Source organism: Pteropus medius, unplaced genomic scaffold (assembly GCF_902729225.1).
Source record: "Pteropus medius unplaced genomic scaffold, Ma_sr-lr_union100, whole genome shotgun sequence".
In the NCBI taxonomy this organism is placed as follows: Eukaryota; Metazoa; Chordata; class Mammalia; order Chiroptera; family Pteropodidae; genus Pteropus; species Pteropus medius.
The window spans coordinates 20,411,114-20,538,104 of NW_024351073.1; the positions used below are offsets into that span (position 1 = coordinate 20,411,114).

At 50.2% G+C, this 126,991-nt stretch overlaps 1 protein-coding gene, 3 long non-coding RNA genes and 1 pseudogene across 5 annotated transcripts in view; 2 read left to right on the plus strand and 3 right to left on the minus strand.

Moving 5' to 3' along the window:
- Positions 1 to 7,562: 7,562 nt before the first annotated feature.
- On the minus strand, positions 7,563 to 72,246 carry ANKRD33B (ankyrin repeat domain 33B). Of its 2 annotated transcripts, XM_039842772.1 has the most exons (4): positions 71,748 to 72,246; positions 37,763 to 37,892; positions 21,798 to 21,938; positions 7,563 to 14,125 (listed from the first exon to the last, which is right to left on the minus strand). In XM_039842772.1, the coding sequence occupies exons 1-4, from the start codon at positions 72,099 to 72,101 to the stop codon at positions 13,359 to 13,361; spliced, it is 1,392 nt and encodes a 463-aa protein (XP_039698706.1). In that variant the 5' UTR covers positions 72,102 to 72,246; the 3' UTR covers positions 7,563 to 13,358. The 2 variants fall into 2 exon arrangements, with proteins under 2 accessions (XP_039698706.1, XP_039698707.1); XM_039842773.1 differs by lacking the exon at positions 21,798 to 21,938.
- On the minus strand, positions 55,867 to 55,985 carry LOC120586368 (uncharacterized; annotated as a pseudogene).
- An 8,602-nt stretch (positions 72,247 to 80,848) lies between the features above and the next one.
- Positions 80,849 to 91,770, plus strand: LOC120586267 (uncharacterized). The gene is made up of 2 exons (XR_005648667.1): positions 80,849 to 81,300; positions 89,147 to 91,770. It is a non-coding gene; the product is annotated as an uncharacterized LOC120586267 (long non-coding RNA).
- A 6,894-nt stretch (positions 91,771 to 98,664) lies between these two features.
- LOC120586269 (uncharacterized) lies at positions 98,665 to 102,578 on the plus strand. Its single transcript, XR_005648669.1, has 3 exons — positions 98,665 to 99,035; positions 99,533 to 99,666; positions 99,805 to 102,578. It is a non-coding gene; the product is annotated as an uncharacterized LOC120586269 (long non-coding RNA).
- A 21,879-nt stretch (positions 102,579 to 124,457) lies between these two features.
- The window catches only part of LOC120586270 (uncharacterized), a 14,355-nt gene continuing 11,821 nt past the window's right edge, over positions 124,458 to 126,991 (minus strand). Inside the window, exons 2-3 of the long non-coding RNA XR_005648670.1 lie at positions 126,181 to 126,381; positions 124,458 to 126,048 (exon numbers count right to left, since the gene is read on the minus strand). This is a non-coding gene — a long non-coding RNA (uncharacterized LOC120586270). The remainder of the gene's footprint in view (positions 126,049 to 126,180; positions 126,382 to 126,991) is intronic.

Genomic DNA, 126,991 nt, shown 5'->3' on the forward strand with positions numbered 1-126,991 from the left:
TAGTTCGATAAACCAGTATTTTCTTCAAGGACAGTTAGGTACCCCGAACACAATAAGACAATGATAGATGGACATTCATTAATACTTTGTTTCAACTATATAAACTTAACCAGGATTACACTATTTTTCATGAATCACAAAAGCATCGTAGGCAGATTTCCCACGGGAGTAGATTCTGGACCTAAATCACCATTGTCATCATCGCCATCATCACCGCCATCATCATCACCGCCATCATCACCACTCATCAATATTGACATTTACACGTTTATCGCCACCGCCATCGCTTGGGTAATATCATCACCGCCATTATCATCGCTTATCACCGCTTATCACCGCTACCACCGCCATCGCTGGCACTATCAATTTCGGCCTATCATCACCGCTTATCATCACGCTTATCGTTACCGCTTATCGGCACGGCTTATCAGTACTATTACTACCGCGAATATCACCGCTTATCATTTAATGCTATCGTTTACCGGGCGACATTGCTGGTCATGACATTAATTTTATTATCATGGACATTGTCAAGGCGCATTAATATCAAGGACATTATTACCGCGCATTGCTTATTATTACCGCGCATTATCATTACTAGCATTATCATTACTACCATTACTACCTTTAATATTACCACTATTTATTTACATTACGACATTTTCATTACCGCTGCATTATTACTGCCATCATTACTACCATTACTTATTATCGTTACCGCTTATCATATGACATATCATCAGCGTATTGCTTACCGCTTATCATGTCAAGCATTGCTTACTGTTTTATCATGCAGGCACTATCATTACCGCGACATTACCGCTTATCATTACTACGACATTACCGCTTATCATCACCGCTATCACAGCATTATCACCGCCATTTCTCGTTATTTATCACCGTTGCTATCATCAGTTGCCATCATTACCGCTACGGACACGCTTATCATCATACTATATCCATTTACCACTCATCTCGTTGGTTTCCGCTTTCCTTCATTTCCATTGCGTTATAAGCTGGGCGGTTAATTTCACAGTAACTTCTACTTGTAGATATCGCCATGTTGTTGCTGATATAAGGATGAGGAAACAGGCTTAATGTGGTAAAATAACTTACTTAATGCACATAGCGAGTGGGTGGTAAAGCTAAGATCGCTCTGTCTCCGAGTTCTGTGCTTTCCACCACCAACCTTTAAAGAGCAGAGCATTCTACTGTTATTTCCACACTCGATTCATCCCCCACCCATCTAGCTTCCATCCTCACTCTCTGACCACCCAGTGTCCTCTGCCTTTCTAAGAAAATGACAGATGTGCCTCTGTCTCCATGGCTCCCGTCAACCAGCAGAAGTCCTTTCGGGTGGCAGTAGGGCCCAGAGAGGTGGAGGAACACTGAGGTCCTCTCGCTGCCATACATCTGTATTGGAGCCTTGAAGATGTTTCGGCCCTGTCTATGTAGTGCAGCCCCAACAAACACTCTGGACACTGATGCTCGGGTGAGCTCCCCTGGCTGGCAATACTTCACACATATTGTCATGTACCAATGGCGAGAGGGTAACGCATCCTCACAACAGTGGGAGTTTCGCAGTTGGACTCTCCAGCACTCTGCTCCATGCACCTCTTCCTTTGGTCAATCTTAATCTGTATCCCTTCCTTATAAATGAGTCAAGTATCTTTGAGTGAGTTCTCCGAGTCCTGTCAGAGAATTATTGAACCTGGATGCACTTTTGGGACTCTCCCACCCTCAAAACTTGCAGTCAGTGTTAGGGGTGAGAGTGGCCATGGGAACTTTGCTCTCATACCTCACGGTTAGGCAAACACCGGGTACCATTTGCACCCATTGTCCTCTTGGGAGACAGAGATAAGGACCCAGGCATCAAGTGGCCACCTGGGCCACCTCGGCCCCATTTCTTTATGGAGCCGCCTCTGACCAATGCCATTCTCTCAATGGAACGGATGCCCCCTGAGAGTCAGGAGGCCATCAGTCTCTGCACTTGGTCTTGGAAGAGACCCAAATAAGACCCCTCGTGCACTGTTTTGTTGGTCAAAGATGCAGGGAAATTATGGGCTGTGGGCTCTGTCTGAGGAGCATGCAATGTGCATCTCTCACGCCGATTTCCTGAAGTGCCCTGGGGCCACAACGTCTTTGAGAAAGCAGAATAACTTTTATCTGCTTATAGTAGAGAAAAGAGAAGATCAAAGCAATTAAATACTTTGTTGGCTGCATTCTCCAATTTCTCGGGTGGTGTCAGGCTCCACCTTCCAAGGTCTGACGCTGAGGATGCCGGGTGGGCCAGGGCTCAGGACTGTTGTGTTTCAGCACTGAGATAACACTTCCGGCCTGATAGGGCTGAGAAGCAAGGCTCTCACTGATTCACGGAAGGTCCACTTTCCCTCTTTGCCTACTAAGTTCTAAGTGTCTGGATGGTCAGAGGGCAGGTTAGCAGCTACTGACCACTTCGTAGGAGCCCCCTCCTCTCAGAAGGCCTGAGGACGGGCCTCTTAGCCAGGCTCCCTGCTAGACTCTGGGGAGAAAGGATGGAAAAGTCTTGGTTGGAAAGATCTTGACCCAATCAGTCTGGGATGCTGCTCCTGGCGCTGAGGACACCACAGCAACTAAACCAAGCACAGACAACAGCGTTCACTAGACCATGACTGCAGTGTGGCCCTGGGGCAATGAGCAGGGACATCTCTGCACCTGCTGGAGACCACGTGTGGTCCACGGAGCTCGCCATACTGGGCTCGCTCAGGGCATGGGGCCGAAGGGCTCTGGCCTGATTCTCTCTGCGGGAAGACTGCACAATGGGGGATATTAGAACGCAGAGGCCTTTAAAACACTCGCCCCTCCTCGCCCCCACTGTGGGCCCTGTGACGCTGATCTATCTCCCATGAGAAACCCTGGGGTTCTTGAGAGACATTCCTGATCACCTGAAGGGCGTGGAGGCTTCAGAAGAGAGATGGAGAAGCCTTGAGGACTGTCAGTCAAGGAGACGAGCCTGGAGCCCATGCTCAGAGTGGCCCCTCTGCCCAGGAACCAGGCAGGGTGTGCAGCGCTCATCCAGAGGTTCACTCTTCTTCAAGGAAATAAGTAGCACCACCAGGACCACAAAGCACACGTGTAGCAAAGCCAGGACGGAACCCCGTCCGTCCGTCTCCAAAGGCCTTTCCCCTCACAGCTTGGAATATGCATATTGTCGTCAAGCAAGCCAAGCATCTTCTTTCCCGTATGCTTTTCTGGGAGAAGAGCCAGGCTGAGTCTAATAAAGCAGAGTATCCTCGACGCTGCGGTTTCTACCGAGCTGATTTAGCCGGTCTCCATTGTCATTTAATGTCCTCCTAGTCAAACACAAACACCTTCATCATGGCCTAATCAGCAACATCCCGAGAGACATTTGATAGCAGGACAGCTACCCCCAACCCCTCGGTAGCTGGGGGCAGGGCAGCGTTCTGACTCCTGGGCAGATGCACTGAGGTCAATGGCAGCCCAGCTGGGTCCTCCTCCAGCACCTGCTCATCTCCAGGAACAGAACTCGGCCCCAAGCAATGACCTCCATTGGGTGACGACTCAATTGTCCAGTGCAGTGGTAGAAGTTCGGCCATCCCCATAACCCTGGGCGAGAATCCCTCCCTCGCCAATGAGGTAAATAAGAGGCCGTGAAAACCACGAAGGCAATCAGACTCGCAGTAGATGGGGCGGTGGGGATGAGGGCAGGAAGAAGGCAGGCTCAGGGAAGCAGAGGTTCCAGCTCAAATGCCTGGATGGATGCTGAGGCCGTGCACTGTGATGGGGAGGCTGAGGGAGAAACAGGCAGAGGAGACTATCAGGCCTGTCTGGAAAACAGTGTGAAGGTTCCTCAAAAATCAACAATAGAACTACCATATGAAGCAATTGCACCTCTGGGTATTTATCCGAAGAAAATGAAAACCCCTAATTTTCAAAAATAGATGCGCTCCCATGGTTATTGCACCATTATTACGATAACCAAGATACATACAGAGCCTAGGTGCCCATCAACGGATGAATGGAGAGAGATGTGAGGAGTATAACATATGTGAATGTCACTCAGCCGTGAAAGAGAAGGAAATCTTGCCGTTTACAGCAGCACAGTGGACCTTCAGGGCATTGCGCTAAGTGAAATAAGTCAGACAGAGAAAGACAAATGCCATGTGATCTCATCGATACGTAGAATCTAAAAAAGAAAAAGAAAAACAAGCCCATTGATACAGAGAACAATTTGGTGATTGACAGAGATGGGGGTTGACAGTCAACGGCCTCTAGTTGGCGTTTAAATCCATGGGACTGTCGAGATGGCCCAGGCAGCGAGGCAGAGAAGAGAACAGAGCTGGCTTCTAATCTTCGGGGTTCCCGCAGAGGGGCGGCTGGGACTCACAGACTGGCCAGCAAGGTGGGAGCGAGCTGCAGAGTGAGTGTCGGGAAGGGAGCCTAGCGGGGTGCAGTTTGCGGAAGGGGGGGGCGCGTGGGGGGAGGCGTGCAGTCCCAGTTCTCTGGAAGGGTGCTGCAGGTTGAATTGTGTCCCCCAAAAAGAGATGTTGGAGTCCAAACCCCAGGTGTCTGTGAATGTGGCCTCATCTATAAATAGGACTTTTGCACTTGTAATGGAGTCAGAGGAGTAGTCCTGGATTAGGATGCGTGCTATCTCACTGGTGTCCTTATAAAAAGAGGAAAATGTGGACACAGACACACATGTAGGGGGAGGGCCGTGTGGTGACAGAGGCAGAGGTTCCTACAAGTCAAGGAACAGCCAGGGTGACGGGCAACCACCGGAAGCTGACGAGGCAGGAAGGACCCTCCTAGAACCTTCAGAGGGAGCATGGCCCTGGAACACTGTGATTTCAACTTCCGGCTTCCAGAACTGTGAGGGGACACATTTCTGTTGTTTGAAGCCATCTAAGTCTGTGGTCATTTGTTCTAGCAATTACAGGAACCGACACAGGTGGAGCCCGAGGTGCATTTCCAGGAAATGAGAGCCTGGGAGGCCCATTCCAATAGCGTTTGGCCAGGAAGGACTTGAGTGTGCGCTTTTCAGTGACCACTCAGGACGGTGGTCCGTGCCCTACCTCCACGGCGGCAGCCCAAGGACAGGGACGACTCAGGGCTCTTCTGCCAGGAGGGAGGACATTTTACAATCTTTTTCACTATCCCCCACCACAGTCCAGGCCCCTGAACCCTCCAGTCTCTGGTGGCTCAGAAAGGAGCCCCCATCCAGCTTCCCAACTAGGCTCTTAACACTAATAAAGCTTTTTTTCAATAAGAGTGAATAAAAAGTTGAAATCATATCCTTGCGGCTGATTTCCTGATTTTCTAGTTTTTTAAATAATGTTTTTGAAGCATCAAGGTGGACTTGAGTTTGATGATATAGATATATAGATGCTATAGATATAGATATAGATAGAGCTAGAGATAGAGATAGAGATAGAGATAGAGATATAGAGATAGAGATAGAGATAGAGATAGATAGAGATATAATTTATTTAAGCCCGGAGAACGTAAGGGAGAGCTGTGATCTGTGAGACCCGCCTTCGCCTTCGTCTGGGGACTGCGGAGGGGCAGTGGACCTGGGATGGGATGCTGCAGGCAGCTGACAATTTACCTGAACAATCTGCACTTCAGAGTTTGTTTTGTCAGCAGACCCGGAGGTCTCCCGGCCACCTTTCCTGTCCCCTGCTGGAAATCAGCCCTGTAGCCAATAAGGGAGGCAGCAGGAGTGACCCGCTGGGAGCCAGCTAAGGGCAGAAGTCCTGGGATGGTGACATTCTTACCACCAGACTGCCGGTGAGGACAGTACTGCAGAGAACCCCAGACAGGGGTGCCCCCAGGGAGCGCTGCGCACCACCCCGCCCGGCTCCTGGATCCCCTGGAGCTGCACCCAGCTCAGGCAGTGTCAGGGGACGAAATATAGAAGAGACCACCTGCACCCTCCCCCACTCCACTTTTCCTGTCCCGACCTCAGACTTTGCAAATAGGTCTGTCCTTTCTGTCCCCTCCCTGTTCAACAACATCTTCACCCATCACGTACACAATCATTTGCTCCTTCACAGACACCAGATACAAAGAATCTCTAAAAGCAATCCTGGCCTAGCACAAAGTTGTATTTAAAATTTGACTTCCTCTGTAGGTACTTCCTTAATTATAATTTTTGATGAGTAGAATTATGACTTTTAATAGGTCAGATTTCAGGTATCTTAAATGCAGGATAGAATTTTCCAGATTAATAGGAGCTGTTTATTTTCTGTCCCATCATAAACAACCTAAATGATGAATTGTGTAAATGTAATCTTTTGAAACTAAAGAGAAAAAAAACGAAGTCCCTATAAATCAGAAAAAAAAAAAATAGAAGGGAAAAAACTTGATTTAGGGGTAGGAAAATACTTTCTTAAAGAAACACAAAATGCAATTATTAAAAAAATAAGTTTGACAAGTTTCACTGAATCATAATTTAAAACTTTCATGCAAGATACCTTCAAGATAAGTGATAAAATAGAAAATAAAAGCTTTATGCATCAAAGAACTATGACCCTAAATTTATAGCCAACTCCTATAAATTAGCAAAAATGACACCAAAAAATAAAATTTTTTAAAATGAGCAGTATATAAATAAGAAATTTATAAAACAAGAAGTAAAATGGTCTAAAGACACATGAACAGATGCTCCACCTTGCCAATAATTGGGGAAATGACTATTGAAACAAGGTACAATTCTTTGACTATCAGATGGCTAGAAATGAGAAACTCTGCCGAACGGCCAAGCGCTGCTGCAGGTGAGGAAGAAATGACCTCTCTGGCCCGTTGCCAGCGAGCAAGGACTCAGCAGCATCGGGACAGGGCAACGTGGCACTGAGTGGTAAAATCAAAACGTGTCCTCCCTCCGACCCGGCAAATTCCCCCTCCACACTCGTCTTAGGAAAACATCTGCCTAGGTATAAGAATAGGTAGTTCGAGGCTCCTCATTACTTGCAAGAGGTAAGAACCACAAACACTGTCAACAGTCCCGACATGAGGAAGTGGTTCAGGGAACCCTGGAGCCCGCCCACGGAGGAATACTACGCAGCGATCAACAAGGATGAAGGGGCCGACACCTACTCTCCCCAGCGCGAGTGCGAGAAACTGTGTACAATGGGATCTCGTTTATGTAACACACCAACGGAGGAAAACATTAAAAATGTATTTCAAGAAGTATGAGGGACTGCCCCGAGACCTTTTTAGTATTCAATTGATTTCTCCTGTGTTACCTGTTAAAAGGAAATTAAATTAATTTTCAAATTCTTTAAAACGCTTTCCAGGGACATATGTAAAGAAAACAAACTAAAAAACAACATTTACATTGTACCATTTAGGTAAATTAAATACATGAAAACAAAACTGTATTTTTGTTTGGACGTATGTATGTAAACATATGGAAACATGGCTGAAGGATGTCTATCTGTCCATGAGTACTTCTGAAAACAGGTGGACTATGAGGAGATGCGATTAACGCATGAGAAAGTATTCGTGGGTAACTCATGATTTTAAAAATGTTACCTTTGAAAAAATAAAGTAAAAGTGTGTCAGAAGAAGAAAGTGTACATTTATTTTGATCAAAATAAATGACATTAAAAGTTCTGGTATAGTTCATTGTTTCATTTTCTAATTTATACATATTTAGGTTCATTCAAATATCACACTGTTGTACCATAAGAATATGTTTATTTCATGAGTGATTTTTCATTCTGTAGCCATAATTTCCCCATGTTTAAAATTTGTTAGAAGTCAAAAAGGGACACACTTTTTCTGCTGAATAATATGTATAACTTAAAGATTATGAACCTTTTGAATATCAAGAACTGAAGCTCCTGGGGTCACATTTATTCGTAGGTCCCAAAATAGCCCTGAGGTCCAAATAGGAAAATATCTCTTATAAACTAACAAAACTCTCAGTTCAGAATAAAACACTATGAAATTTACAGAATTACACCTGTAGGCGATGTTTTTACAATATCCAGAAACCTACCAGATTTTTAGAAATGACGAAGAAAATAGCTTTACATTCAGAAAACAGAGCTTATACCAAACATACTTTGAAACCTAGCACCCTGTGCAAAAGTCAATTCACGCACATCCTCAGACACCCAAGCAATCATTTGGATGAAGAGAACTCCAATGAGATTAGCCTTTTCTGTTTATTCGAATGGGGTACATTACTCAAATTCCTTAGGATGTTCCAAAAACTCGAAGGGCTGATAACATTTCTGGATGATGACCACACATCCTTGTATGGTTTTCATCAAATTCTACATAGCTGTGCAGTTCCAAACCAGTTTCCAGAACTTCTGCTCCCAAACTGGTGTTAAAGTGCTTTAGTACAACCCCGCCCACCCCTCGCAAAAACAAACAACCAACAACAACGAAAAAAAACATAAAGATTTAAAATCTTTGTGACCGACACCGGCCACTGCTCTCCCCAGAAAACAATATAAAGATGTCACATTATGATGAAACAATGTTTCTCAAAACCCCAATTGTGTTACTTTTGATTAGAGTATCTAAAACTTAGGCAGACTCGGGAAAATCCTAGCACTTCCTCAGCGTAAAATGTGGATTCTACAGTTAATTTTGCGTTGCATTTCAGGGAATTCAAACCCCTACCCTGTGGCCACGAGCCGAACGCCTAATGGAGCTCGCCTCTCCATGCCAAGGATGCTCGTCAAAGGCAGAGAGATGACCCAGATCTGTCTGAGGTCCTATGTTAGTCACTCAGGCAGACACTGCCTCTCAATGAAAAGACATAGGTCATGTCACACATCACACTGGCCAGAGTGCTTGCAGTGGGCCTTGGGCTGTTCCAATCCTCCAGAATACACGCCTTCCAAGCAGGTCACACTTGACATACTCCAGGAGCCACAGTAGCAGTCACGTTTATGACCACAAAGTCTAGTCTCCTTCCGGGTCACACCTGTGTGTGTGCGTGTGTGCTCACACTCACACCTATCACACCATCCACTTTGGCACAGCTTGCTGCTGAGGGCCGTCATTGCACTGCAGGGACCAGGCCTTTCACATACGTTTTACTTCAGGCTGCATCAGAGTGAGGAAATTGTGCCCACAGCTCTGGCATTCACCTGAGTCGCTCAGAAATTAATTAATGCAGGTAGCGGTGGGGTTTTCTTTTTCTTTCAGAAAATAATCTTCAGAGGAATTTTTTAGTCACTTATTTTAAATCTTAATGAAGAAACACGTGAATGCCAGGGCACAGAAGTGCGCGGCTGACTCAAGAGTGATGAAGATGCATAAAACAAATTCTGGATGCATCGAGGTACGAAATTGAGAAGACAGCGTCTGGCGTTCGGGTCGACCGTTTCTGTTGCAAGCGCTCTGTGCCCAACGACTCTGCCGCGACGATTTGCGCAGTTCCACTCGCTGTCACAAACAGGACTTTGTTGTTTTATAAGGAGCGATTGCAATCGACCTCCCACCTTTCCTTCTCCAGAAGACCCTGGCCCTCCTGGCAGCTGCCCGGATGAGGGGCTAAGGCGAGCCTGCTGCAGGGGAAACTGAGGCCCAGGCCCACAGGAACAGGGCCCTCTGTGCCCAGCACCCACAGCCCGCTACAGAATCCAAACGGTTCCCCGCCATGGATCGAAAAGAGTCCCTGGCGAACACTTGGGTAGCATGTCAGAATGTCCCCAAACGCTGTAAACAAGAGAGTGCAAGAAGCACTTTGTCATGTAAAGGACTGACTGACAGGCAGCTTACAATCGTTGGTGATAAATCTTAAGACGCCAAGGACAACCGTATTGTATGAGAAGGAACATGAGCGAGCATGGATCTGGGGGGCGGGGGGCGACACCTGACGCACAGCTGGGCTGCATTTCATTTCGCAGAGCAAACGTAGTGAATTTAGGGAAAGACGATCTTCTCTCTTAATGTAGTGTGGACGGGAGGGGGACGACACGCCGCGATCTGGCCGGAGGCTGCGAGACAGATCACGCCCGCTCTCAGTCGGGGTGCTGCTCCCTCTGACTCGGCGCCCACAACCCTCCCCGGGGACGGCGGGCTCTGCGTCCGTTGCACGAAGGGGTCTGGCCCCACCTCATGGGATTCAGTTTCACAGACAGCGGCCTGGTCTCTGGGACCCCGGAGACGTGGCCACCCGCTGAGCAGAAGGAAGTGGGCGGAGGCAGCCTGGCAGAGTCCCTCCGCACCCCAGTACCGTCTTCCCACCGACGCCGCGCCGCGAATCCATCCTTTCCCGCGCAATGCGCCTCGCGTCTCGGGAGCGCCCGCGGGCGAGATGGTGAAATGTCCAGTGTCCCGTCTTCGTAGGGCCGAGATACCTCGCTCGGCCAGGAGCCCGTGGTAGGAGCTTCGGAAGAGTGCGGGTCCCCGGTGTCACGCGCTGCGCCCCTCCAGTGTGGCCCCCAAACGCCAATGTCTGTGGCACGACCTCCCAGCTCCTCCTCCGTCTTCCCAGCGGTGGCACACTGGGGTCACAGAAGCAAGCAGGAAGACTGCGTCATTTCACACCACGCACCCCAATATCCGACGGGGCGGAACCGGTTCCAGAGGTAAAAGCGGTGAACGGCCGTCGGGCGTTACCGCTGCCGCCGTATTCACATACAGGATGAAGGGGGTTTTTTTAATACAAAGGTTCACATCCACAAGAGGCAATGAGCTGCACTGAAGTGACTTCACATCCACCCCAGGGCCATTTCAGCTGCCAGGGTCCCGGGTTTCCAATAACCTGGAAATTTCACGGGGTGGGGGTGAGGGGCCCACGGGAGAGAGGGACGGGGGTCCCCACATCGCCCCGGGGAGCAGCAGCACTGACGTCGTCTTCTGTCTAGTTTAGTGTAACTCACACAACCCCTAGAAAGTACTAAAATACACTTCAACTTTCTCCCTATGTTTATATATAAATCCCTGAGAAGGTACCTGTCAACTTGAAATTCACTATTTACAGTTAATAAACATCAGGGGTGAGGAGACACCGGGCCCTCTGTACACTGGAGAGGGGGGGCGGGGTGCTGTCCTCCGTCAGGAGATCAAACTAGGGCTCCCTCCCTTAAAAAAAGGAGGGGGCAGTTCTGAACCAAAATTCTAAACCCCCTGCACAGGTGCTGGAGAAGTCTGACATTCATTCACCCCTGGGTGTTAGGAGGTCATGACGTGATCACTCAACAGGGACACCGCCCCACCTCTCGCGATGGCCTCGCTGCTCTGTCCTTGTTAGATCTCAGAGCAGTGGGGCCAGGAACGAGCTCGGCTTTTCGCTAAACCTAGAGAAGAAAAGGGGCAGAGGGAGAAAAGGCAAATGCGAAAGAAGAGTAGGGGGTGATGGCAGGGACGAATGCGGTGACGAAGCCAAGGGGACATGTGCAGAGCAGAAGGAGCCCACAGGAGCCCCTGCCCCTGACTGACACTGGAGGACGGGGGACAGGAAGTGACCTTTGAGTGAGAAAATGAAGCTAAGCTATTCAAAGCAATGAAATACATAAACATAAAAAATGATCTCAAACGGTGCCGGATCGGGCTGTCAGGGAGACTAGGAGTGTTTCTACCTCGAGGACAAGCCCTCATCTCAACCAAGGGGTTTTGACACATCCCAGCTCTCAGGCTCGAGGGGGACCTGCCGCCAGCTACTACAGGTGATGCTCAGAGTGGGTCCAGACCTCCGTGCCATTTCCCTTGCGCCTCTCCGGGATGAGGAAGAAGCTCACGACAGTCCGACTTTAAAAGCCGAATTATTATCACGCCTATCTCCCATCGGTCTGGCTGTGACATGCAGTATCCGGGGTTTTGGAGAGGTGATTGCTTAATACCTGACGGCACAGGTGGGAGGAGAGAGGGAGCAGCCAGCGCCACCCACACCTGCACCATGAGACCACGGGGTGCTTAGCACAATCTGACCTGCAAATCCAGGGTTACAGTAGGGGGCTTCCAAATCGGTCTGCAACATTTCAAATCTGTAGCTTCCAAGCAGGATACTAGTTAAATAAAGTGCTCTCAGCAGTGCATGTGTGGCAGATACTCTTCAACCCAGATGGCCAGGGGTTCATTAGAATTTCTCAGTGCTTTCCAGAATTAAAGGTACGGACAGAAAACGCCCGCAGAGAGCTTGGGGCCCAGAGCAAGTCACATCTGTGCTCTGGCAGAGTCCCCACATTTTGGAAATTCTACAAAGTCGGTATGAGGGCAGTTATCCAAGGAAAAATAAAAGTAATTCCACGCCAGTGAATCTTTAGAACTGAAACCCACTCCAACAGAGTTTGCCTGAAACAAGTTTGCCTAATAGGCTATTCTAATTCCTATTTCTCTAGAAGTTATTCCCCTCCATTTCAGTGGTTTTCACTCGGGGTCCCTTGTTTTTGCAATTTTTTTACATTTGAAGGATGTCCGAATTCAATTTATCGAAGAGCACGTATGACTTAACTTTGTATTTCTAGTAATAATGTGTCAGATTTGCTCCTATTTTATTATTAAAAATAGTGTTTCCTCTTAGGTCTGTTTTTGAATATGTTAAAGATTTTGTATCCAGCTTATCTAAAATCCCTTGCTTAAAATGAGTTTAGTTCTAGCAATAAATACATGCTTCTCTAGGCACTGTTCCATACTTTGACATGAGGTTTTTTTCATTATTATTATTATTGTATGGATAGGAGAGCTTAAAAAATAAGATACAAAGGAAATACGATTCCTCTGTCTCATTTGATCATTTTGCTGTAAAAATGCATCCATCAAATAGAAACAAATATTTGGCATCACTTAATCGAATTAATAAGAGCATATAGGGCTACGCGTACCCATTTAAGGGAAGTCAAGATCAAAGCAAACTGCGAAAAGGGAGAATTTCCCAAATTCTGTCTGAAATCTGCCAAATAATTATAGAGATCTGCCAAATAATTATTGCTAGAAAGAGTATTTTAAACAAAGGGTCTTTAGACAAATGCATTAAAATTGTCTTAAATACAAAGAGCCCCATCACCTGTAAAATGCCGCAAATTTGATCATGATTAAAATACAAAATTATATGGAAACTGCCCTTTGATAAACTGATCTTAAAAATTTCTCAATTGAGGTTCTAAAGGTAGACGTCTAGGCAAATGGCCCACTAGGTGCATTGACCGCTAGGGGAACTGGTTCTAACAAATCGATCTGTGCTATGCCCAAGTCACTCTCGTGTGCAGTGAACATGGACTGCTTTCTGGGACCCCCAAAGGATGCTGGTCCCCGAGGGAGACGTGCAGCGCGGGAAGGAGGCGCATCCTTCCCCGCGCGGAGCCGCGCAGCCTCCCAGGCCTCCGCCGGGGCTCCGGGCTCGAGGCTCCGGGCGCAGCAACCTGGGCGCAGCATCCCGGCCGTTCCCCTCACGTCCTTTTCCTCCAGGGCGCCACCCGCCTTTCCTTCTGTGCCGCCGCCACCCGCTGCCTCTCCGCCTCTTCCGCCTTCCTCTTTTCCTCCTTGGCCTCCTTGTACCGCCACTTGGGGAGCTGCAGGTGGGTGCTGTCCTTGGTGCTGCCCTTCGCGGGCACGCGCTCAGGCTGGAAGGTGGGCGCGGGCGCCTTGCTGATGCGCACCCTGGGGATGACCACGCCTGGCCGCACGCTGCTCCGCTTCGGCAGTGGCAGAGCAAAGAGGCTGGCCTTCCGTGGGCCAACTGGCAGCCGGGGAGACGGGAGGCTCCTCTCCTCGCTCCTCTCCTGGGCACCTGTGTCCAGGACCCTAGAAACTTCCAGGATTTCTTGCACCGCCAGCCGCCGTTTCCCCACACAGGGGAGGTTCTCGGGGCACACGGTCTGGCAGGCGATGGCCACGGCGGGGCTGTAGAGGCTAGTGGTCATCTTGACCATGTGGTCCAGGACGCCCCCATCCTCCATGCCCGGGCGCGAGCGGGAGGGCAGTGCGGACCGCACAAACTCAGCCAGCCTCTGCAAACAATTTTTGGAGTCTGTGGACTTCTGAACCCCCGCGGGGGTCAGCGGCAGCTCTGGCTTGTACTTTTCCCCAAACTGCTCCGGGCAGGGTCGTTCCAGCAGCCTCTGCATTAGGCGCACCGCCTCCAGCCGCCCGGTGTAAGCCGCCCACTCCTGGGGCGACATCCTGCGGCGGGGGTCCCTGGCGTGCACATCCGCCCCTGAAAAACACAAAAGGCAAACGGGAATGAGTGAGTGGAGGCAACAAGAGATTTTCCCTTCCATGAGCAGAAAACAGAATACACTGGAATGAAGCAAGAGCTAACTCCGAACCCGGATGACAGACTCTGCCCCTGGCCAGCTGCATGAACCTGCGTCTGACTGTCACCTATTCACTTACAAGCAGGTGACACAACCCACCTTTACGTGCTCCATTTAGTAGCTTGTCTTTCCTAAATAAAACCGCATCAACTCAGCACCTAAATCTTGGAATTTTTAAACAAATAAGATTTCTAGACTTTCCAGCAATGGAGAGACGATCTGACAACAAAGGTGCTTTGGGAACAGGCGACTGATGCTACCAGAATGTTCTAAAACTACTAACAGTGATGGTCACTTGCAAAGCATTCGGCGTCCCATTTATCGATCATCTCCCTCACTTTTCCTCTCAGGTCTCTTGCGAGAACGGCTATGGTTCTTGTCTTTTGGAAATGTGAGGCCTTTGTCCTCCCATAGTCTGGTTACCAGACAATGGGGCTCCTCCAGGACCGAGGCTGCCATTCCACTTGTTTCTTTCTCCTTCATATGTATCGTCCCGCCTGGTAGGAGGCATGCATTAAATATAAGTTTAATGGTAGTCACAGGGACCAGGGGACCTGCCTGAGGCCTCCGAGCTCGTAAGAGAAGTCTCCTGACCCTCAGCCCCATGCACTTCCCACCGCCCCGAAGGACAGACCCTTCCTCAGTGACAGCCTTCTGTGTCAACATGGCCAGGCTCTGGTACTCAGGGACGTAATCAGACACCGATCTAGGTGTGCTGTGAAGGTATTTTGTAAACGTGGTTAACGATCAGCTGACTTTAAGTCAAGGAGATTACCTGAAATAGTGTGGGTGGGCCTCGTCCAATCAGTTGAAGGCCTTCAAAGCCAAAGCTGAATTTTCTGGCAAAGGAATTCAATTTCAGCTCCTACCCAAGTGCCCAGCCTGCTGGCCTGCTCTACAGATCTCAAGCTTGCCAACTCCCAAAACCATGTAAGCTAATGCCTTAAAATAAATCTCTTAATAAAATAAACCTCTTAATATATGCCACCCATTGGTTCTGTCTCTCTGGAGAATCCTGACTCATACACCCTCACAGGCTCCCTTACACTAGTCACTTCCTTAATAAATCTCCCCCGTACCACCCACTGCCCCCTCCTAATAGTTCATAAATTTTAACTTGGTAGTGAAGTAGGAATTAATAAGGAATTGTTCAATTTATCTTGGTCTCATCTCAGCCCCATATTCAGTTAAAAATCATTCAAGATTTCAAGTCTCATCGGTCATATTTCCACTATCTAGATATTTCCATTATCTAGTCTGCAAGCTCCCCAGGGACCAGGCCCGGCAGAAGCTTCTGCTTTTACATCCCGCACAGGCCCAGGTATCTGACCGGTGGTGGCCGGTCAAGGTGCCGAACTGAGACGAGTAGGTGAGGGAGCCCCACCAGCCCCCGAAGGCCCCAAGGCCCAGGCAGATCCAGCTCCCCTAGTCACTAGATTTCACCTAGTAACACTTAGTTCTGTGACACGTTAAAGAATAGCCATATTAGAAGAGTGGTAATTATTTGGAAGCAGGAATCAGGATGGAACTCATTAGCTGGAGTACGATTTATAAACGGACCGAAATGAAAAGGGGGCAGTAAAAGTGTCATTGCAAAAAATAGATGACACATTAAACCTTAATTAATTGCACGTCGCTTAAAAAAGGAACAAACTGCAAAATTAAAATCTTAATGAACATTGCATGAAAGAGACATTTTTCACACGCTAATCGAAAACTAAAGGAACAGCTGTCCAAAGTTCAGCAAGCTTCTTCCTGTTCCTCTTGTATCTTTGTAAGATGGTCTTGGAAAATGCAAACATCCGAAAGAAGAGAGGCCATTCTGACTGTAATACAGCCCAAGACTCTGAATCCGGCTGTCAGTCAGGGATTCACTTCCTTATGACATTGCTAATAAGGGTAATATCGATGACAAGGGCATGGTAATTAAGTCACGAAAGACAAGTATTGATGATAACCCTTTACATATACACCTTTCAGAGAATAAGGAAAACTTCCACAAGGCCCCTGTGCCCATCTCCGCATGGGACGATCGGTCTCCTCACCTCCTACCCAGTGTCATTTCTCCCAGGGCTCCAGCCGTGCAGACAAGAGGTGGACACCTGCCAGCGGGTCCACTGGCTGCCATGTCGAGTGCTGTGCATAGTCTACACAAAACCCTCTACTTTCTTCAAGGAAGCAACACACCAGTTCTAAGCAATGCACTGCGATTGGTCTAATCTGGCGTTTCGCAGCGTTGGCACTACTGACATTTTGGGCCACATCATTATTTGTTGTGGGGACCGTCCTGCACATCGTAGAACTTTTCACAGCATCCCTGGTCTCCACCCACTGGATGCCAGTAGCATTCCACCAGTTGTGAAAACCAAAAATGTCCCCAGACATTGCCAAATGTCCCCTGGGGCACAAACCCCACCACCACCCTCCGTCCATGAGAATTGCTGTTCTGGGGGCGGGAGGTTTAAGTGGACTGCAACCTTGTTCCCCATTGTGTCAGGCCCCCTTAAGGGTGGCCACCCAAAGAGAAGGCTGCTGCATCCTGCTGAAAGGAACCGGTGTGCTTCCTGTCTGCAGCCTGGAGCTCTAATAATCTTTGTGCAATCATGAGGTGACCAGTCAACAATCTGGAGGGGGAGGGGATGCTAAGTGGACAGGAGGCAGGATCCTGGGTCTGTGATGTCCTCATGCACGGTGACTGCCTACCTCGAGACTTCTAGTGAGGTGAGAAAGATAGACACCTCGCTTCTTTAAGTCAGGATTTCTGCAGAAATCATTCTAGAAGGCTTTTAAAAAAAAAAAAAGCTACCTTCCATCACTCCACTCCTTAAGATGCGTCTACCCTCTCCACCCCAGGCACGGCCAGGCTCATGGGACCATCAGGAGGCGGGCGGGCAGAGCCCAGGATACTGCCCCTTCCTTTCCCAGCCTCCTCCCCATGTTATCTGCCCGTCAGAGCTCCCTCTCCCCGCTGCCCGGAGGCCTTTCCGGTCACAGGGGACCACTGAGGACGAGTCCTTGCAGGCCTCCTCCTGTTCCACCTCTGGCCCATGTCTTGGCACTTGGGGTATAATTAGTATGACAAGTCAGGATGCAGTCACAGGGACGCCCCCAAAAGAGTGTCAAATCATCTGCACTCTAGCCCACTGCAGCGGGGGGGGTGGGGGGGGTGCTGCCAAAGAGGTAACGGGCCCAAGAGTACCTCTGTCCAGAGTTGGGGGACAACTCCCCTGGCTTCCCCGCCCCACCCCGCCCCACAGGACACGTCTGAGATGCCTTGTACGAGGTGTTCCGGGGGTCCCAGGCAGGCCTGCCTCCTGGCTGGCCGTGAGGACAACCAGCTCATCAGCACACATCCGTTAGCTGTCCTGTCATCCTGGTCTCACACTGCTTCCCGGGGGCACCTTCCAGAAGAACCACTTGTCCCCAAGTCTTTTCCTCTGGGTTTGCTTTCCTGAGACCCAAGCGAAGACACCGCCCTTGAGGATGTGGGATGGCTGGTGTTTAGCCCTTTTTCTGCTTCATAACTTCAAACTGTTCCAACCTGGCGAATTCTCGGTTCACGGAAGATTCATGTTTTCCTTATAAACAGAAAGAAAGCCCTGTAGTGATATCATCCCCTTTGGCTTTCCAGAAGCGTGTAGTCAGGGTTTGCCTGGGACAGAGTGACCACACAGTCAGTAAGACAGTGCACGCACCTCTGCTCTCTGCCCCTCGCCAGACAAACCTCCCACACCTGCTCTGTCGCCTGGAATCACAGAAAGAGTCGAGGGTGTCGCTGCCCAACTCTGCAGCAATTACGGCGCTCCTTGGGTGCAGAGCCAGCTCTCTTAAAGTCTGGAACCTGCCAACCTCTACCGAGTTCCGTCTCTCTGCAGAGAAAATCACGTCCTCCGTACAGCCTCCCAGAGCCACTTATTTAAATAGACCTGTCACTCTGGGACATTAATATTCCACTGAATTAACAAGGTCCCGCAGCCCTCCTTGTGACTCTCATCGGCAGAGCTGACATTATTCCCTGGGAAGCCAAAAACCGAAGGGCTAATAAATCAGCTTTTCAAAGCCTAGTTACATTTTTATTAAAATCCCAAGTTCTGATCATTCTAACATTATTTTGTTCCGCCTGAAAGGTAAGATAAGCAGTGATATGTGTCTGTATATTATGAACTATTGGAAAATGTAAACAGTTTGGGGGGCGGCGGGGGGCATCCAGTTCAATGATTCATCATTTCTAAAAAGAAATGGTTCCTGTTGAATATAACGAAATTGCAACTTTGAAATTCAGCTCAGGTGCAATGGAGTCCTACAGCACCCGAAAAACTGGATGACATCCACACTTTCACCACAACCACTAATATGGTGCCTTGTCCTTGTAAAACGACCATGGGATGGGCATCCTGTGATTACCCCTCAAAAGAGCATCCGCAGCTACACATAAATGCCCACCCCAATTTAAAAGCATTTGTACTTTTAAAAGCTTTAATTTTCCTTCATATTGATGTATTTACATGGAAGGAGACTTAGATATGTTTGTGCAAATTTCCAAAAGATCTCAACAAGTATCCTTATTGCTGTCCACCAAACCACCAAAGACAATCACATTTTTTTTTCCTTTTAAAATGTGCACACACATCTACTGTAAAAGGAAAATGAAACTCACTTTTCTGAGAAAAAGAACTGTGAGCCAATTTAATAGTAATAGTAGAAAATGAACATATTCTAGAGGTCAGACACTACAAACAAGAAAGCGGGTCAAAAACTCCCTGAAAAAGCTGTCAGATTTTTATTTTAAGAAGGAATACAGAGCAAGCTGGAAAGAAGAATGCATATGAGGGGAAAATTCTCTTTTCACGTTTTCCATCTTCTTACATTTATATTAGTTCTATCGGCAGTTCTCACCAGGCAGCGGCTGTACCCCTGGGGGCCTGTGGCAGTGTCCAGAGACAATTTTGGTTGTCGAACCTGGGGGATGCTACAGACACCCGTTGTCGGAGGCCAGGGATGCTGCGTAACACACTGTGATTCCCAGCACGGCCCCCAACCACGAAGAGTCACTGGCCGAAATGTCAACGGCGCCAAGAAGCCCCAGTTGCCAGGCCTGCCACCGTCAGGAAGATAGTTTAAGGCTCTCATCACGAGGACACGTTTCGAAGGGAAAAACATGCCGTGTTTTTTTCATTCACTTAACAGATAATTACTGAACCCAGAAATTCACCAGTAACAATAACAGTAACCAAAGCTGACCGCAGGTGTCCCCTGCGCCAGGCACGCGTCCGAGGGCCTTCCACACGCGAACTCGTTCGGTCCCCATCACGACTTCCCGCAGCAGCTACAGTCATGCGCCTCATTTCGCAGAAGAGGAAACGGGCCGAGAGCAGAGCAGTGGGTGACGGGCCCTGGGTGCAGACAGGGTCACTGCAGGAGCTGAAACGGGAGCGCGGGGGTCCTGGCTTCCGAGCGTGCTCCGGTGGCCGTCCGCTGTGACCGCGCACAGTCCGGGGGTGGCCGCGCTCGAGGTCCCCACTCAGGGGGTTACTTTAGACTTCGACGGGCAGGGCTCGCGAACGGGGAAAGTATGAATTCGTTATTCAAGTGCCGAGTAGGGGAAAAGCACGGGCCCTGACCACGCCGCCCCGAGGAGGCCCGTCTCTCAAGAGAGCGAAGGTGTCTCTGTGATCCTGTGAACGCGCAGCCACCGCCCAAATTCCCGCCAGACCCAGGACGAGGGCAGACCGACGGCGGGACCCGTGCCTCCGCCGGGGCGACAGGAAGGCTCCTGGCCTACAAGCAAGAGGACTCGAAGTTCAAATGAATTCACTGGGAAAAATACACACATGTGATCAAATACACCCTACATTTTTGGTTGAAAAAGTAAATTACACCCTACAAAATACACCCTACATTTTTGGTTGAAAAAGTAAATTACTAAAGATCTGCACTCAATTATCGCGAGATCCAGAGTAAAGCAGACAAAGCTTCATCAAACACGAAAGCATCGTAACCAACACTCAATCAGCAGGAGGCGTCTCTCACCGACACAGGCCAGGCCGGCCCTCAACTCTGTCGAAACACGTCTCACTTGAAACTGTCGCTGAGTCGAAAGGGGATTAACTTCAATATGATTTTTTTTTTTTTTTAATTTCCAAGAAAGTTTTCTTCTTCGAAGCCTCCAAAAAGCAAGTTGTGAGTCCTATCACCCCAGTCTAATCACGAGAAAAATGACAGGCGGGCTCAGGCTGCAGGACACTGTACACCAGCCGGTCAAGTCATGGACAAGGCAGAAACTGCCACAGACCAGGGGAGCCTGGGGACCCGTGACAACTAAGCGTGGCAGCCTGGATGCAGCCCTGGGACAGAAAAAGGATATTCGCAGAAGAATTGGTAAAAGCTGCATAAGTCTGGAATGTAGTGAATCGTAATATACCAATGTCGGCCTCTCCGTGAGATCTAAACACAGGAGACAAGTGAGAGCTGTGTGGAAACTCTGTTCTACCTTCGTCACTTGCCCGTATATCTGAAATTATTCCAAAATAGAAGTTTCTTTTTAAAAAGTAAGTTGTCTAAACAGAACTACTAGCCTAGGCTGATGCTTAGAAAGACTTTGTCGCTGTCCTCAGAAGACTAAGATGGCAGGTAAATGCCACCTCTCCGGGGACTCGCAGTGCCAAGCGGGATTGTCTGAACCCGGTGCCAAGAACAAAATACATTAAAATAATGAAATTAAATAAGAGCAACAGCAGCATCTCACGCTGATCGAGACGTCAGAGGCTTGCCCTGCGCCGGACCCTGGGTGCGCACCTGACACATTTTCTCATCGAATTCTCAAAATAACGCACCGAGCTGTTGCTAAGGATGACCACGGTTCCCTCTTACGGTGAGGAAAAGCGCTGGAGGTTGGCCAGTCGCTCAGAATTTAGCTCAGTGGTTCATTCGGTCTGCGTAGCCCTTGAAAGTCTGCAAAGTATCACCATGTTTCATCCTCAGAGCGCATGAGAAGAAATAAGCATCGCTCCCATTTCACAGATGGGGACCGGAAAGCTCAGAGAAGAGAGTGCGTCCTCCAAGAGGCCAAGGTCACGAAGGGCGAAGGGGGGACCGTGCTGATCCAGAGCTACTGCCTGCGATCTTTCTACTCGGTGAGATCCCCACCGCCGGCCCACACACATGTGTGCGTGGGGTCTAGGATGGCTCTTGGGATGGCCCCGCCATCTTTCAGCCACCTTCAAAAGGGCAGGCCTGCCGCTCAGGGCCAAGACCAGGACACACATTTCGGAAGAATGGAGATGGGCAGGGGGAGGCTAAGCGGGGAAGGAAGAGCTCGGCAGGGAGCAACCAGGGGCGTCCTGCGGGAGTGAGCAGGGCCGTGACCTCCCGCCCCCGAAGGTGGCTGCCTTTGTTTTTATTTGTGTCACCTCAGATGTGGACAGCCATACATCTCAAAGAAACTGCCCTTTGTGGCACCCACTGGTCTTCGTTTCCACAGGACTGATTCATCCCTTCAACACGTATTCTGTAAGGGACCAAAATCCGCATCTGCCGGGTTCCTGGGACCGCGCGGGACAGGTGGCCACGTACCTGCGAGCATCAGGGCCCGGATGCACTCTGTCCGCCCCTGCATGGCAGCTTTCATCAGGGCCGTGAACCCGAACACGTTCCTCCTTTCAAGGTCCAGACCGGGGAAGTAGTTCAGCAAGTAGTTCGTGATGGTGGCGTGACCTGTAGAGAGAGCAGCACACTGGATGGACCGCACTCGGCAGAGAGCGCGCGCGCCCCTGGGGCCGTCCTAGAGAGGGACGCGCCGCACGGCCGACCCCGCGCCCGCCCGCTGCGGGCCGTGTGAGAGGCACCGGGCCCAGCCCTGGCCAGCGCTGCTGTCTCAGGCCTGGTTCACTTTCCTTCCCTTCGGCCGACCCACGTGGGAGCTCAGCTGTCCTGTCACATTGTGACGGAGGGAACGTGAGTAGCCGGGACGCTGCGGGGTGGCACGTGGAAAGGCTGAGCCTCAGCAGACGATGCCCTTGGCTGTGGACACCTCCCAGGCTCCCAAAGAGAGGAAAGTCATTACTGTAGCGATGGGATACGCCAGCGCACGCTGCCACCCTCCGTTCCCACTCAGAAGTGTCTGTCTCTGTCTCACACTCGCACACACACACGCACACGCGCGCGCGCACACGCACGGGCAGGGACACAGTGTTACTACCAAGACCCTCAGCCAGAAACCCCAGCAGGCAAGAATCTCCGTCTGATGATACAGATATCTCCCTTTCACCGCCTGGTGCCTCTGAAAGAGACCTGATTTCCTGCTCATTCTCACCCTCCCAGGTAGGGGTGAAAAAGGGAGCATCGTGGAAAAGGCAGCATTCCCGGGGTCCTGCAGGCTCGCCCCCACAAAACCAAAACGCAGGGGGAAAATTCCTCAAACGGAGACACCTGGGGCAGCAAGACAGGCCCTTGGGTCAAGCGTCTGCGAGGCCCGGTGCCCACCAGACGTACTTCTTGGGCCCCTGTGTGAAATGACACGCTACCCCTCCCCCACTTCAGACCCCTAGAGCAGGGTCCCAGCCTCGGCACTCGTGACATTTGGGGCCAGATTATTCTCTGTGGCAGGGCCGTCCTGTGCACTGCTGCACCCCTGGTCTCCACCCACTAGATGCCAGTAGCAACCATATCCCACCTCCTGCCCAGGTTGTGACAACCAAAAATGTGTCCAGACATTGCCAAATGTCCCCCGTGGGGGTAAAATCGCCGTGTTGAGCAGCATTGTCTTAGAGGCTCAGACGTCACTGTTTCAGGACCAGCCACACCAAGGTGGAGCCAGCTTCCCCTCCTCCTGACCTCCACCCCACCCCACCCCGGCCCACCTCTCAGCTACCATGCCCATGCTGGCCCTGCTGGGGGACTAACGTGCCCTGGGGAGCAGGCCGTGGACGCCCTCTCCTGACCCCAGGTGGCCGAGCTGGGTGCCCAGACTCCATCCTTACACGCTGAGGGCCCAGCTCTCTGAAATGCCCCTCATCCCACCCGGTGCATGTGCCTGAAGAACCCCGCCGGCAGAGCTGCAGGTGTGAGGCCTCCCGGCCATTTCCATGCACTCTGTGTCCTTAACTGGGCACCACCTACTCCCCCCAGGGAGGTCTCTGCACCTCGGAGAAGCCCGGACCCGTGAGGCTCCTTCCCGCTGATTTCAGGAAGGGCACTGGGTGGGATGGGAGATGTGGCAGGAAGCAAGGCCACCTCCTGGCAGGGGCGGGGGCAGCTTGGAGACACAGGTGCCTCCGAGGCTCCCGCCCACCTTGCCCTGCAGGCCAAGAAGGCTGAGCGAGCTGAGGCCACAGCACCCTGCTGTGGCGGGATCTCCCCCAGCCCTGCCCCCATCACCAGCCACCAGCGTCAACTCCTCCATGGCAGCAGCAGGCAGGGCCTGTGCCCATCATACCCCACCCGGACAGAGGCTGGGGCCCAGTTTCCTGCCCTGGGAGCCACACAGGCACATGGGCTGCTGCTGCTTCTCGACTCCAAGTTAAAAGCAAACCAGTGACAACAATTAGAGGGTAGACTCTTCTGGAAGCTTTGTCATCTGCTTGGCTTTGACCTTGGCCCATCTCCCGATCGCACTATAAAAATTAAAAGGTGAAACGCAGCTTGTCTGGGAGAGAAACATTGGCCAGTATGACTGTGCCGTGGGTTAACAAGCCAGAAACGAATGGCTGTGGCCCTCCAGCCCTGTGACTCGCTGGTTTCAACCTGCAGCTGATGTTTCTGACTCATTCAGGCCATCGGGCCCTCCGCTGCCGTTTACAGGGTGGGGGAGCGGATAACGCACGCAGTCTGGTGCCCAAAGCAGCTTAATTGCTCTAAACTGTGAGGAGGGAAGGGTCCTTTGGTCTCGGTGAGATTTGCTGTCCAGCTAAAGCTTTGTGCACCCGTCAGATTTAGCCAGGGTCCTAGTGAAACGAATTGCAATCCCTTTAGAGCCATTTCTTTAAAAACATGAAAGAGCATATCCGTCCCAATTTCCAGCACGACGTCTTGAGCTCTGATATATATTCCAAACACTGTGAGCAGGCACGGAGAGGGAAAATGGAAAATCCACAGAGCAAACGGGCCCATTATACAGATCTGTTCCGCATTTTATGTTGAGCTCAGAAAAACCAGCAGGAAGCCGACTCCTTCCGACCACAGGTGTGAACCTTCAGTGACCCACGAAATCACAGCTGGGTTCCCACTGACTTCCCCAGGATAGCAGAACGATACCTCTGACCCCACAGATGACCTCGTTCAGTGGAATCAGGGTGAACCCCATGCTTCTAAGAATGGGTAGATATTATTGATTTTTTTTCTTAAAAACTGTGACAATTAACCAAAGGTGATAGATAGGTGATAGATATATGATGATAGATGATAGATGATGATGGATAGATAGATAGATAGATAGATAGATAGATAGATAGATAGATAATAGATAGATAGATGACAGACAGATAAATGACACATAGGTAAGCAAATAGGTAGACAGATCCCTGCCTGCCTAGCATAACAGAACCCAAACATGCATCATATTGAAATCTAGTTCCAGCTTAGTCTAACTTAGACCTTACGAAACAGGGTTTCCTAAAGTCCTCAGAGGAAGCCCTTTCAAAGGGTGGGCTCACCAAAGAGACTCCAAGAACACTCTCTCCCCATGAGCTGTACCCTGCCTAAGAGAAGGGCACCCGAGGATTAAGTGAATTCCAGATGAAATAGCTTCAGTGTAGACACTAGCATAGACACAGAGTTTGGCACTGAGGAGAGCTGGCTCTGAGAATACCCAAGTCCAAGTCCTCGGCCTGCCACTCAAAATCTGGGTGACCCTGGGAAGGTGAGTCAACTTCACCGAGTCTCTGTTTCTGCACCTGGGAAATGGGAGATAACATCAGCCTCACAGCTGCGAAACTTACAGAAGACGCGTAAAAAAATGCCCGATAAAACTGACAAATCTCCAGGCAGAAAAAACTCCAAATAATCTATGCAGGTACTGAGCTTCCAAGGAGGCAGGACACAGCAACGCACTCTTTGACCTGCGGACTGTGCGTAGATGTCCCTCCAGGGAGTAGGACGTGGAAAGCAGGGAGGGGACAGCAACTTTACAACACAGTAACCTGGTGGACACAACCCCATCCAGGTGATCGAGGTCAATATCGGCAGTGACAACTCAGGCTGACCACGTGTACTGACAAAGCGTCTTGGCTTGAGCGAACTTTAGCCGGGCGGCTGAACCTTCTCCTAGGCCAGCGGTGCCCCTCCTTGTAAAATCTAGTTTTAGCAAAACCCTGCTGAGTCAGTTTAAGCAGAACGCCCCACCCTCCGAATCTGACCCAGCTCTCAGCTCCGCCTCCCCCACCCACAGGTGCTGGCTCTGCCACCCTAGCCGGCCTTCAGCCACAATCCTATCCGTCGGTCTGGAATCCCTCCCCCTGGTGTGTCCTCTGAATTTCCCACCCACTGACCCCACCGTGCCTGCTGAGTCCCCACCTGCCACGTAATATTCAGAGCTGAGCCCAAGCCCTCTCCCCACCTGCAAAATCTACTGCAGCAGCCCCCACGCCTGCCGAGCTGGTCTTGAATGAAGTTGACCTTGACGTCCGCTAACGAGTGTCATCGGACGTTTTCTCCTTTAACTGAACCCTCGATACGATGTGATGGGACTGGCGCTTCCCTCTCGTCTTCCCTCCAAAACCCATAACTCCAGTCTCATCATGAGAAAAACATCAGGCAAATCCCAGTTGAGGGACATTCTACAAACTCCCCGACAAGTACTCCCCAAACTGTCAACGTCATAAGGTCTGAGAAACTATCGCAGCCAGGAGCCTAAGGGGATATGACGACTCAACGTAATATGGGATCCTCGATGGGCTCCTGGAATAGAAAAAGGACATTAGGAAAAAATCGAGGAGGCCGGCACAAAGAATGGACTTGAGTTAATAAAAATGCATCAGTATTGATTCATTCCATGTGTCAAATGTATCGTACTCATGGAAGATCCTAACACCAGGGTAAAACGGGTGTGGATGTACAGGAATCCTCTGCATCATCTCTGCGGTTCTTCTGCATGTCTAAACCATCCTACACTCAAAATTTATTTTATAAAAGGGGGAGCCGGCTCAGGGACACGACCAGAGTGCAAAGTAGAGACGATGGCTCTTGGCAGCTACCGAGAGTGCATCCTCTCCGCGCTGTCCCCAAGCGGCGGGAGGAGCTCCCTGGGAGGGGGTGCTGGGCATGCAATGGGCAGAAGATGGGGGCCGGGTCCCCAGGAGGCCAGGAGGATGGAGAGGATTGGTTGACTCGGGCCACTCCTGAAGAATGAATGGACAAGCTTGGTGACCGCCTGGCTAAGCCAAGTAACGGAAAGAGAGAAGCCAAAGCTGACCCCTGGCGCCGCCCCAGCCCCGGTTTCTGGCTCCGCTTTGGATGGCCAGCGCCCTCGCCCCTGAGAGCGCGTGGGGGAGAAATCCCCAGGACCCCAGCGTGACTGCCTCTCCACCCAGCCTGACGGCCCTTCTGCGTCCCGCCGACTCCGCCCCCCAGGCCCCACGTGGGGAGTTTCCAGCTTTCCCACTCTGAAGTCACCTACGTCCTTTCCCGGGAGATGACGCACCTCCTACTTCACAGACGGAACAGAAACCACAAGGAAACCCCCGGCTTTCCCCCATCACCCCACAAACTTCTCACATCCACGAGCTCTCTCTCCTCCTTCCCACCTATTAAAAAGAAAGGGTCCCGCTTCCCATAAAGACGCCTGTCTCTCCCCTTGGCCTTTATGCTACCAATTGCCTCCTCTCTCTCCAACACCCCCTCCTTGCAAACCCCGCAGACGGCATCAGTGGCCCAAGCTCTTCACCTTGCCCTTTGCCATGGGACTCTGAAGGTCTTCTGTCAAGAACGGGACGTTCGGCGGTGTGAGAAGCAGAAGACTGAAACGCACTTACTGAGCTGGACTCCCGGCCCCGCGTGCGCCTCGGCGACCTCCCCAAGGACGCATCCAGGCTAACTCGATGGTCCTGATGGTCCCGGGGAGAGGCCGGGAGGGTGAGAAGGGCATGGGGCAGAGCAGAAGTACCACGTACGGCCTCGAACAGGGTCCGGCCCGCCACAACACGTGAGCAAAGGCGTCGAGACGCGTCGATCCCCAGCCCAAACACAGAGGCGTGGGCAGTAAACACGTGTGAGGGTCTGGGGTTGGTCGGTTATGCAGCGACATGCTGACATGCATGCCCAAGGGTGTCCCATCTTAAAACAGACACATATCTGTCACCCATCAGGCTGCTGTAACACACTGCCGCAGACAGGGTGGCTTAAATAACCAGCCTCTCTCACACGTCCGGAGGCGGCAGGTCCATGCCAGCAGACTCAGTGAGGGTCTGTGTCCCAGGTCACAAATGGCCGTCTTCCCACAGTGTCTTCACATGGCAGAAAGGGTGAGGTCTCTGGGGTCTCTTACCAGGGCACTAATTTTATTCACGAGGGCTCCACCCTCACGACCTACTCACCTTGGGAAAAGCCCCACTTTCTAATACCATCACCCGGGGATTCGATTTCAACACAGGAATCTGGACGGCGGCATCAACGTGCGGCCCACCGCAGGGACCAGCAATCGCAGCCGCGGACCTGCCTCCGCATTCCCGGCCCCGCCATCGACCATTTGACTCCTTCTCGGTCTAACTCCCAGAGTCACCCGCTCACATTCTTGTCACCCGTACTCTAGTGCTTCCGAAACCGCCTTCCAACAGTCCCCAGTGACCATCTTGTAGCAAAGCCCAGTGGCCACTGGTCACTTCTCATCTTATCGGGCCTCTCCACGGCACTCACCACTTGTCTCTTCTTCCATCCTCTTTGAAACACTCTCTTTCCACAGATGTCCTGGAAGCTGACCCTTCTGATTTTCCCCCTGTCTCTCTGGCCACGCCTCAGTTTGCGTTATGAGCTCCTTCCTGAAATGCCGCCGCTCCTCGGACGCGTGGCTAAGCCTGCTCCGCATCCGCACACTCTCCCCCGGTGGGCCCCCCACTCTCATGGATCCAGTGATCACCTTAAAACTCCCAGGTCACTCACCTCCACCTCGGCCTCTTTTCTCGAGGTTCTTACCGAAATATCTGTCTAGTAGGTATTTCACACGAGGCGTCCCGCAAACAAACTCAACATACGTTTCTTCCAAACCCATCCTTCTCTCCCACCTTCGTTAATTCGGTGGTGAAAACCACCAAACACCCAGGGGCCCCTGCCAGAAACCGGGGCTGCGTCTTCCGCCCGCCAGCCAGCCCTTCCCCATCCAAGCTACCACGGAGTCTCGCCGACCCAACCTCTTACGTAGCAACCGAACCTGTCCTGTTTCTTCATCGCAACTTCTAGCCCCTGATCCGGGCCACCACGTCCCAAGTGGGGTGCAGCCCCTCTCCCTGCCGCCCTCCCGGGCCCCATTTCCGCCCCTCCATCCATTCTCTACATGACCAGCACGATCGCGTCAAGTCTTCTGACCAGCACGACGACCACCTAAAACCCCAGCGGTTTCTACCCTTCGAATTAGGCCTCCACCCCCTAAGCCGCCAGCTCCTTTTTGTCTGGCCCTGTTCTCGGAAGGACGGCAGCACGTGTCACCCCCAAATGTGCCACTCCGGCATAAGGATGATTTTGAGCTGAAGGCAACTGAGAACAAGCAGGTAGGAGAAAAGCTCCCTGCCCGCCCCCACTCGTCTAAAAGGAGGACGTAAACTTTTCTATTTTATCATCTTCTCCCAGTTTTATTGCGATGTAATGAACATACAGTACTGTCTACATTTAAAGTGTGCGGTGTAATGATTTGACTCACACGTATTGCAAAATGATTACCAAAACAAGTTTAGCTGACATCCGTTCCCTCGTATAGGTACAAAATAAAGAGAAGGTGCTGGGTTTTGTCCGCGTGATGAGGACTTGGAGGTTCCATGCTCTTAGAACAGCAAACGGTCAAAGGTGTCCCTCCTCCCCTCTCCGCCGCAGACAAACGTCAGTCGCCAGACAACCTGGGACGCTATCGGCCTGGAGACGGCTCCAGAGGAGCCTACGTAGCGAACTTCACTAACTAGCCTCTGCCTGCCACAGTTCACCGTCCCAGAGTTTGCTGCCCCCGGAAGCCTAACGCTGCTCCCCTTTACCCTGTCGTGTCTCCCCACGTGTATCGTTCTTTGTTGCAGATGCCACACGAGCTGGGGTTCTAGGCCACCTCCCTGAGCTACGCATCTTTTGCTCAAGACCCCCCACGTATATGTGAGGCACACGTGTTCACAGAGGTCTGGTTTTCTCTTTTTCGTCGGTCTTTTATTATAGCGGCGCTTCCTCAGAAAGGTGGAGGAAAGATGATTTTCCTCCCCTGAACCCCCAGACCCCCTCTTTACCCTCAGCTCCTGCGCCGAAGGCCTCTACTCTACTCCGCCAGCACCCACCCTCCTTTCAATCCAGCTATGTGCCGTGCGCCCTCTAATCTGGTGGCCTTTGCACAGGCTGGTTCCTCTGCCTGGCGCACGCTGCCTGCCCTTTTACCCAGCTACCTGACGAGCTGCCCCTTCTGAGGCAAGCTCTTCCCTGTCCCCTAAGAGTGGGATAGGCACCTGAACCGTGTCCAGTGGTCCACATTCCCCTGTGGCTGTGGGTTCCCACAGCCACCAAAACAGTCATGACCCTGCGCACGAGTCCAAATCCTCCAATTCACTGCGAGTTCAAGAAATAGTAAACAAAAACGCTGAAGGATTCCGACTTCTCCCCTGGAAAGAGCGCACTTATCAAAAAGGTTGCCAATTACCAAGCCATAGCTGATGTTATCTAAGACTAAGCGGCCACCGCGATGATTAATTGTTGATTCATTTAACATGTCATTGCATACCACGGTGGGCTAAGAATATTGTTTACTCTTTTATTCAAAGGAAGGAAGAAGACAATAAACCTGTCCTGCTCTAAAACTGGAAAAACCTTACAGAATTTGGATTGTCTAAAGACTTGATTGGTTTAACGCCAGGTACTCAAAAGGCAGTTTTCAAGCCAGGCCAGTAGAGGGAACTGTTGACCTTGGAAATATCACATCCCACCAGCGGTGCAGGAGAGAACAGACTCGCCCCATCTCAGACTCAAGGAGAAGATGGGGCGCGGGACGGGGGAGGGCAGCTGAGACGGGCCTTCCTCCTGGTCTGCGGGGCACGCAGGGTTCTCGTGGAGGATGGGCGTGAGCTGTGGCCATGGCCTGTGCTCACTCCTGCCTGGCCAGCGGGCAGGAGGTGGCATTGCAGTGGTCAGTCGAGAAGGCTCTGAAAACTGGAGTTTATGGGAAAAGGCAAGAAAATGTTAGGAAACTTCGGGGACTTAGAAAGTTCTAATTTCTCAAGTGAAAGAGGAACTGAGAAAAAGCAAAACACTTCAGGGAAAAAAAAAAGACATAAAAATCACAATGAAGTCAGACTAAAGTCGTGATCGTGGGTAGTGATAATAAAATAAACAAATAAAGAGGCGTTTGTTGCTGGCTTCTGGCCACGTCATAAATTCTCTGAATTCTTCCCCAAGCCTGATTCAGAGCCAGGCCTCACACGGGCCATCTGGGTCCACCCCTGGCCACCCGGGAGCCCCACTGCCACTACGTCCCCAATAACAGGACGTGAATAATGCCAGGCAGGCTGGCTCTCAGTGCGTTTCCTCCAGAATTTTAAAAATAAGTTCAAAGAATAACAAGTCTCAAGGATGCCCCAGAGGTTACTCAAGGATTCCCCAGAGGTTACTCATCACCAGTTCAAAAGGAGCCCGTGAGCTCCCTCCCTGTGTCACACGGCTGCCACACGGCACTGTTAACAAGGGACAGGGCACGGGGAGGGTGAACGCGTGACTCCAGCCCTGAACCGAATAGTCGTGCCTCTGGTTATCTTATTTCGTATTGTATTTTTGTTAGGGGAAGCATGGTAGAAATTCAAATTCCCAGCTAAATGAGATTTAGGGATTATTGGAGGATTTATTGTCACACATTCTCTCCCTTTTAAGGCCTAATACAGATTTGGTTGTATTTTTATTATGCATTAAGTGCACGAGGAGGTTAGGCTTTGTGAAGAACACAGGACAGGCAGATCGAGGCATCTGCATCCTAATTTATTCTCGCAAACGCCGAGGGAGTCCTACAAAAACCCAGAATCCACCGCAGCTGCAGGAGGGAACCATATTAGCCCGTGGTTGCTGTGGCTGCGTTAAAGTTTTCCCGAACCACACGAGCTCAGCTGAGGCCGATGTGGGCTGGACCAAGTCAGCCGAGGTCATCGAGCCTCCCCTGCCAGCCGCTCTGCTTCTGCGTGGGGCACGTGGGGCACATGGGGCATGTGGCCTGGCCATGAAACTGCTGGAGGCCTCCGAAGTGTTTTTCCACCTTAGAGAAGGAAGCACGACAGAGATTCTCTGCCTTCCCGAGGCCTCTGGTGTGTGGAAATGTGAAGCCATGTGCTCGGAGCTGCCAGCGCCTTCTTGGGATCGTGAGGGCAAGGCCAAGAGCATTTCCGAGAAGCTGGCCCCGGGTACTGACATCTCGGAGCCTCCCAATGAAGCAACCCTCTGACTACCGCCTTCAGACCTGGCACAGTGCAAGAGAAGGCAATTTCCCCGTTGTCGAGGCCCTGCTTCAATGGGAATTCAAAACCCGCACCCAGTAACATCATAACAGACCAGGGGTGCCGGTGAGAATCAGGGGGACGCAACTGCAAACAGCAAGAAGAGTCTGTTTGGGGGTGGCAAACTCTGAAGAGTGACCATCTGCATGACTGGCCAGAACGCCCTTGCGAACTCGACAGAGAGATAAATGGTGTGGCTTTGGCTGAAGGCCACTTGGCGGGAAGCTCCAGAAATGTGTACACTGAAAATGTACGTGCTCCTTGATGAAGAAATTGAGTTCCAAGAATCCATCCGTAAATTAATTGCTTTTCTTTCCTTCTCTGACCTGCTTTAAGCTTTTACAGGGAGGATGATCTCTAAAACCTGCCGGTCCCTTAGCCATGAAGTCTCCGGTGTGGCCTCCCTCCCACCTCCCCACTGCCTCCCACCCCAGGGGCCGGCAGGTTATGGCACCTGAGGGACAGTGCTCTGCCTGTGGCTCTCTCCAGGATCCGGACCCTTAACTCTCCCCCACCTCTCCTCATAATGCCCTGATCAGCCCTGTGAGCTCACTTGCTGCTCCACTCGTTCTCGGGCGGGACCCTAAGAGAGGCATCCACTCCAGACACGAAGGACTTCGCCCCCGCGAAGCGTGTGACATGGGACGGGCTAACTCAGAAACCCGCCTGCGCTCGACTAAGTTTGAGAGGAGGGAGTCAGGTGTGCTTTTGTGCACCACGTAGACCCAGCACTGACGACGTTAAGTAACTGCAAAATGTTTGCTTTGTATTCTTGTATCGAATGGATGAGCCACAGTTCACGGAACCGTCTCACAGTTACTGGTCACAGGGGACACGGCCATGAACACACACTCATACTCAAGAATGTGGCCCTGGAGGAACGGGGTCCATCACGTATGTGTGCCGACATATAAGGATGTGGATCTGTGAAGTGAAGAGGTTAAAATCGCAATCTCTACAGTATCAACCTATCATCTACTACAGGTGTGTGCGCACGCTGTGGACGGAGTAAATAGCTGGAACCTGGTCATTTGGGGAGGCAACTTGGGAGTGAAAAGGGGTCTTTTGAAAAAATAATAATATTTCTGCAGTGCTTTTTTTGTTGTTGTTACTGTAAGCGCATGTTACTAGACATCTTTTGGAATTAAGAAATCATCAAATAAATAAAACTGGTTATGGAATTGGATTAAAATGGGACATCGCTTGATCCCATCAGCGAAAAGCCCAAATTGACTCTCGTTAGTAAAACGGCACAAGACCGCGACTCCTTCCCGGTATTCTCACTGTAAGTTAATGACGGCTGCCATCCCCTGACATCTCACCCGGGGCCATGTCGCCTGGGACCCCTCTGAAATGCGCATGCTTGGGGCCACCCCGGCTCTACTCAATCTGGAACTGGGAAGCCTGTGTTCCAACCAGATCCGTGAGAAAACGCAGACCTCCCAGCATGGGCGCACGTAGGATGATGGCTCATGTCCGGCTGTGCTCACGGGGGCAGAGCCAGGAGGTCCGGCCACTCACCGTCGTCAGCAACAAATTAGGGAAAAATCACTCCCACCCGTCAAGGCAATAAAGACTAACAAGGAGACGCTTTTTAACTGGATCTTTAACATGGCACAGAAACCTCTGCCCTCCCATCCTCCCCGCCCCGAACAATTCGGCCCTAAAGTCCTGGTGAGCAGAGCCAGGCAACCCCGTGCGGGCCCGGGGCGGGTGCCCCAGCGGTCAGAGCCCACGTTCAGGGAGCGGGCGCCAGAGCAGAGGATGGGCCCAGGGTGCGAAAGGCTGCTTCCTGCGCTTGAGCAAACGGGTGAGCAGGCTGAGGATCACGGAAGCAGGAAAAAGAGAAAACTTACGAATGAGAAGAGAAGATATATTATAACGATGACTTTTTAGAAGAAGATGAAAGAGAACCTATCTACACTTCGAATCGTTGACAGTGGTCATCTCTGAAAAGCAGAATGGGAGCGGACTGGGGATGAGGAGCTAAGAGATTTTCACCCTTAACTTTCATTGCTTATGTGTTTTTCCCCCAAACACGGTGTATTATACTTTTAAGTTAACGTACAAGAACATCAGCAGGCCCAAGTACAGAAAGCACCCAGGACCCAGTCTGGGTCACGGTCCCGAAAATTCCCCACAATTCCCTGGCCTGTGCTGCCCATATAATTAACTACCCCCCCAAGACACCCCAATCTTAATAATCTAACTACCCTACAATCTAACTCAGTCTGGACAAGCAGCTCCACCAGGGGCCACCAGCTCCTGAGGTCCAGGCGGGGTGGCCGTGAACGCAGGAGTGTGGCTCCCTGTCCCAGCCTCCCACTGGTGATCAGGGAACAAGAGGAAGCCAGAGGCAGGGCTGCAGACCACAGCAGGACACCATTCGATTTCTGCTGGAGGTGGTGGAGACGGGTGCCCGTTGTAGGGGAGGCCTGGGTATCACACCTGTTCAGGTAGATCCCGGGGAAACTCTAGCAACACCCCGAGATGAGGGTGGAGGGTTGGGGGCAGAGGGGAAGGCAGGCTACAAGGACGCCCTGAGAGCCGCCCGCGCCGTTTCCCCAGACGCACGGGGCCGAGCAGGAGGCTCTGGTGCTTCCACGCCAGCCCACGCTGGGGGGCAGGGACACCAGGCAAGGGCAGGGGGCTCGGCTTTGGGTAACTCAGGCTGCTGTCCCATCAAACTATGCAGCATAGGGGTGGGAGTAGCTGCTGCGGCTGCACTTCGCCCCGAATTTCTCCCTCTGCACCCCAGGCCCGGGACCCTGAGCCCGGAGAGAACACCCTGAGAGGACCATGTCATCCTTGATTTAAGATACACCAGTCAGGGCAAGCACAGTCCCTGCATGAGAATGAGTGTTTGTGCCCGCTCTGATTCATACGCTGAGGCCCCGGCCCCCGGCGTGGCTGCGTTTGGAAGAACGGCCTTCGGGAAGTGATCGAGGTTAGATGAGGCCGGAAGGGCAGGCCCCGATCCAGGAGGACCGGCGTCCTTGTAAGAGGAGACACCAGGGTCCCGAGTCTCACTCTGCCCGCCATGTGCAGACTGAAAGAGAGGACAGCCATCTACCAGCCAGGAAGCATGTTCTCACCAGGAACCGAGTCACCTGCCACCCTGACCTTGGACTTGCAGCCTCCAGAACTGTGTCTGTTGTTTAAGCCATGCTGCTCAGGGCACTTTGGGTCTGTCTAGCAGCCAGAATGCGCCGGGACACAAGGTATGCTTGGGGAGAACAGAGCACATGTGACCCAGAGAATGGTGTAAAAAAACACACACATTAATGAAGTAAGAGAAAAAAATTTCCCCAGATCTTGGAGTAAAGGGGCAGGAAAAAAAAAAAAATGATGAAAGTTGTGGAGTGAGGTGAAGTTGATCTAATCTACACCTATGAGGAACCCCAGGGGAGAGAACGGGCAAGGCCATGTTCAATGAGATACAGGAAAATGCTCCTAAGGTGAAAACAGCTCTAACCTAAGTCTAGTAAACACAGGGAAGGACCAAGGGGCCTTGGGGTTTGTTGGTTGGTTGGTTGTTTCTCAATGTCAAGGATGGAGGCAGGAGATTCCCAGGCCTAAGGAATATCTGAGTCTCAACCAAGGCACAAAAAGCAGGCAGGACACAGACCTCTGCAACACTAAATGGGAAAAAAAAAAAAAGGCAAAGACAAGTTGTAACTCCTGAGCGAATGGAAAATAAAAACCTTTTCAAGGAAGCGAAGACTTCAGAAAGGAGAGCCGTGGGTATTAAACCCTAGCACGCAAAGAGCCTTGGCAAATCAGTAAGGAAGAAAATGCCCTCACTGTCCAGCCTCCTGCAGTCAGCTCTAGGCCACGGCCACGGCCATGGCCGCTCTCGGGAGCTCCTGGTGACCCCTCTGTGGTCTGGCAGGGGCCAGAGTTTGGAGCTCCACATGTCCCCCCACCCCACCCCAACCGAGACCTCTCACTCAGCTGTCTCAGCATTTCAAAGGCCTCAGCACAAACTGGAGCCTTTTACACTTGGTGTCATCCGCCACCCAGACGACGGAAAGCCACGTCGGACCCCGACTGTCCCCCATGGCCCACGTCACCACCTCGAGACCAGAGCTTTCTCCTTCCCTGCCTCTGGGCCCACCAGGATCGTCAGACCCCACACCACACATCAGCCTGGTGCCACGCGAATGCATTCTCTCACCCCACACCTAGACCAGGTGTCCGTCTCCCCGCGGAGCCACCTGTCAGGTGTCCTGGACACACGCAGGCCGTCCTACAGCCACACTAACCTACGCCATGCCCGAGACGCACAGGCCGCCCTCCCGGCCCCGTGGCTTTGCAATGCATCGGCTGGACCCGACTTCACCACCCAGCTCAGGGCCCCCTCTCCATGACCCCTGCCTTACACCACCAGGCTAGATGCAGCACCCTGGGCACCCTCCAGCAGAGCTGCATCAGATGGCTATTTAGCGGAAGAATTATCCAGAGGCAGAAGGACCTTTCGCTTCTACACCCCCGGTCCCTGAGCCCATTCCTGGCCAGGGGGAGATGGTGGGTGCTGGGCGCGTGGTCAGTGGCCACCTCCTGACATCCTTTTACACTTTTACAGCTCAGGAAGTTGCACACCTGGGCTTTCAAAGCCTCGTTAGCCTCCGTGGCATTCAAGCTTCATGCCCCGAAACCTGATGGAGTGAGCATGCGTTCGCACAACCCAAATGCTCTCTAAGTCGGAGGAATTTTCCACCTTATGCGTCTTGATGGAGAAGCGGTGTGCACAGACTGCTTCTCGTTAAGGGGAATGAACTTGCCAGACGCTCCTTTTCCAGCCTCCCTGGCCCCCCTGGCTCAGAGTCACCCACGCTGGCTTGGCATAAGAGCTTGCAATGCAAGATGAGACAAGCAGGTCTTTCTCTGGGGCAGTGGCAGATGCTGGCTTTCAAGAATCAACATGTAGTGTAGTTTGGAGCATCTTCTCCAGCTTCCTCCCTGCCCAGACTCAGCAGGATCCTCAACAACTCCCGACAACACAAGGTGCCACCTCCCTTTAATAAACAAACGCTTGTTCTCAACTCAGCCAGAAGCAGCTTCTTGGCAACCGAGACCCTGAGTAATGCAATGGATGTCACCTTGGAGGCCAGGAATTTTGAAAGTGGTCAGTTATAAAACCAATGATACCACGGTTACAAATCCAGCGTGGTCCTGAAGAGACAAGCAGGACCGTCATGTTTGTCAAGAAAAATGTCTGAACGTGACTCTGGAAGAGGAGAACCACGGCGTACTCAGCAATGCCGGCTAAGTACCGACCGCCTCTTGAGATGACCGCCGGGACAGAAGGACACACATTCCCCGGGCTCTCTCACTCACAGTGCCACCTTGTTAGACTGACAAGTGCCAACAAGGAGCTCCTGGCTCTCCTTTGCATCCACCTTCAGGCAGAGGGCAAGGCAACCCCGTGAATGCATCCGCTCTAATACATCATCTATCGCTAAGACACGATCACGTCTCTGCCAGGAGTGAGTTCGCCGGCACCTTTCTGCTTCCCTGTCTCTGAGGCTCGAGGGGAAGTGATGACGAGGTGTGGAGTGGAGCAGTTTCAGAGCTGGATCTGCCCGGTGCTGAGCTCTGCGCGACCGGGTCAGCACCGCCCTGTCCCAAACGCACAGAGAATGTGCACGCGCATCCGTCAGCCTTTTTCTTGTGCCTCTTTGCAGCAGAGCAAGGTTTCGAATCAACTCCTTACATTAATGTCAGGAGCTGAGGTCGTGTGCGTCCGCCTCCCCACACACACACACGCACGCACACGCACACAGACGCGCACGCACACGCGCACACACCCGCGCACGCACACGCATGCGCACCGCCTGGCCAGCTGCTCTCCAGCCTCAGCTCTGGAGCGGAAGGAAAGCTGAGTCTTACCTGCCTGTGCCGCCGTGATGAGGGCCGTGTTCCCCTCGCTGTCCTGCCAGTTGACATCAACGTGGGGGCACTCTGCTAAGACCACCACAGTATCCACGAAGCCGTGGTAGCAGGCGACAATCAGGGCGGTCTAGAAACAAAGAGGGATGCGGGTCAGAGGGCAGAGCCTGAGCCCCACGCCGCAGAGCCGGGGGCACCCACTGCCCCCGGGGTGCGAACCGAGGACCCCAGTCCCAGGTGTCAGTGGCAGTTTAGAGCAAGCCAGCTGTCCGTCCTCCATTCTGAAATGTTCACTGAGCACTGACTACCAGTGAGGCTGGGGCGGGCTCAGCAAGATGGGAAGGGGCTGTGGGAAGAAGCCAAGGGGACGTGTGGGGGAACGGGCAGGCAGAGGACATGCCTGGCCCGCCCAGGGAGCAGCCAGGAGGCCTGGGAGCAGAGCGAGGAGGAGGAGGAGGAGAAGGAGGAGAAAGAAGTCAAGGAAGCACCAGATCTCGGAGGCCAGGAAGTGGACGTGAGGTTTGCACTGAGTGAGATGGGGTGTGGGGCCAGCAGTCATCTGGCCATGGTCTGCATGCCTCTGGCCGCTGGGTGGAGAACAGACCCCAGGAGACCAGGGTGGAAAGAGACAGACCATTTGGGGGTGCTCATTATAATAAAAAAGTATTTGGTGTTTGTCCTCAGCTCTTGGCACAGAGCTCCTTAAACCCTTGGAATGCTCTGTGTCACATGCTGATGGGATGACTCAGGGGTGGAGGTCAGCTTCAGGATGCGGGCTGGTCTCTAGAACTTACCATTTGCTTAGAGGGTTAGATTTTTCACTCCTACCCCCACCTCCGGGGAGGAGAAAGGGGCTAAAGATGGAGTTCGGTCACTAATGGCCAACGATTTACCAGCGAGGGCAAATCACGCCTCCCTCAGGAAAACACAAAACCACCCAAACCACGGGGTCCGGGGAGATTCTGGGTTGGTGAACGTATCAAGGTGCCGGGAGGGTGCTGCACCCCTTTCCCGCACCTCACGTGTGCATCTCTTCCGTTTGGCTGTCCCTGAGTTGTGTTCTTTGTAACAACCCAGTGACAGTTAAGAAAAGGGCTTTCTGGAGTTCTGTGAGTCATTCCAGCAAAGTATCGAACCCACAGTGAGGCTGCGGAAAGCCCCTGAATACTCAGCTGGTGAGTCAGAAGGTGGCCCCGGGGCTGAGACTGGCATCTGAGGTGGGGACGGTCTTCTGGAACCGGGCCCTGAACCTGCAGGGTCTGCGCCGACTCTGGGCCGTTAGTGTCAGAACCGAATTGAACTGTTGGACCTTGCTGGCGTCAGAGAACCGGTGTTGGGACAAGGACACGGATTTGCTGTCAGAGAAAACCCACACATTTGGTGTCGGCTTAAAGACACCGCAGGATGCCGAGGGGGTGGTGACGACAGACATCTATGAACCAGGAAGCGGGCCTTCGCCGGAACAAGCCGCACGGGCACCTGATCTCACCCTCCCGAACTGTCAGAAGTAAATTTCCATTGCTGATAAGCTCTACCCATTTCACGGCATGTCGTTACAGCTGCCTGATCTCAGACCCCCTGTAACCAAGGAAAATAACTGAGGCTCGGGTTCACGTCCTCGTCCACGTGGATCCCGTGAGATGCTAAAACCCACCCCAAGTAAGACTCTGAGGTCACGTGCCTCGGCGCGGACAGCCACGCCCACGCTTCGCCTAGGTTTAGAGCAGCTCCACGGTGGCCCGCTCTGTTTTTACCAGGACGGCAAGGACAGCCCATCTGCTGATCTCACGGAGGCTCCTAGTTGCCTCCGCAAAAGAATCCTAAATCACAAACATGAGAGTTTCTAAAGCTTTAGACAATACCGTGGATCTTTTTTTTAACACTGACAGCCACACTGTGGCACAACGAACTCTATAATCTTGTGGCCAGAGTCAAGGCAATTTAATATGCCCCAGTTTATGCATTCTTTGAAATAGGTCATTCCACCTATAGAGTGAAACGTTTCACAATAATTTAATTTTAAAGAGAAAAGAGCATGGAGTGAGCCCAGGCTGACTATTTCTAAGCTGCTGAGGCTTCCAGCCTCTCTGATAACTAGAGCTCACTCCAGCAGCATCTCGGCCTCCCAGCTAACCTGTTACCCAAATGAAATGGTCTGGAAAACTTGGGATTCCACGTGGGGAACACCGACATCTCATTTGAACTTCCTTGGATGAAAGTACTTCTCAAGTATTCTAGAATTTCCTGACATAAATAAGGCATGTTGAACACAACGTAACTGCTTCCTCTTTGTATAATTACACAAGCAGCTCACATTTATTACAGAAAACCAGGTGGAGTGTCGTAATCTACGTAGAAGACACCAAGATTGTTCCCCATTTTTCTCTATTATGAGAACGACCTGCAAAAAAAAAAAAATCTCTAGAGCTAAGGCTTTATGCATATCATTCCTTATTTCTCAGGAGACATTCTTAGAAATAGTATTTCTGGATTAAAAGAGATATTTCAACCCTCATACACTGCTGGTGGGACTGCAAATTGGCACAGCCACTATGGAAAACAGTATGGAGGTTCCTCAAAAAACTAAGAATTGATCTACCATATGATCCAGCAATCCCACTACTGCCTATTTACTCTAAAGACTTGAAAATCGATATCCAAAAAGGTATTTGCACACCGATGTTATTATTCACAGTGGCCAGGACATGGAAGCAACCGAAGTGTCCTACAATAGATGACTGGATAAAGAAGCTGTGGTACATATATACGATGGAATATTACTCAGCCGTAAGAAGAGATGAAATACTGCCATTTGCGACAACATGGATGGACCTCGAGATAACCATGCTAAGCAAAATAAGCCAGACAGAAAAAGTTGAAAATCACATAATATCACTTATATGTGGGATATGAACCTAAAAGCAACAAAGGAATGAGACAAACAAACAGAGACTCAGGGACATGGACTATAGACTAGTGGTTACCAGAAGGCAGGGGGTAGGGGAGGGGGAGAGGTAGACTAAAAGAGGGTCAAATATAGGGAGGTAGAGGAGGGTGAAGTGGGTAAAGGGGATCAAATATATGGTAGGAAACTGGACTTTGGGTGGTAAACACAATAGAATATACAGATGTCAAATTATAATGTACACCTGAAAATTATATAATTGTATTAACCAATCTTACCCCAATAATCTTAATTTTTAAAAAAAGCACAAAATAAAAAAGAGAAGTATTTCGAAAGCTTTCACTACATATTGCAAACCCGCCCTTCAAAAACATCTCAAAGGGCGACCAACCTTTACTTTAGGACTGCGGGTTAAAAGGAGGAACGTCCGTCAGCAGATGGTAGGGAGACGCTCTCCAGGCCTCCCGAAGGACCGCGCTCTTGACTAGGCTCTTTTGGGGTCCCCTCAGCTCTACTCCCCGCCACCCCGCATCACTGAGGGGTCTGTTCTGGAGCCACCTAAGGCAAGGCTGGCCAGGATGCGCGGCAGGCCCGTGCTGGTAGCAGCCTTGGGAATCTCGGCGCAAATCGGAAAAGGAGATTATCAGAAAAGAAAAAAAAAAGATGCTAAATCTGAGGGCTCAGGATGAAATGGTACTGAACCCACAAGAGGAAACTCTAGTCCCCCCACACACAGCCATGTTACTGCTAAACATTATTACCGTTACCCTGCCTCCTGGAGTGTGTTCCGCAAGTCTGGCATTCCCATGGTTAAAACTAGTGTTTAGCTATAGGTTTAACTCTGTTTGAACTGGAACGTCTCGGTGCCCCCAACGGGAAGGTGGAAGGGGAGGGACAATCTTTGGCAAGCCCTGACCACAGTCTCCCCCCAAAAAATACTGTACCAAAAGACTTGCCATAAAGGCAAATATTGCATACTTGGCTCCCTTGTTGGCTCCCTTGCAGAAGCCACAAATCGTTTGTTTTTAAATTACAAGCAAAACTTGCATGAAAATAAAATAATATTATTAAGAGAAAATAAATAAGCTACCTACAAATGGAAGGAAGCCCGTATTTGGCAGTCAGATAGAAATTCTAGGCCCTCCAAACACAAACCTCGTTTTCAAAGTCCACATATCACAGAAAAGTCAAGGCAACAGCAAAAAAAAAATAAGTTGAAATGTTTCTGCTTAAAACTTGTAAGGGTCTGTACATCAAAACACAGAAATAAACAAATCAAAACCCCATGCCTTGCAGGAAGAATGATATAACACCAAGAATCTAATCATGTCATTTATTATATTAACAGATTAAAGGGGCGGGAGGAGGAAGAAATGTGTTACAGCTCTCAACGCCCCCCCTACACACACACACACAGAAAATGCATAGATAATATATAGAAGAATTACACCAAATTACTAAGAGTAATAACGTCTGTAGAAAGAATGAAAACAGGGTGTGTGTGGTGATTGATTTTAATTGTCTTAATGTTTTGTGTACCCAGATATTTGGTCAAACATTATTCTAAATATGTCTATAAAAGTATTTTTCATATGAGATTAACATTTAAAGCAGTAGTCGAGGAAAACAGATTGTCCTCCCTAATGTGGGTGAGCCTCATCCAAACAGTTGAAGGCCTGAACAGAATAAAGACTGGCCTCCCCCAAGCAAAAAGTGATTCTGCCTTTGGACTTGAACTATGACTATTCCCTGGATCTCCAGCCTGCCAGCCCACCCTGCAGATTTTGGACTTGCCAAGCCTCCACTATTTTGTGAACCAATTCCTTAAAACAAATCTGTGCCTGTGTGTATCTATAGATATATAGAGACATATAAATACACACATACTCTCTTGGTTCTATTCCTCTGGAGACCCCTGATTAATACAGGGTGGGTGTGGAAGGAACACTCTGGAAGAACTATTTTCACTTTTTACTCTATATGTTTCCATACAGTTAGAATTCTTTAAAACAAAGCTTTATTTATAAGGAACTTACATGATTTTAATCCACAAGGAAAAACAAGTAAGCAAACATGATGTTTACATTAATAACGCTCTCATTAGGAAATACAGTTTTATAACAATCACTGTAAACAACTGAGAAAAGAACCATCTGAGAAGAGGGAGGAGGGGCAGCGGGCAGAAGAAACAGGAGCTGACAAACAGCCCAGGGAAGAGACCGAGGCAGCGAGAAGCACACGGAAACCCGCGGCCAGATGGTACAGTACAAAAGTAATTCACCTTGATCAGAAGGAAAAGGACATCGCCCATGTTCAAACGTGAGGAAAAGTCCATCATCGGTAATATAATTTTTTAAAGTTCGCAACCAAGAGAGTAAACTTCAGTTACTTGAAAATTCATTTCCATAAAACAACGGTCTCCATAATAGTACCACCGACAGGAAAGAGAACACGCATATGGGGCTTTATGAAAGAATTTAGGAATTCTAGTCCTCCGACGATACATTTGTAAGAGGCAGCCGTGCATCACCACCGGCACGGGCTTATTTTGTGGGGCAAAGGGTGTTAAGCATAGTGTCGTCAATCTCATTTACGACTAAGCACCATTATTTGAAAGTAAGTTTCAGGACTGGAATTTGATCTACGTCGATCACTCAAACACGGCCACACACAGACCCCGCGGCGCCGATCCCCGCCACTGCCCAGGCTCCGTCTTCCACGCCTTCGCACGTGCTGGCCCGCCTGGCACTCATCTGATCCTCCTGCAAATCTTGGTTCAAAGCCCTTGGCACCTGAATTCTGATGCCATCGCTAGCTGTCTTGCACACACCGCCCCTCACGGGAAGGTGGGGTGCCAGTGGAGCCTGACATCTACCTACGAGACTGGATAAGCATCTGTCAAATGAATGAAACGCCCCTCAAAGTTTCAGCACCGCCCCCTCACGCAGTACTCCACTTACTCTAACCTGAGGTGTGCAAAGGTTGAGCTTTTCATCTGACTTCCACATTCAGGTCGGGAAACTACTTATGGTCCCAGGGAAAGCTCAGAGAAGACAGTTGCCTTTCGTGCGGTAAGTATCACACTATGAATAATAATCGATGTGAAGGCAACAGCCAAATGCAAAGAAAAAGAAAAGTGGGCTCAAGACTTCTACGCCAAGGAATTCACTTTAGGGACATCAAAAGTATGTCAAGAGATCTATATAAAGATCTGTAATTGCAAAAGCCTGAGAACAGCCCAAATATACGTCAAGAGGTGACTGGCAAACACAGGCTATGGGACACTACATCGCCCCAACAGGAATGAGATAGAAAGAATGCAGGTGTTGACATGAAAAGATCTTTGCGGAGATAATAGTAAGTAAAAAAAAATTAACAATAACACGGGTCAGAACAGACTATATGATGTGACCTCTTTCCATGTGAACTTCTAAAATGTATATACGTGGCTCATGCAATGACTACATTCATAAAAGATCTTTTTTTTTCTAAAAGATATAAAAAATTTAACTGACCACCTTCAAGTCTCATAAGAAAGGGGTGTTCAAAGGTTTTATTATGTATTTTGAATGTCCCAATGTCCTTTCAAGGCATACACACCTTTTAATTGTACAAATAAAGTTATTTTGGCAATGGGGTTATAGGTGATATTTATATTTTTACTGCATTGAATAAGGAGATGTCTAATAAATTGTCTTAAATTTAAAAAAATTACAAAAGATAAAATATATAAAATATGTCATGAGAATTCCTCCAGAGGCAGGGCTCACCCAGCAACCTTTGGATAAGGACTAGATAAATGCAAAGTTGTCATAATTCAGAATAATTTCCCTTTAGACTAAATTTTGCATAAAATGTGAATTTAATTATCACTGCAAACATCATGTTTGGATTTATTATTTTAGATTGCCATTTTGGGAAACTACTTTGTTCAACTACAGTCTCTCTTCAAATCCTGTGTGTGTGCACGTGAGAGAGAGAGAGAGGGAAGGAGTGTGTGTGTGTGTGTGTGTGCGTGTGTGTGTGTGTGCGTGTATCAGAGGCTTGTCTAATTTTCCCAATACTGGCAATAGTTTTCACATAGTCACCGTACAAGCGTTAGGTGATAGAAAACCACACCTGTTAACTAACAAGTCACCTGCAGGCAGCGATTGTCAATGACATGTTTCTCTCACCATTTATTCACTTGCTCTTTGTACCTGGAACTTTAAACTTTAAACTTTAAAGAGAGGAACAACTGGAAGAGCAAAATGCATAAAAACCAAGTGGAGCAGAATCCCCCCATGAGAAAGAGGGGGTGCCACACAACAAGGAGCGTGGAGCGTGTCCTCATACCACAGGCGCAAGCCCACGAGGGACCTGCAGTCAGAACCGCCCAGCCAAGCCACTCCTGAATTTCTGAGCCACAGAAATTGTGAAAGAAAATAACTGTTAATTGTTCGTTTAAGCCGGTGTGCTTTGGGGCGATATCCTGCAGCATTAGATAATTAATACAAATGACGAGTCTCAACGATAGACTCAATAGTCAACACCAACCGTAATCTTTCTGAAGCCCATAAATATCAACAGACAATTTATGTTTTTGTCTTGACAACTGGCTCCTTGGATTAAGGTCATACAAAGGATTATGGGTTATGCTTATACAAAGAAGTATGCAATTAAATAAAATGCACTAGCATTTCATCAATAACCAACCACTGTGATCTACCAGATAACACGCGAGGTACAATGAGATATAATTAACGCCACAAACAGCTAAGAAAACTTCTCCTTTGGGCTTAAATCAGGACTCAGTATATTCTCAGAAAATACAAGAACAATGCTATTTTTTCTTTTTTCAAAAATGTTCTCTTTTTGAAATTAGAAAAAAAGTTTATAGTAGAACATGTTCTACTATATAATCTTATATGTTATCATACATTAGTAAAAAAGAGGTATATAAAGATTTTCATTGTAAGGAAAGGCTTACATTATAATGTAAAATGAAAAAATATATATACTTTAATAAACAAGTTTGTAAAATGATCTATCAACAATGCATGAAAAAAAAACCAAGAAATGCACCAAGATTTCAGTAGTGATGATTCTGAACGCTTTTTCTTTATATTTTTCTGTAGTAAAAAGTCCCATTTTTGCACACTGTGAACACTTGTATTTAATAAAAAGAAATTTTAAAACATTTAAGGAAGAAAAGTTCAGATAAAGCTTCCTACTCTCCTGCCTGTTCAACTGTAGAAACAGGAGACTCCAAGTTCTCAGTTTGGGAGGAAACAGTACAAAAAAGATAAAACTATGTTTACCCTTTTCTGGAGAGAGTTGGAGAGGGTATAAATTTCCCATCAACGATGCAATCAATAGAGGAAGAACAAACTGGACCTTTCAGGATCTGTAGGTTATGATCAGCTTTCTGAATTTCTCGCAAAAACCCTCCGTAAAGTTTCAGGAAAGGCACCCAAGCTGCCCAGCATGCCGGCCTCCAGGGCTGACACCCTCATCGGACGTCTGGCCCTTGTGGCCAAGTGCGTCTCAGCCCAGGGCGCCCACCAGCCAATCTGCTACAGGCTCTCACGCAACACCGTGTTCTTCTCATGATAAATCAAACTCTACAACTTTTTTCGGGGCAATTTTTTTCACAAATATTGGGTCTGTGATGCATAAATACCGGTTCGTGTCACGTAGTATGGCATTATTTAGTACAATCCAATCCAGTGGGTGGAGAATAAAAACCTTGGCTAATTATTCCCCCAAACAGCCTGTTTACTGGGTCCTGATTGGTTTGAGTTCCATCCCGGGCGCTCAGAGCGGGGATCTAGGACCAGCCACGTGCAGGAGCTTGTCCGGAATGCTGAACCCTGGGCCCCAGCCCAGACCTGGTGAATCGGAACCTACATTTTCACTAGCCCCAGCTGGTCTACAGGACATAAAGTGTGAAGGCTATCAGATGGACAGTGAGAATCAATGGCCATCACTGCACCTGGAAGCCCAGGGTACAAACTTCTCATTCACCCCTCAGAGATGCCGAAACAGAGATCAGCTTACTTTTCCTATTAATTTTTACTTTGATTGGTTTTTCCTTTAAATGGAGAGCTACGTCCTCTTTCTTGGCATGCCCAGTCTCTGTCACACGGGTACCAAATTTTTACCCAGTCTTAGCCCAGGTGCCAACAGCATCCCTTCAAATGACAACTAATTGGGCTTGCTTGCCACCCGGCTCCCCAATCCTTCACCCCAAGTCATCCCTGGTCTCACCATGAAAACTACAGTGTCTTGTCATCATAGGTTGGGATGGAGGGATCACAGAGAGTAGGTGAGATAGCAAGACTTTGGGGGTTGCTTCTGATCTTAGAGATTGGGGAATGCTAGCCCTACAATGTGTGTGGCGAAACAAGCCCAGTGGAATGGAGACTCCCAGGAGGGTCATACACCTCTCAGAAAACTCTCCTAACCAACCCACGAGCATCCGGTCACGCTCCGACAAGCTGGTACTGGTGGCCTACAGGCACCGGGGCTGGGCGCCGAGAAGACCGAGATGACCTCTGAAAGCAGAGAGCCCCGCCCCTTAGGAAATTCAGGCTGCGGAAGGAGACAGGGAAATAGGCCATGCGACCGGGGACTGTCCCCCGGGACTACAGAGGACAGAGGTCTGGAAACTGGTCCAGGTTGGGGGAGGGGCTGGCACTGATTTGGCTGAGCCTCCTTAGCCAAACAAACGCAGGAGTCCCAGGGGTGCCCGGGAGGGTGGGGACAGTGCTCCAGGCATCAGACAAGCATGTGCAAAGGCGAGGAGCTGGCCACTCGTGGGGAAGGAGATTCCCCCAGCTGCCCGCAGAGGAGGGGGACACGTCCTGAAGTCATGCAAAGGGTGACGCAAAGGGCTGAGGAGTCTGAACTGTGTCTGAAGCTAGTGGAGAACCGCCGAAGGTTCTAAGCAGGATTCGCCACGATCGGATTTTCCTTCTAAAAGCCTGCCTCTCGGGTGTGGCTTCCAGCGAGAGGTGAGACCCTTGCCATTTTCGTCTTTCTATGTTCAAAATATTTGGTAAATATGCCCCCTCACCCCATCTTTTTAAACTGATTTGACAACTCCTTTGTGATTTAAGATGTACTTAAAACTGACATCTGTCTGTCTGACTCATAGCTGTCAGGGGAGACGGCCTCAACGAACATTCTGGGCCCTGGGATGTCTGTCCTCCAGGTGTTCACGGATATCTGCCTACTTGATTTTCTTTTAATGTAAAAATTTAAATTATAACCTTTTCCACGTGTGAAGGTTCTTGATATCATTAGTCATGGGGAAATGCAAATTAAACCCACACTGAGATACCACCATACGCCTACCAGAATGACTAAAATTAAAAAGGCTGACAATACCTACTGATGGTGAGGGTGTGGGACTCGCATGTTCCCGGTAGCGGGGCGTGTGAAATGGAACAACCACGATGGACAACTGGCAGTTTCTAATGAAGTTCGGCACGTGCCTACCCATGACGCAGCAATTCCACTGGTGCATTCCCAAGAGAAACAGTCTGCACTCACGTAAAGACGGGTACAGGAATGTTTAGGGCACTTTTATCCATAGCAGCCCCAAATTACGAACAAACCAAACACTCATCACTGGATATCATCACTGGATAAGCACACCCTGCTGGACGCAAACTTCAGAGTACCACTCAGCAACCTAAAAGACCAAACGCTGATACATGCAACAATCCTGACAGATCTCAAACACGTGACATCAAACTCCCCAGACATCAAAAAGTTCATGCTGTTCGATTCCATTTAATGAAATCCAAGGATAAACAAAATTTAGCTATGGTGATTAAAAAACCAGAAAAAACAGTGAAGGGGATTATTGGACAGAGGTACGAGAGAACTTTCCAGGGTAATGACTTGGGTGATATTTATATGTGTATATTCATTTGTTAAAATTCACTGAGCTGGACTCTTAAGAGTTATGTATGTCATCAAGTGTATATCTCAGTTAAGTCATGACAGCATAAAAAACTGCTTAGCCAAAAACATGCAAATAACCAACAGACATGTGAAAGGATGCTCAACATCATTCATCAGTCATGAGGGAAACCCAAATCTAAACCACAATGAGAAACCACTTCACACATTCTGGGCTAGTTACAAAAAATAATAATAAATAAAATAAAATAAAAAGTAAAGCATTGAGAAGGATGTGGAGAAATTGGGCACCGCAGTGAGCAGCCTCTATGGAAAAGTTTGGCAGTTCCTCAAAAAGCTAAACATAAAATTACTGTATGACCCAGAGATTCCACAAATAGGTATACAGTCACAGGAATTAGAAGCAGAGACTCTGACGGACGCTTGGACGCCCATATACATAGCAGCATTATGCACAGTAGCCAAAAAGTAGAAACAACCCAAGCGTCCATCAACAGATGAATGGATTCACAAAACGGGGTATGAGTGTACGATGGGCCATCATTCCTTCAGATTAACGAATGAAATTCTCATACAGGCTACGACGTGGATGAACCTGACATTGAAGATGTTGTGTTAAGTGAAGAAGCCAGACAGATGGACTAATATTGTATGATGCTATTTGTGTAAAATATCTAGAACGGGCAGAAGCATAGAAACAGAAGGTAGATTAGAAGTTACCAGGAGCAGGGGGAGGAGGAATGGGGATCACTGCTTCATGGTGACGAAAAGTTTTAGAAATAAACAGCAGTGACGTTTGTACGACACGGCATCGTATGCTGGTTACTATGATTATAATGGGACGATTCGTTATATGTATTTTAGCACATTAAAAAAATAATAGAATATGCCAAAAAACATTTAGTTCTATACCTTGAATGGACTAACTTTATGGTATATGAATTATACCTCAATAAAGTCATTAAAAATGAAAAGAAAGTAAAGCGACTTAGTGATATACACACATCAGAGATAGATCTTAAAACCATTATGTCACATGGAAGAAGCCGGGCACCGGAGCACACACTGTGTGACTCTACCGAAGTCCCAGTGCTGGCTAAGCTCACCCATGGGGACGGAAAGCTGAGCAGCAGCTGCCTGTGCTGGATGGGGACTGAGCAGAAGGGACTAAGGAAACTCACCATGGTGACGAAAATGCTTGAGCTGAGGGATGATTGCACAGGTGCATGAATTTGTAAAAAAAAAAAAAAAAAAAATTTATCCAGCTGTTCATTTCGAATTTGTGCACTTTATGTAAATTATACCACAAAACAAAACAAAAACAAAAACGAACTACTATGACCATAAATTATGGTTAAAAAACAACGAGGTATCGATAGTGCTGTGAACGGCATGGAAAGAGCAGGGCCAGAGGTAGGAAGCCAACGAAAAGGCTCCAGGTAGAGATAATGCCACAAACGAGGTGGTTCCCAGAGCCATCAGGCAGAACAGACACGGGGATGTGTGGGGCGAGGTCAGAAGAGGAGTTTGGCTCCTGACTTGGGCCCCCGGGAATGTAGCAAAGTCATCTGCCGGGAAAAGAAACACAGCAAGAAAATCTGGTATTCTTGGTAAACAAATGAAAGCCCAGAATTCTAAAACCAATTAAAAAAATTAGCAGTACACAGTACACAGTACACACAAGACATATTCAACTCGAACCAGAGGTTCATGGTGGAAAGTATTGCTAATTTTTAAGGGTACTGATATGTATTTAAGATGTTAGGCCTGTTTTGGTTTGGTTTGTGTTTTTGTTTTTGTTTTTCTGGCTGGGAACAGCTTGCCTGGCTTAGGCCAAAAACAACATGTGCCCCAGGCACATGCAAGACGAGGCCTCCAGAACTCCTCCAGAACAACGAATGCAGTCCCTTGTGATACAAGTAACAGAACACAGGGACGTGCCTCTCCTGCCCTGGCATGCTGCACCGTCCTGGTTCAGTTCATTCCGTCACACCTGCCCCCTCCAACCCCCCCACTGAGAAGAAGGCTCCCCTCCACTCAGGCGTCCCATCCACGACCCTCTGTCCCTCACCTACCCACTAACCACCTGTCACGGGTTGATATTGTGCCCCCCGCAAAAGATAGGTCGTCCCTTGTGCCTGTAAACGTGACCTTATTTGGAACAGTCTTTGCAGATGTAACTAAGTTAAAGATCTGAAGATGAGGTCATCCTGAAGATCTGTGATACAGACGCACAGAAGGGAGAGGCCATGTGAAGATGCAGACGGAGATTGGAGTGATGCAGCCACAAACCAAGAAAGCCTGGGGCCGCCGCTGGCTAGAAGAGGCGAGGAAGGGTCTCCGCCCCCCACCATGGCCATTGGAGGGAGCGCCAACCCGCTGTCCCCTTGATTTGGGATTTCTAGCCTTCGGAACTGTGAGAGGATGACATTCCGTTGTTTAAGCCACCAAACTTGTGTGAATTTGGTATGACAGCCTTGGACACCAACACATCAGCGCCCAAGCACCACACTCGCCCTGTGTCCTTTGAGCACCTCTTCCGCCCGACTTTGTCCCTCGGCTTCTGCTCGGTATGCCAGCCTTGGGTCTGACCCTCACTCACCTCCGATGGCTGCAAAAGCCATCACCAGATCACCTGCCTCCTGGCCTGGCCCCGCCCCCATCCTCCACATTCGTGTGCTCTCCCTACTTAAAAAATGTCTCTTCCTGCAACTTCCTAGTTATCCCAAGGAAGAAAAGCCCAGGGCTGGCCCCAGCCCCTGTCCCCAGCCTCGGCGGGCATCATGTCATTGACACCTGTTGTGCCAGTAGCAGGTACTGTTTGATGCATTTGCAAAAATAAGATCCAACCACACCAGGCACTGAAATACTCAAAATGTCTGCTAATTTGCTTAGCTTTTAATCCTCCAGCCACTGATAACCTCAACTTTTAATAAATGGAAAAATATAGCTGATTAGGGAAATGAACGGAATGAATACATTTATACAGATCCCTGCAGTATAAATGTCGTTCCAGCAAAGTAGCTAAATGCAAATGCAAAAGAAACAAACCATCTGGGCAACCAAGGCCATCAAAGGGCCTCCCCCATCAGTCCCGTGGAGAGCCCATCCATCACTCCCCTGAGGTACACGCCGCTGAAACACCAGTTCTGAGCCAGTCCGCTAGTGTAATCCAAGTTCCTAAGTCCCTCCGAACGAGAACGTTACGCTCGCGAGAATTATCCACCCACGAGAAGATGCGCCACGGCATGTACCACACCTGTAAGTCACAGACTCATGAGTAGCTCCCATGGTGCTCTGCTGCCTCTAATCCGCTCTGCTTCCCAGTCTTACTTAAGGCAAATGGGCCTCTTGGTCTTTCCAAAATCAGCAGCACCTAAGTTGATCAAAGGATCCACACATCTACCTGCAAAATTTTCTTGTTATTGTTTTAACGAGACTTTACATTTTAGAACAGTTTTAGAAAAATGGGGCGGAAGATACAGAGATTTCCTCGTATGCAAAGTTTTAATACCTGCAATAATGTCCGGAGCAGAGTAAGACCTATGCTAATTCGAATTTCAACAAGAGGGCTATAAAAGCTAAGGCCAATGGTTTGTTTTGTTTATTTTCAAGAGCATAATGGGCTAATAGCCAAAGCTTTACAAAAAGACAAGAAAACACAGAATAAATATATACCACAATATTTTTAAATGTGTTATTGCAGAGAAAAGGAAACATAGAACACCAATGTTACTTATTTTTAACTGTTAGAATCGAACAGCTAAAGTTGAGATACAGATAAGCACAATTACAGGTCCATGAGCTCGCTCACTCCCTCTCTACCCGAGACCGCTGCTGTATGGCCCCGGGCACGCCACGTACCCTCCAGAATCTGTAATAAGTCTTGTCTTTTCATAGTTCCCTAATAATTGTTGCTAGGTGCATCTTGCAATCATAATAAGAACCGTAAAGGCCAGTTCAGCCACAGCAGTCCAGGTCCAGGTGAGGTCCCCAGGCATTTCCAGTCTGTGGCATCACTGTCACAAAGCACAAATGATAAGGCACCAAATCAACAGTATGAAAAATTAATGACGTGTACGGAATTATTTAAATATCGACAGGAAAGTTCAATATCGGCATAAATACACAGCAACTTTTGAATGGATAAGGAATGAAAAAAGCAAAGCCAAAGAGTCAGTAAATATATGTGAAATGTATATAATGCCACTAATAAACAAAGTAGGGTAAATGAAAAATATTAATGAGACACCATGTTCTTCACAAAAAAGATCATATTTTAGATATTCGCAGAAGATGGATTACTCAATTAATGGTGTTGGACAAATGCCCTAGCAATATGGGAAAAACAAGGTTAGATCTTTATGTCTTATGCCAAAATGAGTCATTCAATATACAACCACAAAAACACTCAAAGAAAATTTAGATGACTATTTCTATAAACATGGCTTTCTAAAAGCATTTTGAAGCATGATACCAAAGCCAGAAGCTATAAAAAAAAGACAGCTATATCTGACTATATAAAAATCTACACCTTTTCAGCGAAACAACAATATAAACAAAGTAAAAAGACAAATGATAGTAACTTTCACTTTCAGCTATGAAAAACTAGCTTCAATCAGATCCATTCCCCAACTGAGAACAAGGAAGATTAAATGATTTAAAATCTATTTGAAGGCACCAGACTTCTAAGAAAACCAGGACTTACAAGCCCGAGATCCCAAAAAGAAGGTAAAAGCCGTGAGATGAGCTTTCAGTCTCATCATTTCCCCCCTCATGGTATTTGCTGATTCATAAGATTGAGGCACAGTAGCTAAAGATCAAAGGCATTAGGCAGTCTATCACCATCTCAGGGTTAAGGAGACAAAACGGAAGTTCATGGCCTACCAAGGATGACAGACCTGTTAAACACGCCACATTGTCTGTAGAAAGCCCCAAAGGCTGGCCCTTACAAGAAAAAAGGCAAGCCAGAAGCAGACAAGAATTTACAGAAACTACAACCGAGCTTGCCATCATCTGCCCCCTCTGTCCGCCAGAAGCAAATTAAATCTTCTCTGGAAGAAGATAGAACCATCTAGAGCTACTTCAATTTTTTATTTACAATGTCTACCATTCAAAAAAAATTACCAGACATTTCAGGGGACGGGACCAAGAGAAAAATATGCAATAGAAAACATCTCCGGGAGACAGATACTGGAATTATCAGACTTTATAAAAACTGCGATTAACATGTAACAGAAAATAATAACAAATGGAGAATTTTAGCAGAGAACTGGAATCTATAAAGAAGAATCAAATAAAAATTTTAGAAATTAAAAATATAAAAACTGAAATTAAGAATTTAAAAAGGCGTTAAGAAGCAGAGTAGGCTAAACAGAGAAGTAGTGAACTGGAAAATAGGTTAACCAAAAATGGGAAATAAATATGGAAAAGATAGGGAAAAAAGCATAAAAGACACACAAAGCATGATGAAAATTGTCTAATTATTTGGTCACAGAATGAGAACATAAAGAGAATGGGGCAAAACAATACTTGACAACACAGTGGTAGAGAATTTTTCCAAACTGACAGAAGACATCAATCCATAAATTCAAGAAATTCTACAAACGGCAAATAAGATTTAAAAAATAAACACGCACTGGAAAAAGAATGTGGGACATATGCTAGATAAAGAATAATACCTTTAGCACATTTAAAACATTCTTAGTACTCAAGAAGAAAAGACAGACTAATAACAAAAAAATGGGCAAAAGATATGAAGAAGTAAATCAAAGAAAGAAAAATCTAAACCTGTTATATAAAACATGTAATATGAAACCACTAATCATCAAAGACACGCATATTAAAATGAGTTACCATTTTTTGGCCATGACTTAAAGAAAGATTAAAAAGTAAAAATAACAAGCATTGGCAAAGTGTGGGGAAAAGGCACTCTAATATATTGCTAGGGAGCATAAGTAGGTTCTCTCTTTCTAGAGGATTATGTTATGCATTACATCAGTCAGGAAAAGTTAGGTTGTGCAGCAGTAACAAGCAATCCCCAGATTTCAATGGCTTCTGACAAATGTCTACTTGCTCACACACTATGTCCAGTGCAGGTTTGACTGCAGCTCTTTTCCATGTGTTTTTCCCTCTAGGACTCAGATTGATGGAGGAACGTCCACCATGAACATTGTGAGTTCTCACTGCAGAGGGAAAAGAGGGCATGGCAGATTATATGCTGTGTCCTAAAATTCATGGCCAAAGTTATACAAGTCACTTCTCACACTAAATTTGCCAGAGCAAGTGGCATGGCCAACTGTGATACTGTGAAGAGAAAAACCTACATACCCTTGCTCCTGGGAGAGGCAGAATTATTTGTGAGAATAACAGGACCCACCACATGAATCCAAACTCAAGACCCAACCATTTCCTAATAATTAAACCAATGTGCAAAGATGTATGTAGATTGCTGTATTAATCATAAACTAAAAATAACCTCCGTGCCTACCGGGAAGTCTTAAGTTCAATCAATGAAAATATCCTGAAAATAGGATATATTGCAATAATTTTAAAAATAATGATGTATATTTGCTGACATGGAAAGATGTCCTCAATAAGCTGTAAAGGGAAAAAGCAGATTGCGTGCATCATATTATATTAAATGACTCTGAAGTTTTACCTAAAAAAAAACGAATTATCTCTAAGATCAGTCATTTTCATCTTTGGCATTTTACCTTTCTATGGTACTTGAATATTTTACAGTAAGCATGCATGATTTTTACTGTTTCAAAGACCAACAAAGTCATTTCAATATTTTTAATAATGAATGTGCCGTGCGACAATGATACAGCATAACAGTTGATTGCATAGCCTCCTGGTGGAAGAAGAAATTAGTATAATCTTCCTACACAGCAAGATGGCCTTGAAAGGGCTCATACTCTGAAACCCAATAATATACCTTCTAAAAACTGATCTGAAAAGGAAATGTTCCAATATACTAAGACACGCACCCATCAGGGCATTGTGTCTACAGTAAATTTTCAAAAATGACCAAAATGTCCAACAAACAGCAAAAAAAAAAAAGAGGACGTATGCAGAAATGGGTTTCGAAAAACAAGATTCTAAAGTACTTTTAATATAGAAATGAGCTCAAAGTATGTTTATAAGTGAAAAAAAACCAGGATCCAAAACTCTTTTTACGGGATAAACTTTAGAGATAAACAGGCGGGCGGAGCACATCAAACGTTAGCTTCATTATCTCCAGTTTCCACTAGCGTAGGTGTCTTGGTTTGGGGGTCTTTTTTTACGCCTACAGCACCCAGTCTTCCTAGGTGGTCTCCCATCTGAGTACTAACCAGGCCGCACCCTGCTTAGCTTCCAAGATCAGACGGGTTCGGGCACGTTCAAGGTGATATGGCCGTAGACAGTGTCTTGGTTTTTATTTTCTTCTTTGTACTTGGCTTTTTTTTTTTTTCATTTTCCACACCTAAATATTTCTATTGGAAGCAAGAAAAAAATCTACTAAATATTACTGTTCAATGTCAAAATAAAAGAATAAGGGTCAGAGGGTGGTGTGACCATTCAGAGAGAAAAATCAAGCCTTATCCAGAAGGATCTTCATGCATCGCGAAAACCTGAAACATTCTGCCACAATGAATCCTTCATGTACCCCAATCTCATTGCCCCTTGAAAATCAGCAAGAAAAGATTCTCCCACGCCTCCTGTTAATAACTCTCATAGTACCTTATCTATGATAGTTTAGCCGAGCACACACTGCTGCCGTGAGCCAGGAGCCACATGATTTATATCTTGGTATTGTGAAAGGCCCACATTTGCATGGCCGTTAAGTTAAAAGCTGGGAAGCCAAGGAGCGATGACCGGGCACGTGTAAATGTACTGGAAAAGGCCCACGTCTGCACTGCAAAGATCTTCCCCCATTCGAATCTGCTCTGACTACGGGAGACTAATAACAATTTCCCAAATCGTGCATTAAGATAACGCACAAGAAAAATGAAGCCTGAAAAGACTGAAGATGAGAACCATTCTGTTGGCCCAAGTGATATGAACTGTAGGGAAGCGAGAAAGAAGGAAGTAGTACGCACACACGCACTCACACTCACTCACACTCACTCACACACACACTCACTCACACACTCACTCACACATACTCACGCACACACAGACTGTGTTGCCATCTGTGTGTTCTTTGCTGACAGAGAGCCCCAGGGCTTGTCCCCAGGGCTTCTCCTGCAGAGGGCCTGGCATGGAGGAGCCGTCCCAAGATCTGGGGAAGGGTGGGCTGGCAGGCGCATCGCTTCCAGGGGAGGAGGGAATGGAGGGGCCGTGGCAGTGAAGCTCAGAGGTGCCGCCTGGATCTGAGCCCAGAACCATGTCCCATGTGGTCCCCTCGACACCACCGAGAAACCTCCCAAACACCACAGCCGGTGCCCGCCGTGGGGGCACCCGGCACACCCATTAGGCAAGCAGGCCTCTGGGCAGCCAGGCCGTGGAGGCTAACCGAGGAGCCACGAGCACCCCAGGGAGCGCTTCCTAGTGCTAGGGGCTCCTCTTAGGGTTCCCTTTCTCAAAACCAAAGCCTCGTGCCCCGCATGCCACACACGCACGTAATCACCTTCTTCAGTTCCCTGCGTCAAGCAGAAATGATCACCATGCTTGAAGTCGGATCTTAAAAACTGAAGCTTAAGGACACTAGATGAGCAGCCCAAATACGGATTTGTCAACCAAGGACAATGTTTGGGGACCTCGGTTTCCAGTGCCATGTGTATTCATGAAATCCTTGATGATTCATCTGCATGAATCCTGAGGCATTAATCCAGTTAAGTACAAGGTAAGAGGTGAGCTCGCCATGACCAGAACCTCTGGCCCTGAACACCGCATCCACTGAAGGAGCACCAAATTCCCGTAAGACGTCCCCACCTTTCTATGTGGCATCACTAGACACTTCGGACCTGTCCTCCTGCCAGCTCCTTCCCTGCATTCTGCTCTAGCCCTTCCGCCCTCTGGCCCCCTAGCTGTTCCAGAACATTCCAGGCACTCCCACCTCATGACCCCCGACATCTGAGCTGCACGTCAGCAAGAAGGGCTGCCTTTGGCCAGCACTCTGGAGCAGCATGGTGGGGGCACAACCGTCCAATAAATATTTGCTAATAAACGAATCCATTCAACTGAAACAAGGCAACTTCATGCGGAATCAAGAAGCGTATTCGATGCCCATCGTTTTCTGTGCGGTGTTTCTTTTTAAAGGAAGAACTGGAAACAGTGTTTTCTGGAGTGTTATCGGTTAATAAAAAAATCCCTCTAAAACCAAAACCAAAAGCACAGTTTTCTTGGTACGATACGCATTGCTCAGTCTTGCTAGGAATGAAATGGGTTATCTCTGGCTTCTCATCGGCTCATTATTAATTAAACTCTCCCTGAGCGTGCAGTGGCTGCCCCCACGCGTCCCCCTGGCACTGGATGAATGTGGAGAGATAATCATGAAAGGCAAACTCTGAAGACTCGGAGTGAGTGTGGGGTGTGTCATGCCTCTTGGGGCTAAGCTCATATTACATTTTTTAAAAGCACAACTTGTCCTATTATGAGTATTTTCTAAGAGGAAAGTACAGTCAAATGTTAAGATTTTAACAACAAATATTCCAAATGAGAAAATGAGAAGTGTTTACAGGGCTAGAAACTCTAATTATAGCTTTTTCTCATTTTACAGAATAGGAGCATCTCGCAGGAGCTCTTGGATACAATATCCTACTAAGCCTAGTAAATTCTTTAACTCTAAAAAGCCCGTGACGAAACCGAGAGAGAGGAGACAGAAGAGCTGGACCAGGCGTGCGAATGCTCTAGATCCTTCTACGGCCTCAGGAATTTCTCCACGTAAAAAAGCACTCATATCCACGACTCAAACAATTTTGCTGACTTTATTCTCTATTGGGGTGATTTTCAATCAGGGAGTAATTTTGCCCCCACCTCGGGGAGGGACGTTTGGCAATGTCTAGAGAATTTTCAAATGTCACAATTAGGGGATGGGGCATAGGTGCTGCTGTCATCTAGAGGGTAGAGGCTAGGGACACTGCCCAACACCCCAAAGTGCACAGGACAGAGCCCCACAACAAGGAACTACCTAGCCGACACATGCCGGCAGTGCCAAGGTCGAGAAGTCTGTACACAATAAAGGCCATTTATGAGAAGTCCACAGCTCAATGTCAGAATCAACGGGGAAAACTGAAAGTCTTTTCTCTACCATCTGGTACAAGGCAAGATGTTTACTCTCACCATTTCTACTCAACACAGTGCGAGAAGTACTAGCCAGAGAAATCAGATAAGAAAAGGAAATAAAAACCACTCAAATCAGAAAAGAGGAAGTAAAATTATCTGTTTACAGATGATATGGTCCTATATATAGAAAACCCTAAACGCACACACACACACACACACACACACGCAAAACTATTAAAAATAAACAAGTTCAGTAAAGTTGCAGGACACAACATCAACATGCAAAAGTCAGCTGCATTTCTTCTCACCAACCAACATCTATCCAAAAAGGAAATCAAGAAAACAATCCTATTTACAATAGCATCGAAAATAAATAAATAACATATCTAGGAATAAATTTAATTGTGAGTGAAGATCTATCTGTACACCAAAAACTATAAAACACTGAGAAAGAAATTACAGACACAAATAAATGAAAAGATATCCTGGATTCTCTCCAATCACGAATCAGAAGAATTAATATGGTTAAAGTGTTCCTGCTGCCCAAAGTCTTACACAGATTCAACACAACCCCTATCAGAATTCCAATGGCTTTTTTCACATTAATAGAAAAAAAAATTCTAAAGCCTGTATGGAATCCCAAAAGACCCCTAATAGCCAAAACAATCTTGGAAAAGAACAGAGTTAAAGACATCGGACTTCCTGATTTCAAATTATATTACAAAGCAATAGTAATCAAAACAGTATAATACCGACACAAAAACAGACACCTAGATCAATGCAACGGAATAAAGAGTCCAGAAATAAACCCAAGCACGTCCGGTCAACTAATTTTAGACAAAGGCACCAAGAATACACAATGAGGAAACGATAGTATCTCCAGTAAATGGTACTGGGAAAACTGTACATCCTCATGCGAAGGATAAAACTGGACTCCTATCTTACACCATACACAAAAAAATCAATTCAAAATGATTAACGACTTAAATGTAAAACCTAAAACTGCATTTTTTAAGTATTTTTAAAATCAAGGGTGTATAACCGGCAGCAAAGCACTGCAGTCCCAATTTTATTCAACGAGCAGGTACAAACCACCTACTATGAGCAACAAACTGTGCTAGACTGAAGAGGCTCTTGGCTCACAGAGCTTATCAAGCTTAGAGGGAGTCATAAAACGAAACGGAAGGAAAGGAGTTTCATAAATGCACTGCAAGTCAGAGAGAAGCCATCTGAAGAGAGGCAGGAGAGAGAAGTCCGCGGGGAAGGTGACGTCTGAGAGCACCTTGCAGTAGCGAGAGGAAGAGGGTGTGTCCCAGGGACCTGCCAAGGCTGTGGGGACAGCAAGTCACCCAGCTTCTGTGGCACAAAGGGAAGTGGGAATTCAGGTATTTGGAGCACTTCAAGGAAGAGTTTGTGAAGATGATGCTTTTGTAATACAAGCCACACATGGAAATTAATTCAGAAGCGGTAGCAAAACAGACCAGAAAGTGGCCAGATGCAGGGGGGAGACCAGAGAGGAAGTACGGCATTTAAGTGAGACCCCGAATTAGAGGGGCAGTGAGACCCCAATCAAAAGCGAGGGACCAGCACGAAATCTGACCAGTACTTAGAAAGTGCGAAGTGACTGGATGCGGGAGGCGAGGGAGGCTGGGCCGAATCCAGAGTTGCAAATATGGGCATGTAGAGGCATGAGGGCAGCCAGGGTCGGCTCTGTAACTGCAGCCCCCGTGCAAGATGAAAACGCAGGGCGCCCAGTTCAAAATCCTTCACTGCAAGGCAGCACCAACTTAGCATCGCGCCAACAGCTGGGCCCTTTTAAGCACAGGGTCCTGGGACACACAGATTACACACCCAGAGGCAACAGAAATGACATCAAATGGCGTGGGGAGCGGGGGTAAGTGATGAGTTGCGCTTTGAACATGTTAAGTATGAGATGCTCGGGGGTTAGCAAGAAAAATCTTGCACGTGATCTCGAATGCAAGTCTGACTTTCAGAAAAGTGTTTCAGGGCGAGAGATGCCATCAGCTGTACAAGCCCGAAGCCTCTGCCAGCAGGTAATCTTCCCAAAGGAATGAGTGAATCAGGGTCCTCCGGAGGGACAGAACCAGTAGAAGATGCAGAATAAAGAGCCTTTACTGGTTTACTGGGAAGACCCAGCCAAGGGCAAAACTAGCTGGGCCCTGCTCTCGACGCAGCTACCCGCCACCCCCACCCCCAGACAGGAGCCAGAACAAAGGGAGCGGTCAGGCAAGCTGGAGGACACCAACCTCCTCCTCCTCTTCAAAGGAGAAAGCCAGACACCCTAGGCGGGAGACAACCTCCCAGGTTGAGCTGGAGCTAAGCAGAAGCTGTAAACGCAGTCCCCCAGAGGCTCTCAGCCGCGAGGGCGTGAAACCCCTGTGGCATGTGTAGAACAGAGTGCTGGCCGAATCCCAGGTTTCGGTTCAATGTCTGGGGTGAGTTTCCAAGCGCCCAAGTAGAGATGAATAAGAGGACCACTCAGTCCAGCTCTCAGGATAAGGGGTGATGGCTGAAGGGGACAAGGATTCTTTTGGTGATGAAAATGTTCTAAAAGTGGCTGTGGTGATGTTCGCAGGCGTCTGTGAATATGCTAAAAAACATTGAATTGTGTGCTTTAAATGGATGAATTGTATGGTATGGAAATTACATAACAATACAGCTGTCTTTAAAATATTCGTTTTCTTCACTTTCCCTTGCAAATCACTTCCTTTTATTTTGCATTTGGGGCATTTCCCATCACTTAAAACTCTAAAGGCTTAAATTAATTTTCTTTAAAAGATTGTTTTCTCCTATTTCTAGACACCCTATGACTACTTAACTTTAATTATTTAACTTTATTCATTTAAACATTTTTTTAAGTCACGAAACGGTAGAATTCCATATTTTAGACATGGAGATCATCTAAATGTGAACCCACCCAATCTTCCAGGTAGAGACCATGGGATTTTTTGAGTAAAAGTCATGCACACGTAGTTCTATTCAAATACTGAAAAATTACATGCCTCTTCTGCAACTGGAAAAATATTAAAAATATATATTTTTAGTATTCTTTCAGCATTTGATATTGTTTTGCTATAGACTGAACGTTCGTGTGCCCCCCCGCACTCCAAGTTCATCTGTTGAAATCCTCACTCCCATGTGATGGTGTGAGGAGGTGAGCCTTTGGGGTGACTGGGGAATAAAAGCAGAGCCCCCACGATGGGATTCATGCTTTCATGAGAGACCCCAAAGAGCGCGCTCGCCCCTTCAGCCACGTGAAGACACCACACTGAGAGGAGACGCCCATCCTTGAGTGAGGAAGCGGGCCCTCGCCAGACAGCAGGTATGCTGGCCCTCAGAACTGTGAGAAACAAAGATCTGTTGTTTGTGAGCCTCCCCGTCTATAGGATTCTGTTAGAGCATCCCAAATGGACTAGGATGAGTTCTAAGCAAGCATTTGGTAACAGCCCTTCCTTGGAGGAGGAGATGCCTTTTTCTCTTTTACAAAGACGTTCTCCTGAAGTACCCATGTAACTGATGAGGGAACACAGCCTCCACGTATCTGCCAAAAACTCTTATGTCAAAAGGAAGCCATTTGCCAATTGGTAGATAGAGTTTGCCAGATGCAAACAAAAGGTTGATGTGTTTTTGGTTATTTCCCAAGTTCCCTCCATTGAATTAACGTTAGGAACTCTTTTTAAGTTAATAGTATCTTAAGTATTTTTAGACCCAATAAAATCATTAGTAGAGTCATTGGAAGTCACTGCCTTTAACAAATGAGATAAGGTTTTTGTCTTGTTTTGTTTTTTAATTAACTCGATACACTTGTGCCTCATTCTAAACCAACCCAATGGGTTTAGTTTTGTTTACACCAAAGAAAAAAGTTTAATAACTTCTATTAAAAACAAATTCGCCACAGCTTCCCTGGCACATTTTAAGTAACTGAATTTTTTTTAGAAAAATGTATTTATTCCTCTTTTCGTGTGACAGTGGAGACTTGACTCCCTAATGCCGGCAGGCCCTCTCCCCAGGGGCCCACCCTGATCAAAGGGCTTCCCCGGCTTCCAAACCGCCTCCCCCGCAAGATGTGTGTCCTCTGTCTGCCTGGGAAACAGCTCTATCATGTGGTAAGAGTCCAGACTAAGTGTCTAAGTTTAAGCAAATGCTGTCCCAGTGGATATGCCCCCCAGATAATCCCACTCGACAGCTTTTCACCAAAGTACAGCTTCCAGATTCTACTAAAAGAGGAATTGTGTGGTCTGTGGATATTTCGACTCTGCTGAGGTGACACTTTGTGTGTGCCGCCCTGTCAACACAGAAGTGGCTTTCACCAGCTAGGGCGACCAACCACCCGGGTTGGCCAGGGGCACTGGGCTTTCCCAGAATGCGGGACCCTCGGAGCCAAAACACGAAGGTCCCGTGCAGGCGGGAGTGAGCTGACGCCCCCGCGGGGCCGTAGGTGCCCGGGGACGAGGCTTTCCCTCCCGTCGCAGCTCGCGGAGCGCGAGCCCCGGGGACCTCGAGCCCCAGGGACCTCGGAGGTGGCCTGTTCGGCCGACTCTTCACCAGAGGGAGATGCGTGGGAGCGACGGGAGGCGCGGGAGATGCTCCTGCTCCTGCGCCCGCTCCACGGTGCCTCTTAGGTCCCTTTTCACTGCGGGTGAAACACGTGCCCCAGTGATCCGGAGCCTCTGAAGCATGACAGAGCAAGGGGACTGTCTCCCGGCACAAAAGGGCCCCACGCGCAGCAACCTGGCATCGAAGTCCCCCCGGCCGAGTCCAGCTGTAGCTGAGCTGGTGCCGCTAGGAATGGATTTCAGCTCCCAGAAACCCGCGCATTACACAACACCAAAGGAAAAGAGCCTCACTCGCCGCGCCCGCAAAACCGACCCAGGAGCCATGGCTCCTTGCTATTTTTAGCACATGCCCCCTGTCCCTCATGTTTTCAAACACAAAAGCTGGAAGGCTGAGAAGAAAGAGCTACAGACTGGCCTTCTTGGTTCGAGTGGGAAGAGACACGCCCTGTGGAATGCCTGGCTTGACAACATCACGGATGGAAATGGAAACTTGGGGGACCCACCGCATTGCTTGTTTACAGAACACAACATCCTGGCCTCCACCCACCCCAAATCAAAGGTGCTCCCGAGATGCACCAAGATGTGGCCCCAGCACCCTTCCCTGGCCCCTCCTCCCTCCAACCGCACTCCCTCGCTTCATCTGCACCCATGACACCAAACTGCCCCTTTCCTTGTAGTGTGAACACTTAACATGAGATCCGCCCTGGCAACACATTTTTATGGTTGCAGTAGGGTCCTCGCCAAGTAGACATGCCACTTTGTCAAGACTCCTCTTTGGTTAACCAGTTGCTTCCACCCTCCCCTTGGCTGACATGGAAAAACCATCTTGAGATTAATTCACTCATAGACACAGCATTTACTGAGTGCCCGAGCTGTGGCACACGCTGTACGTATAAGTCACTAATCTGTTCTGCCTGGAACCTCTGTGAGGTATTGCTATCCTCAGAGTAAGTATCCCCATTTAGATGGGGGATCCAGAGGAATAAAAGATCATGTGATTTGTCCAGGCTCATGTAACCAACCTAAGCCTACCGTCTTTGGCCACCAAACCTGCTTTCTATTCTAAGCAACGTTCTGGAGCTCGTCGAACAGGTGTACATGCCAATCACTTGCATAAAGTACTGATTCTGATCCAGTCGGTCTACGGAGAGATGCTGCATTTGGGAAAAGCTCTCAGATGATGCCAGCACATTAGCCACTTGAGCAGCAATGGTTCAAACAGCCAACACTCCCGGTGGGTCCCAGCCCCACACATTAGGCAGGTCTGATCCTGCTTCAGTTTCCAAAAGTGGGTCTATTCGTGATGGGAAAGCCATAGAGAAAAGGTAATGCATGTCTTCCTTTATTATTTTCCCCTTTTTTAAAATTGTGGTAGAATACACATAACATACAATTTATCATCGCCACCATTTTTAAGGGTTGCCTTCTCTCATTTCTATTAAACTTTTGATTCAAATGAAATAGTGATAGACCCACAGGAAGTAGCCTCCTTCAGCCATTCTTCCTACATCAACATCTTGCCTGATTAGAGTATAAGAACACAGCCGTGAAATGGACATCAGCGTGATCTGGAGCTTGCTCGGATGTCACCAGTCATAGAAGCGCGCACGCACGTGTGCGTGCATGTGCGCGTGTTTGTGTGTGTGTGTGGTTCTCTGCCTCTTAAACCCACATGTAGCTCCCGGTAACCACCACCAGGATCTGGGGGCAGGGCTCCTCCATCACAAGGCTCCCTCCTTCCTGCTACCCTGTCAGAGAAACACCCCTCTTCCTCTCCCCAAAGCCCCAGCCTGGGCAACCTCTAATCTGTTTTCCATTCCTGCAACTGCATCATTTCAAGAATGTTACATAAAAGGAATCACACAGCATATAATCCTGTGAGACTGACTTTTCCCACTCGGCCCAGATCCTCTGTCTTCCTTTATTTTTAAAACCATTTCATACGCCGCCCCCTTGTCTCAAAAAAGGTGCTACTGTGAATTCATTGAATGCCCTTTACCGGGCACCTCCCAGGAGCACGGCTCTTGCCTCTTCGCCGGCTTCATCTCCACACCTCCTGCCTGTGCCTGCCAGATGGACTGTCCCTCGCCAGGTGTGGGTCTCCCATTCGAGAGTCAGTGAAATCTCAGAAACAGAAGTCAGAGAGAAATGCTCAGTTCTCCATCCCATCACATGCCTACTTGGGATCTGAACTCATTCAGAGCCGACATAAATACACCTTGGGAAGCATACGTTTGTTTTTATGTTACTTTGAAATTGCTCTCGAATCCCATGCCGCCAATCCAATTTTACCACTAAGTCACTCGAGATTTCACGTCTACCCTAATTTCCTTGTCTCTGACGTATAGAAATAAGTAAAATCCACCTTCAATTGTCTTTCAAATTCAGAAATACAATTTAAAAACTGTCTCTTCCAAATTCTTTTATGTACACACACAATGAATGACATCAAGGATTTTAATATCCTACTTCATCTTAAAATTTGACCTCATATCCCTCTCTCTCTCTCTCTCTCTCTCTCACACACACACACACACACACTCACACACACACCCCATCATTCCACCAGGTTGTCTAAATGAATTACTTCCCAGTGGTTTTGAATGAAACATATTTTCTTTGTTTACATATTTTAACAACTTCTTTACAGCCTTCTTATTTCTTTTAATTAAAGGGAATTGTTTTACATATATAACTATTTTGACTTAATTTGGAGAAATCATAGAATGTCATGTGGTTATGATTTAGAATCTCTGGTCCAATAGGCTATAAAGCTAGTCTCAAGAAATTTCAAAAAAGTATCACACGGACTATATTCTCTGAATTAGGTTAAAAATTATTTTAATAAAGCTTAAAATATATACTTGGAAAATTTTAAACACAATTCTAAATAACTTCTAGGTCAAAAAGAGAGGAAATCATAATGTAAATTAGAACAGAACAATAATAAATACTACATATCAAAACTTGTGGGAAAAGCAAACGTGATACTTTCAGAGAAAATTATAGGTAGAATTAACCTGAAGGAAGAAAATAATAAAAAGAAATGTATAACTTACATAATGACATAAGAAAGAAACAGATCCAGAGCAAAAGCTGATTCTCTGAAAAGACTAATAAAACATATTTTTGAAAATACTTGTCACTAAAGAGAAACAGCACAAATTGAAAAATATAGAAAAACAGGATATAATACGGTTATAGCAGAGATTTAAAAAGAGAACTCTATAAAAATGTCATACTATTAACCTTTAAAACTTAGAAAAAATAGGACAGTTTCCTAGAAAAATAAAGGTTATTGTAACAGACTCAGGGAGAAATAGAAAATCTGAATACTCCCATAAACACTGAATCACTGACCTAAGGCTCTGATCGGAGAGTTTGTGTTTTAGTAACTTACAATTCATTAAATAATACAGCTTTTCCTATACCGTAGCCATAGCTACCAGAAGTTGTCATTCGAAATAGTCTTGAGTAATAGCTTGCTTAATATATCGATATAAGTGTTAGATGGATAAATGAGATTCCAAAAGAGTTCACATTTCCTATTGTTGTTTTAGATTTTTATAACACCTCTCCCTTAGTCTTCCTTAACAAGTATAGGATGGAAATCAGATGCTCAAAGTCACCCCAATCACCCCACTGAATTTCTGGCAGGCCCAATTCTCAGGTGCAGCCAGGAGCAAACGGTAGAAAACTCAGAGTCCCTTGGAGAGACCCATGGGGGTTTAAAGGAGCATCTAAAATCCAGCTCTCCTGATGCTCTAGATACTGTTCTTTGAGCCCCTTTCTTCAACCACAAAATGATGGGGACCAATAACTCCTTCCAGCTCCAAAATCCAGTGACAATGGTCCTAAGTTTCTGAAACCTTCATCCACACAAACACATAAAAAGCGGCATTAAATTAAAACATCAAAATTAAAACAGGCCTCCAGAAGCTGACGCTTGCTGATGTTGGATGATAAAGACAGGAAGGATCTTGGTATCTTCTACGTGGGTACCTAGCTGAAATTTTCCTTAATAAAAATAAATTTAAAATCAACTAATAAACACTTAAGGTTAGTGAATAACATCCTATAAGAACACAATCAAATTCACTCTTTAAGAGCATAAATCTGGACCTGGCCTTGTAACTTGCTTCAGCACACGTGACCTTGAACCTTACTGACTCTGTTTGCTGCTGTCTTGGGATCCCTGCTCCTGCCATGGAGAACAAGCCCGGGCCAGCCCGATGGATGAAAGACCACACAGGGTAGTCACTCCACTCAAGACCATCCCGGCCCTGCCACTTGTGGCTGACCCCAGCTGAACGCAAAACCAGCGAGATAAGCTGAGCTGGGCTGCCCTTAGCAAAATGCTTACTGTCATACAGGCCTGTGAGTTTTCATAGTTATTCGCTATGCAGCATTGCTGTAGCCACAGAGAACCGATACGGGTACATGAAAATAAACGGGATACTTTTTACGATACAATGATGCATTTGTTCAAACCACGGGATGCACAACAGAGAGGGTGAACCGTGGACTTATGATAATGATGGTGGCGCAGCTTCATCATTTGTAACAAAAGTCCTGGTCTGAAGGGGGACGCTGATGGGGGGGCTGTGCCTGTGTGGGCGGTGTGTGGGAGATCTCTGTACCTTCCCCTCAATTTTGCTATGAATTTTAAACTGCTCTAAAAAATAAATAGATAGATAGATAGATAGATAGATAGATAGATAGATAGATAGATAGACAGACAGACAGACAGACAGATAGATAAATACATCCTTTAAAAAAGAAAACACCTGGGCCTTTTGACTGCTACCCAGAGCACCCCTCACCCCACGGTCAGTGAAGGAGGAAGAGGCAGATGGAAAGCCCAGGATTTTTCAGGCTCATCTCTGCTGACACACTGCTCTGCTCCAGCCCCTTGGGCCTAATTGGGTTCAAGAGCTGTCTGACATTCAGACTGTCCTTCTGCTCGTGATGAAGACGGCACCAACACTTCCTTTGGTCGCGGTGCTGTCCCCAGAGCCATTGCCACCGTAAAGGCCAACCTCCAGAGAGAGTGGGGAGAAAAGAAGAAAGAAGGAGAAGAATTATGGCAGCTTTTGCTGTCCCGGGGTCAGAGGGAACACAGCCACCATAGATCTAAAAGACAGCAAGAACGCACTTTGACGTTACTGCAGAATTATTTGACGAATATTTACGTCGCATATGAAATGACGCGATCCATTTAGAGTAATAAATATCTTGAAGGACAATTGTGTGCGGAGCCACCACCGACACTCTACCCATCTCAGGGGCCAGGAAAGGACCCATTTTTATGAACAAAACACATCTGACGCTCAAACCAAACGAGACATCTGTCAGCTCAGGCAGACCAGCGGCTCAACCAACACAGCCCAGAAATCCTCTCAAAGCCTTTACAGACATTTCTCTTCTAAGAAACGCTGCGGGCTGCACCTGTGAACTGTTCATCCCACAGTTAATACAATCACACCCTCTTCCACCACCACTCTGGGCTTTCTGCGAGGTTTTCACCTCCACTACCCATGATCAGCCCGTAGACCAGGCCCAAAGGGCTCTCATCTCGGGGCTTTTGAACTTGCTGTTCCTTCTGCCTGCAGCTCTCTCCTCCCCAGGTAGCTTCTCTACACCTTTACTCAAATGTCACCTACTCTCTCAAACAACCTCAATCCCTGAACCCCTGGATCGCCCTTGCCCAGCTCCAGGTGCTGCCGGCATACACAGGGCAGGAAGAAAGGACTCCTCGAGAGGGTGCCCCTAAGATAAGAACCTGAAGACAGCGAGTGGTGTGGCCCCAAGGCTGGACAGCGGCATGCTGACACCAGCTCGTTTCCCAATGTCCCATTTCTTAGCCAGGTACTCCAGGCCAAGCTCTCATCACCTGGCCCAGGTCACCTCTCTGGCCTTAGCTCCCACACTCCCACCCCACCCTCACCCCCATGCCCCACCGCGACCAACCACACTGCACCTGCCATCACTCCCTTGGCTCCGTCTGCCTGACCGGAATTTCCTCCTGTCACTGCTTCCAACAGTCACCCCTCAAGGGGCTTCTAAGACTGTCCTCAGCTCTCTGCATCCAAGATACATGCATCTTCCGCCTCTGGCCGTAAACTCCGGGCGCTATTACTCTGAGTCCTTGCCTCCTCAACTAAAACGTTAAGACTCTCAAAGGCAGAGACCGTTTGCTTCATCTTTGATTCTCCTAGAGAACCCACCCGGCGCCTTGCACACAGTAGGTCTGCAAAGGACGTCTATGTGGCGACTCACTTCGCTACTCTATGTGCCACAAAAATTGTGTGTGTGTACTCTGGGACATCTTATTCTTTCCGTTCTTCAGGAAGACGGAGGCCGTTTAATCAATAGCATCTAGAAGGCACAGGAAGCACAGAAGCGCCTGCCCTCGTCAGAGCACAGACCACAGGGCTTGCGCGGGGGTGCCCCCAGTTTGCCACCCCGTGCCATTTCTAAACCACGATTTGGTGGGGAGCAGAAAGGAGTAGCCTCGAAACGGAGAAACAAAAAGAGGTTCCCAATCAAGGGGGAAAGCAGAATGAAAAAGAGCTTTTCTTGGCAGAAGCGGGGGAGCTGGAGAATGCACTCGTCTCAGCAAGGAAGAAGGTAGATCTTAGCCCTATTTTACGACGAAAAACTGAGGCAGAGAGATACGGAGAGGTCGGGCCACCTCTTGCCCTCCTGGCGGGGGGGGGGCTTTCAAAGGCAAGGAACCAGTCCGTTAGGCCCAAGCCCCCAGGGACGGTTTCCGTTTTTCTCAGTTGGCTCAACATAGTTGTTTTGAAACTTAGTTTTTACCCGCAAAGGAAATACAGTAATCTGAACCCTGTGGAGCCTCAGAGTGGGGGCTCCCCGAGCGAGGTCCTGCCGGTGCCCACCGCAGCCCCCTCCTGAGACCCAGGGCTGCCCAGGCCCCGGGGAACACCTACCACACACACACACACACACACACACACACACACACACACACACACTCACGTCCTTCCCGGTCTGTGTGGGCTTCCAGAAAGAGAGGTCTGGATATAAACATCTGGGTGTGAAAATTCACCTTGAAAAAGTGAAAGCAGACCTGGAAAAATAGTCCGCCCCGCCCCCACCCCCAGGCCTCCAGAATGCCCAAGCCCGGTCACCGCAGGTGAGGGTGGAAGGAGGGCTCTGCTGTGGGCACTCCCTGGTGTCCCAGGCGGACAAGGATGACACTGCCCACCAGGAACCCCCCCCCTTAGCTCTCCTAGCCCTATGGGACTCAGGGCAGCTTGCCTGGCACATTACAACAAGGACACACCCTTCCCCTTCAAGGGCTATGTCGTTAGACAGATAGACGTGACACTCCCAGCTCCTACATGACACACCACCCTGCACACACACACACACACCCCACCCCCTGCCCCCCGCCAGATAAACTAAGGGCACAGGGCCTTACAGTTCCCAGATAAAAGCCCACGTCTTCCGTCAGCTGTGGGCTCCCAAGCAAAACCGCTTGTATTTGACTGGTGCTAGGCTGAGGCTGCCCATCCCTTGGGACCTGGGAAATGTGACCATCAGGTGAGACCGGTGCCCACACAGCACAGACTGACTGGCACCTGGCCACCAGGCTCACTCTGCTGTTTTTCCCTCTGAGGGTCTGGTGGATTGTGTTTCACCAGCCCGGCCCTCTCGTCCTTGCAAGCCAACTTTTCCTTTCTTTTTCTCATTTTTGTAAATGTTCCCAGCGGTCTCTGAATCTCGACAGCGCTAATGCGTTCCCTGTGCCTCTCCCCATCCCCACCCCCGACTGTTCTACGGAGTGGTCCCCAGGCCGGGAGGGCGGGTGGGGGGCAAGGGAGGACGATGGCACTGGCTCGTGGCAGTGACCGTGGGGACACCAGGTTAGAGATCACGCTGGCCAGGCGCCGCGGGGCAAAGGGCGCGCGGGCAGCAAGCAGGCCATCTGGGGAGAAACTGGACGCTGGCGGCCGGAACGCAGACTCGCGCTCGAGTGTGGAAAAGGCAGGGGCAGCGTGAGAGGCCGAGGGGCGCAGCGGGCGAGGCAGGTAACGGAGGGTAACGGAGCGGGCCCGGGCGGAAGAGAATTCAGGGACCAGAGGACCCCAGGGGGCAGAAAACGAGGAGAGGATGCTGTGAGGACGAAGGAACGAGGTGCTCCTCCCACAGGGGTGTGACCTCAGGCAAATCACACTCCCCTCCCCCAGCTCGGACAGCCAGGGCTCCACGCGCGCCTCGCGTCCAAGAGATGAGCACCGCGGCCCTTCGCAGCGGCCAAGTCGCCGTGGGACCCAGGCGGCCAGGATGCGCGCGGCGCGGGGACGGGAGCGGCGGCGCAGGCGACCGGAGCCCCGCGGGGGTGGGGACTTACCCGGCCGTTGGGATCCGTCTCCCGCACCTCCTCGACGCGCGGTCCCCGCTTCACTAGCGCCTTCAGCAGCCCCACGTCGTTGGAGCTGGCGGCGCGCAGGAGGGTCGCCGCCTCCGGGACGCCCTCCGGGACGCTGTCCGGGCTCCGGGCGCCGCACTCCTCCTCGATCACCGAAGGGTAGAAGGAGTCGTCCGAGGCGATGCTGCGGGTGTCGGGCAGACTCGAGAAGTCCTCGTACTCCTCGTAGTCGGCGGGGTCTGCGGCCGGCTGTGCGTCGCGAGGCGGGGACGGCGGCTGCGAGGACACGCAGAGCGCCCCGCCGCCCTCCGGCCCGGGCCCCGCCAGCAGCACCATGCTGGCGGCCGGGGCGCGGGCCGGGCGACCGGGACTCCGGGAGCGCACCGAGGTCGCCGCCCCTTGTCCCCTGTGGCCTCGGCAAAGCAGCTCCGTGCGCGCTCCAGGCCGGCGGAAACCAGCGCCGGGCGGCTGCGCTGGAAGACTGAAGCCACCGGAGGCTGGAGAGATCCCCTTAGGGGTGGGAGGAGCCGCGGGGGGCGGGCGGGGACCCGGGCGTGGGGAGGAGGGGCGGGCGGGGCGGGGGAGGGGCGGGGAAGGCGCGCGTCCCGCTCCCGGGCCCGCGGCCTGTACCTGGCGAAAGTTAAGAACGAAGCCGGGGCTTCTGGGCGCCGCGCGGACAGTGTCCCCGCCGCTGCGCCCGGGACCTGCAAAATGCACGCGCGGGAGAACTCGGAGCGGAAACTACAGAACCCGAACGCCGGTGTCGCACGGCCGCCGGGGTGGAGACGAAGGGGGAGGTCGAGGGGCAGGACCCTGGAGGCTCGGCGCCGCCCGGGACGTCTGGCCTTTGGGTGGGCGTGCGGGAGTTTCTCCGAGTCTATGGCACCGAACCCATCTGTCACCTTCCCAGGAGTCTGGGCTCCGGGGACACGTCCATTCAGGGCCTACGACCGTGAAATCCCAGGGGCGCACTGGGCCCGGAGGACGAGTGGAGGCGGGGGAGGCAGCGTCCCCCGCGGGCGCCCCGGCCCGGGCCGCGCTGCGAGCTCGGGGCTGCTACGGGGAATCCCAGCCGGTGGGGGGAGGATCCGCAGAGGCCCCGCTCACACAGCCTGGGCCAGCTGTGCCTTGCACACTGCTCCTAAAAAGAGTGACCCCGAGGAGGTGTCCAGGAGCTTCAAGGGAGGAACGTTTGGTTGGGAAAAGGCTGCTCCAGACCAGAGTGGTGAAAGGTTCTCCACCCCGAGCCAATGTCACCGCGCCTGGGACAACAGGGAGGAAGTCGACGGGGAGGCTACGACAGGGCGCTGACTCCGCGGCCGGCTGCCAAACGCAGAAAGCAGGACTGCGGGCGACGGCCGCCGTCCAGTCCCAGCGCCCCCCTGGCTGGAGCTTGGCCCCTCCCCGTCTGTCCTGGTCCCAGGGGCGAGAGGATTTGCCGCGTGGAACCCCTAACCTCCGGGGGGAGGGTGCCGGGTAGGCCGAATCCTCGAGGAAGGGCCGTGCATGGGGACGCGGCAGCGAGGGTCACCCCGGCCGAGACTGCAGTGCCGCGTCTTTGACGCGAAGCGTCGCGAGCCCAGGGGTGAGGCGGACAGCACAGGACGCGCCACCCCGTCCACCGTCCCCTCTCCTTCTTTTCCTTGCTCCTTTTTCCACCGCTCTGGACAGCGTGCTCACCGGATGCCTGCCCTCGGTGCCCAAAGGTGAACAAAACAGGGAGGACGCAGCCACTGGGGACAAGCTGGAGGACCCCAGGCCTGGGCGGGCAAGCTGAGGGGCGCAGCGGGGAACACAGTCAGAAACGCCCCGGGGAGGAGGGCGGGAGAGAAGGAGAGAGAGCTGTGAACTGCGAGGCCTCTGGAGCCCCTGGTGTGACACGGCGCTGGTGGTCACCTGGGCCTCTAGCATCCTCCGGCCGGGCCCCGAACCTGGCACCCGCAGGCCCCGGGAGGACAGCGATTTCTGGTGAAGACACATCCACGCCTGGGCGCGCTGGCTTCCTTCTGCACTCGGGGCTTTCTTTGCGAAGCCAAAAATACCCCAGTCACAGTTGGCTTTTTTCTCCGTAACTGGCCACGTTTACATAAATTCCCACTGGGAATTTCCCCCTTTCAAGGTCAGCGGTTTCTTCAGCGTTTCTAGAGGCCGGCTAAACGGAGTCAGGGGCTGAAGTCCCGACTCCCAGGACAGGGCCGGGCTTGCCCGTCCCGCGGTCCTCCCGGCCAGGCACACTCCGTGGTATTACAAGAACCCCAGCGGCCTGCGCGGGGTTCCGGGTGGACGCCGCCCAGGAGTGCGCAGCGCCCAGCCGGGTGGTCCTCCGCGCACAGTCACTGAGCAAAGGAACTCGGGCTCTATCTTCAGGGCGCAGCGCTTCCTCCTTTCCTTCTTAGAAACTGGAGTCCAAATGGCACTTGAGTTGTTTTCCGTTTAAAGATAAACTTCTGGAACAGTCCGCTCCATGTAAGAGCTGAGTGGTTTGAGAGTGCTCAGACTCCAAACCCAAGCTGACCATCTCCCTCCTTTAGAAATGCACCTGGTGACCACCCCAGGCCACCCAGACAGTTCACACCTCCCTCCCGCCACCCGCTTGGCCTGCCTCGGTATTTTTACCACAAAGACAATAGATTTTCAACATTGCTGAAATAACACAAAATTAGGCATGGGTGTTTTTAGAGAAGTCCACATTTACTTTTTATGTGTACAGCAGCTACATTAGAAGGAGAAAGTAGCTTATCCAAATTACCAACACACTCGGGATAACTTTTAAATCAATAATGTTTTGAGAAATTGTGTTCTATCCAAGAAATTTTTAGTTAAAAAGAACTATTTTATGGTTTTTTAAAGTCTCATATATATCGCTTACACAATTTGTCGACTTGCTTAAAAATGTTGTCCTTGGGCCATTAAAAAAGTTCACTACTTCAGTTACGTTTCTGTAATTCCTACGAGAGGAGCATCTCAAAGTTACAGTGTATTCGAAGACTGAAAAGTAAATGACCCTGGAGTGGTGACCCAGGCCCAAACTTTGTTAGGAAGGCGAAGTTGCGGTGGGGGTGGGGGTTACATAATGGTGGGGCAAACCCGCCCCACTGTTCATAAAATAACCAGGGTCCCACCTCCAGAGCCGGATGACGGATTGAACGCGGGAGTCGCTTTAAACCTTTGCACCTGATCTGGAATTTTATTAAAATTAAAGAAACCATTCTCTTTGCTTGTATTAAAAAAGAAAGAAAGAAAGAAAGAAAAAACTTTACGTGTACTACCTGTTATGAGCGGTTCATAAGCCAGAATACAGGGAGAGTGCTTGCAAACCTGGAAGAAAAAAAAGAAGCACATTCAACAATTTTGTGACCCCTGTTGTCCCCTCAAGACTGGCAATGAAGCTCGTTCACATGAAAAAGGCTGTGTGCTTGGTTGCTGCGGGGCGGGGGGTGGGGGGGTGGCGGCAGCACCCAGGCCGGCTTGGGTCCTGCTTTCCTCCAGGTCTGGACCGAATGATGCCACAGTTAAAGGAAAACAGGCCAGTGCCTAGGGTTGGTGCCCAAAACAACAAAAGAGAGGGGCTTTAGGGTGGATCTGGGGCGCAGGGAAGAGCCCCCAGGTCTGGCTTCAGGAAGGCCGAGGGCTCTGCTTTCTCCTACTTCCTCTCAAAAATCATCTTCAAGGATGGCGTTTAGAGAAGCTTCTGAGGTTTGCAGCAGGCTCCTTCAGCTGTCCCGTTCCCTCTGTGAAAACTTAGAAGCAAGTGAGGGATGAGACGTAGCTTAGTCACCCGATTTTTCAAAACAATTTAAGTAAACCGAAATTATTTGGCTCGGAGTTTTTGCAAATTTCCCCGAGTCGATTGCAAAAAGTGGAAGCAATCTGGAGCATTCTGAAGTCAACCTACAGAATTGCTAGTCAGGTTACCTTTCTGATCTGCTTAGAAATACAAAGGAAAATCTATTTTGGGATCTCCCTAGTAGAGATTAGCCGCTGGGTGGCCCTGACTCAATTCAATTGACAGCAACTAGATCCCTCACTTTGTGATCTGAATTGCTCGTAACCACTCAAGAACTTCATTTTCTTTTAAGGAGGCTTTCTGCCTTTCTGGTTAAATGCTTGGAAGAAAGATATACGTGTGTGCCCATTCTTCTGCCTTCGTGCTGCTCTGGATGGGAAGTAGCAGTAATGGGGTATAACTAAGAAGCCATGTTTACTGTAAGGACAACCCCTCTTGGAGCCTCATCTGAACGAAGATGGTTGCAATTTTAAGGCAAACTTAGGGAATCAAGTGCGATGTGAAAAGCTATTAAAAGACCTAGTCAACAGAAGGCTTCCACATGACCCTGATGTCTCACCCCAAGGACAGGGCACCCTTTTTCCCCTATCACTACCTCTTTGTTCCCGCCCCTTTCTTACCTCTTCTTACTTTGTTTTCCAATCATTTTTTTTGCAACACTCTCTTCTTTCTTATAAGCTGAGAGTTCACCAAATACAAGGACCAGGTCTTATTAGGGTTTTTTAATCCCCAGCATCTCCTGGCTGATGCTCCACAAACACTTGTTAAAGGGAAGAGAAGGCACGGCCTGCTGGAGCCCAGCCATCTCTGGGGAACTTCTGAGTTTATACAAAATCACGCACAGAACAGGAACCTGAACTTTCTCTAACCACTTACACTTCCAAGTCTTAGGATCTTCGAATATTTAAAAAAAAAAGAAAAAGAAAAAAAAAGGTCTAGAGGCCTGGGGTATGTCCAGATTCTGCACTGGCCGTCCATGCTTTTCTATCCGGTGGTGTGTAACCACCATATTCAGTCTGCTGGGGGCACAAACCAAGGAGACTCTGGGGCCCTCCCAGTGCCGGGAGTGCTGCTTCTAGAGGCTCGTCTTGTGGAACAGAAGGGATGAGCACCACGCACGGCCTCACGTGCCCTTAATCCTTCTACCAGGCCCAGGAGCTGCGAGCCTCTAGTCCTCCCTCCGCCCCAGCCCTGGCTCCGGCACTGTGGGCTTCTAGCTGCTCGTCCTTCCCGTCCCACTGCGGCCTCTCAGATCTTCCCCGCTCCTCACGCTCAACCCACTGCTCTCTTCAAAAGCCCTCGCTTCCTGTTCTACAGAGAAAATGGGACTTGTCTCCTTCTGGAGCACCCCACACTCCCCACTTCTGGCCTTGAGGCGAAACTCATGTGCATCCTGGCTTCTGCCATGTCTCAGTCTCCAGGGGAAGAGGCCTCCTCTCCTCCAGGCAAACCGGGAGCCCTCCTCCCTGGGGATTTGGGCACCCCTCGGAGTCCTCACATCATCCGTTGGCATTCGTCTTCAAGCGTCAACAGATTCACTCAGATCTCCACCTTAAAACACATTCTGCATCTCACACACACACACACACACACACACACACACACCACCTCCCCCCAGCCAGGCTTGCCTTCACAGCCAAACCTTCTGCAAGAAAGATCTCCTTCAACAACCTCCACTTTTCATCTTCCATTTTCTCATTTTAAAATACGTGGGGGTTTTGTTTGTTTGTTTGTTTTTAATTACAAGAGTAGTTGATGCTTCTTGGGCAAACCCTATAAAGTGAGAAGGCCATGTGTCCCCTCTCCCTTTTCCCTGTTACTCTAACTCCCCCCGACCCCCGCCACCCCACCAGCTTCCCACGCAGACCTGCTGCCTTCTCGAGGGTCTGCAGGGACCTCTTTCCTATTAAATTCAGGGGGCCTCTCCAGCCCTGACCCCGCCTCTCCGCCTGAGCAGTGATGATCTACAGGAGACATGGACACTGTCGCTAGGACTCACTCTGGCTGCCTGAGATGTAGTCACCCCAGCTCTCCAGTGCAGTACTGCGAATTAGGGAACCCCCACCCCACATTCCATACCTCCAGGGCCCTGAGGCTGCAGGAAGGCGTAGACTGAAGGCCCGTGAGCTATGGACTGTGAGTTTCAAGAACAGGCCGGTTGGGGCTGTACCAGAGCACAGCACGTGGCCCAGACCGTGAAGGAGATGGCCGAGCCAGCCCAGCTTTCCGTGGTCCTAAATCTCAAGCAACCAACCCATCCCACCCAACCCCTCAGTTCTGAAGACCAGCCCAAGCCTGGCACGGAGTTTACAGGGACGACATCCACCCCTTGACAACACAGACTGGGTGAGCCACCAGTTACTACTTTCCACTGGCACGTTTTTCACACTTGAACGCGTCTGCCTCTGGTCTCGTGCCTGTGAGGGAGTAGATTCTCTCAACAATTCATTAGAACACTTTGACATTTTATTCTTGGACCAAAAATACCCCCAGATGCATAATCAATGTCTCATATGCACATTTTATCATAGATTTCCTGCACGGGATCCTCCCCTCCAGTGACTCATGCCCACATTCGCTGCGGTGGCAGCTGGCTCTTGAGTCGCCCCCCCCCTCACCAGACTGCAGGGGGGCTGCAGGCACCCTCTCCCCTGTGCCACGTAGCTTCCGGTTTCTTCGTTCTTAGCACAGACCTCTTCCCCTCCCGTCCCTCACAGACATTCTCCTCGACGGTGTTTTTGAGTTCAGTATTGCTTTCGTGGAGGACAGAAGGCCATGTCAGCGTGGTCCTGCTCCGAGAAGCTGGCGGTGACGCTCCACGCTGAGATGCCTGTGCCTGAGATGCCTGTGCCTGCCAATGTGCTCCCAAGAAATGCGGTGACTGTCCCCCGAGAGCTACCATGCACTGGGACTACAGATCACTCAAACTGACTGCAGAGGGCCGAACGGCACCACTGAAGACAGCGGGACCTCAATACAGTTCTCAAATGTAGACAATGAAGCAGAAAAGACACCTCTGTTGAGGGGAGCAGCGGGCCGGAGTCTTTCTGACCCGCAGCGTGAGGAGTCCTGGCTGGACAGCGGCGGCCTTTGCCGTGTGAACGCGTTGCCAGGAGAACTGGAAGAGCATGGAGCAGTCGGCGCCCTGCTGAGCCAGCCCCTGCAGGGGACCCGGCTTGTCTTCCCATCAACAGACCGAGACCCGCCCTGTCCAATCAGAACTGCACAATGTGAACACCTTATTTACATAAGACGGACCTAATTGGGAACCTGGGTGGGAACTTTGGCCATAAAAGGCGGCCTCCCCTTTGGGGAAACACAACTTAGATTGCAACCTGAGTCTGTGTCTCCTGGGCTGCAGCTCCTTTTGTCAAATAGGTGTTCGTTATTCTTTATTACAGACTAAAGCCAACTTTGGTTTGCACGTGTGGCTGGTGGGCTCTGCTTGTCCCCACTCTCCCTGCCCCAAACCCGCCAGTCTCAAGCAGAAGAGCTTTCGCGCCAGCTCGCGGGACTCTGCCCCACGCCGCAGAGGACGGGGTCACGGCGGGAATGACTTCACGTGATCTCCTCTCGCTCTGGAACGTATGGGTTTCGCTGCTCGTCCCGCCACTCAGAGCCCAGGCTCTGGGGCCCTAACCGCCCTTCCCTCGACCGTCCGAGGAATGAACCAGATCACTTCTCCATCTGGCTCTGAAAACCTACCTATCGAAGACGGTTTCTGAGCTACATCAGTCTATTTTTTTTTTTTGAGACATTTTCCCTAAACCCCCAAAATATCCCAGAGTGAACTTAGTTTCTCTTCTCCCCAAAACAGGTCTCTTAGGGCTCTTTGTTTCGGGTGTCTTGTCAGCACCCCCTTACCTACATCTCGTCTTCATGCCTCAGACTCCTCAGGCTTTGGGGTGCCCTTGCTGGGACACTGGTTGAGCATCCATTTAACCCCACTATCTGAATCAGGATCAGTCTCATCAGCAGAAGATATGCCCCATCCCCACACTCCCACGCAACGCACAGGTGCGCAGAGCTCTCGAATAACGCTCGTCCGTCTCTGTGTGAGGACTTCCGGTGAGGTTTGCCGGCCCCAGGTTCACCCGTATGGTCACCCGTGAGCATTTGCCACTCAAGAGTAGCAGGCTCTAAAGGGGAAAGTAAAAACAATGTAAATGACCCTTGAAGTAGAGATGGCAGAATCCTACTCAGCTGGCACCTTTCTCTGAATTTGGAAGGTTGCCTTTGTTTAGCTCACCTGAAGACATGTCAGGCGGTTCCAGAACCACACATTTCCCACCAAGATGTGGACTTAGTGGGTGTCTGTGCCTCGCCGAAGCCCCTAACCCTGCAGCCCCTTCTCTGATCACTCAGCCCTCATTCCTGCTTTTTTCTTTCTCATTTTTCGGGTGAATTCTAAGAGTGCTCACCTAAATTCTCATCCTATCAGGCTCTGCCTCCAGACCATACCCCTGACCTCCCACCACCCATAGCCAGCCCACCGCTCCAGCTCTGGGCGCCGTCAGCAGGCCAGCGAGTCCTGCCCCCGGAAAGTCCCGCCTGTTGATGAAGAACGGTCCGACAATGCGGGTGTGGTCTCTGAGATTCTGGCGCCTGCTCTAGGCTCTTGCCCTCTAGATACTCAGGGCTTTCACTTTCTCACACCCCACCTGGTCTTAGCGGGCCACCGACTCCAACGTCAGTGGTCCACGGGGCTCCTCTCTGTGTGTCCATCCTCCCTGGCCATCTCATTTTATCCCTGGCCTTCCTCAAACCCAGGGCTCCTGAGTTAAGCTCTCAGAGCAGAGCCAGACGGTCGGTGCCCCGCAGAATGCCACCTGGAGGCCCCTTGTTTAAAAGGTTTTAAAAGCTCAGCTCTTCAGCTCGGGTAAGGTGTGTGGCCCGTCTAGGGCTAATTCCTCCCCTGTAGAAATAGCAACACCTGCCTTATTACAAGGTCATAAGAGAAGGTGGCAAAAAAACAACTCTTGGAAAAGGTTTAATGTGGAACCTGCAGCTAAATAAGTTCTTGATTAATATTAGCTATTATTATTAATTAGCACACGGTAAGCGTTTGTGGAAGGAAGGCTAAACCCGGAGCCCCAGCTCTCTCCCTACCCTGCTGTTCCTTTAATCCCTGTATCCGGAGGCCCCACCCGGGTGAAGGGCATCCCGGGAACTCTCTACTAGAGCCCAGCCCCCTCTCCAACCTCCCACTGTGAGAGAACCCTGCCCCCACCCTCCCAGGGCTGTGAGCAGGAGGGAGGGGCCCCTTCTGGCCCAGATACCCTTGTGATCTGCAATTCCGGACTGTCTCTAGCACTGCTCATTGTTCAAGCATTTCTTGTTGGCTTGGAGCTTAAGCATTACTCACATTATTGTTTATCGCAAATTCTCTTCGGCCAGGTCACCAGTTGGGGAACGCCCATCCTGTGTGTCCCTCAGACTTCTTACTGCACATTTTAACACAAACAGTGACATCGACGATGAAGAGACTATTCTACTATCCAAGGGAAGTTCATGCGTTTGTTTATGAAGCGGTGGACGGCGGGGGTGATGGTTGCTAGTAGGGGCGAGTGTTCGTAATACTCGTGTCCGTGAAAGAAACGTCCAGACCTGGAGAGAATTCTAACGAGATTATTTGAGCCAAAATGACAATTGCCAGGAAGCAAAATCTCAACGGATTGAGAAAGTGTGCCAGAGAATGGCAGTTTTGCGGCTTGTTGGATGCATTAGAATCAAAGGAGGAGACATGAGGTGGGTCGTCGGTGGTAGACCAAGGGGGCGGGAGCTGGCACAGCGGGGGAATCTCTGGGATGGGATAAAAAGTAGAACAGGGACACGCACTTCTTTTAAACGTGGGTGGGCACAGGAGAGTTAACAGTTAACATTTGCAGCACATGGAGATGGTTCGTGGGGGACTAGACAACCACGAGAGGTTCCGTGGTCTCCATTCTGGTGTGTTGGGGTATCCCCGAAGGGTCTGGAAAAAGGGATGACTCCAGCATTCCCAGGGTGCGTTATCTTAGAAGCAAAAAGACAATAGACAGGCTCGCTTAAGGTGAAGACTGACCTTCCCCAAGAAAGCTACAGGCCAGGATGTGACGACCTGCCATGACCTGCTGTAGTTAGGAATTTTTATGTTCAGACAATCCTGTGTGGTTAATCTCGGACTCCGAGTTTGTAGGACCCGCCATCCTGGCCTCCCCTCAGCTCGTCAGGGTTAGTGGGTGGCCTGCGCTGGTGTTTCGGTTTCTCTGTAAAGATGAGAATAACGGTGGTCGTGCCTTCTTCAAAGTTTGGTTAATGAGGATTAAAGGAGCTAATTTACATAAAGTGCTTCAAACAGCAGCCGACACACAACGAGCATTGCGTGTTAGAACTGGCATCACCGTTGTCCCTTAGAGCTCGAGCACATCGTTTCTCCAGTTTACCTGTCCTGAAGGGTGAGCCGTGGCCCTCCTCTGCTCTGTACAGTGTCCAGTCACACAGGTTTCTGAAGAAAGTACCAGCCCCTGAGACCCAGGCATCATTCTGGAAGATTAAAAATGAAAGCAGTGAAAGACGGTGAGAAGATAGGGCAGGGATGTCGTCATTGTACCCTCCAAGGCTCCGGTGCTACTCGGAGCCACAAAGTTGAGGCATTGGTGGGCCCGTCTCAGGCCATCTCCAGGATGCCCAGGGCCGCTGTCCAGGCCCCCAGCAGCTGTGACGACAATGTCGCCTTCCTCGATCAGGCTCCTCTTCAACGTGACCGACCGTCCAGGCTCCCACGCCTAGGGCCTTTCTCCAGCTGTGAAGTGGAACACCTCCCAACCGCCCGCCTTCTGTCCTTGTGGCCTGGGAGAGGAGCACAGGCATAACAAACATGGAAAATCTCTCAGCACCTTAGGGATTCTTCAACCACAGGCCTGATCTGGAGCTGCCAGCCCCCTTCCACCACACTCCCAGGAAGCCCCTTGGAAATCCTACCCTCAGCAATCAGGGGGGCCAGTTGGCATCCTAGAACCTGGCCCCACACCCGGCCAGTCCCTTCCTGGGCAAGCCTAATATTTTCTGCCAGAGGGGCTGCCGCCCAGCCCGGATGATGGACAGCCTCCCAGGACTCAGCCGTGGCCATTCCCCGGTCTCGAGTGAGTATTCCTGTCTTTGAAACCTTCCAGAACCAAAGTCCATTTACCTGACTTCAACCCTTTTTAAGTAAATACCATGCAATATTTTAAAAAATCTAACTTAAAAGAGCTCTTCGATCAGAATCAGTTCTTAATAAGTACAGCGGGCTTCTGGCCGTTCTTGGAGGTTGACACGTAAGCCCCACGAGGCTGGGATCCCACCAGGCCTGCTCCCGAGGTTCGATGTGATAGCATCACTGTGCTGGCTTCTCACTGGCTCTTCCTACTTAGAAGTACGCTGTACATAGCTCCACGCACTGCTGCGGGTTGAGTCTGTTCCCTTAAAACACGCACACTGCGGTCCTAACGCTCAGGGCCCCAGAAGGTGACCTTAGCTGAAAACGTCGTGTCACTGCAGATGTAAATGGTTAACACGAGGTCATACTGGAGTGGGTTGGACCCTGATCCAATATGACCAGCGTTCGTTTAAAAAGGGAAGAGACGCACACAAGCAGAAGGCCATGCGAGGACAGAGGCAGAGACTGGCATGATGTCACTGCAAGCCAGGGAACACCAAGGACGGTGGCCCCCGCCAGAAGCCTGGAGGGACACGGAAGGGTCCTCCCCTCTGGGTTGCAAAGGAAGTGCGGCCCTGCTGACCCCTTGATTGCAAAAAAAAAAAAAAACAAACTAAGAAATTAGGGATAAAAATACATTTTTTCTGAAAACTTTCCCAATTTTCCCAGCCTCCAGAACTGTGAGACAACACATTTTTGTTGTTTGAAGCCACTTACTTGGTCTGCGGGGCTTGGTTACAGCAGCCCCAGCAAAATCACACACACGCTAACAAATACAAATCTACATCCTTCCGAAGGGGTGCACTGAATTGTCACGTGGTCATTTAGTTAAACAACCCAGAGTTGATGAGCCCTTACTCTAGTCCAGGGGCCACTGCTTTATCCAAGGGCAGAGCACAGTCCCCTCTATATATCTCGGCCCCACGGTCTCTTTATATCCTTAGAGTCATTACTAGAAGTGGAATTATTTACACACCTTTCGAGGCCTTTGAAAATTTAGACCGAATCACCTACCAAAAAGAGAAATAGAAAAATTTATAAGAAAAAGTTAAAACAAATAAATTGTCCATTTCCAACACTACTAAAAAAATTTAGGAATAAAAATACATTTTTTCCGAAAACTTTCCCAATTTTCCCAGCTTTCAAACTACATGTCGCTCTGCCATAGGAAGCAATTATTCTTTTTGAAAAAGAGTTAGACACTCTATGAATTCACAGGTAAAAAGAGGAAGAAATTGGGGAAAGTAGGAACCGAATCTCAAATACATTACTTGAAATCACACTGAATGGTGGCGGAAGTGGATCGCAAACATTGTCTTTTTATGGGAGACGGTGGGAGTATTTGGGGGGACATTCAGTGTTACTCCCGGCTGTAGCTCACACATGAACGGTGAGGACGGTGGGCCTCTGGGTGGGGAAAGGTGGGTTGGATGGAGGAGGAAGCATTTGAATCGGGTCCTCCGGCCCTAGGTGACGGGCAGAGAGGGGCAGGACAGACATCCTGAGGAGACGTCTCCTGGGAGTTTGAAGCAGGCAATCTATGAGCAGACGATGAGTGGAAGGCAGAGATTGCTCAGGACAGCTTCGACCTACTTCGGCGGTGTGTCCTCGGGGCTGGCCCGGGGCCCAGAGAAAGAAAAGGGGATCCCCATGTACATTTTCTCCTCCCCTTTTCACTGTTAAAAGATTTAATTTTTTAAAAAGAGAGAGTAAAATCATAACTCTCGCGTGGATGTAAAAATGAGCTCCTGTTAAAGATTTTATTCAACACGTGAAGGAACCAGGCAGATGTTCCAAATGATCTGAAAGAATTTAAGAGCAGATGCATTTGTAGATGAAGAATATTGAAATGAATGTGCAGACGAAGGCCGCACCGGTTTTTCCAGCTAGGAGGGAGAGAAGTCAAGCGAACCTCTTCTGAACAGGGCAGCATTTGCATGTCTATAAGCAAGGATTGGTCCGCGTTGCTGTCAGTTACTGTCCTGGGTTGGATAGTGTCCACCAAAAACTCAAGTCCATCCAGAACCTGTGCATGGGACCTTATTCGGAAATCGGGTCTTTGAAGTGGCAGTCAAGTTACGATCAAGTCATCCTGGATGAGAGTGAGTCCTAAACCCAGTACAACTGCTGTGCCACAGAGACACAGACACACAGAGAAACCCCCACGCGAGATGGAGGCAGAGATCGGGCTGAAGCACCATGAGCCAAGGGCACCATCTTTACAGGCGACCACAGGAAGCTGGAGGAGGCGGGGAGGAGCGCTCTCCTAGAGCATCCAGAGAGGGTCCGGTTCTGCTGACACCTTGATCTCAGACTTCCAGCCTCCAGGACGGCGAGACAACAAACTTCTGTTCTTCTCAGTCACTTAGTTTGTGGCACTTTGTCACCACAGCCCTAGCAAACTAGCACAGTTACCTACAACTTACCGAGACGGAAGTAGCTCGAAGACAATGAAAGGCCGGAATCAGGCCACTGGAAGGTTGTGCTGCAGGTAAACAGTACATAGCTTTTCACCAAAGCACAGGCTTTTCCTACGGCGCATTTGAGATCCTTGTCCCCAGCATCCAGACTTATGGATGGGCTGGTTTTTATTTACGTGAGTCCATATCTGTTGCAGGTCACTTCATCAGTGTAAGTCAACTTACATAGACCTAGAACCTTGGTGAGCCAGCATTTCTTACTTGTGTCTAATGGAGACATGATTCTATATTCCAAATAAATGACTGACAGACAGCCTTTTAATATACATCTTTGTTCATAAGCCGAGGACTGCCCTATTTCAGTATTTCGATTTTACGTTCATTTAAGAAAATCGGCATAGTTGAGATTCACAAAATAACTCTCACTTCTCTGAGATTCATTGCTAGATCATTTCACGTTCAGCACTTTTTATGGAAGTATTTGGTGGGGAAGGATGTCAAAATATGGATGGCAGGTTGTGAAATTTGCCGAAATATATTAATTATCCTAATCTAATTTTATATTTTGAAAATTAAAAACAAGCACTTATTTTATAAGTCAAACTACAGAGGATAAATAACAAGTCCCCTTAATGGTAGGGATAGGCAGAAAATAAAGCAGAAATTCATATGTTAAGGAAACGCATTTTATTCACCTGGACTGTAAAATCTAATTCGTTCTGCTGTGTTTTACTTCAAAGAGTACGAGCTTTCTGTTTAAGTATAAATATGCATATATTTTTAAAACAACATTGAATTTTATATACAGTGTAATAAAGTGTAAAAGCGAACACTGAGACCATCTTCCATCTGTGTAGGTTAGCACTTGTCCTTGACTCTGTAGGGATGACATTAAACTATAGTTAGGAAAGATGATTTAAATCTCCCCCATAGAACCAGCAAATGTGATGGAGTTAAGCCTAGGACACAGTGCTTAGAAATTGAAGGTGGCCTCAGCCTTCCGAGTCTCAGACATGCCTGGGTGTCTAGACACTACCACAGCCTTCATCATCCTGCAAGCGTGGAACCAGGTGTCAAAACCTTTTTTTTTTTTTTAACTTCCTTTTTTTTCCTTTTTGGGTAATTAAAGATGGCATCAATTTTGACAATGTCATATATGGATTCATGCAAAAAAAAAAAAAAAAAGTATTTTTTCCAGCATGTTGGAGTTCCAAAAATGTGCAATCGTGACAGAAATTCTTGATTTAAATAATATTTTAGTCAAAATATTTTAAGAGCACTTTTGGTGTGTTTATACATTTGTTTTTCCTGCAGAGGAGAATTTCCTGCGGCATATAGTATTGAACAGAATATCAGGACTCTGCTGAAGATTTTGTACGATTCAGCTTTTTCCATAACCAAGATTAAAACACTAACGACAAAAAAAAAAAAAAAAAAATTGCATTCTGTCAGCTGCCAAAGTTTCCTTTGGAGAAGAATTAAGAAAAAAAAAATTCAGATCATTATTTAAGCCAGTCCGATTTTTCAATCAAAGATTGAATAGCTGAATTAGCTTAAGACATGCAACTTCGTTTGCAAAACATCGATTGAACACCCTCTTTTTCCTATTATTCGTGGTAAGGAAGCCAATCAAGGACATTGAACTCGATCATTTGACTAGGCATAAAGCCTTGAGATCCTGTTGGAAAAGAAATACGACTTTCTCAGGTCTTAGAGATCTTCACGAAAGCTGAGGATATTTTAGAAGCCGTGTGAAAATTCTTCAAAGTAAACTGGCCAAATAGGAGAAAAGTACTGGGGGGGTTGTGCCCTGGTGGTACTCCAAAAATGCTGAGCTTCGCAGATACTGAGTGAAAAAAATCAAAGGAAAATACTCATTTCTGGAACTCTCTGTACCATGCCTCATCAGCAGTACCTTTCAAAAATTCTGCCCAGGAACTGATAAAAAACAAAACAAACAAACAAACAAAAAACCTCAACTAAAGATCATCAATTATAGGAAAAGCTATGTGTCACCCCTCAGATGATTCACTTGGCTGCACATGAAGATCTGGTTGCCAGCCAGAAAGTTCTGTTCCACTGAGGTTTGTCGATTGGCAAAGGAAAATATTTTTACCTGCAGCAAGAGGCAGGTGTTCTAGTTTTGGAAACTAGAGAAAAGATATACAGCTGTAACTGCCTTAAAATCATCTCTTGCAGCAAAGCTTATATTAGACAACTGTATTTGAAAGTTTGAATATAAACTTTGTCTTATTAAAACAAAAACATTTAGAGCCCAAATCAAGCCATGAATGCTGGGAATCATTTCTAAGATAGTCTTTTTATATCTTTTTTTTTTTAAACTTAAAACTTTCAAAGACAAGTTTTTTTGGTTTTTTGTTTTTTTTTTGGTGAGAAAAAGTAAGATGTATTGAAAGTACATTTTAGGAGGAGACAGGTCACACTAGGGAAGGCTGTAACCCTGAGGAATTTGGGAGATGAAGAGATAAGACAGTACACCCCAGAGGGAAGAGCAGGTTTTCAGCAAGGAGAGCTGTAACCAAGGACAAGGTTCTTAACAAGGATTTCATGGAAAAAAATAAATGTGCATCCAGCACGTGCATAAGCTGAATTTAGAAACTATATTCTAGATGTCGGAGCTGAAAAACCTCATTTCAGAGCTTATCAAGAAACTCCCTTTCTTATAATATTCCATCTGTGCTGGGAAACACCTCCAAGAAGAAATTTTGCAGTTCAGGCTTTTGCCAAAGAAACTTTCAGAAAATCACTGTAGAGGTTCCTGTAGGGGGCCAGCTAGGGTCAGCCGTTGACCTTTCCTTTGTCCTAAGGGTAAGCAGATTTTCATTCGGGTGCACACCCCCTGCCCTGGGGACGCCCAGTGTTGGGAGAAGGTGATACCACCCGCAGTCCCAGGGGCGAGACCATCATAGACCCGCACCCATCAGCACAGCTAAGCGTCCTGGTCTGTCACTGGGCCAGGGATGACACTGTGATGAAAACTGTCTAATCAAATGACCCTCAGACGTGTGGGGGATTTGCAGACAGATCCACTTTCTGCCTCCCACTGACGTAAAGGAGGAAGTAGGTGGCTTTGGCTTCTGGAAGCTGACAAGGGAAACAGGCCTCAGGAGAAAAGTCCACGCAAAACATTCTCCATTGCATAACTGAGTCATTTTCCTTCTGGGGAATCTGCCCGCCTCCAGACTTCCATTCTGAGTCTCCTCTGTCCCTATTGTTGGATTTCTAATTCCTTGACGCATAAGGAATCTGCTAAGGAATCTGAATTTGGTGCCAGGAATGGGTGTGACAAATCAAAAAACAAACAAACAAACAAACAAACAAACTGCCTGGAAAACAGTGAGGATACTTTTTGCCTAGTTTTGAAGCTGGCAATGCTTATTACATGCTTGCAAAACGGTTAATTAAGCTGTCTATAATTTTATCTTAGGAAATAGGCTGTGCCTCTACCAAAACAGCCTCTGGAATGTGTTGGCCGATTTTTTTTTTAGTCTTTTGTAAGGTTTTGAAAGGAAAAAAACAAGAAGACAACTGGGATGGAAGGTGGCCCAAGAGGAACCAGAGCCAATAACCCCCGTTAACACGACAGAGTTGTAGCTGACACAATCACTCTGGAGAGTTTCTAGATAAAATATCTCACCTTAACACAAGGCGAGAAGCATTTTTATTGTTACCCCATGTTTACCCACGTGTATTTGATTTTTTTCCTTACTGTGGACTTTGAAAACAAAACAGCACAACCCACCAGATGTCGCAAGGACAAGCAAAATGTGCCCCCACGGAGGCACAGATGCAAACCTCACACTCACTCAAGGTTTCTATGCGCTGATAGCTTTTCAAAATGTAACCTCGGAGATTAAAATACCGTTTTCTTCTATTATTACCATCGTATCTGTTCATTTTTTTATCATATTATTTGTTTCGAAATTTCCAATAACATTAAAGAAAAACATATACTTTTTTTTTTTTTCCTCAGAATGGGGATGGATTTTGAAGTTGGAGAATATTCTGCTGGAGAATCTGGAAGCCACTGGGATACATGGTAGAAGGGAGCCCAACCGAAAATAATGGAAGGGTCATACGCAGAACAGCAGTGTTTCATGGAAGAAACAGAAGAATTTGATTCACAAAAAAAAAAAAAATCACTTTAACGTTTACAGAACTTGTCTATTTTGAAAGGCGAGAGGAATCAAACGGATTTTCACTGAAGTCCTCCCTTCTGCCTGCCTAAGTTTTCAAAGCGAGTTTTTTTCCTAACGGTGATGATAAGTATACCCTGCCTTTCGGTCGCTCCAGAGAGCTCAAAGCAATTTCCAGATATTATCTCATTAGTCCCGATTCTATCCCCTGATACTTTAGGCGCATTATCCTGCATCTGTGATATAATTGGAACTCAACATGGAAAATGACACCAAATCTCCTGCAGCTCTTTGTTTAAATGCTGTATGTAAATACGTATGTGGCGGATTAGTCTAGGTTCCTGCCAACGAGCCGCAGAGCTCCCACTGCAGCCGGTTTAAGCAGAAAAGGGATTTATTAGAAGATAGAGACTAGCTCCCCGAAATGCCCATTCCGGTTCACAGGCTGGCCACCTCAAACCTCACTGCTGCTGGGGTATTTTTAATAGACTTTTTTTTTTTTAGAACAGTTTTAGATTTATAGAAATATTGAGCAGATAGTTTTTCTATGTCCAGTTTCCCCAATTCTTAATATCTAACATTATTGTTATTTGTTACAAATAATGAAGGCCAAATTGAGACATTATTACTATCTAAAGTCCATAGATTATTCCGGTTTCTTCGGTTTTTACCTAATATTCATTTTCTGTTGAAGGATCCCATCCAGGCTTCCACACGGCATTTAGTCATCCTGTCTCCTTAGGCCCCACTTAGCTGTGACAGTTCCTCAGATGCTCCTTGCTTCTGATGACCTTGACGGTGCTGAGGAGTATGTCAGGTATATCGCGGGATGCTCTTCCGTCAGAATTTGTCTGAAGTTTTTGTCATGAACGGATGAGGAAGACAGGTTTGGGGAGGACCACGGAGGTAAATTCTATTTTCCTCGCACCCTATCAAGGGTCCACGTTATCCACACGCCTTAGCCCTGTTGGTATTGACCTTGATCACTTGGCCGAGGGAGCATTTGCCAGGTTTTCCCACTCATGTTTCTCTTCCCCATCCGCCTTTCCACTACGCACTGCGGGATTTTTATTTAGTCTGTGTCCAGAGTGGCAGATTGAAGCACGGTGAGCAACAATGTGCCGTGATCCCTGACACAGCCCCCCGCCTCCTCCCCGTGCTTCTCCTAATGGAAGGCAGGCATCGTCTCTCCATCATCCCTGCATCCTCCATGGGGCCCGCGCACAGCAGGCGCTTGTTAAATCTTCAAGGACTTTGAATAGAATTGGGTTTCACATGATAGTTAGTAAAACCACCTTTGGGATGCCGGTGGGCGAGCGAGGGACAGGGCTCCAGGAGCGGCTTGGCTGGTGAACACCCACTCAGAGGCGTGGCCAGGCCCGGGGGCTCCGACCTTGACCCTGGCCCGTTCTGCATCTTTAAAATCTACCTAGCAGTTGTTGATTTAGTCACGGGGTTTTTCTTCTTTTTCTCCCAGGGCCTTCAAGTTACTGGATAGAGTTTATTGTCACAGGGGTGTTAGGGTAACAGAACCTCCCGAAAGTCCAAGACCACAGCATGTGATGGGGCTGGGCCTTGGCAAAACCGGGGCCGGCTGTCCCACGGTCCAAGGCATCGCGATCTGGATTCAGGAGCTCTCTGCGGAAGGCCAGGCCGCCTCTGTCTGGCTTCTCTGCGGCTGCCTTACCTCCTGCCCCATGTCCTTAATTTAACCCCCCACATCTTCACAGACCTCTAGCGAGCCTGTGTGACCACCACGGCCCCGCTCTCCCTGCTGATGACAGCCTCAGCTTTACCTTCTGCTCCTACGTGATGAATTCTAGAAACCAGGAGGCAGATTAGCCCCATCCTCTCCGTACTGGTCAAGACTCTCCATGCCCGTCCCTTTTGCAGGCTACCGTATGGATTTCTCCTGGGTCGGGAGTCCAGCCACGTTGGCCAACTCAGCCGAGGCCCAGAAGGCAACCAGCAGGGCCTGGGAATGGAGCAAGTTCCTGAGATGGGGCAGTGGCGTAACCAGCAACGGGGTTTGTGTGTCAACCCGAAGACATGGAAACACACTTGCCTAATTTGCAGCTGAAACACGGCCAGGAAGATTTCAGAATCCCTGAGCAGCAGGATGGAACACGGCGAGGTCTGCCGCAAACGTCTCACCTCCAGGCGCGTCCCCGCTCCCCCCGTGCAAAAATTAGACTCAGGTCGGCCTGGTCCACCGGAAGCAGCTTTCAGAAAATCCACCAAAGCTAATCGTCAGCTGTGTCCTCCTCCAGCCTGGGTTTTAAATGAGCTGTTTGACATGTTTGTGAGGGGAACACAGAGCAAGCCTGAAGCCAATGTTTACAGTGACTTCTTGGAGGCAGCACAACACAGAAAGTAATAAGTAATAACATTAATTAAATACCGTGCAGCGCAGTTGCCGATCTGGGCTTTTCAGCACCGGAACGTCTGTGCCTCAGCCTCAGCCTCAGCCTCAGCCTCAGCCTCAGCCTCAGCCTTCCGTCACCCCCTTCCCTGCCAGAAGCCCCTGAGCACAGTGTGGGAGGTGGGGGGTGGGGGGTGTCTATTTGTTCCTTCCCACCTTGCACAGCATGTTCTTCCATCAAGTAATTTATTCCTGACTTAGAACAGGGATCACTGTGGGCGTGGCGAGAGAATCACTGCGCCCACCTCCTGCTCGCTCCCAGCAGGCCTGGGCAGGAGCCAGCTGGCTCGCCGGTTCACACAGACGCACAGACACACGCACGCGCACACGCACGCGCGCGCACACACACAGCTGAGACCCTCCGTCCCAGGATCTCTGATGCAGTACCGCAGGCGGCCACAAGATCAGTCAGTGCTGCCTTCTTTACTGCTCCTTCTGGAACATTCTCATGGCCACCGCCTGGTCCGAGACCTCTGCACTGGACTGCTGGCGTCTGGGCTCTTCCCCTGTAACCCTTCCGCCTCTGGAAACCGTCAGACAGTGGCGATTCAAAGGGGCGTCAGGAGCAGGGGACAGACGTCGTCCACGCCCTCACCTTCAGCCCACCCCGGGGCCCCCTCCACCCTGGCCCAGCTCACAGCACCGCCCCCTCCCCTCCCAAGCTGCTCCGGCCAGACTTCCCGAGTCACAGCAGCGAACGCGTCCTGTCTTTTCTCCTCCCCGCTCTGTCTGCCATTCACTCCACCGGGGTGGGGTTTTCTCCTGGGCTTCGCCACCCAAAACTCAACCCTCCTCTTGGCATGGCTCGGGGCTCCAGGAGGGGCAAGAAGGAGGCCAGGGGAGGCTGGCTCAGCTTTGCAAATGACACTTGGACCTCCCGGAAGGCTGTCCAGCAGACAGGGGGCTGGGAGAGCTGTGGGAGGGGCCGTGGAGAATGCCTGGTGTGGGTGCCCTCGGGACCCCTGCCACCCCCGCTGTGCCCCAGGATAGTTCAGGCTGGGACAACTTGGCTTCACCCTACAACTGGCACCCCCACCCAGGACTGGGCATAGCAGGAGTGCCGGCCGGGGGGCCCAGGAGGAGACATCCACTGGGCTAAAGAGAACTTCCCTTGAAACCACGGCACGAGGCCACAGCGAACTCTGAGGCTGTGGGCTTCCCTCTGTCCCTCCTGGAGGCCCAGGGAGCTGTCACCCTGCTCCTCTGATGGGGACTCGTGAGCGAACTGAGAAAAGCTCCGAACAGGGCCGGGTGCAGAGCGAGCTGCGTTACATAAGGGTTTGCTTAAAAAGGACGTGGAGAGGAGCGTCAGTGGGGACAATGTGCCATGCATTTCGGTAATGAGTTTGGTGTGACATGTGGCATCTTTAATTAGCAGTAATGCAGCCCTCATCCCTTCCGGGCACCCCGCATTTGCCACGTGGCTGAGGGGGCCTTTGTCGGGAAGCGGTCCTGTTGGGTGACAGTGACGTTTGCTGGGCCGGCATGGATTCGCGTGGAGCTCATCATCAGGTCTTGGATGAAAACACAGTAAACCATTTGGGAATTTTGCTTAGTATGACCTGCTCTCCATTGGGAAGTGGACTTGAGTGTTTCTCGGTCTTCATTTGGGTTTTGTGTTAATAATGCCAGTCACAGGGAAGTTCTACGAAACACATAAGCCGAATCAACTCACAGTTATTTAAGGTCGTCATCAGGACATGACCAACTGCCAAACGTGGCAACGCTCCCAGGCGAAAACCAGACAAGCTAAGAAGTATAGTTTCGAATATTATGGCTGACTTTGCTTCCCTTAAAGCCTGGAAAGTAAAATTAAAATAAAAGCTGGTTTGGGGATACATAGCCTATTTAAACTTAAAAACAACCATGACAAAGGAGGGGAGGGACAGGCTCAGGGAGAGAGCCGCGGGCCGGAGCCCCGGCAATGCGACTGAGCCAGCAGGGATGCGCGGCCCTCGCCTTCTGCTGAATGAAGGGCGCCAGACTCCGAAGGAGCTTAGGATGTAGCAGAAAATGGGGCAGGGGCGTGAGGGCCTGGGGTGGAGGAAGACCACCCTCCCACGAGCATCATTATGCAGAGAGCTGGCAAAGTGGTGCAGCCGCTCTGTATCTGGATCACGATGGTGACTGCGTCATTGCTCACAGTTGTCAGAAATCATAGACCAGTATTGACATAAATTATATAACACTATAAATTATCTTATACGATGTGATACCATGTATAATTATGTACTATGTATTTATAAATTATGCTGTATAATTATGTTACAATACCTTATTATACTATCATATAATTCTATAAATTCTATTATACTATGTAAAGAATAACTGTAAATTGAACTTCAATGGACCGACTTGGAAAAACAAGACATCAGAGGTGCATTGTCACAGGGTGGTGCCTTTTCTCAGAGCCGAACGCTGCCCTTGGTTCCTGTCCTCATTCTGTGGCCTCCTGTCCCCACCCTGTGATGGGGACCTTTCTAGGCTTGTGTCAGAGAAGAGGGAGCAGCCTCCGGTCTGGGGTGGGGGTTGGGGGCTCGTGAGGGCTGTCCTGGGGCTGTGCTTCACCACAAGGAGGTCTGATTGCAGAGAGGCCCCACCAGCCCAGGGGTGCTGCTCCTGGTCATGGTGGTGACTATTACCGTGGACTAACCCCCGAAGCGACCGAGGCAGTTCTGGGCCTCAGTTTCCCTCCTCACTCCATCTTTGTTTCCTCCTGCTCTGAGAGCTGTTCACAGTTTCAAAATTTCTCTCAGTAGCTACACGGCAGATGTTACTCCCCCAGAGAACAGCCTGGAATTCATCTCTGAGAAAACGCAGGCCTCTTCACAGCGACGGAGCTTAATAGGGGATGGTTTGGTTCATGCCTTAATTTGGCTTATGATGGGGCAGAAAAACAAGTTCCGGGTGAATCTCAAAAATAAGAAGCAAAAAAAAAAAAAGTGATTTACATATTTTCTGCCACCAGAGAGGAGCTCAAATTGGTTTACTCAAAGCTCTGGATTCTACTGAGAAGGACATTTTCTCTTTGGCGGCGGGGGGTGCACGTGTGTGCATGCATGTGTGTGCACTTGTGCGTGCGTGCGTGTCCACACAGCTGCTCTTCAGGGTTGCCTCGCTTGCTCACTTGCTCTCTGGTGGAGGAAGATAAGGAAGTCAGCAAAGTTCCTTTCCCAAACCGGCGTTCAGTTCACATTCTGGTGTTTTGCAACGTGGAGCTGCCTCTTCTTCAGGTTGAGGTTGCAAGCAGAGTAGGGAGGGCTGGATGCCTCCTGGGACTCTCTCACCCTGGCCTCGGGAAAGGTACAGATCCCACACACTATCCTGAGCGTCCTGAGCGAGGATTCCCGGCAATTCCCACGGGCCTTGACAGTGAAATCTGAGGGGTCCAGGGAGGCCTCCCCGCCCCGCAGCTTCCCACGAGGGCTCAGACTCCGAAGGGAGCGGTTTGCCCCCAGGTTCTGCTCCCTGCGGCACTTTTCTGAAATGCAGACAGTCCTGGCAGGGAAGTCGTGATTCACAGGGGCCCTCAGGACAGTCCGTGCGACCTCCCTGTCACCGTTGACCCCCACTGCAGGAGCTCCGGGCACCCCACCCCAGGACGCTCGGTGGGTCTCCTCCCTTCTCCTTCTCTTGGTACCTAGACTCCTGGAAGGGTGGGGCGCATCTCTGCAAAGGCGCTGGCCCCGTTTGGAGGGGCCTGACAGTGTCTCTCGGCCGTCCCCTCTGCACCCCGAGCTCAGGGCAGGGGCAGCTGGGGGAAGGGGTGGGAGGGGAAGCTGGGGAAGAGGAGGCACGGGAGAAGAATGAGTGAGCGAGGCAGACCGATTCCACTGACTTCATCGTTTTCGTGGAGAAAGAGTTTCTAAAATGGCTTACTCTTAAAAAACTAAACAGATCCCAAAGTCTCTGCTTTTTATAGATCATCAGCCTCTGGTTCCAAATTAGCAACCCTTAATCTCCCACCGGTCTAGTTCTGAAGTGACTATTAAGCTGCTGTGTTAGGGCTTCATGTCACCAGCAATCATCCCTGGCAAGCAGCGGGGTGGAAGGGAGGAGTTTGGGGGTGTTGGCGAGAGCTCAAAGAGGCGGAGGCGGAGCTCGGAGAGGCAAGGTGAGGGAGGGAGGGAGGCGAGGCCTGGGAGGGGGCCCTGGGGCCTGGGCAGCCAGCCTGGGTCCCTCCCACCACCATGTCTCCGGGAACCACCGGTGGAGTGAGGTCTTGCCTCTCACGTGCGGGCTACATTTCTTTCTCTCTCTTCCTCTTCCGTGCAGTGAGTGGAGGGGATCATCTCAGATCAGGGTGCCCTGCCAGGCCCGTTAGGAAAGCTTCGTTTTCCAGGCAAATGGGAAGGTTTGTGAAGAAACAGAACCTGTCCTCAGCAGGCCGGTCCCACCCCTCATCCGCGCCCCGCCCTCCCCCCAGGCTGCGGGGAGCATCTGCCGCACACTCCCTGCTGGCTTCTGGGGCTTCGCTGGCCCATCCCTGATGTTCCTTGGCGTGTGGACCCTTAACCCCAAAGTCTACCTTCATCTTCACATGAGATTCTCCCAGTGTGTGTCTGTGCCCAAACCCCCGCTTTGGAAGGACACCTGTCTCCCCGGGCGAGGGACCCGCCTGCTCCAGCATGACTTCGTCTGAATTTATTACCCCTGCCACCAGCTGGTTTCTGAATGAGACCAGATTCTGGGGTTCAGGTACTCGGGGATTAGGGCTTTAGCATGGATTTTGAGGACACACAATTCAGCCCGTATCATGGAGCAGTGCGGTGTATCTTCTGCTGATTCTGCGGTGTGCCATCTGCATAAACAGAAGAAGGTGCCAGTTTAGGGTTAAGCTCTCATCTGTTCACCAACTGCCCTACAGATCCCTAAATCCAGTCCCTGGGCCACAGCATGGATTTTGGGATTTTTTTTTTTTTTTTTTTTTTTTGATAGAAATGAAACTAATTAAAAAGACGTAGGGTCCTAGGCACTTACCTGCAATACCTGAGACCTTCGGCTAACTTTCCACCCATTTCCCATAAAAAAAGCCTGCGGTGGAACTGTCCTCCTGTGACCCCATCGTGCGTCTGCTGCAGCCTCTCACGAAGAGAGGAGAGCAAAGCAGATGGCCCCCAGCCTGTCGCTTATGAATGCAGCGTTAGTTTAATCGTGATGAAAATTTCACATCTATTAACGTCTCCTTCAACCAGTCCGAATTCAGTCTCCCTAAATACGCCAGAGAGCAACACAGCAACTTCCTTAAGCTACTACATCGAAGGAGAGACTCAAGAGCCTCTAAAGTGATGGCGTTTGCCCCTGGCTCACCAAAAAGGAGACCGTATGCTTCTCCGATTGGGACTGGGCTCTTTGCCAATAGATTCGCATCAAGACATTGCGACCCAAGTCCAGCCAGGCAGGAGGCATGCAGAGATCCGTCCTACCAGCTGTGTGACTTTGGGAGAATTACTCAGCCTCTCTGAGACATGTGTTCAAAACGTGTAAAAGAGAGGAGAAAAAACCCTTATCAAGTTGGGTGCGGGTTACATGAAGTGGGGTAGTGAGGTCTGACATGCAGCGTGGGCGCAGAGCAGGCCGGTGCTAACACCAGATTCCTCTTACCCCCCTGCTGAGTAGGGGGTCTGGTCTCCTCCCCTGCTACCTATGAGAAGATGACAGCCTCCTAAGCACATGAGCTATTTGCAAATTTAAACTATTAATGTGTAATGGCGTTAGTGCATTTTTCATAAGAAACTAAAAATTGTATTGTGCGACTATTGATTCCAGAACTCTCTTGAGACAAGAATGTCAGCCTCAAATGTTCCATCCACGGTTCTTCTCATGCTTCTCCTGCCTGCCTGCCGCACAGCCATGCTTGTCATGTGGTTATTGAAGCAGGAAATGGCCTGTGTGTTAGGTTGGGCTGTGTCTGTGGCTAGGAGCAGAGAGACTAACGGCCACAGAAAGTGGTCTCGTGGTTCCTGTGTGTCAAGAACCCCAGAGTCTGAGATTTCTGACCTTGCTTCTACTGCTGGATGGCACCACCAGAGATGCAGGCCCATTCCTGTCTCTGTCAGGTTGGCTCTTCATCCTCGGGCTTGTTTCCTCTTGGTTTCAAAAGGGCTGCTGCAGCTCCAGACCTCATGTTTACCTTGAGATAGCAAGAAGCGAGAGAAAAGACAGTAGAGGCCGTATCTGTATCTTCTTTCAGGAAAGCTAATTCTGCTTTCATTCGGTCGGCCTCCAGTCACAAGGAGAACATATCTAGCTGGGTCGAATGGTGGCTGTCTGGCAGTAAGGCAGAGGGGAGGGATGGAGGTTAGGTGGGTTGCTCGTGGTTCTGCCATGGAAATGCAGAGTGACCTGATGATAGCCATTTAGAGAGAGGCTGGTAAATAGTCTAATTTGGTGTCTTCATGAAAGTAGGAAACAGTTGGCCTACACACGAAAAAATCTATTACCTTGTAAAGCAAGGACACCTTTACTAAATGGTCTGGTGTTTTTCAAGGGGTATTACCTTGATCATTCAGGCATACTCATATTTGTTTTTTTTTAACAGTACTTATTGTGACAATAAATAAATTCGATGGGCTTTACAAAAAGAACATGCCTAGCTTTTCACATCTAAATGAAGGTCATCATGGCTATCTTGGGGAAAAATACTTTTAAATAATACATCTGTCTTTGCCTAAGACATCTATGTGGTGTTTACACAATTCAGGTCAAAAGTCATATATGAGAACCAGTTTGATTGCTTTAAAGGAAGCCCTCATTTTTTACCTAAAAGTGCTTTATTTATCCAAATTTGATCATTCATCTTGCTCCCCAGATTCAGCTCTGAATGACTCAGCTTTCTCTAGAATTCAAATCAACCTTCAGAGTTTGACAGTTTTGTATTTTTTTTTTTTTAGTAAGAATATATTCAAAACAGTTTGCCGCATAGTTTGAAAGTTTGAGTGTTAGGGACACTGACATATGCGTCTTGCTTCGCAAGGTGACTCCTTTTGGGGACCTAGGCATCCTGGAGGCGGTGAACCGTCACATAACCAGGATGCAGCCTCCTGTCTGCCTGAGGCTGGCCCTGCAGGCAGAGGCCCACCCTCCCACAGGAGAAGCATTCAGAGGGTGAATCGCAGACCTGAGACTCAGAAGAATTTCCAAACAAAACCCAAAGAAGTGAGCGTCCTCGTCAGCAGGCTGGGTCCTGACAGCTGCGGAGGTGGAGAATGATGAGCTATGCTGTCTAACCGCACAGGCAACGGTGCCGGGCTCCACGGCCCGCCGGCTGTCGGGAGCTGCCAGAACACGGGGCCGATGCCCAGGTAGGGTCAGCCGTGGTAGTGTCTGGGAGAGGCCACATCTGTCACTCTCTTGTGGCTTCCAGGGGCGCAGATTTCCTCTGTCATTCTAGTCACATTCTGAGAACTTTGGAGCCCTGGGCCCGCACGTGGGGGGCCTGGCAGTAATGATGGTGAGAGTGGCCAATGCCAGGCGGGAACTGCGGGTCCGGTGGCTAAGGCGGCAGGCGGCACTGTTCCTGTCCCTCGTTCTGGTCTGTTTCTTCCCTTTTTTATAAAACCCAAGCACTGAGCAAGCATGTGCCTCGCATGGGCACGCTGGAAGTCACAGCTGCTCTGGGCTGGGAGCTCCGAATTAGAAAGATTTTAATTAGTCCTCCTAAGTGCCAGTGGCTTTCGTTCAGTTATTCATTAGCTCTCATCCCACAAGCACTTAGAAAGTGCCCACTGTGTACCAGCTACTGGCAAAGTGACACGTAATAGTTTGGGAGCCAAGGCGATTATAACACGTCTCTCTCTAGGCCGAGCCGAGAGCTGGGGTCCTTCATGGGAAAACCGCCAAATTGTCACCTCTCACAAAGGCAGATGGAACACACAGATTCGTGGCCCGACAGGAGTTCGTCACAAGAAGCACTTCCATCAGAGGAATTTCAAGGTCTTTAAAACCATTATAACAGCCCCCCGAGTCAGCAGATCACGTGCCTGAGAAATGCTGGCTTGGGGCCCGGGGCAGCCCGCAGTGGGCAGGGGTTGTTACTGGGTAACCGGGGCACTGTTACTATTGGGCAAACAGGAAGAGTGAAGCCAGCTCACTCCCCCGGGCGCAGAGAGGCCAAAAGAAAAATTAACCTGGGAACTGAACCCCGTGCCTGTGTGTATTCGTGAAGAAAAAGCCGGGTCGTCCCCATATCTTCTCCCCGTGTGGCCAGAAGGCCTGGAAGCCACCACGCTCTTGGGACCCATCTCAGTTGTCCTGGGAAGCCACCATGCTCTTGGGACCCATCTCCGCTTCGTACGTGTCCTTTCTGTACCTCCTCCGCCCGCCACCAGAGACCCTTTCTAGATGGCCTTTTGATCACGCTCCCTGCCACAGCCCTGCTCCAAATCCCTTACTCACAGGCTTCAGGGTGCGTCCCTAACTCCTAGCAGCCTCCACACGGCCCTTCATTGCCTGACCCTGCTCACCTCCCCAGAGGAATGCCCACCTTGTCCCTGGTCACCCCCTTCCACATGCACACACGCACGCACGCACGCACGCGCACACACCCCAGGCCGGGCTGTCTTCCTCTCCGACTTCTTCACCTGCCACAGCCCTCCTGCCTTCATTCTCAAGGCCTTTCCCTAGGATGCAGCATCTTTCTTTATGTCCCACATTCCCAACACACAGACACCAAGATTCGGACGCCTGTCTTTCTTCCCCCCAAGGATAAGTGTCCTCTAGACCAGAACTGAATCCTCCGTGACTGGGTTTGGGCAGAGGGCTGTGCGAACTGGGAATGATTACTAACGTTACAGAGCGCTCCGGCGAACCGACCGCGGCTCATATATTAGCATGCTTAATCCTCGTAGCCGCCCGCTGCTAAGGTTGTCTCCCCTGCACAGGTAAAGAACCGAGAGTCACAGAGAGGTTAAGTAAGTTTCCTGAGGTCACAGAGCTGATAAGTGGCAGATACTGGATTCAGACCCACACAGCTCTAGAGCCTGGTCTCTTAGCCAGAGCCTGGGGGTGGGGGGCTTGCCTTGCCAAGAGTGCTCATCCCCAGGTCTCTTCCATCACCCATCGAGCATCATGACACTGGATATGCCCTGCTGTTCCAGTTCTCCATGCTGTGCGACAACCATCCCCTAACGGCATCAGACGAGAACCATTGATCATGCCCTGGAATTCTGAAGGTCAGGAGTTTGGGCAAGGCAGAGTGAGAATGGTTTGAAGCCTCAGCCGGGAAGACACGAATGGCCTAGGTCTGGGGTCTTCTGGAATCTTCTCTATTCTCAGCAGCTGGCTAGGATGACTTGACAGTGGGGCTCAGCAGAGACTGTGTAGGGAGCGCCCGCGCGTGGCCTGCGCTAATCGCAACGTGGCAGGTGGGGTCTGAGCAGGAGCACCTGGAGAGGAAGCGTTCCGAGAGGACCGGGCAGAAGGTTCAGACGTGTTCCAGCTTGTCCTCTGAAGCCATGCCATGTCACCTCCGTCACATCCCGCCAGTTGCAAGCGAGCCCCAGGAAGCCCAGTTTCCACGGGATGGAGAAAGAGGCTCCGCTTCTTGACAGGGAGTGACAAGGCCACATTGCAAAGGAGTATGAGAGACAGGAGGGCGCATCGTGACCATCTTGGGAAAACACAACCTACTACGCACCTGCCGGCCCAGGCCTTCCTCCCTAGAAACTTCTTTGTCCCAGTTATAGTTCACCCTCAGGTCCCAAGGCGTGAACCTCCGTCTTCTATTGTCTCTTGTCTCTGTGAAGGGGAAACCGCACTGATGGGTGACATGCGAGCATTTTCTGGTGGACTAGGTTGCCAGGGACAAAGGTGGGTCCTAATCAGAGAAAGCCTAAGCGCCTCTGACGGTGGCCTCCTGGTCATTGGATGACAGGAGACGCTGCCTTTCACCAACTCTGGGCGTTTTGACCCGAACCCACTCCCCAGTTGCTATTGCGTAGGAAGCTTGTTGGGAGCCTGGGTTCCAGGGAGCCGCCCACAGGGCCGGGCAGCACCGGCATTTTTCGCAGGGTCCCCAGGTATGCGCACCTGAGTCTGAGGACACATCGCGGTAGATGATGACCTTCCTGACCACCCGGCTAGCCCAGAAGCCAGGTAGGCGGGTGATGCTTTCACTGGCGCCTGGACGCAGCGTACCTGTTCTAAAGAATTTGGGCATCTGGGTTGTAACTTGGACCCATGGACCAAGGACCAGTAGCTACTCGTGCTGGGAAAAAAAGTGCGCATTCAGCTTGCTTAGCTGCTGTGTTCCTTTGCCGTGGCCAGCAGGAGAAGGGTGGAATGCAGGCTCTTTGTGTAGCTATAATTCCTCATAACTCAAGAGGACGGGTCCGAGCATTTCCCCAAGGACCGCTTACCTTTCAATGACCCTCCAAAAGGAGATAGAAGGACCTCCCTCTGACTTCCTGTCCCTGGCCGTGGGCAATGTGAGCAGGGCGATTTCACAGTATGTTTGGTGGCACCCTTTGTTTTTAATGGGAACCCACAAAAGTTTGAGCTAGTACATTTAAATATTTTAGATATTCCTAAAATGCCAACTGGCTGAGCCATTCTTTCCAATTTGGTGTGAATCTTGCAAATGCCAGGTATAAGCAGTTTATTCGTAACTGAGCAATAAACCAGGAAAGAGACACGCACTGGGCAGGCAGGGGTGGGCCATAACTCCCGGGCACGACATGCCGCGTTGTCGCCAAATTGTCGGCTTGTCTCCCAGTGCGATAATGTGGCTGCGATCACCTGAGGCAGGAAGGTGTACTCCTGGTCTTAATTAAGATAACATTGGCTTATAACACTATATAAGTTTCGGGTGTGTATGTTTGTGCTCATCAGTTTATACACATTAAAATCTTAGATGAGAGAGAGAGATGATAGGTGATAGAAGATGATGATAGATGATGACAGAGATGATTGAGATAGATAGATAGATGATAGATAGATAGATAGATAGATAGATGATAGATAGATGATAGATAGATATAGATGATAGACGACAGACAGACAGACGACAGACAGATGACAGACACAGACAGATGACAGACAGACGACAGACACACAGACGACAGACAGACAGATAGACGATAAGGATGACAGGCAGATACAAGAATGATGTAAAGTCAAGCCAGATGACAGACACAGATGATGACAGACAGGACAGACACAGATGACAGACACAGATTTGACAGACACATGATGACAGATGATAGGCAGATTGACAGACGATAGATGATATGACAGACATAGACAGACAGACAGACAGATACAGACAGATGACAGATATAATGATAGACATAGATACAGATGATAGACGACAGATGATCAGACAGATAGATGACAGATGATGATGAGAGACAGACAGACAGATAGACAGAGTGGAGGACGACAGAAACACGAATGGACTGGCGTGCTCCTGGACTGCAAACAGAGGTTTCCATCGGAGCCGGGCTCACAGAAAATGGCGATGCTTTGACCCAAAGTGTTTGCCCAGCTGGTCCACTAATAAGTAACGAGGGTCCAGGGAAGCCTTTATGGCTTTGACTTCGGTTATGTAAATTAACTGTGTCCACAAACTCCAGAGATTCCAAAAGGCAGTCAGCCCTGAAGTTTGCCCCCAGGGACCTTGCCCCCTCACCCTCTCCTGGGGTGCTTCCCTGCCATGTTCCCAGGCGCTGGCCCCCGGGGTGTTTGCTGAAGTGGAACCCCCCTCCAAGGGGGCCACAGCTGGAGCTTTGGGCTGGCCTGCGGCAGTTCGAACCCTCGTGTTGCACAGCACGTATCCGAACTCGAGAGCGCGTGGCTGGGCTGCGGTGCGGATGGCCTGGGTCCCGGGGCTGGATGACATCCAGCGGCACGAAGAGGAACGAGGCTCTGCCGCGTCCTTTCACGTGTTGAAGGGCCCGCATCGCCCTACGTTTGGTGATTTGCTAGAAAGACGGGCAAGATGCCAAGGAGTTGTACTCGGGGCTGAGATTTATGACCGCAAAGGGTGCAGAGCAAAAGCGGCAGGGCAGGATTCGTATGGGCGGAATCCAGAGTGGGCTCGCCCAGGCTCTGCCGCCACGCATCCCCACCCGAGCCCACCGAGGTGCGCGTTTCCTCTGGCAGAGAGCTCCTGGTCACGCGGGGAAGGCCTCTGCCCGGGGGCGCGCATGCCGGTCTCAGGGCCCGAGCTCTTTACGAGGAGCTAGTCATCTAGACACATCCTGCTACCAATCACCCGTGGCGACCAAAACTCAGGACCCCAACAGTGAGTGAGTGCACATCATCAGTCCTGCCGTTCGTGCAAAGCCATCTTGACACGCAAGAAGGACGTGGTCCATGAATGGACACAACAAAATCATCCATCACTGACATAAACCTTCAGACAGCCACATTCCCAAGGGTTGGTCAGGGGTCGGTCATGGATCCAGTTTTCCTTGGAGACATGCAAGGAGCAAGGAACCAGACCTTTCCACCTATTTTAACATTGTCTAAGTGATCGTCGGCCTACAGTTGCAGATGCATCCAGATGGCTTGGAGCTCGGACAGCCTCAGGAAACCATTTTCTGGCCATTGGGCTTCGTTGCTGTGGTCCTGGTTAGTGTAAAATGGGGAATAATGCAAAAAAAAAAAAAGGCACACACATGGCCTGGTTTCAAATCTCTGCTTTATGTGCATTCTTAAGAAAATCGTGTCACCTCCCCAAGCCTAAGGTCATATGCGTCCCATCACGGGAGTGTTTGTGAGATCGCTGAGTTCGGTGACGTACCATGTAGTTCTTACTCCTGCTCATTTGTTTGACAGCTGTCTTTTCTGCTGGCCCCTCACATCTGAGAGGATCTCGAAATCCACAGTCCTCACTTACAACTGATTCGAGAAATCAGCACCAACCGCCTCGAGGCCATTTGCTGATTTTTTAGAGGATTTATCTCTGCGAAACTTGCCCTACTTGGCACTTTCTACTTGCACAAAAATCTGTATTCCTTTTTAGAGTCGTCTGTAAACCCAGTTTATCTCATTTATTGGTCATATGTTATGATATTGAAAACAATCCATTTCTTGGCAGGGGTCATTTATTCAGCAAATATTCACAAAGCATTTCCAGCAATAGGAAGAATTATTGCTCAGCAAATATTTGTTGGACGCATATCTGTGCATGTACCACGTGTGAGCAGGGACAGGAGAGATGGCTGACTACAGATACTGGGGTGCTGCTCGTGGAGACTTCCATCTGTGTGCTGAGAAGGGTGACAGCTGTCCTGGTTTGCCTGGCACTGAGGGCTTCCCGGGATGTAGTATTTTTAGTGCTAAAAGTAGGGAAATCCTGGACGAATTAGACAGATCATCACCCGATTTAGCAGACAATTGGTCACTCTCTTGCTAAGACTGATACCAAACAATGAACTTCACTGTTAATTACTCATTCGAATTGTCATTGCTGTAAGGGAGAAGCACAGGATGACAAAGGGCTGTAGACTCAACAACTCAAGTGGCACCCAAGCCACTGCCTCTGGCACCCGATAGAACCACCCTTGGGGCAGACACCGCCCTCTGGGACACCAAGGCCTGTTGCTGCTGGAAAGGAGGCCAGCGCCTCAATGTGCCAAACCTGGTTGATAATCAACATCAGCCGCCCAGGTCTCTCCCCTGAGGCCACTGCCACCATGAGTGCAGCCCCGAGGTCCCATTAAAGCATGGCGAGGTCCCTGGAAACCACAAACCCCTCCCACAATGGACGTCTTCCTACCGTCTGCGCTACAGATTCACAGAGATTTTCTCCATGCGCCAACGACAGAGAAGTTAAGGACCAGAGGTGCCCCCCGCCCAGGGCCCTGGAGACACGGCCCTCACAGGGTGGGGGTGGGGGTGAGCCCAGCCTGACCACCCACTCACCCACTCCCTGCCCCAACCCTCCTCCATGGCCCGATCCTGGGCACTTTACATTTTCCGTATTTTGCAAAGTTTCCATAAATAGATTTGCATGTTTTATAATCAGAAGAAAAAAAATTATTTTAAATGAACAAATAAGAGATTCTCGTTTTGCCAAAATGTACCCCGGTTGCCTCCTTCCACCCGTAGCGTGGCCACAGCCATAGAACAGAGAATGTCGTCATGAACCTCATCTATTCTGTCTTAAATTATCGTTTTTAAGATGAGCTGGGGAGTAAAATCAAGAGGAGTTTGGGAACTAAAATCTGTTTTGTTCCCTTTTTCGCCATTTGAGGCCGTGTCCGAGCCGACTCTCCTGGACTCGGGCTGTGCTGAGCCCCGGGACCCGCTCACATCGGCTTTTCCTCCCTCATCCCCGGGTTTAGGATGCGAAACACGGCCGTTCTGATTTCATTAGGCCCACAGATTGTTTTTGCAAATACCTAGACAGTCTCTTGAAGGAGCCTGTTAAAATGAACATCATTCAACGTGTTCGAAACGACCCACGAGGAAGAAGTCGTGACTGGGTTCTGGTCTACCAAGCCCCGTAAACAGACTGCCAAGGCAGATAGGGCCCTGAGAAGCCCTGTGACATCGCTGACTCCCCTCCTGGAACGATTCCATTTCGTTCGCTCGAATCGTGTGAGATGTAATGTGTGCCCAGCCTTTTGTCACCAAGTGTTTATTCAGGGAGGATGGAAGACGGCCTTTTTGTTAGTGAACGTTTTTGGCTGAATATATAAGAAACCTGGGGAGGCTCGTCCCACGCAGAAGGGCACGGTGGGGGATGGGGGAGGGCGTTGCAGGGGGCAGAGCGGGGCCTCCTGGGCAGCTGGGACCACACTGAGACTCTCCCCTGGGCTTAGCTTGGCCCCCCGCCTGAGTTCACTCTCTCCCGTCCCAGGCCAGGCTCTGGCACCAGCAGGGACGCTGGGTGCTGAGCACCAGAGGACGACTGGGATTCTGTCTCTCGCCCCCAAGCTCAGAACTCCCAGCGAAGGGCTGTGGTTGGCCCCGCTGGGATCAGGTGCCCAGCCCTGAACAGTCTGAGGCGGTCACATGGGTGGAGTCTGTAAGATCGCGTCAACCCCAGTGGCACCTCGTGGTTATGGCAGAAAGGAGACGCATTTCTCAGGAGAGGACAGATATTATCCTCAGCCTGTGCCCACCATGGACAGCCCTGCTCCAGCAATCTCCCAGCCTTCCTGGGGAGAGGCTCGGATAAGCAATGTGCGGGGTGACAGCCACACATGTCACCCTGAAGCACGAGGACTGCTCTTCACACACGGCTGCCAGGAAGGCTTCGTGCAGCCTTCGACAGCCCACCGCGGGGAGAAGGTAGAGCCAGGAGCTGGGGAGGGGTCTGGGGAGAGGGGCTTCTAGCTCACAGGGGGATTTGCCGGGTGCGAGGGGTAGCTCAGGGAGGCGGAAGACCCTTTCATCCTGGCCAAGGGCCAGTTCTTTCTCTGGAATATGTGGAATCTGCAGGATTCGAACACCTCCACACCTGCTGAGTTAACCCTCTCCTGTGCAGGGAAAAAAAATGGTGAAAGTCTGCAGCTTAGTTAACGGTCTGTACCAAGGCTGATTTCCCGGGTCTGAGCATTGCGCTGTGGCATGTAGATTTCAGGAAATGGTGAAGGATATATAAATCGTCACCCGAGGGTAGAGGAGGCAGAGGCTGAGGGGTCAGTCACAGCCAGGACTGAGATGCAACCCCCCAGGGAGAAGATTCGGAGAGCTTGCTTTCCTGCCACCTCGCAGGGGCTGTGTCGCCCACTGGGGTGGCCCTGTGCCCTCGGGGGCTGGGAACAAATCTCTGCTCCATCGGGGGAGGGGGACGGCCATGGGCCTCTGCTCTTCTCTTCCTGGGACACTGCCTAGGGCGCAAACAGACGCTCCCTGATGCTCTTTCCCCACCCGGCCTCTGCCCCCACCTGCCCCGATGTCTAGAGTGTAATCTGTGCGGTGACATTGTCCAGGTTAACTGGGGAGCCAGCCTTCCGGAGACAGACACACCCGCCAGGCTGTTCCCACGGGCGAGGCGGGAAGCAGGAGGATGCGCTCCGACAAGTCAGCTTTCATCTTATTATTACCTTGAAATAATTCTGCACATCGTTATAGTTACCGCTTTCGATTCCGCATTCACTTCACGCCCAGCACGTGCGAGGCACTGGACAAGGTGAATCACTGCGTTTTGCTGATCAAGCCAAACCAGGACATGGGTTCTATGAAAAAAAAAACCTGTTTGAAAATACGGCGTAAAGCACCTTTTATAATTAAATGATACAGAAAAATTATTTGAAAGAAGCTGGTGTTGGAACAGGGCAACGAGGGCCTCCTGAAGTGGAAGCATCTCACTCAGAGGGACTTCTCCCTGAATGTCACCTGTCGCTGTTGATGGACAGTTCCACAGTCCCACTTGGACCTAAATGCGGCCCAGCTGCTGCTTTCGGTGCAAACGTCTCAGTGCCCCTGAGACACGGTGATGCAAGCGCCCTGTGCTCGCTGTTTATAATTTCTGAGAAAAAAAGATGTAATCGCCCCTTGCAATTTGGTCTAATTATTCATCTGATGCCCATGGAGGGAGCCCAACTTTGCTGTCCCCTGGGGGGGCTGCGGTCTCTTCTGGAGGAGCTGGGGATGGCCATCGTGGGTGGGGAAATGGAGACCCTCTGAAGGTACGTTGGATCAAAAGCTTTTTCTTAGAGGCAATGTGGATTTCTGTGGCTTGGGCTATGGAGTAGGGCTGGATCTCTGAACTTTACAAACATGCAATAAACTGGTTTATGGACAGCCATGCCCATTATCTCTCTCCTCCCCTTAGCCACTGTTGAGTCTTCCACTGAGGGCCAGAGGGGAGGGGCTCTCCTCCCGATTCTCCTTGTGGTTCCTCTGATGCTGAAAAACCAGGATTCTCTAACAAGGCAGCAGGACCCTCTGCCCTCCTGCCGTGAGCAGCCTTCGTCTCAGAGTTCTTTCCTTGGGGTGTGGGGTTGTCGAGCTTACACCTCCAGGACCCTCTTCAAGCGTCTTGCTAGCAGTCTGCTAGCCAGCATCATACCCGTCTTCCACTAGCTTGTCCGTCTGCCTACATCTAATGATCTTCAAAGCACCTGAAACAAATAACAGCAAGGAAATTAAAACTTGTTCAGTACTATGTGCCAAGCACTGTGTCAGGCATTTCCATATGCAGCAATTCACTTAGGCAAGTTACTTGGAGTTTTTCCTCATCTGTACAGATAAACTCTGTGACACTAGTCCGTACTCAGAGGGGACTCGTAAAGCAGCACTGAGGAAATGCACGCACACGCGCACACGCGCACACACGCACACACATGCATGCACGCGCGCACACACGCATACACACACACGCACGCACACACACTATTGACGCCGCTTCTCGAGCAAGCGCTCCGTAAATGCGAGTAGCTGTTCTATCTCCCTCCTTCTCCTTCTCCTCAAGATGGTTATTTAGCCCGTTTTACAGATGAGAAAACGGAAGCTCAGGGAAGTGACGTCGGCCCCCCAAGCTCCTGGACGAACATCCTGTCACGATTCGCACCCGGGCCCGGCGCCTCCCCAGCACCCCGCTTCTCCAGCCGGGACTCACTCACGAAGCCTTTGGGAAAGCGAGAACCCCGCTCCCTGCCCCCTGCTGTGTTTGCATTGTCCACTTTCCAGTTCTGCTCCACGGTCTGCTGGCTTTGCAATGCTTTTGACTACAAGCCTTGCTAAGAAATGCTTAATATCACGACCCAGAGCAGACACGTATAAAAGTGAAATCAAGTTTTCTAAAACCAGACTTCCTCTTACTCTGTTCTGTGCACCCTGGTATTTTTCTATGCGGTTCTATTTCGTTTTAATTTTAACCCGGTGTCATGTGGCAACTGGAAAACCCCCAGCGAGGTGAGTGACAGAGTCAGTGGCCTTCTGAGCAGCCCTGCCCAGGTGTGGTCCTGAGCACTCCCCCTGGGTACCTGGGTGCTGGCTACCCCAGCATCGCCTCCCCCCCACCCTGAGATCCCAGCCCTGAGATGCAGGGGCGTGGGGGTCCCCGGGCCACCAGAGGCAGGTTCAGCCCGTCCCCAAGGCTCGCCACGTGTGCCAGAGGCTCTGGCTCATCCTTCAGGATTTCATCCTTTCTGAGTCCCCTTTCAAAGGGAGATGCCTCTTAGCTGTTTGTAACTCGGGGTTGAAGCGGGGAGATGCGACCATCTGTCTGACTAGAGACCGGCCGGTGCTGAGCGAGACAGGGAAAAGAACGAGGGGAAGAAGCGGCTAAAGGAAAATCCCTCCGGGCCTCCCTTGGGCACTGTCTTGAACTGTCCGCCTCAGCTGGCTCCTCCCCGGCCCCCCGCTTCCTCCCAGCCCCGCCCCACAGCACTTCCCAGCTTCCTCTGCTAGTCCATGTGGCCCGTGCCCGAGTTCCTGCCCACAGGATGTGTGCGGGTGTGATGGGTCTGGCCTGGCCCCTGCGTCCTCCATTCTCGTCCTGTCTGCAGCTTGATTCAGACGAGCTCGGGGACCTGGGAACCCCACCTGGTAGACGCAGGGACCTTGGGTCCCCAAGTCACTGCTCAAGCGGATACCACCGGCTTGGTCAGTCTCACTCACTTTGAACTTCGCATGAGTGAGAAACTTATATTCTGGAAAGCCAGTGAGGTCACAGCTTATCGGACTAATACACAAATGTTCTCTGAATTTCTAAACTATCTAACTTCAAGGCAGTGGAGCAAGAGGTTCTTAAATGAAGAAAACCAAATTGAGCAAAAAAAAAAAAATTACTTCAAAAGATATTCTGTGCACTGGGTTGAAAAATGTCTCCCCAAAGGTCACGCCCACCCGGAACTTCAGAATGTGACATTTTGGAATAAGGTCTTTATAGATGTGACCAAGTTAAGACGAGGTCATCTGGGATGAGGACAGGCCCTGAATCTAACATGACTGGTGTTCTTGTGAAAAAGAGAGAAATGTAGAAACAGAGACACCCAGGAGAAGGTCACATGGAAACAGAGACAGAGACCGTTGTGATGCAGATTAAACCAAAGAAGGCGAGAACTGCCTGTGGCGGCCAGAATTAGGAGGGAAGGGAGGGTCTTTCTAAGAGTCTTCAGAGGAAGTGTGGCTCTGCCACCACCTCGATTTGGGACGTCCCACCTCCAGACCTATACAAGAATGAATTTCTGTTGTTTTAGGCCCTCCAGCTTGTGTTACTTTGTTATAACAGCCACAGGAAACTAATATACTCTGTAATCAAAGCTTCATGTAATTCTAAGAAACGGTGCTATTTTTAGCCCAGTTCTAGGCCATGTGCTCTTCAGAAGCCATCGTCCTGAGCTTATGCTTCCAGCTGGAAGATGTGGGCACAGATCTCTCCTCTCAGCCTTCCAGAGAAATTCCCTTGGGGTCGGGTTGCCAGGAGACGTCCAGAGCAGACGAGCTCCGCACTGTGGAAGGATACGGGCCTTCAGACTCCTGGCCAAGGCCTAACTAAGTGCCCTTGAAGATGATTTGGCTGCCTTCTGAGGTGGTCGGTGTGACGGAGTGAGAGGGACGATGCGAGCTGGTGGATGAACTCTGTGACAGGCCGGACACACGCATCCGCTCCCCCTCACTGTGGCCGCCCCCAGAGCCCACTCGTCAGCCTGGGCCACATACGTTCTGAGGCTTGCTGACCAGAACCAGCTCGCTTTCCGTTATCATTCTAGTCCTTTCTTGACCTGCACTTCAAGCTTTCAGAAGTGTAACAAATTATACATGAGATGGCTTCCTGAATCAAAGTTTAAAAAAACAAACATATCGTTAGGCATACTAGCTCATCAGGCTACCTCGGGAAATGCCACGACGAGTCTTCTCTACCAAACGCATCTTTCCGAAAGCGAGTGATCGCTCCGTGTGCTAGTTCGCTGAGGCTGCCATAATAAAGTGCCACAGACTGAGCGGTTTAAATGACAGAAACTGTCTCACGGTCTTCAGGCCAGAAGTTCAAGACCCTTCTGAGGGCCTGCCAGCGATCTTGGGTGTTTCTTGGCTTCTGGATGCATCACCCCAGTCCTTACATGGCATCCTCCCTGTGTACGTGTGTCCGTGTTCAAATTTCCAGCTTTCATGAGGACACCAGTCATATCGTACTAGGACCCACTCTATTCCAGTGTGACCTCATAGTAACTAATGACATCTGCAGTGACCCTATTTATAAGGTCACATTCTGAGATACTGGGAGTTAGGGTGGAATTGTGGTGAAGGGGAGACACAATTCAACCCATCACACTTCGCATAAATTGTTTCTCTTAAAACCTGCACTTAATACATCGGATCTGCTTTAAGTGGGTGTAATAGACGTAACAGTAAAACAGTGTGTAAAAGTATCCATTGGTATAACCACTTCGGAAAACTGAAAGATTTTAAAAAGCTAGACATAGACAGTTCTCCGTGACTCTGAATCCATTCCGAGGCAGACACTGAACGGACATGTGTGCGTGTTCACCAAAAGACAGGTACCAGAATCCAGATCACGGCGTTCCTGCTGATTGCCGAAACGGAATGGGAGAAGATGTCGTGAGTGCTCGGTGAACACGCACGTCTCAGCAATAAAACGGAGTGAACTCCAGCCTCCCCGACACAGACGGATGGCTCTGTCGAGCTCGGCGTTGAGCGGAAAAGTCAGAAGCTACTGCTTCATTCCATTCACACACCCTTCGAAACCAAGCAAAGGTGTTGGGAGTCAGGGCAGTGGTTAGCCTTGGGGGTGGGGGCTAAGGGGGTACATGGGACTGGGATGGGGGGCATTGTGTCTGTTGCTGACAATGTTCTGTTTCTCCATCTGGGGTGGTGGTTGCAAGGCTGTTGTCCGTTTGAGAATATTCCTGGAGCTAAATTTACGACGCATGCACTTTTGAGTGCGCAGGTTATGCTCAATGGAAAGTTTAATTAAGGAAAGTATACCCCACCTCTATTAATTACTAGCGCAATGATTTAGGGCCAGTTCTATAATATCACTAAACTCTGATATCTTTTCACTTGTCAAATGAAATCATAAGAATACCGAGAGGGAGCAAAATATGCCACCCCAAAACATGCCATTTTGGCCTATTGGTTATTTTGAATTAAAGTTATTTTAGAAAAAGCCATTGCAAGAAGGACACTCTGACCCTCCTCTGTCCCCCTGAAAACAAGAGGGTAGAGGCATCCTTATCACCAGAGATAGGGGGTTCAACACGCAAGGCTACGTAGACAGACTTTGCTACTTCTCGTTTGTTACGTCTTTATTACTACCCCAAGCCCAAACGCCTTTGTTTTATTAAGTCTGCACAAATAATTGTTTCTTTATCTATAAAGGGTTTAAAAGCAATCTGCTTTGGCCACTTCTTGTAGCCTATCTCTGGGGCTCCCATACATACAAAATTGGATTTGATCTCCCGTTAGTCTGTCGTGTCAATTTAAGTATTAGACCAGCCAAAGGCAAAAGCCCTCTCCCCTGCAGAACCCACTCTGATAGAGTCGATGTACGAAATAGTCTAGTGCCTGATATATAGTAACTGCTCAATAAATAACAGCATTTTTGTTTAGCTAGGCAAAATGAATCCTTGGTGACGGAAGGATAGGGGTCACCTTTTGGGGGTGATTCCTGGGGCGAGGCACGAGCAGGGCTCTGGGGTACAGGTGATGGGCAGAGCTGAGTGGTAGTTGCAGACAAGTGCTCACTGTGCAATAAGTCTTCCAGCTGTGCACCAGATGCGTGTGCTTTTCTGCAAACAGGCTATACTTCAATTTCAAAAATTACGAAAATGAAAACGAACGTGTCCGTTTAATAGATGGTGAGGATTAAATGAGATAAGGTATGTAAAGCATTTAATTTAGCACAGTGCTTCTCACTAAGTAAGAGCTCGGTGACCTGCTGCCACAGCCTCGCCGGCCCCTATTCGATGTGCTTTGGTGGTTTTGGCATCGAGGCTGGGGGGCCTCAGGGAGATGGGGCGTATCCCGAATATCGTTTACCGGCCTGGAGCAAACACGGAGTAACTATGTAGCTATGTACACCGTACACTGCACTCCAGAGAGGAATAAAGAAAGTGGGTAAATAGCCCATTGCCTCCAAATATACCCCCAAACCGACCATTAAAAAAAATGTCTTCAGAATTGTGGGTAAGGGATGGCGTCCTTATATCGCCATCATCGTGACGTGGATGACGTAACGCGTTCTGAGATTAGATATCGGGTCGTTTGTGAAATCCACAGGCATATTTTTTTTTCCAGTCTGAGGCAATGTTTCCCACTTGACAAAGAACTGAACATTGGAAAGGAAATGGGAAGTACCTCCCCGGATTTGACAAAACAGACGCTGTGGTTCCCGCCGAACCACAGGCCACCCAGCCCCGGCGACTTCTGTGAGCAGCCGCGGCATGGCCATGAAGCCAGGACCCCAGAAACTGCCCCGGCACCCCGCACAGACTCCCCCAATCTGTGCGCATGTGTCCTGGGCCTGGGCAGCCCGGCTGGGGCGGCCTCAGGCATAAGGGGTGTCAGATTTAGTAGCTAGAAATGGAGGATGCCTGTTAAACGTGAATTTCAGATCAACAATAAATAGTTTTCGTGTATTTCCCATACTATATTTTTGATGTATTTATACTAAAAATTCGTGGTTCATCTGGAACATAATTCATTAACTGGAATTCAAATTTAAAATGTCCTGCATTTTATCCGGCAACCCTCCAGTGGGGGTGTCTCCAAGACTGGGCTGTCAGTAAAGAATAAGAACCTAGAACGGCCTGCTTACCTGTGTCTTTCTCACCCCCCGCCTGGTTTCCCAGCCCCTCCCCTGCCTCTGGAGTCAACTGCCATCCCGTTTTGTGGGCGCCCTCGAAAGAATAGGCTCCTTACTCAGTGGCTCCTTACCCACACGCACGGCTCGGCACCTCATTTCTCCCACCAACGACATGCCTCGGAGTGCCTCTGAGCTGGTCCTTAGGGAGCAAATGAGCTGGTCCAGGAAGAGTTGGGCAAGGGGTGCTGGGGGAGCCTGGAGCTTGTCCGAACCCTGACGAGGGGAAGTTCTGACATCTTCCTTCTGTATCACCATCGTGTGTGGCTGAGCCTCCACGGAATGCACACCCCGCTCCGAAGACACTGCCTCTGAAACATAAGCAGAGCTGATCCTCGGGGCATTTCGGGGTCTTCCCATACTGGCAACCGATAGTCCTGGGCCTCTCTGTGAGTCTCCCGTGGTCCCGTGAGGTCTCGGAGTCCTGTCCTCATTGAATAAGCAGTGATGGATGACGAAGGAAGCAGATGCTCCTGAGGGTCTACTGCCTGCTGGGTCTGTCCTGCTGGGAGCCGAGAGGTTGGCATTATTCGTGAGGACACTGAGTCTCTTGTCAAGTTGATGTGACATTCTCAGGGCCACATAACTCATCATCATCCAAGCTATAAACCCAACTTGGGGCGATTCCAGAGCCCACGTGCTTCCCACACTGCCTCCTTTATAATTAGAAACAAATTGTGGGGTTCTCCCGTCCGAGGAGGGTAACCCACAGACTTAAATTTTCACTATTGTATAAATGGATGACACGAGACCCTCTCCTACAGGCTCTCCAGAGGACAAAGCTAGATCACAGAACAGAGACCCCTGGACCCCGAAGGTCGAAGGGCACCACAGACAGAGGAATTGGAGACAGTGCACGTGTATTTCATGGTGTTGCCAAGGACCGGCCCTTTATTTGCTGTAAACCCGGTGCCGTCTTGAGGGAGCTGGGACAATTCTGAAGCAGCATTCCACAGACGTCTCTGTCCTACGCAGGGGCTTTCCCTGGCTGATTTCAGCTGGGCAGAATCACCCCCAACGAAACCTCGGCATCATGAATTGAAGCCTAAAGACCTTCTTATCCAGCGGTCTTCAAACTTTGCTGCCCATTACAATCATCTGGGAGCAGGGACAATGCCCAAGCCACTCTCCACTAATTAATAGGACCTCGGAGTGGGATCCAGGCACGGGCGCTTTCAAACTCGCCCGTGATGCAGACACACAGCGAGCCGCTCTCTCCGTGATGTGCCCTGCCCCCTCATTCCCACGTGTGTCAAATGGCCCACAGACCTGGTGAAAACACAAATTCTGAGCGAGGAGGTGGGGGCGGGCCTGAGATCCTGCATGTTGAGCAAAACTCCCAAGCTCAGAGTGAAGTGCGTCACCTGGGCACTGGTTAGACCTGTGGAATCTCAGCCCTGATACCTACAAACGAATCGGAATCTACATTTCAACGAGGCCCGAGTGAGTGCACGTTTTATGTTCGAGACACTCCGCTCCATCTCAAATCCTTTATTCACCAAGAGGAAGCGAAGAAGCGAGGTCACGGGCGGGGACTGGCACCCCACAGCTACTTCATGCAAAAAGCTCTAGGAAGTCGCAGGTGCCTGCCGTCCCAATGTCTTCTTCCCACCATGTGATGATCTCAGTCAAGAGCATTTATTTCTCCGACAATTACGATGTCAGGCCACGTATAGAATTTCCCTCTCCTATTGCACTGAATTCAGGCGCAAAACCAAATAAACCCAAAAACGTAACAAGAGAAGATCAGAAATAAGGATGAGGAAGCTATAAAAACGGGACAGAAGCAAGGTGCATCGTTCACCTGTTCTTTGATTCACGCTCTATCATAACCGCCAGCCTGCAGGTGTGAACAGAGGTGGGGGAGCTCAGTGGGAAGTTTGGGATCATTCCCATCTAACTCCCCAGCCCAGGGGAAAAAAAAAAGAGCTTCCTTGGCCTCCCTCAGGTTCGGCCAGTCTCAGTCTGGAAGCAGGAAAGGTTCACTGAGCCGAAACCCGTTCCCTCTGCTCCTGAGGCCTCGAAAGGCGCAGGATGGGCTGATGCTGACTCATCAGAGGCAGTGGCCTGAGCGGAGCTTTTCCAGCGTCTTTCACAGGGCGCTGGTGGCTGCCGTCTGGAGTCGATTTTTGGAAATGATCAAAAGTTACACAGAACCAAGTCAGGTGAGTGAGGGGAATGACCCAACAAGCTTTCATTCTGGAGACAAATGCAAAATGTGGCCATAACGTGACATTTCTGGTTTCCTCATGGGGATTGTCACCTGATTCTAAAGGTGGCTCCTTACAAAGTCCCAGCTTCGTCCTCTGAGCCCTGGGAAAAGCCCGGAATGTCTCGAGTGCCTCTTTTGAAGGGCAAAGTGGTTCTGTCAAAAAAAAAAAAAAGTCCCTAATTATCTAAGTCTCGCCCACACCTCGGTTCACTAGCGGCGATCACCCGTTTTTAGACACGGGACAGGGGGCTGTCCTGGGTGCCAAAGAGGAAGAGAGGGCCACCTCTGGGGGGCCGGCACTGGCAGGTGGCAGGGGGCTGGCAAAGGAAGGGGCTGACACTACCCACTTTCATTTCCTGTGGCCACTATGACAACATACCACAGACGGGGTGGCTTCAATCAACAGAAACATAGCCTCTCACCGTCCTGGAGGCCAAAAGCACGGAATGAAGGGTCGGAGGGCACGTGCCCTCCAGAGGCTCCGGGGAGGACCTGTCCCGTGCCTCCTCCAGCTCTGCATGGCTGCCCGTGTTCTTCGGTTTCTGGCCGCTGCATCCGATCTCTGCCTCTGTGGCGACATCGCCTTCTCCTCCTCTGCGTCAAATCTCCCTCTCCTTCCGTCTTATAAGAATACACGTGATTGCATTTAGGGCCCACCTGGATAATCCAGGATACTCTCCCTATTTCAAAATCCCTAATTCAATTGCAGCTGCAAAGACTTCGCCATATGCAGTCACACTTACAGGTTCCAGGGATTAAACCCTGACACCTTTAGGTGCCAGCTCCCCCTCCCGCGGCAGGATTGGGGCACCCATCCTTGTTGCCAGGAAGAGCGACACGGCCCTTCTTCCCCTCGCTCCCCCCAGGTGGCACACGGGGATCCTACTGCAGCCCTAATCCAAGAGTGAGAGCAGATCTCCTCCCTCCCCCGGCTCTCCACGGGTTCTCCATGTGTCAGGAGGGGGTCTGAGTGGCCTAGACTGTCACAGGCTCAGAGAAAGTCTGTCCACCTGCCTGGCTTCGGCTCTGCCAACTCTGCCGATCTGAGCAGAACCACGAGCTGATGATCTGGATGGCTGCCATGACAGTCAGCCCTCAGCTTCCTCCGACTTTCATCTAGTCTGGACGGTTCTACATTCTAAGTGCTCATGGCTCAAAGAGGGGTGTGGGGCCTCATTGGAAAAGCAGAATCTCAGGTTCCTGCATCAGAAGCTGCATTTTAACAGGATGCCCAGGGGGTCCCTGGGGCACAGAGGGTCAGAGAAGCGCGAGTCCAGGATGGTTCCCCTCTCACAGCTGCTCCCTACATTCAAGCTCGGTCCTCCCGATGAGGGGGTGCAGGGCGTGGGACTCCCCAGGGAAGGGGCTTGGAAGGGAGGCAGTGCTCAGTCTGTCTATCTCCCTTCCTGACAATCTTTTCTGAATTTCAAATAACACTCTAAAACTTGGCTTGTTATCTTTATCAAGGGTTGGGGCCGGCAAGCGTGTACCTAACGGGGTTGAGAGACGTTTCTCCTGACTGTGCCCACGTCCAGGCTCTGGGAGCGGTGGGGGGGTGGGGCGGCCTCCCTGGCCACCTGTCCAGCTTCCTCTGGAAAAGGTCCCCTCCCGGTGGGAGGGGCTGCCAAACACAGCAGGCTGGCCTCCCTCCCTCCACCGGGGTCACATGACCTGGCCCTGCCACATAAAGCACTCTACGGCCCTGGCCACAGTGATGGGCCCAGCGTCAGTCATGAGATTGGAACTAGACCACTCAGAGTTCTTCCCTGGGCTTCTCCTACCGAAGCTGGGAAACGGAGCCTCTGTCTGGTCTTCAGTGATCTTTCAGCTGGAATGATGTCAGCTGGGATGGCCACACCTAGGTGGTACCCCGTGGGGGCCTTCCATACAGACGTGCCTGCCCCCACAGAGGCCCCCTGCCTCCCCAAGAACGCCCCGCTGCAGCGGGAGGCCCTGCCAGGCACGGAGAAGTCCGGGCCAGAGTCAGAATGGAAGAGGGGTGCCTGGCTCCCCTCGAAAGCTGCCTTCTAGTCCGACGCCACTGAGTCCCTTCCCCCTGCCACCATCCTTTCTTCTAGACGAGTTTGAATTTGGCGTCTGTCCCTTGCAGCTGAGAATGTCCTGACTGACACAGTCCCATCTCGAAACCTTTCAAGGCCGTCAGGCTGGGACACCTCGTGCTGCCATTCGGGGTGCCCCATCTCACTCCCCGTCTGCCACTGTCACCTCCTCCCACAGAAACCGAGCCCCCGCACGGGGAACCCTTCCATGGCGAGGCCCTGCTGGGATATTCCGGGCCCTGTGCTTCTTCCCACTGTTTCAGTGCCTACACCTGGACAGCATCATATCACCTGCGATCACCTGCATCTATTTCCGTCACCTGGCTGTGAGCAGCCTGGAGCGACGCCGGGCCTGGGAGCCCCGAGGCCAGTGGGTTTCAGAGTCAGGGAACACACTCAGCCAGCACTGCGGCCGGAACAGCCGAACTCCGTGCGCGGCCTTGAACTCAGCGAATGCTCTTGAATACAGCCAGGGAGGCGTCACCCCGCCTCTGGGTCTCAGCCTCTGCCTCTGTGCAAAGGGGGACTCCGTAGCTCCTCCATCCCGGGCTCATCAGGAGGGGACCGTGCCCACGAAGCGTTCAGGACAGCGTCACCGCCGGGGGTCTGCTTGGTGATTTACGTTCTCTCACCCCCCTTAACTTCCTCTCCTTTTCTCTCGCCATCTCCTGCGAGTTCCTCACACCCGTCCTGCCTCTCGGCAGAGGGGCTTAGGAGGCATGACAGGTGCCGCCTCCGTCACGGGGAAGTGAGATCTGCTGAGATGCCCCACAAGCAGAAAAAAGTCCCGTTGCAAATCCATTTCTCATTTCATGCGCTATGCCCACCCCACTGCCCCCGATTTCGAGCCTATTCCCGGCCAGGTGACCCAGGACTCTGATGCCCTGATCCTCCAGACATAATCCTCGGTTTATCCCCTGGGATTGGCAGGACTAAGGCCCCTGCAGCAGACGCCTGGCAGCTGCGGTGTCCAACAGAATCAGCACAGGATGCTCTCCTGGCCACGAGTAAGATCTCTCCTCGAAAAGAGAAAAGATGCATTTTCTCCTGCACAACGTCTTTTTGCTCCGAGGACTGAATTTCCCCAGTCAGGTTCACTTAGTGAATAGAAACATAGGAATAGTCAGTGCTACCACCTGGATTTACTCTCTGAGAGGCCGGGTGGGTCATTACACTGTCATCTGAGCGGGAAGCCCAAGACCTCCAAGTCAGGGCGCTGGGCAGGGAGGGCTCGCTCCTGGTAGAGCCCCAAGGTCAGCAGCAGACAGAGAGTCTGGAATGTTGCTTTCCACAGCCGTGTCGTTCTGCTGAGTCTTACCGTGCTGAGCATTCGAAACTGCAGTTCATGCTGTCACCCAGGGGTGGTGGCAGGGATTCGGAGTACCCCCCGCCCGGTCACGTGCTGATGTTATTTTTACCTGTCCTTATCCCTGTCCTCATTCCTCGGTAACAGCACCCTAACTTCTTTTGGGGAGACTCCGTCCCCATGTCAACCGAGAGTGTGAGTGGGCCTCAAGCCTGGCCCCTCGGAAGGCCCCACTGCCCTGGCTGCTGTGAATGCCCCAGAGTTGCAAAACCAGACCCCAGAGAGGCCCCTGAGCTTACCAGAATCTCACACTAAGCCAAGTGATAGAGGTAGGTTCTAGATGGGTTTTTCTGACCGACCAGGTCCAGCCTCTTCTGAAGCTGACACTCGCTGGCAGCTGCGGCGTCCAACAGAATCAGCCTCTTCTGAAGCTGACGCTCCCGTACCATTACAGGTACGGGAACTAATAAATTCTCTGTTTGCACCACTGGTTACTCCGGGATTCCTGACCCTGCGACCCCTTCCCTCCCCCCTTCGTTCCTTCCTGTTCCCCCAGGATTCTAGCCCAGGACCCACAGCTTTGCCTGGCTGCCTATATTAGTCTCCTAGGACCACCCCAGCAAACTACCACCGACTCGGGGGCTTAAAACAGCGGGAATGTATTCTTTCACAGTCTGGAGGCCTAAAGTCCAAAATCAAGGTGTTAGCAAGGCAGAGCTCCCTCGGAAGGCTCTGGGAGAGGGTCCTTCCTGCCTCTGCCAGCCCCCGGCAGCTCCAGGCGGTCCTCGGCTTGTGGCCGCGGTGCTCTGATCTCTGCGTCTGTCTTCACCCGGATTCTCCCCTGTGTGTGTCTCTGTGTCCTTCCCTCTTCTTCTGAGGACACGATTTTAAGCAAGACCCTTCTCTCGTCACATCCGCAAAGACCCCATTTCTAAATGCGATCACATTCATAGGTTCCGAAGGGATGTAAATTCTGCAAGGAAACTATTCGATGCCCTGCGATGCCCCATTCCTTCCTACACCCCAGGATCCTGCTCCGGGAGTCCCCCAACCCGGCCTTCACGCCCTGCGAGGGCCCTGGGCCTCAAGCCCATTTGGTTCAGGGTCCGCGTCCCCCAAACGTCTGATCTCCCGTTCCACACTTCCATGTAGCACTGCAAAATTTCCAGAACTTATGGGAAAGAAACGTCCGTGACACGAATGTTAGGAAAAGGCCACGAAGTGACACCCGCTTCTTTTTTCTTTTTTTTTCCTTTTTCTTTTTTAACTTTTGAGCAGATTTTTAATAAACCAGAAAGGCCTCGATGGGAGATAACAGAAGAGAATAACAGACGCGTTCGAAACGGTCTGTCCCTTAGGGATTTTTTTGTTTTGCGTTTTGTTTTTATTTAGTAAAATACACATAACATAAAATTTACCATTTTGCCCACTTTTAGGGGTACGGTTCATTTGGCGCATCACCACCATCCATCTCCAGAACGTCTTCATCATCCGAAACTCATTAGCAGCAACTGCGCCCCGCACTTCCCCAGACACCACTCGACTTCCTCTTTCTATGAATCTGACCCCTCCAGGGACCTTTGTCAGTGGAATCGCATAATATCTGTCCTTTCGGGATGGGCTTCTTCCACTTAGCCTAATTTCCTCAAGGGTCATCTGTGTTGGAGCAAGTGTCGAAATTTCCTTCCTCTTTAAGGCTAAATAACATCCCATCGTGTGTGTACCCCCCGCGTTTTGTCCACTGGGACCCTGACGGGCCCTTGGGGGCGCTTCCCCCTGTTGGCTCTCATGCATAACGCTGCGAAGAGCACGGGGCGCACGTGTCTTCGAGACTCCGCCGTCAGTGCTTCTGCGTGCGTATCGAGTGGGATCTCCAGGTCACACCGTAAGTTTTTGAGGAACGACCAAATGGCTTCCTGCGGTGACTGCGTCGTTTTATATTCCTTCCCGCTGTGCCACAGGTCCCGGTTTCTCGACATCCATGCCGACACTTGCTGTGTTTAGCTTTTTTCACTGTGGCTGTCCCCATGCCACACTTCTTGCGTGTGCCCCCCAGGAGTGCCAGCGTGACAAGCCCCCGCGCTCCAGGGCCGCCTGGGTCGGCCTGCCCCAAGCACAGCCTCAGTCTCGTGGGGCTCTCAGGAGTCGGCAGTGACCTCTAACCAGAGCCCCGGTCAGGATGCTGGTGGACGTGGCATTCCGGCAAAACCTGCAGAAAACAGAGCGTTTGGACATGTAGAGAAGGGACATCCTGCCCAGGCTGGGGCAGTGGGTGCCGGGGCAGCCTCCAGGGCTGCTGGTCAGGACAGAGAGATTGGCGTGAGGTCAGACCAGCGGTGTGGACGCGGCGGTGGCCGGGGAGCGCGGGGCGAGCCCGTCGCTGCTGTTCACCGGCCGCCACGGTGTGGCAGGCTCTGCTGCACAGCGGCATCTCCTCAGTCATCACGCGACCCCGAGGGCTGGTCTCCTTCGATTTTCTGGACGGAGGGATCCGCATTCAGAGAACTAAACTGCGAGTTTGCACAAGATCCTGGATTCACATCCAGCCCTTTCTACAACCTGTGGTTTTGACGGTAAGACAGGCTGGCCTCTAAGGGCCGAGACTTCTAGAACTCTTTTTTTTTTTTTTAGTAGTTTGTTAAAAGGTGAAGCATCAGTTTCAAATTTTACAAAAGAGGAAAAAACCACATTGCAAATATATAGTCTACAGAATTACCAGCAAAAACAAGCAAGGAGACTGAAAAAAATATATTTCGATTGACTTCAAGCTGATCTGGTTTGAACTGGTATCGCTGGTTTCCACAGGAGCCTGCCGAGTACAGGGTGTCTGTGGATGTCGCAGGTCCTGGCGGTCGGGTCCCCGGTGCCAGGCTCCTTGGCCAGCACCGCAGCGGCTGGACAGTCCAGCCATCCCTGGTCCTTCACTCCAGCGAAGCTCATATTTCTGGAAGAAAGGGGACCCCAGGTCCCATAAGCAGAGCCCGAGAATTGCTGAGTTAGGACACGATACATGTTCAGCCACCAAGGTTTCCCAGAACTGCACAAATGTTGAGTAAAGCCTCGGCTTTGTGTCGTTTGCCACAAGGCTGGATCACAGGCCCTCAGAGCCTGCGCCCCCGAAGGGCCTTGGCCACCCTGTCACTGCTCTGAGTCTTGGCTTCTCCATCTCTAAAAGGGAAGGGGGGCCGAGTTTGCTTGAAACCCATCCAAAACGCTCTGAGCGGCTCAGGTTCAATTAGAAAGGACCAGAGTGTGATGAAGAGGGTTTATTCCCAAAGCTCCATTTCCCCGCCCATGAAGCAGGCTTGCTGCGAAAGGGTACTTCCCAGCCAGGCACTACGTACCTCTCTTGGCAGCCCTTGCAGACAGGTGGGGCGCGTGGAATGTGGGCAGAAGTCGCGTGAGTGCTGGCCAGCTACGGTGGGGAGGAAGCGAGTATCCTTTCTCCCCCTCCCCTACCTGGCTTTCCCTAGACGACCCCGAGGCCCCGGGGCAGCGAACTTTTTCTATAAAGACAGTAAATATTTGCACCTTTTCTATACCATTTCTGTCACTGCTACTACATGAATGCCACCAGAGACGATGCGAATGAGACAATGTGAATGACCATGTCAATAAAACTTTATGTACAAAAGCAGGTGGTGTGGGCCGGATGTGGTGCGTGAGCCATCGAGAGCAGGGGTTGGCAGCGGGCCCTCAACTCGCCAGCATGCAGGTTGCTCATCCGAAGACTTAGAGCGTCTGAGCTGCTCACATTGGGAAGATGGCTTCGGGCATCATGGAAAAGATGAGACATCATTCATTTGTTCCTCCGGCAAATCTGGGTGGCTGGCGACCATGCTGGACACAGGAGACAGCTGTGAACCAGACGCGCCTTGTGGGTGATGGCCGATGAGGAAATCCGCAAGAAGTCAACCAGGTAGGTGTGAAGCGTGGCAGGGGACATGCCTGAAACAGGAGGACCATGGAGCGGACAGCGGCTGGAGGAGGCCACGGTAGACCCGCTGGGGACGGCCTCTCCAGGAGAGACGTTTGATCTGGGACCCAAAGGGTGTGCAAGGTCTGGCTGCAGACAGCTGTGAGTGAGGGACAGCAGTGGGCCGAGGGGTTCTTTCTGGAGCACGGGGAGCAGCCAGGGCCAGCCCAGAAAGAAGGGAGGCCGGAGGGGTGGGCCGGAGCCACCAGAGCCTTTAATATCGCCAGGCCATGGTGAGGAGTAAGCCTCAGATTCCCTGGAGGATGCATCAAACACAGGTCGCTGGCCTCACCCCGGAGCCTCTGGTCACCTGGCAGCCAGGAAACGCTGCCACTGCTGCTGGCCCAGGACGCACACCCAGCACCCCTGGACTTCAGGAAGCTCGCAGGGCACCACAAGGCCGTCCTCAGCCACCAGTCTAGACTGTTCCCCCGCCACCGTCCATCGCCTGTCGCGCTTGTGTCTCGTGCTCACTCGTCTCCCTCCTGTCTGTCTTCCCTGGGATGAACCTGCGAGCAGATCTCGTCCGCCTCGTTCACAAGCGTTTCCGACAGCGAGAAGGTGCAGGCTTCCAGCCGCCGTTTCTGGACGAGCACCGGGCTGCACGCAGGCGAGATCCCGCGCTGGTGAGGGCAGCGGCGAGCGGGGCGGGCAGCGGCGAGGCCTGCGGGGGACCTCCCCGTGGCCCCGCATTTCTGCTCATCTTGTGAGCAGAGGTACGAACTGCCCTGCTGTTCTTCCAAGGACGTTTGTGCAGCAGGTGCGGGCACAGAGGTGGTGTCTCCCGTGTGCGTGCAGGGGGTGGGGGTGGAGGGCAGACAGTGTCTCCATCTGGGGCAGAGGCGGGCGTGCCTGCTAACTGCCCGTTACAAGCTCCCGGAGCTCGGGGCTCCTCGGGTGTGGTGCAAACACATGGCGTGGCAGCCTCCCCTGATCCCTCCACGTCGCCCTTCTGAGACTTGAGGACACTGTTGAATGCAGCGTCTGAGCACGTATCCACCAGCTGTTGTACTTTTAGGGTTCCGATGCTTTGCCGTCTGGGGGGAGTGGGGTGGGCGGCCCCTGGGGTGGGGGACTAATTCCTGGATACAGTAAACACCTCCCCTGCAGGTAACTTTTCAAACGATGCAGAGCCGACCCCCCAGCCGCCTCTTCTATGCGGAGCTTACACGCCAGGCCATTATCCAGCTGCTCTAATGACCTCGAGTCAGGAGCCAGACAGCTACGGACAGTGCCTGGGCCAGGGGCCCATGGGAGTTATCCGACTTAGCCAGTCCTAACCTGCCTGCCCTGCCTAGCGTTTCCCTTCCCACAGAAACCACGACAACCGCTCTCGTCACGCGCTCCCCTGCTCCCTCTGCCCCTGGCCCGCCACCCAGGATTCCCCGTGTGGCCCAGCTGCTGCGATGGCCCCTCGCCCCTGGGAACTGCGGATAACAAACTAACTTTCCATCTGTTGGCCTTACTATACCTCGTCTTTTCTATTCATACGCCATATTTTAAAGCAACCTCGTGCTGCTTGCTGTGCTGTCATAAAGTCCTCTGTCCCTGCCTGGCAGTGTCTGTGATCCAGACAAGGCTCCCTTGTGAGCCTGGAACAGGCCGAATCTCAGGCCCGTCACGGTTCGGACGAGACCCGGGCCTGTGCGCGGCGGGTTTCCTCGGAGCTGTGGTGTTTGAGGAACGGGAGAGAAGACGTGGGGCAAAGCTGACGCTGACCCCGACCTCGCGGCCAAACTGCCAGGCTCTCGGGCCCAGTCACTCAGCTCTGACTTCTCCAAAAGGAAGAGGGCAGTCTGAGGTCAGGGGAGATTTGTCCGTCACAGCCATGGGGTTCTAGCTGGAGCACGTCCTCACGTGAACCCCCTGGGGGCTTGCGAAGAGGCAGATCTGACTCAGGACCTGCTCTGGGGCCAGAGATTCTGCATCTCTCACAAGCTCACGGGGATCCCAGTGCTGCTAATCCTCAGACCACACACTTGGTGCAGGGGGCTGGGGACACGCCCAGCACACGGCTCACCTTCACCGGTGTGCCTGGAAGACGGGGACAGGGACTTGAGGATTTGGAGTTGGGGCTTGCTACCCTGGCTCCCCGCCGATTCCCACCGCCCCACCACCACCACCCTCACACGGCCTCAATTCCAAAGTATGGATTAATTCAGTAACCGAAATGGGGCACTGGAGGCGATGAGTCCCAGGGAACCACTGGAATTTTCCAGAACAGAAGACGGGGTTCTCAGAATGGCCCTGATCCTCATCCCCCTCGTAGCATCCCAAGAGGATTTGCCTCAGGCAGCCTCCAACCTTTCAGAAATCTGGCTGTGGCATCCGTTGCCTTCCTTGTAGACAGGATCCAAGAAATGTTTTCTGTATGAATGAAAAATAAATCTATCAATCTGTGTGTGTGTATGTTGTAGCTCCAGGGGACAACCGAGAGAGAGAAAATTCCCAGCATAAACAACCGCATTCGTACACGGCTGATTTGTTCATTTATCTGCTCTTCTAGAAGCTAAGAAGCTCCTATTTTTAGCACCTCCCATACTCAGGCACGAATTCTTTTTTTTTTTCCTTCAAGCTCTCTTCAGAAGTTGACATTTGCCACCTTTAAACTGCAAAGTCATGTCACATCATGTCACATTCAACAGGAGGAGACAGCAGGGGTAGCAGCTCGGGAAGAGGGGAAGAGGCGTCCCCTCCCACAGCCCCCAGGAAATATTCGCAAGGCAGGAACAAGGGACAAGAGTGGCCGGGAAGAGTCAGCAGGGCTGTTCCTGAAGGAGCCTCCCAGCAAAAGTCCCGGCGTTTCAGGCCTTTGCTGACTCTCGTCCAGGGATAAAGGGCCCCGCGTCCTTCACCCTGTCCTCGTCCCACTTCTGGTGGGGGGTGTGTGGGCCTTATCTCTGGAGCCTCTCCCTGGGTGGCTGCTCTGCCAAGTGAACTTGACCAAATGCCAGTTTATAAGTCACTCACTGAAAAC

Coding starts and splice junctions, on each gene's coding strand:
- ANKRD33B (XM_039842772.1), bottom strand. CDS start 72,101: ATGGTGCTGCTGGCGGGGCCCGGGCCGGAGGGCGGCGGGGCGCTCTGC. Junction 37,893..71,747: donor AGACGGATCCCAACGGCCGG/GTAAGTCCCCAC, acceptor CTTTGTTTCTAG/ACCGCCCTGATTGTCGCCTG. Junction 14,126..21,797: donor CCGGGCCCTGATGCTCGCAG/GTACGTGGCCAC, acceptor TGTGTTTTTCAG/GGGCGGATGTGCACGCCAGG.